Source organism: Salvelinus alpinus, chromosome 5, assembly GCF_045679555.1.
Source record: "Salvelinus alpinus chromosome 5, SLU_Salpinus.1, whole genome shotgun sequence".
In the NCBI taxonomy this organism is placed as follows: Eukaryota; Metazoa; Chordata; class Actinopteri; order Salmoniformes; family Salmonidae; genus Salvelinus; species Salvelinus alpinus.
This window is the reverse complement of record NC_092090.1, coordinates 30,351,647-30,487,201: the sequence shown is the minus strand read 5'-3', so window position 1 is coordinate 30,487,201 and position 135,555 is coordinate 30,351,647. Positions and strand designations below refer to the sequence as shown.

Sequence of the window (135,555 nt, the reverse complement as noted above, 5' to 3'; positions counted from 1 at the left end):
TTCTCTCTCTCTCTTTTTCTCTTTCTCTCTCTTTCTCTTTCTCTCTTTCTCTCTTTTTCTCTTTCTCTCTCTCTCTTTTTCTCTTTTTCTCTTTCTTTCTCTCTCTCTTTTTCTCTTTTTCCTTTTTCTCTTTTTCTCTTTCTTTCTCTCTCTCTTTTTCTCTTTTTCCTTTTTCTCTTTTTCTCTTTCTCTCTTTCTTTCTCTTTCTCTTTTTCTCTTTCTCTCTTTTTCCTTTTTCTCTTTCTCTTTCTTGCTCTCTCTCTCTTTTTCTCTTTTTCTCTTTTTCTCTCTTTTTCTCTTTTTCTCTTTTTCTCTTTTTCTCTCTCTTTTTCTCTCTCTCTCTTTTTCTCTTTCTTTTTCTCTTTTTCCTTTTTCTCTTTCTCTCTCTCTTTCTTGCTCTCTCTCTCTTTTTTCCTTTTTCTCTTTCTCGCTCTCTTTCTTGCTCTTTCTCTTTTTCTCTTTTTCCTTTTTCTCTTTCTCTCTCTCTCTTGCTCTCTCTTTCTTTCTCTTTCTCTCTTTTTCTCTCTCTCTCTTTTTCTCTTTTTCTTTCTCTCTTTCTCTTTCTCTCTTTCTCTTTCTCTTTTTCTCTTTTTCCTTTTTCTCTTTCTCTCTCTCTTTCTTGCTCTCTCTCTCTTTTTTCCTTTTTCTCTTTCTCGCTCTCTTTCTTGCTCTTTCTCTTTTTCACTTTTTCCTTTTTCTCTTTCTCTCTCTCTTTCTTGCTCTCTCTTTCTTTCTCTTTCTCTCTTTTTCTCTTTCTCTCTTTTTCTCTCTCTCTTTCTTGCTCTTTCTCTTTTTCTCTCTCTTTCTCTCTCTTTCTCACTTTTTCTCTCTTTTCTCTCTTTCTTGCTCTTTCTCTCTTTTTCTCTTTTTTCTCTTTCTCTCTCTCGCTCTTTCTCTCTTTTTCTCTTTTTCTTTCTCTTTCTCTCTCTTTCTCTCTCTTTTTCTCTCTTTTTCTCTTTCTCTCTTTCTCTCTCTTTTTCTCTTTCTTGCTCTTTCTCTTTCTCTCTCTCTCTCTCTCTTTTTCTCTTTTTCTTTCTCGCTCTCTTTCTCTCTTTCTCTTTCTCTCTTTCTCTTTCTCTCTTTCTCACTTTTTCTCTCTTTCTCTTTCTCTCTTTCTTTTTCTCTCTTTCTTGCTCTTTCTCTTTTTCTTTTTCTCTTTTTCTCTCTCTCCTTTCTCTCTCTCTTTCTCTTTTTCTCTTTTTCTCTTTCTCTTTTTCTCTTTTTCTCTTTTTCTCTTTCTCTCTCTTTCTCTTTTTCTCTTTTTCTCTTTTTCTCTTTTTCTCTTTCTCTCTTTCTCTTTCTCTCTCTTTTTCTCTCTCTTTTTCTCTTTTTCTCTTTCTCTCTCTTTCTCTTTTTCTCTTTTTCTCTTTCTCTCTCTTTCTCTTTTTCTCTTTTTCTCTTTCTCTCTCTTTTTCTCTCTCTTTTTCTCTCTCTCTCTCTCTCTCTTTTTCTCTTTCTCTCTCTCTCTTTTTCTCTTTCTCTCTCTCTTTTTCTCTTTCTCTCTCTCTCTTTTTCTCTCTCTCTCTCTCTTTTTCTCTTTCTCTCTCTCTTTCTTTCTCTCTCTTTTTCTCTTTCTTTCTCTCTCTCTCTCTTTCTCTCTTTCTCGCTCTCTCTTTTTCTCTTTCTCTTTCTCTCTCTTTCTCTCTCTCTCTCTTTTTCTCTTTTTCTCTTTCTCTCTCTTTCTCTTTTTCTCTTTTTCTCTTTCTCTCTCTTTCTCGCTCTCTTTCTCGCTCTCTTTCTCGCTCTCTTTCTCTTTCTCCCTTTTTCTCTCGCTCTCTTTTTCTCTTTTTCTCTCTCTCTTTTTCTCTCTTTCTCTCTCTCTTTCTCTCTCTCTTTCTCTCTCTCTTTCTCTCTCTTTCTCTCTTTTTCTCTTTTTTTCTCTTTCTCTCGCTCTCTTTTTCTCTTTCTCTTTCTCTCTTTCTTTCTCTCTTTCTCTTTCTCTCTCTTTCTTTCTCTTTCTCTTTCTCTCTCTTTCTCTCTCTCTCTTTCTCTCTGTGTGTGCCTGTGTTCATTCTTGGCCCATGGCGTGGTCTGCCAGCCCTGTGGCGCAGTGCTCTGGTCTGTCACTTTTGTTTGAATAGGTAATGTGGAGCTGTTCAGGCTGAAGAGACATGAGCTGGAATCACTTGTTAGGACACATGATCAAACGCTGCTCTCTGCACTCTGCCAATCAAACCTCTTGTCACCCTGTGAAGCAGACGTTAAATAGATTTTTCGGCTGTACGCCGCGGGCAGCCTGCCAGCCTGACATGTGAACTTTTACCAAAAGATACCAGCTCTGCTACTCCTCCCCTTCCTCTATCACCCCCAAAACTCCTCCCGCATCTCTCCCTCCCCTCTCTCTCTCTCTCTCCTGCCACAGCACTGCCCCTCTGCTGCCAGGCTAGTGAACAGAGCCCAGAGCTAAATGACATGGCTAAGTGTGGGGCACAGGGAGCACGCTCCACTCTCACTCTCCAGCCTGCCTTCTCTGAACGATGGATTTAGTATGCAGTCCAAACAGAACCCATACACACCACATCACGACTGCCTCCTAGGAGTTAGGAGAGACAGGGGAGTCCTGACAGAACAAGAACAGCATAGGGGGTTGTAGCTAAATCCGTCTAAAGTGGAGCTCTCCCTCTTTGAGATGACAAAACAAGCAGCTGCTTCTTCAGTGTGCCATTCTTCGCTGCATTGGGATCACCTTCCCTCTTCTCATATTCCCATTAGTCAACAGTAGCAACTGCTGTGAAGCATTCCGGGAGCCATCTTCCCAGGATTCAGCTGTTGACTCTGTCCCCCTGCGCCTGAGGAGCACAACGCTCCCATTGTGTTGCTGGCCCAGTGGCTGCACAGGAACCCCCTGATAGGAGGAAATGGGTGTCTTAGGGAGACAAATCACAGCCAGGGCCTTACAGAGGCCTGTTTGTGTTCAGACACACTCCCCATAGGTGCATCCCATCAGCTGGATCTCAGCTCTGGATCTCAGCTCTGGCCCAGACCTATAGTACAGCCAACCACAATGGATTGGGACTCAATTATACAAAAAAATATTGATTCATTTTAAAAATGATTGAGAAGCTATGGAAGATTTATGCATTTTGTTCTATGAATTTCCATGTTACATTAAACAGACTAAAAGACAAAACAGAGTAGAATAACAGCTTGTATAGAATAGGAGTGTACTGGAGACTACACTTTCAGCAGCTTTAATAGCCTGGCTGTTTTAAGTGACCCCTCAGTATTTGGAATGCTACAGTGAGGGCAGAATGCTGACACACAAGAAGGCAGAGCCCATTAATGCTCCTAAATCTGTCATTGTGCTGGAGCTGTGGATCTGGAAATAGCAGACTCCTTTATGCAGAACAGGGACCGACATGGACAGGCTTTACGTAATCAGCCTGGAGGGTGGGGGAGATATGGCACAATAGAGCTTCTGCCAGGACAGGGGGAAACTTGGGGATGAGGGCTAGTTGGATGGACAGTAGGACACTAGAACAGGGTTGTGTGTGTGTGTGAGGGGTTATACTGGGAAAGTTTCTGCCCAGTATCACTGTCCAAGCCTTGGCGTTCGGTTCCCAGGCATTCTCCACACATAACTGGACAAAAGAGCTGGTGTCATCTGACCGGGGATGAAAATAGTGTCAATGTAACCCACACCATGGGCACAGACGGACCCTGTGGCCTGCTAATGATTTCAGGGCACATCGCATGCTTGTTTTATAAGACTATGGTACGTCAGCCATCCAGCTAGCAAATCTGCCTCGGTACAGGCAGACATGACAGATTACACAGATACGCCTATTACCATATTTGCATTGTTTTCCACCTAACAGTGAGCATGAATATTTTACACTCCACTTTGATGTCTGCCTCTTGAACAGAGAGACTGTTTAATCACTTGTGATAAAACAAATGTCTGCCCTCACTCTTTCTCTCCCGCCCTGTTCACATTTCACATGTGATAAAACAAATGTCTGCCCTCACTCTTTCTCTCCCGCCCTGTTCAATAACATTTCACATGTGCCAAGAGATGAGATTAGGATGACAGAAGAAACGGATAGAAACATGTTTTATTGCGCTGGAAAGCTTGAGTGCTGATGATTATAATTATTCGGCGAAAACCATCTCTCGTTGGGAGTGCCCCCGATATAATTTTAAGCCTGCGGAGGTCGAGTGGTTAATATGTTTTAAGACCCTGACATCCATTACATGTCATGAAGTTCCAATGATAGGTTAAAATTATGACTTTGGATTATAATTAATGATCGCTGGGCTGGAATGACATTTTCCAGTAACTCAGTACCACTTATCATAATGCTGCAATTAGTGATTTGTGTGGTGAGGCACCCCACTTTCTCCATCCCTCTTCTTCTCCCCTCTTCTCCTCCCCTCTTCTCTCTCACTCTATCTCTCACTCTTTCTGTCTGTTTGTAGTTCTCTCCTGGGTGCCAGTTGGCTTCATGGCGGCTACCGTAAGACTTCTGTTGTTAACTTTTTGTTAAAGTCATGGCTGGGCAATGAGCTCAGCCTCACATGAGATCTGAATTCTTCCATCCTTGCACAGCTTGTCTCAGTCCGTGTGGCTCTGGATCCCAGAGAAAGGGGATGGTTTGTTTCAAAGGAAAATACGGCTCCCATTGTTGCAGAACCATTTTGGAACAATAGTGCATTGAGACGTTTAGCTGTGGGCCAGCGAAGGGGACTTCCTAGAAATTGGAATTCTTAACCTTTGAAGTACTATGGTTACTTCATCATCCTTATTCTCCCTGGTCTGGCTGGCCTAGCATCATAAATGTCTATTGTGTTCAGTCTCAGAGATAGAGATATTCAATACAAAAACTGGTTGAGACCTTGCATATGAGAACATTTGTACATGCAGTGCTGCTTAGACTTTACCAATTTAATATTTTGGCACTGTACCAGTTGTTCAGATCATGGCTCAATTACTTTGTAAACTAAAACATATCAGACGGTTTGAGGCAGTGTGTGTGTGTGTGTGTGTGTGTGTGTGTGTGTGTGTGTGTGTGTGTGGCGGGGTATGGGTTAGAGAATGGAGGTCGTCATCTAAAAATAGTGACCTTTGGACTCGCCGTCCACAGAGCAATGTGTGCACATCCTGAACTCTGACATCCCAGTAAACAGAGCTGGTTCATAAACATCTTTAATTGCTGCTTGGTAGAAACTGAGAATGTCACAGACTGCAATAGCAAATAGTCACCCCTTAATTAGACAAAATAAAGTTTTATTTGAACATTTACAGTGCCTTCGGAAAGTATTCAGACCCCTTGACTTTTTCCACATTTGTTACATTACAGCCTTATTCTAAAATGGATTAAATAAATAAAAATCCTCAGCAGTCTACACACAATACCCCATAATGACGAAGTTAAACAGTTTTTTAGAAATGTTTGCTAATTTATAAAACTTTAAAAAGATACCTTATAAGGCCCCACAGATGACAGTGCATGTCAGAGCAAAAACCAAGCCATGAGGTCGACGGAACTGTCCGTAGAGCTCCGAGACAGGATTGTGTCGAGGCACAGAAGGAGGGGTACCAAAAAATGTCTGCAGCATTGAAGGTCTGGAACATAGTGGCCTCCAACATTCTTAAATGGAAGACGTTTGGAACCACCAAGACTCTTCCTAGAGCTGGCCGCCCGGCCAAACTGAGCAATCGGGGGAGAAGTGCCTTGGTCAGGGAGGTGACCAGGAACCTGATGGTCACTCTGCCAGAGCTCTTTAGTTCCTCTTTGGAGATGGGAGAACCTTCCAGAAGGACAACCATCTCTGCAGCACTCCACCAAGCAGGCCGTTATGGTAGAGTGGCCAGACGGAAGCCACTCCTCAGTGAAAGGCACATGACAGCACACTTTGAGTTTGCCAAAAGGCACCTAAGGAGTCTCAGACCATGAGAAACAAGATTCTCTGGTCTGATGAAACCAAGATTCAACACTTTAGCCTGAATGCCAAGCATCACGTCTGGAGGAAACCTGGCACCATCCCTACGGTGAAGCATGGTGGTGACAGCATCATGCTGTGGGGGTGCTTTTCAGCAGCAGGGACTGGGAGAATAGTCAGGATCGAGGCAAAAATTAACAGAGCAAAGTACAGAGAGATCCTTGATGAAAAACGTCTCCAGAGGGCTCAAGACCTCAGACTGGGGTGAAGGTTTACCTTCCAACAGGACAATGACCCTAAGCAAACAGCCAAGACAACGCAGGGGTGGCTTTGGGACAAGTTTCTGAATGTCCTTGAGAGGACCAGCCAGAGCCCGGACTTGAACCCGATCAAACATCTCTGGAGAGACCTAAAAATAGCTGTGCAGCGACGTTCCCCATCCAACCTGACAGAGCTTGAGAGGATCTGCAGAGAAAAATGGGAGAATCTCCCCAAATACAGGTGTGCCAAGCTTGTAGCGTCATACCCAAGAAGACTTGAGGCTGTAATTGCTGCCAAAGGTGCTTCATTTTTTGTAAATTAGCAAAAATGTGTTTTTGCTTTGTCATTATGGGGTATTGTGTGTAGATTAATGAGGAAAAAAATACAATTAAATACATTTTTTAATAAGGCTGTAATCTAACAAAATGTGGAAAAAGTCAAGGGGTCTGAATACATTCAAAAAGGCACTGTAAATCATTATAGGTAAAGTCATCTTGTTGAAATGATATGTACGGTAGTACAAGTACTGTATAGTATATGCCTTTGCCATGTTCTCAACATATCTGCACACACACACGCACACACACACACGCACACATACGCACGTACACTCATACCAACACACACTACAAATCAAGTAAAGTAATATAAAGCCTAAAAACATAGTATGCACCTGTAATTATCATGGATGAAATATCCTGGATGAACCTGGAGAGCACATTATAACATTATATCAGTATTACCATGCTTGTAAAGTCTTTCTTTTTTCACTTTAGTATCACTTCTTTTTTTAAATTAAGGCAGCATTTACATTCTGTGTATAATGCAGAGGAATCTGTGAAGCACATCGGCGTTGCCTCTAAACGTTTAAGATAAAATAAAGTTTGGGGGGCTATGCCAGACACTTGGCTTCACTGCACATTTAATCATTCATGTGGATCCGATTAGTATTTTTTTGTCCTTGTACAGTCTCAGGCACACATTAATTGAGTAAATCCCATTGAGCAGCCATGATCACAGTAAGCAGCGTTATCCACACACTTCTATTCATTTAACACAGATGAATAAATGGGAATGTTTTGGAGCATTGATTAGCAGCAGAGTTTATATCTGACAGTTAGATTGCAGGGTACCCAACAAAAATCGTCTCCACTGCAAGGTACCCAGTAATTTAATTATTGTGTGAAATTATTATAATTTATTACAGTGTGTGGACCCTAATGATTACCGACATCAAATGGAAATTATAAATTCTAATTAAGTCTACATCTCCTCGCAATGCTCATCTTCACAGTGTTGAGACCCTCATCAGCGCTGGCTGAAGTTTGAAGCAGACGTCCTCCTCCTCTCTTCCTTCGTATCATTTTACTTTTAATTTATTTACCTCCTAAGACAGACTTGCTTATTTTTATGTTTATCATAATGTGTGATTTAAGCTGTCTCTACTTCATTTCAGCAAGGTGTTCATTACATGTTCTTATTTTTTGGTTTCCTATCTGAATAAGCCTTCATTATCAGTTGATAAACTTTCCGGTGTAGGTATAGGCTGTGTAACCTTAGAAGGTATTCAACGTGCTCTTTTATGGTTCAAGGCAGTCTGTTTGAAGGAGGTAAACATTTTATTATTTCTTTGCTTTTCAGTTATTTCTTTGCTTTACAGTTTTTTCTATAAATGTAGAAATACCAGAAAAATTATGTCTTAAACTTTCCAATTACTGTACCTCGAACATCCTGGAACAAGCTCTGAACCCTACTGATGTCTTTATGTTACACATTAATACACATTTTAATTAAGTTATTAGTATTAGAAATGTAGTATAGCAACAGCCTCAGCTGCCTTAATAGGGCGGAGAGAGGAGTGGAGGGGGCGAGAAAAAGTACATTTTGCTATCCAAGCATTTAATTGTGGTAGTTGTTAAAAGTGTCCTTGTGGGGTAGAGAGAGAGAGAGAGAGGAGCTGGAGTCTGGAGCACAGTGGAGCAGCACGGCACGGCAGAGCACAGCGGCTGGCTCCTTCCAGCTGCACACATGGCATCCATCGGGGGCACAATCACGCTCAGTCCCAACACCTCAGGCTCGGACATATGTTGAGTTTTATTTCATTCTTCTGACATTAATCCTATTCACCAGCTGTTCTGCCAGCTGCCACTCTCCGGCTTAAGAGGAGATTGCAGTTTTGGGGGCTCTGAGTCCTGGTTTATCTTGGCTCCTCATCTCCCCTCACTAAGTTTTGATTGGATTTTTCCCCCTCTTCCTTCTCCAGGTTCCTTGAGCTACATACTTCCTAGCTTCTTGCTATCTTTCTTTTTTCTTATTTCAACTTCGTATTTTCTCTCTCTCCTTCATGTAGATAAGAGAGCTTTAGGGTTGTGTTTTAAGCTGCATCCAAGCCCTTCTCTGGCCAGGGGCCCTTTCAGATTGCTGGCTGGCAGTACTGCGGTGTTCACTGCCTGCCTCTCCTCTCTTCTCTTGTGGACCGGCTCACATTTATAATTCACACACAGTTCTTTCATATGGTCACCACTATCTCATAACAGGCTGCACAGAGACCCACTCCTATGGGGCAAGGTAGTTGGCACTCCTCTCCATGTACGCAGGCTGGCCAGATGCTGCTCCCCAGCCAGTCCCTCTGGTCTAGACAGGATGGAGAGAGTGCAGAAATCTCACGCTTTTACACACTTAATGAAGGAGGGAATCTAACTGGGCTTTAGCATGTTCATCCACGTCCTCTAGTAGCATTTCCTTTGGATTAGCTTCGCCTCAGGCTTAACAGTTATCATTATTGACATATCAGGCCTGACATATTTCACATTTATGTGCATTGTCTGTAAGCATTTCCCAGTGTTCTCTGTGTAGCTTCATGAACGACGGGCCGGGGATGCATGAATTGATCATTGTTCACTGCTCACTTTAATAATTCAAGGCTGATTGCCACAAAGTCCCGCAGTAAAATGGATTGGGAGAGGTCACGTGTTGCCCTGCTCAAGAGGTGAAGCCTCTTGGGAACGGTTAATTCATATACAGTTTGCTTGATAGACACGTGTCCTATTTAGAGGTCAGCTGTGGAGCCTTGGGCGGGTAGCGGATACCAGAGCCTGGAATGACTGGGTCACTGCTGTAGGCTTAGCACCTCAGCTCCTATGGATAAAGAGAAAGCAGGGCGAGTGGTTACCTCAGCACTAACAGCCCCTGGCCAACCAGGACATTTCTCCTACTAACCTACAACAGATTGTTACAAATACACCTTTCGTTAAAGCTGCCTGGAGATTTAGGTTTAGGTCTATGTTTAGGTCTATGTTACACACACACATACCACTGTACATGAGGATTGCAGCTTTTGCCCTCTGACTTAGTTGAATGTCTTCTGGTTTAGTACATCCAGGTGGACCTTTAGGCTCTCAAGGTCCCTTTAAGTGTGTGTGTGCACAGGTCAGTGATTGTTTAACGTTATCCTCATGTCGTTAGCAAAATCTTCCAATGACACCTGACCTCTAACAGAGATCCCAGGCCCCACCCCTCAGGCTTACGGACGTGAGTGTGTAAGGACATAAGGGTGTGTGAGGGGTTCCTCCTTGAGCCTTAGTTGCAGAATATCCCAGGCTGGTTGTGTTCTATTTATAGTGGCTGTTGGCAAGCTAGGATGGTGTCTATAGGGGAGTCTACAGGTGACTAACAGGGATGCTCACCAAGTGGAATAATGAATAGTATTAGGTGTCAATTAAATCAAGCCTTTCCCGAGGTGCAGGTGCTCCACAATGTACTGGCACATCTCAAGGAGCCAGGCCTCTTCACCCATGCATGCCAACGGCTTCATTTGCATATTTAAGAGCTGAAATTATTTAACTGAAGCAAAAAGTCTTGTGGAAATGATAGAGGTTATTAAAACTGTTGACAAGGAGGCAAGGTAATTGCCTGAAAATGAGCAACGATGCCACTGTTGTACACAGAATAGTGTTGTTTTTTCTCTCTCTCCTCTCTTTAGCGTTTGCATTGTGCACTGCCGCCCGGGAGTGTGTAACCTATTACGTTTAGATTGCTCCCTTGCAATTAGTGCCCTTTTTGTCCTCCCTTCAATAAGGCCATGATTATGGAGACTTCAGGAGGATCTGCATTCCTCATCCAACAGCTGTTGTCTCTGGAACTACCGGTGGAATGACAAAACATGTTTTCTCACTGCGTTTCACTTTTCTGCCGGCTTCTTGTAATTATTGTGTTTTATTTGCTGCGATGATGGGGTCTTGTTTTTACTGCCTCTGTGATTAAGATATTCACAAGATTCCCTCAGAGTTGGAGAGAATATTTTTGTAAATCTTGACTTTGAGTGAGGTAGATTGGGGAGAGTAGAGACTGGGGAACGGGTCCATACAGAATGAGGTAGTTTGGGGAGAGTAGAGACTGGGGAACGGGTCCATACAGAGTGAGGTAGATTGGGAGAGTAGAGACTGGGGAACAGGTCCATACAGAGTGAGGTAGATTGGGGAGAGGAGAGACTGGGGAACGGGTCCATACAGAGTGAGGTAGATTGGGGAGAGTAGAGACTGGGGAACGGGTCCATACAGAGTGAGGTAGATTGGGGAGAGGAGAGACTGGGGAACAGGTCCATACAGAGTGAGGTAGATTAGGGAGTGGAGAGACTGGGGAACAGGTCCATACAGAGTGAGGTAGATTGGGGAGAGTAGAGACTGGGGAACGGGTCCATACAGAGTGAGGTAGATTGGGGAGAGGAGAGACTGGGGAACGGGTCCATACAGAGTGAGGTAGATTGGGGAGTGGAGAGACTGGGGAGAGGAGAGACTGGGCAACGGGTCCATACAGAGTGAGGTAGATTGGGGAGAGTAGAGACTGGGGAACGGGTCCATACAGAGTGAGGTAGATTGGGGAGTGGAGAGACTGGGGAACAGGTCCATACAGAGTGAGGTAGATTGGGGAGAGTAGAGACTGGGCAACGGGTCCATACAGAGTGAGGTAGATTGGGGAGAGTAGAGACTGGGGAACGGGTCCATACAGAGTGAGGTAGATTGGGGAGAGGAGAGACTGGGGAACGGGTCCATACAGAGTGAGGTAGATTGGGGAGAGTAGAGACTGGGGAACGGGTCCATACAGAATGAGGTAGTTTGGGGAGAGTAGAGACTGGGGAACGGGTCCATACAGAGTGAGGTAGATTGGGGAGAGGAGAGACTGGGGAACGGGTCCATACAGAGTGAGGTAGATTGGGGAGAGTAGAGACTGGGCAACGGGTCCATACAGAGTGAGGTAGATTGGGGAGAGTAGAGACTGGGGAACGGGTCCATACAGAGTGAGGTAGATTGGGGAGAGGAGAGACTGGGGAACGGGTCCATACAGAATGAGGTAGTTTGGGGAGAGTAGAGACTGGGGAACGGGTCCATACAGAGTGAGGTAGATTGGGAGAGTAGAGACTGGGGAACGGGTCCATACAGAGTGAGGTAGATTGGGGAGAGTAGAGACTGGGCAACAGGTCCATACAGAGTGAGGTAGATTGGGGAGAGTAGAGACTGGGGAACGGGTCCATACAGAGTGAGGTAGATTGGGGAGAGGAGAGACTGGGGAACGGGTCCATACAGAGTGAGGTAGATTGGGGAGAGTAGAGACTGGGGAACGGGTCCATACAGAATGAGGTAGTTTGGGGAGAGTAGAGACTGGGGAACGGGTCCATACAGAGTGAGGTAGATTGGGGAGAGGAGAGACTGGGGAACGGGTCCATACAGAGTGAGGTAGATTGGGGAGAGTAGAGACTGGGCAACGGGTCCATACAGAGTGAGGTAGATTGGGGAGAGTAGAGACTGGGGAACGGGTCCATACAGAGTGAGGTAGATTGGGGAGAGGAGAGACTGGGGAACGGGTCCATACAGAGTGAGGTAGATTGGGGAGAGTAGAGACTGGGGAACGGGTCCATACAGAATGAGGTAGTTTGGGGAGAGTAGAGACTGGGGAACGGGTCCATACAGAGTGAGGTAGATTGGGAGAGTAGAGACTGGGGAACGGGTCCATACAGAGTGAGGTAGATTGGGGAGAGTAGAGACTGGGCAACAGGTCCATACAGAGTGAGGTAGATTGGGGAGAGTAGAGACTGGGGAACAGGTCCATACAGAGTGAGGTAGATTGGGGAGAGGAGAGACTGGGGAACGGGTCCATACAGAGTGAGGTAGATTGGGGAGAGTAGAGACTGGGGAACGGGTCCATACAGAGTGAGGTAGATTGGGGAGAGGAGAGACTGGGGAACGGGTCCATACAGAGTGAGGTAGATTGGGGAGAGTAGAGACTGGGGAACGGGTCCATACAGAGTGAGGTAGATTGGGAGAGTAGAGACTGGGGAACGGGTCCATACAGAGTGAGGTAGATTGAGGAGAGTAGAGACTGGGGAACGGGTCCATACAGAGTGAGGTAGATTGGGGAGAGTAGAGACTGGGGAACGGGTCCATACAGAGTGAGGTAGATTGGGAGAGTAGAGACTGGGGAACGGGTCCATACAGAGTGAGGTAGATTGGGGAGAGTAGAGACTGGGGAACGGGTCCATACAGAGTGAGGTAGATTGGGGAGAGGAGAGACTGGGGAACAGGTCCATACAGAGGGAGGTAGATTAGGGAGAGAAGAGACTGGGGAACGGGTCCATACAGAGTGAGGTAGATTGGGGAGAGGAGAGACTGGGGAACAGGTCCATACAGAGGGAGGTAGATTAGGGAGAGAAGAGACTGGGGAACGGGATTCGTATTGTCTGACTAGGACCGGATCTGACTGAGCGATTCTCAGGGTTACAAATTCAGCCCTGAGTTAAATAGATAATAGAATGAGGTATTTTCATTTAGAGTGGAGAAGAATCGTTTCAAATTGACTTGTTGCCCTCACCAAATTGAACACAACTTGCTTTATTCTCCTAACCTTGACATATTTGTACACCTATAGCTTCAGCCTAACGCTTTCATTCTAGGAGTCTTTCTTTTTGCCAATATTATTAAAAGCACTCTAAAAGTTCTCTGAAGATAATTATGAACCTAACTACCACTATTTGTACAAGTGTGTCCTCCAACTCAGCGAGTCCTCTAGCTAGCTCACTGAGAGCACTCCTACTCTAAAACGCTGCCTCTCGCTGGGCCCTTAATAAAAGCTATCCTCCATCCAGCCCACAGCCTCTGTTTATAAGGCTCCGCCATACTGAGGAGGAAATTATTTATTTGGCCAATGTCAGTTGATCATTGATTTAGTAATGACATGTTTCCCCCAGAGGCTCTAACCACTAATACTGTATACAGGGCTGATGCTCAGCCTGCTGTGACTCTCACAGATAGCTCTCTCTCCGTCCTCCACCACAATGAGCCGTCACTTAGAGCAAAACAAACACTCCACTAGCAGCCACTAGTCAAATACATTATCTGTATAGAGAATATCACAGACTGAGAAATAATGCCTACTCTCAGTGGCTGTTACAGTATGTATGTTGAAGCAGCAGCAGTGATAGAGTGACCTGGTGGACAGACAGAGAGTGGGATGCTGGCTGGATTCCTGGCCGGGTCAGGGTTGTGTTGTCATCCTTCAGGATCTCTCTCTCTGTCCTGTGTGGGTCTCAGTGTTGAGGAGGATTGATGAGGGGAATCGCTTCTTCCTGTTGAGGGATTACAATAGGCGTGTGAGTGAGTGAGTGGGCCGCAGGCTGCAGGCAGGCAGGGTGGTGAGGGCACGGAGCGGAGGGAGGGAGGGAGGGACAGATGTGTTGGCATAGGGCCACCGGGCATGGCCCACTGAGAGACAGAGAGACAGACAGGAGGACACCCAGAGACTACTGCCCCCGCAGGGAGGAAAACACAGTCTCATGATGCCTGGGAAAAGACCTATGGGTACAACTCACTCTGTCTATCCTTCCGACTGTATGATAAAACACACCGAAGATATGAGACACGAGGTTGCCTATTTAATGTGCCTCACGTGGCTTTATTTAATGTGTTCTTGGTTGATACCCCAATGCCAATCGTTAAAGTCATTTCCCAAGTAGATAACAACATGAATCATGAATCATTAAGATATTATTTTTACGGACCATTTCAAATCCAAATTGACAAGGTTTGATTTGCTAGTTAGTGTATTTATTTGTGGCGTCTGTGTTTTCCTCTTGGTGATTTGAACTTAACCGTGCGGTGCATCCGATGACACTCTGATTGAACCACTCTGTTTAGGGCCGCAATAAAACAATACATTAGTTAACAACTCTCCCTCAGCTTGGCACATGCAGAAGTCTTTATGACCAGCTTGCACTCACTTTATTAACAGTAACTTATTACAACATGCTCAATAAAACACTAATTCAGCTTTATAAACGGTTGCTTTAAAATGTTTGAGAGAGACAGAGAGATGAGCTTTTATTTATTTGATCTTCTAAAGAGGCTGGAGGTAAGATTGTCAGCAGTGCTTACCTGCCTCTTAGGGTTACACTGTTGTGGTTTCTGTTCAACATGGGATTCTGGCAGTGCTCAGTGCCAGGTGCTGAAAGCCCTGTTTATACCAAACACTAGCCCAGAAATATCCCTTTGTTCAGATTTATGAGCACCATTAGTTCCTGTTTGAATGTAGTGAAAGACTAAGTCTAATGTAGTCAGCTCATCTTTGCTCTAGGTGTCTCAATCCCTCTGCCTTTTCACCCACATCAGACAGATTACAGGATAGCTGCATGAACAAGCTGTGTACCAGATCACAATGGAGATAGTAGATAGAAACATATTGTAGTTGGCAGTATCAGGTCATTGGCAAGCTTTACATTGCAACATGGGTGCCGCTAGGAAATGAGCAAGAAACTTGGAAGAAGTGGAGACGGGGCGGGGCCTGTATCCAGCTCCGTAAAGCCCTAGAGAACACACAATGAGGAAGAACAGACAGTCTTAGGGGGCTGGGCCCGCTCCCCACTTCCTCCTCCAGGGGAACACATTCCGGAAACATTCTGGTCTCGTATGTTGCTATCTGTGCTAGTGGCAGAGCAGTGGGGGTTGCTGCCAGGCGAGGGTCCCCAGGGGCCTGTGGTATCGGCGGGGCCGGAGGACTGAGGAAGTTGGTACGGGTCCAGTGGGGCCGGCCGGGCTCAGTGACAAGCTGAGCTGTCTGCCGTGGGGACGCTGGGAAAATGTAAATAAGATTCTGATAAGAGCTATTGTTTTCATTCCATTCTCATCCTGTCTCAATGGGCTCCAGAGCTGCACAGCATTTTATCTCAGAGGAGAGAGGGAGAAAGAGAGGGAGGAAAAGAGGGAGAAAGAGAGAGGGAGATATTTTAAGAGTACCCCTTAGGAAAATAGAAAATAAGCTCAATGGGACTCTTCATTTATCTTCATTTAAGCGTTTTTCAATGACAAGCCAACTACATAATTCCACTTTCTGAGGACTTTGGTATCTCTATCCCCACAAAGATAGACAAAAACCCACTGATATTGTCAGCCACAATGCAACATACAATATATGCATTGTGTTGGTTTTAAGATCTTCAATATAAATCACCTGGATTTGAATATACAGTAATCCCTCGTTTATCGCGGGGGTTACGTTCCGAAAATGACCCGCGATAAGTGAAATCCGCGAAATAGAAAACTTTTTTTTTTTTTACAATTAGCAACTATTACATGTATACAAATACAGTGACTCACGTGTAGGCCGTTTCGTCGACATTATGGGTTTAGGAGATGTTCGAAATTACAAGATAATTTGGCCAACTTAATGTAAATTTGCCAAGCTGTTTTATGTACGTACACATAACTGCACGAGACGACAAAATGATAGCACAATTCGTAGCATGTTTTGATACAAGAAGCGGGAGTGAGTTTTTAGCGAATCAGAATGCAGAGCACAATGCACCAAAAAAAAATAAAAAATGCATTATGAAAATCCGCGAAATAGCGAATCCGCGATAAGTGAACCGCGAAGTGGCGAGGGATCACTGTACTACCTTTTCCTATGAAACATATCTGGTTTTGATTACAAGACCAATGAGGTGTGATAGTTGTATGATTTGTTACAAGCTCTGTCTAAAAATGAACACTGTGCACCTACTGCTCACATCTTAATATGACACTAACTATTATTCTGATAAAGCAGTGTTTCCATTGGCATGTTTAATCTCCCAAAAGAAGACGGACAGGAATTTGAGAAATTAAAACAGCACACACACACACACACACACACACACACACACACACACACACACACACACACACACACACACACACACACACACACACACACACACACTACTATTAATCTAAATTCCTCTAAAAATGGTTTAGCCTTTCTAAGACTGCTGTGAAATAAGCCAGACGGCTGAGCCATTTTGTGTGTGTTTTCCTAAAGTATGCCTGCATGAAAATTATAGCAGCAATATTTTCATTTGGGTATGCCTATTTGGTTCTAAGCTGTTGGAGCATTGAAAGGTGTTTCTAAGTTATTTTATACACTAATCCAGGCCATTATTCACTCTCCCAGGTGGAAAAGAGAAAGCGCAGGCAAGCAGGCAGGCAGGCAGGCAGGCTCTCTCTCTTGCACATTCCAGCTGTAGGCTGTCTTGTGTGAGGGCTTGGCAGGCTGTGTCTGGCCCAGGGTTGGGGATGGAGGTGCAGTATGGAGGAGTCAGGGAGCGGCCACTTTCAGGGGAGGAGGAGGAGAAGGAGGAGGAGGGAAAGTGGGAGGGGTGGAGTAGAATGGGAGCTGGCACCATATTATCTACAACAGTTGGTGCATTCCTTAATGATCAAGTGCGGGAGCAGCATCTGTGGTGATGTGTGTGTATGTACATACATCTGTGGTGATGTGTGTGTATGTACATACATCTGTGGTGATGTGTGTGTATGTACATACATCTGTGTGTGGGTTTGTGTGAAAGCAAGTGTGTATATATTAACATGAGTTTGTGAATTTGTGATTGTGTGTTTGTGAATTTACAACCCTTTCACAGTGCTGTAAAATAAAACATTTCTGCCTGAGTCGGTAGAGGAGTGTGTTGATGTTGTTGTGTATCTGTACTGAAGGAGGGCTGTTATCTGGGGGAGTGTATTGCTGTTGTTGTGTATCTGTACTGAGGGAGGGCTGTTATCTGGGGGAGTGTGTTGATGGGGATAAGTCCGGGAGGGAGAGGAAGCTTGCTCACCCAGGGGTGAGGCCCATGGAAGAGGAGCGGGGCTCAGTCACTCCCCCTGCCCTCAACCCCTGTGTGTCTGTGATTCCACTGCCAGGCGGGGAAGCAGGGAGTCAACACACACACACACACACACACACACACACACACACACACACACACACACACACACACACACACACACACACACACACACACACACACACACACACACACACACACACACACACACACACACACACACACACTGCTCCTCTCTCATCCCGGGTCAAGGGGACAAACTGTGAGTTGGGGATTGGAAAGTCAATAAAGCAGAAGTAATGTTATAATGACCTGAGCCTGTGATGTCCTGTTGGCCTCTCTGCCACGGAGGAAGTGGACAATCAAACAAAATGGCCACTCCGCTTGATCTTTTTGAAAGCCAACGTTAAACAGAGGCAGGCTAACCATTGAGCCCCTATTACTCCCAGCCTCCCAGTCCCTCTGAACTCGATATGTTTTCATAGTGAGGTATCATGTTTGGATTGTGGAAGTGAAGGGTGAGGACATTACACCCGGATAAAAGGAATCATCAGCTGTGTACTTTCTAAACTGTTTACTTTCTAAATCCTTTCTCTTCCTCAGTAAGAGGAAGAGAGAGGATAATAATGGGAGAATGATCCAAACCATTTAGGATCTCTCTCTCTCATCTCTCGCTCTCTCTCGCATGTCTCCTATTTTGTATAGTATAATGTAAGTTAATATATCTGAAACATGAACAATCAAATTAAATATCAAATGTATTGTATAATGCTACATCTTTACACAACAGATCTTGATCTAGATGATAATTGTAGTCTGTACGTTCCACTGCCTCCAGAGCACATGATGACTACAATAAACTGAAAACACAAATCACTAAGACAATCCCTGAAGGCATCCAGAAGTATGTTCTTATGAATTGTACCCTTTAGTTGGCAGAAGGAGACCACAAATGAGCCATTGTCAGGAGAGTGGTTAAGCCATTCCTGATGGAGCCCCAGGGCTTTCTGTGAACTGCAACAATGTCTGCTTTTGCTGTTTGCCCTTTACTCCCTTTCAGAGTGAACAAACCCTGTCTTACACTCCATGATGTCATCTTCAGGCAACATGACACTTGAAGACAATCTGTTTAGGGCTCCTGTTTTCAGGAACAGTCATGTCAGTTAACACGGAGCCCGACTTAGAAACAGCAGCAGCATGGTTCTATATTTACTAGAGAGTAGACATCATTCCGGAACAGCTGACATGCACTCTTAACTATCCATCAAGCCTTAACCAGCAGTATGAAGGTATGAGAGGAGATCTAGGACTGCTCTCATGGGTAAGTCCACGGTGGCAGCACCACTTTGTGAGTAGGAGACAGACAGACAGACAGACAGACAGACAGACAGACAGACAGACAGACAGCAGGGCCCTGCTCAGTGCACATCCTGGATCTTGGTATAGTGGCCTGGCTGTCTTAGTGCAGTTCAGACGGCGGGCAGCGTGCCTGGGAGCCTGCAGTTTGACTTGGGGAGGGTGGAGGGGATAGGAGGAGAGAGGGGGGTGGGTGGTGTTTGATGGGAACAGGCTGACCTCTGCGCAGTGCGGGGATCAGCGAGGCCCGGGTCGGCTGGGCCAGCAGTGTGTTCTTTATCAGCTACCACAGCGACAGCATGGCAGATTCCAGCCATTCCTCCACTGATTCATTGTCAGCCGGACAAATGTTAATTGTTTTCATCACTGGCGGCTGTGAGAACGCTCGGACACACCCTGTCTCACCCCTTACCTCCTTCTTAATGTCTCTGCACTGTCTCTGCCCTTACCATGGCTATACTGTCTGTCTCCCCCCTCTCTCACCCCATCTATCTGTCTCACCTTTTACCGTCTTCAATGGGTGCTCAAGAGTGAATGTGTTTTAATCTACCATCAGTAATTAGAGCTATACAGTTGGGAAAGAAGTGAATGGTTTTTAGTTGTAATTAATAATATTCCGTCTGAATGACAAGTGACATTGTCTTGTTTTAACCAAGAAGCTGTCAATATTTTATTTTGACCGTTGGGGACAAGACACCTTTAGTGTGTATGTGTGTGTTAACATACACAGCTAGATTTGACAAGGAGTGTTGATGGGTGTGTTAGTTGTGTTAGTATTACTGGAGTGCTGAGGCATGCGTGAGAAACGGACACTTTTGGCATGTGAATGACAACAGAGAAAGCACCTCTCTTCAGAAAGATATTTCCTCCACCTCCATGTTGTTATGAGAAGAAAAAGTTCAGGCTCTTTTTCATTGTTATACAAATACCAGTAATTCAATTCAAACTGAAATTATATGAATGAAATTGGAACCTTCAAAATATTATCGTAAAAATCAAAATACATAAAAATCTAATTTGGATTTGACGTACCCTTTCCTGAAAGAAATCCGTTGGAGAAGTGAATTTTAAAATGAAAGCATTTTAAAAGGTCTCTTTTCTTTCCCATGTCTTTCAGAATCCAGTTGCATGGAAACACTTCTGTCAAAAGACTGGAAAGAGAAGATGGACAGGCTCGACACTAGTGATCTTCTGGGAGAAGTCAAAGGTAAGCTTGATGATGAGGTCACTCACAACCGCAGCGCTCTCTTGTAAAGATTGTCTTAAAGTGAGATTAATAAATCCTCCTATTCCTATCAGACATACATAATCTATACATAATCTAAGAAACAGGCTTGCACTCTGAAATTAGACAAAAGCTCTTGGCTGCCTTCCCTAGTTATTTTCTGCACTTTCCTTATCTGTTATGTCAAAATGCCTCTGTCCAGAGCCCTCTCTTTAAATTCCAACCCCATTTCCCAGTCTGTCATTTTGTTTGTGTCTGTGGTTTACTGTTAGAGACGAGGCTGTTGTCCGTATGTCTGCTATATAAAACTATAAGACTAGAGACACTGCTTCCTACTCATGCAGTGTGTTCATGTCGAGAGAGAAGAGAGGGGAAAGAAGAGAGAGAAAGGAAAGTGCAGAGACGAGGAGAGCCATCTCTCTTCTAGGTCTCTCACATCTAAAAGGAATTCTGCCTTGATTCTGGTAGTGAACGCCCTGCACAGCCCTGCACAGCCCAGCTCTCCCTCCAAATCTGTATTTATGCGCGGGGAAGGTGGGCCTGGGCAGGCAGCTGGGTTTTTTGCAGGTCCAGTTCTTAGCACTGACTGTTACTAAAAAGGTGTTTATGTAGCTAGCGGAGAGGAAGGCACAATACCAGCTGTCTGATAACACCAGGCTCCAGCTCTCTCTCTCTCTCTCTCTCTCTCTCTCTCTCTCTCTCTCTCTCTCTCTCTCTCTCTCTCTCTCTCTCTCTCTCTCTCTCTCTCTCTCTCTCTCTACCTTTCCTTCTTTTCTCTATCACTCGCTTCCCTGCCAACGCCCATACTCTCAAGTCTGTACCTCACAACACAAAATGGTGTATATTAATGATTGTATTATTAATATTTACATGAATATACTCATATCTATATATCCATGTCATTTTAGCTAAACAGAGACGATGCTGCTCTGCTCATCATGCACCATTGTAATCATCAGAACTATTCAAAGACATGTGAAAGTAGCATTCTGCTAGCGCGTGCACTGGACATGTTTAGCAGTTCTTTATGATGTACTCCTACTTTAATAGCTCTTTTTATCATATGGTTGGCAATCATAAATAATATTTGTCCTTGGTTTTAATTATGGGATGACATTTTCTCTGTGTGCCGGGGAAGACAATAACTATTGCATGTTGTAATAAGTATATTCATGGTCAATAACCTTAATGAGCTGAAATATAAATCATATCTTGGTAAACCAGATTCATTGTAGCTGACCCTGTAGATCAAAGTGCAGTGGAACAAATGTTTAAAATGATTTAGCCTTTTGAAAGCAGATCTATTTAAATTACAGGGCATTTTTCTGTTTGATAAATGGTAAGGGTGAGGTTATTCCACAGCGGTGTAAACAGGTAGTGCGGGAGCCTGATAATGCCCACTGTGGCCTTTGTTGACTCACATGCAGGGAGACACAGTGAACACTAGACTTAGAAATATAACTACTTTTCATATCACACCGGTAGGCTGTCTAAGGTTTTTAATTAGCCTGCCATTTCATATGACTGTAGACATTTCAAAGGACTGCTTTGTGCTCCCCCTTACAAATGTCTCTTTCTGCGTTTGAAGTCTGCCTGATGTAAATACTGGCAATTAAAAAGAAGCCCAGGGTTGGAGACACACAAGGTCCTCCTAATTAAAACACAAACAAAGGCACCAAGCAGAAAACACCTTCTGATTACGATCTAAAGTGTTATGATGAATCAGAGGCTGTATTAATTGTTAGGTTAAAATCAATACAAAGGGTAAGCATGCCTGTAGGTTTAAGTTAACGGAGGACAGTGCTGGATAAAGGCTAACATCCGTAAAAGCTACCTACTGCCACAGTGGCCTTGATACTCCTTCTCTACTCAGCGGACATTGAATCAGCGGACATTGAATCCGGAACCAATGGCATTGTACAAAGGATGTAGTACATACCTAGACTACATCCTTTGTGGCATTGTTCCGTTGTTACAAAAGATTGCTTTTGATGTTCAAAGATAAATAAATGAAATATAAAATTCTGTCCCTTTTGAACCGAAAGACTGGTAATTTGTATGTTTTTTTCCTCACAAGGCTGCCTGAATTAGCGGTAGAGAATCTAAAAGTCTCTTTAGTTATTGCTCAACTGCTTTCCATATTTTCCACCTTATGAACCTGTCATGGATGGCACCTTGTCGTATTGTTGTAGTCGCAAGAGGAATCTGCTGGGTTAAGACTCGCAGTAGAATTATCACACAGGAGAAGACAATAGGTGGAACAGAATTTGACCAAAGGCTTCACTTCACCAATGAATAGAACTGCATTCTTTTACACTATGCAGTTGTGTTCAAACATGCCCAGACTACATTATGCTCTTGGGGTAAAACACAAAGTACAGTAAACAAAACAATGGTATCAAAACATCTGAGGTTGGCTTTCCTTTATCTTACACCCAGTTCAACGCAACCAAGCATTTAGTGCCTCACGTACATAGTTCTAGTGTATTGTCATGTGGTTTCCTGCGCTAGAATGGGTCTGTGGTTAAACTGATACTGGTACTTCCAGTAAAATGGAGACAGTTTGAGCTGTTTCCATCAATACAGGATAGGAAGTATGCTTAACAGAGACATAGAGAATAGAATGATTTGGGTGTAATGATGTCAGATGTTTATCAGCCTTGTCCTTTAAGCTGTGAGAGATTAACAGCTGCAGGAAGAGAGAGGGAGGGAACGGTTTGTGAAGGAGTATTAGTGGTGGATTGCTTTTCACAAGCCGATTTGTTTTCATACCTGAGCTTAGCTGTCAATCATGAGGAACGGTGAGAAGGGAGATGAGATCTCCTGAACAAAACCACAGAGCAAGAGAGGGAGGTGTGGGGGGGTGGGGGGAAAGAGTGAGAGGGAGGGAGGGAGGGAGGGAGGGAGGGAGGGAGGGAGGGAGGGAGGGAGGGAGGGAGGGAGGGAGGGAGGGAGGGAGATAGAGCAGAGAGGGAGAGGAGAGAGAGAGCACAGAGAAAGATAGAGAGAGAGACCTGGGACATGGCTGCTCAGACATGAGGCTGTTTTAATTATGGTCCTTCAAAGAGAATCTCTTTCTGTAGAAGCTGTGCCACAACGGCAGAGAGATCTCCTACACTATAGTATGTTCCAGTACTCCTGTCCTTTATTCTGGCTGTACTGTTTATGTTTGTAAATTGTTTTTTAAATGGTCAATGATGGGAGGTGCCTATTGTGGTTGTTTGATTTAATTGAATCATTACAAGCCCTACCCTCCTTTATACAATAAAACATTTACTCTTTTTGTGTTTTAGGCTGATATTTTGGACGGAAACCAGAGTGATTTTAGCTAGCCTCACTCCGTGCCTAACATATGTCAGTTGAAGAATTCAGGTGATGTGCATGTATTTAATGTAAATTCCATTGGAATGTGAATGCAGGTTTATGGGGGAAAGGCTTGGTCAAATAAGCTCTCCCTGTACAGTGTGGCTTTCATTTATACTCAATCAGGGCCTTTGAGACCAACACACTGCAGGACTGTTTAACTTTCCCTGTAGCCATCCAGTGTCCGACAGCTCCCCGAAAAAACTGCAAAGCATTTATTCAACTGAAGAAAAAAATGTGGTAGTTCAATTGGAACACAAACTGCATTCATTTTCTCGGAAGGTTTGATAAAAAATGAAGCTAAGCATTGTACATTTGCGTTAAAATGGCAGCTTGAATTCTATATAAACGAAAATCAAGCCTCTTGCACTTTCATAATCAATTTGTGAATGCTGTCTACATGACAGTGGCGGGGTGCACATTGACAGTCCTGTGGCAGACAGATAAGTAGAAGCTCTTTAAGGGGAGAGCGAGGAGCGGGGCCGGGTAGTGCCGCAGCCGAGACTGATTTGATGCTGCTCCTACCTGCCCTTGCTTCTCCCATCCCGAGAGAGGACTACTGTGTGGACACAGAGCTGGGGTTGTTCAGCCAGCTGGGTTTACTTCAAAACATGATTATTATATTTAACATTCAGCTTCATTCTTAATGGCTCTAATAAAGTCTAGAGCGAATGCCAATGGAGATTCCACACTATATCTGTAAATACACGCGGAACCACAAGTGGGAGCAGATTTTTATCGGCACAGGAAAACATTGTCATTTCATGTTTCTTTCACCTACTTTCTTTGTGAAACCCTGTCAATATAAATCCTTTACCTCTAGTTTCCAGCTCTAAAATACCACCCTGTTTCAAAATACTCACACATGGCCATGTGCAGTAAAAACTAAAAATGTCACTAATAAACAGCGCATAAACATTCAAAAATCTCTCTCAAAATATTATAAATTGCTTCTTAGTGGAATTGAATGTAAGGTGGTAAACGTGATTATCACGAAGACTAAATGACCTAGTGAATCTGTGTTATACAGCTATGTGTATTTTGAGGAGAGAGCTGTGTATGTTTGATAATGTAACCTCTATTTAGAGCAGAGGGAGGGACCACCTCAACCCATCACACACTGAAATATCCTTCCAATTCCTCCAATTCAAAAGTGCCACAGTTTGCATTTTTCTCCCAACACTTCAATAGTCTTCTGTTGGCCCTGTGTACCCAGGTGAAATATGAGACACCGTAAATCATTATTCTTCAGACTGCATTTGCGAAATGAATGTATGGGCCTAATGCCCTCTGTTTTTCTCCCTTAATGAATTGAGGAATTTAGCTTGTGGTGTCGGCTGCAGAAAGGAACACGTGTGTGTGTCTGTCTGTCTGTCTGTCTGTCTGTCTGTCTGTCTGTCTGTCTGTCTGTCTGTCTGTCTGTCTGTCTGTCTGTGTCCACTCTCTCTTTTTCCCTCCTGGCTCTGTGTTTTGAGAGGAGACAGGCAGACAGGAGTGGGTTTGGTGGTGTCTGGGTCAGCCTCTGCTGGTGTCGGTGTGGGCAGAAGCCCTGTGCCATGGAACCAGGCATGGGGATGGTTCCCTGACCAGACAGGGCCTCTGGATGACTGGCTGCACATTTCATACTTTAATACATTTGACACTTAAAATCATGTTTAAATTTTACTTCCTAATTTCAGTGTGTTTACATTTAATTTACCAAATTATATTTACTATTACTACAAATAATTAGCTTCTTTCTTGGTTGACAGACACACAGGTATCCCGTTTATTTAGAATGCAATAATCAATTTATATCTTAAGTTACTACCAGGAATCACCAGCAATCCTTATTTTAACGTTTGACAAATATACACCTCTCTCACTTATAGAAGTGTAGTAAATGGAATATTTATCAGTCTCCCGGCCGCAAAGTAAATGACATCCTCACTGCCATGTAATGCTGCTTAAGCACTGGCTGCTATGGCTGGGCCGGGTTAGTACATGTCACGCTGGATTTCCCCCTACAGCTGCTCTAGTGCTGCGGCTCCGGAGCCACTCTGCTGATCTACCACCAGCCACGGAGACACAACACACACATACACACACACACACGCGCACATACGCACGCACGCACATACACACACACGTGCACATACACACTAGAGTTCGGCCGATTATGATTTTCCAACGCCGATACCGATACCGATTATTGGAGGACCAAAAAAAGCCGATACCGATTAATCTGTCGATTTTTATATATATATTTGTAATAAATTACAATTACAACAATACTGAATGAAAAATTAACACTTTTATTTTAACTTAATATAATACATAAATAAAATCAATTTAGCCTCAAATAAATAATGAAACATGTTCAATTTGGTTTAAATAATGCAAAAACAAAGTGTTGGAGAAGAAAGTAAAAGTGCAATATGTGCCATGTAAAAAAGCTAACGTTTAAGTTCCTTGCTCAGAACATGAGAACATATGAAAGCTGGTGGTTCCTTTTAACATGAGTCTTCAATATTCCCAGTTAAGAAGTTTTAGGTTGTAGTTATTATAGGAATTATAGGACTATTTCTCTCTATACCATTTGTATTTCATATACCTTTGACTATTGGATGTTCTAATAGGTACTTTAGTATTGCCAGCCTAATCTCGGGAGTTGATAGGCTTGAAGTCATAAACAGCGCTGTGCATCCCAGCATTGCTAAGAGCTGCTGGCAAATGCAGTAAAATGCTGTTTGCATGAATGCTTATGAGCCTGCTGCTGCCTACCACCACTCAGACTGTCTATCAAATACCAAATCATATACTTAATTATAATATAATAAACACACAGAAATATGAGCCTTTGGTCATTAATATGGTCAAATCCGGAAACTAACATTTATTCTTTCAGTGAAATACGGAACCGTTCCGTATTTTATCAAACGGGTGGCAACCCGTCTACATATTGCTGTTACATTGCACAACCTTCAATGTTATGTCATATTTATGTAAGTTAATATTGCCTGCTGGTTAATATTGCCTGCTAACATTAATTTATTTTAACTTTTAACTAAATGCAGGTTTAAAAAAAATACTTGTGTATTGATTTTAAGAAAGGCATTGATGTTTATGGTTAGGTACATTTGTGCAACGATTGTGCTTTTTTGCGAATGCGCTTTTGTTAAATCATCACCCGTTTGGCGAAGTTGAAGTAGGCTGTGATTCGATGATAAATTAACAGGCACTGCATTGATTATAAGCAACGTGTAGTTAACTAGTGATTATGTGAAGATTGATTGTATTTTATAAGAAAAGTTTAATGCTAGCTAGCAACTTACCTTGGGTCCTTGCAGCCTCAAGGTCCTTTTGATGTGGCACTCGCGTAACAGGTGGTCAGCCTGCCACCCAGACTCCTCGTGGATTGCAATGTGATCGGCCATAATCGGCATCCAAAAAAGGCTGGTTACCGATTGTAATGAAAGCCATGCCGATTAATCGGTTGACCTCTAATACACACACACACGCGCACACACACGTACATACACACACACACACACACACACACACACACACACACACACACACACACACACACACACACACACACACACACACACACACACACACACACACACACACACACACACACACACACACACACACACACACACACACACACAGTCAACATCTTTAGAAATCAAGGACAACATTTGTGAAAGAAAAGAACATGAGATGCAATCCCTCATATTATGGTTCTAAATAAACCAGTGTAGATGCATGAAGTTATAGCCAAGACCAGTGAATTGGTTCAATGCAAGAAACCACACATTCCCTTCCGTTCCAAGGTTTTCCTGACCATTGTTCAGACAGAGAGCTCCTTTTGTTGTTCTCTAGACAACTCTGATGTGAGGGAGGGAGGCCCTGAAAGTTGATCAGTGTTTGTATCATTTTATAATAAACCTGGACTAGAAGTGCTTCTCCTTACATGAAAGCAGGAGAGGTCATTACCATACATGTCATGAGGGATGACTGGATGATGGAGAAAATCTAGTGTACCTCGTTGTGTGCTTCAAGCTTTGTCACATGACTTCCCAGTGTGGTCAGCGCTCTACAGATCAGTTTTATTACAGTTCATCCTCTGCTTTGATAATGGTTCCTATTGAAAACACAGACTGAACTGTCTCGTCTCTGGGTGGGATAATAGTTCCCTCTGGGAAGATAGCAGTCTGTTATCAGTGTTCAGTCTTATCTGTTCAGGTCTGTAAGGCTGCTATCGTCGAGCTCTGATGAAGTACCTCGTCCGATGCCATTGATACACAGTGGAGTGCTGAGGCTTTCACATTAGCATAATTACACTGAAGAGGCATGCCTCTTCCGTCGTTATATTATTAGCCCGCGTTAATGTTCAGTGTGAACGTCAGGCCGATGAAGTACGCTTTTATTATTAACCACTTGGCGTGTCAATCAAAACATTTTTTGAGAAATATTTAGAAAATATATGTTAAACACTTGGGGAGACGTTGCTATAGATGCAGAAATGATGTCTATATAGGGATATAGAATTAACACACACACAGCAACCAAATGAGTTTAGTACAGTATACTAACATCAGCATAATAAACACTTCCCAGTGTTTTTAGAGGGTGTCTGTTTCTAGCAGTTCCCTGCTGATGGATAACTCTCCATGGGAAATTCATGGCTATGTAGTCCAGTATCTAAGGCTGTGAGGATTGATAGTCCAGGCTGCCATAGCCTGACATGTTGGTGAGTCCTTACTCATGCTTGTTAATGATGGTTTATTGGCAGGATGAACAGTTTTATATCATCACAGAGGCAGCAGGCCAGGTAAAACAGCTGCTACTCATATTGTCTCTGTTCGTTCTGACTAGGGCCCCCAGATACTTTGATACCGTTTTTACTTGAAACACATATGGCCTTAGAGCGTTTCTGAACAAGCGTATATACAAGCCTAAAACATAGTTCAGCTTAAGTCAAATCTCTGTAGCTCGTCAAATACCCTTTTGTTGTCTCTGGTTGTGCTTGCTTAGCAGGCTCATAGCCAGCTGTTTTATGCTATGGATTATTTAGGCTACACAAGACAAAGATTTTGTTTATCAGTCACAATGTATAATATTAATGTAGATTTACTGACAACATTAATATATGAATGGTATTTGAAAGGCATAGTCATCCGCACCATGATTTTTACTGGTAAACATTCTGTTGTTGTGTGTATTTGTTTGTGTTTGTATGTGCAAACGTGTGTTTGTGTTGATTCAAAATGAGGATTTAATTGCTTTTGGAGCAAGGTCTTTGCCCCGAAAAATTCTTTCATTGCAAGGCTACAGGAAGCAGTACTAGATTCCATTAGCAGTAATTCAATTGTATCTTTGTATTTTCTTCTTCTTTAGAAGACATGAACATGGGGTCAGAGGACTACTGAGTTCATACTAGTGTTACAAATTGTATTGCACTGAACACACCAGCGCTACCGAATCATCACCCTGTGTGTACTGTATGTGTGTGTGTGTGTGTGTGTGTGTGTGTGTGTGTGTGTGTGTGTGTGTGTGTGTGTGTGTGTGTGTGTGTGTGTGTGTGTGTGTGTGTGTGTGTGTGTGTGTGTGTGTGTGTGTGTGTGTGTGTGTGTGTGTGTGTACTGTGTGTGTGTGTACTGTATGTGTGTGTGTGTGTGTGTGTGTGTGTGTGTGTGTGTGTGTGTGTGTGTGTGTGTGTGTGTGTGTGTGTGTGTGTGTGTGTGTGTACTGTATGTGTGTGTGTGTGTGTGTGTGTGTGTGTGTGTGTGTGTGTGTGTGTGTGTGTGTGTGTGTGTGTGTGTGTGTGTGTGTGTGTGTGTGTGTGTGTGTGTGTGCAGTGCATTCAGCCAGCGGTGTTACCTTTTCTCATGTGGATGAGCAGCACAGAACAGCTCCTGCCTTCAGCACGCCAGGCATGCTAGCTATGTGCAGTGTGTGTCCGGACACAGCCCGGAACAATTGCAGCATTTAGACAAGTCTTCATTTACTTAGGATGGACTGGCAGCATATGGGAGGATCCACAATAGCTGACTGATGGAGGGACAAAGAAATTGCAGTGTTCTGGTGTAAAAAAAGGCATTCAGATTGGGTCATAATGGCTCAGCTGTCCTAACCAAAGGAAGGGACAGAATAGGGTGCCTTGTGATTTCTTTCTCTTTTTCACCCCCGTTCCTTTTCTCCTTTTTTGTGCCTGAATCTTTTATCTGCGTTACTCACCAGGGACTCTTCAAAGTAACAAGCCTCCTTCTTTTCCCTGGTGCTGGACTTGGAACCCAAATTAGAGACTGCTTGATTAGAAGAAAGCGAAGGGGGCCAAGAGAGGGAGATGTGGGTATTGGACAGAACAAATCGCACCCCTACAAAGTTCCTTTTATCCACAGACTCCAAGGCCCGACTCCCCTCCCAGCAACCATGGCTCGCTTGTTTTTCTCTTATCATTTATTTAGTCGCTCGTTTGGTTGATGTTTTCTGCCCTACTTTGTGACGTTTAAAAGAGGCGGGCATCCGAAAAGGTGAATGCTGAATGAGGTGGTGAACAACAAGACTTTGCTGTCTGTCTCCTCCAGAGTGTCAGTCTGGCATGTTCTCCATGAGAATGAGGGGAGAGGGGAGAGCACGGGATCACCTGCCCACCCTCCAACCTGCCCGCTCAAGGGACATCCTGGGCCAGACTGGCTCCTGTTGCAGGCTGCTATTGTCCTTCTGACCCATTCCCAGCCAGGGGAAGCAGCCTGATCCAGCCCCAGCAGCCTGAGGCAGGGTGGGAGAATGAGGAAGCGCTCCCAGATTGTCACAACACATTAGAAGTGGGGAACCAGGCTGCTTCATGTACTGAGGAGGCATCCCTCGGCTGTCCATCTCCCGCTGCAAACGGGATGTGAGGAGACATGTTAACGGGCTGGCTTGGCCCCACCGCTGTTAAGAGCCATGCAATATGCAGGAAACGGCCTCTTTGTCAGCAGGCCGGTCAGACAAACACCGCCGCTGTCCTATACTGCACCGCCCAATAAAAGTTGTATCTGCATTTTAAAGCTGATCCATAATTTAGAACAGGAGGGAAAGGATTTTTACACGAAACCAGGCCAACAAAAGACATATGTAGTCCGATGTGGGTATGCTGATGTACAGGGAAGACATTGCTCAGGTCAAGTCACACTTAGATCATCTGATGTCAAATCAATTTTAGGCATTCAATGTTATGTTTTACCAACAGTCTTCTAAAAATATATTTTGGCTGATTGTAATTGTTTAAACAAGATTCACTGTCCAAATCAACTTACTGAAAATATTTTTATGTAAGAAACATTCAGTTTAAGTATTTAGATTAGAACCTGTTCCAGAGAGACAAGACAATACAGTAGAGACAATACAATACAGTAGAGACAATACAATACAGTAGAGACAAGACAATACAGTAGAGACAATACAATACAGTAGAGACAAGACAATACAGTAGAGACAATACAATACAATAGAGACAATACAATACAGTAGAGACAAGACACTACAGTAGAGACAAGACACTACAGTAGAGACAATACCATGAGGTAGAGACAAGACAATACAGTAGAGACAAGACAATGCAGTAGAGACAAGACAATGCAGTAGAGACAAGACAATGCGGTAGAGACAAGACAATACAGTAGAGACAAGACAATACCGGACCAACTTGTCTTGGTACAGAGAACAGCCTGTTGTCTTGATACAGAGGGCAGTCTGTTGTCTTGATACAGAGGGCAGCCTGTTGTCTTGGTACAGAGGGCAGCCTGTTGTCTTGGTACAGAGGGCAGTCTGTTGTCTTGATACAGAGGGCAGCCTGTTGTCTTGGTACAGAGGGCAGCCTGTTGTCTTGGTACAGAGGGCAGCCTGTTGTCTTGGTACAGAGGGCAGCCTGTTGTCTTGGTACAGAGGGCAGCCTGTTGTCTTGGTACAGAGAGCAGTATGTTGTCTTGGTACAGAGGGCAGTATGTTGTCTTGGTACAGAAGGCAGCCTGTTGTCTTGGTATAGAGGGCAGCCTGTTGTCTTGGTACAGAGGGCAGTCTGTTGTCTTGGTACAGAGGGTAGTCTGTTGTCTTGGTACAGAGGGCAGCCTGTTGTCTTGGTACAGAGAGCAGTATGTTGTCTTGGTACAGAGGGCAGCCTGTTGTCTTGGTACAGAGAGCAGTCTGTTGTCTTGGTACAGAGAGCAGTATGTTGTCTTGAGACAGCCTGTTGTCTTGATACAGAGGGCAGCCTGTTGTCTTGGTACAGAGGGCAGTATGTTGTCTTGGTACAGAGGGCAGCCTGTTGTCTTGGTACAGAGGGCAGCCTGTTGTCTTGGTACAGAGGGCAGCCTGTTGTCTTGGTACAGAGGGCAGCCTGTTGTCTTGGTACAGGGGGCAGCCTGAGGTCCCCACAATGCTGCCCAATTTCAAAACAATGAGCCCTCTGTTAGTATTCTGTTAGTGTTTGTGCAGACCTGCACTCCCCACACATGGCCCCCAGGCTAGAGCCCACGATCCCTCTGTGGCCCCCGTGCACTGGCCTGCTCCTGGAAGTGAGGATACACGCACACACGCACACTCACACACTCACACACTCACACACATTTAACAAGCAATCCTACCATTGGTTTCTGACTGAACATCAGAGAAGAGCCTGGATCCTGACAGGACAGTATTGAGTCCAGATGTTTGATTTGCTGTTAGAGTACCTCTCTCTCTGCCACTCCCGCCCCCGTCCCCCCGTCCCTGGACTCGCTGTCTTCTGCCGTGTAGATACTGGTGACCTATGAAGGCTGCGCCTTTATGGACACAGCCAAAGGTGAACAAAATCGCTGTTGAGTGTACAATTTTTACAGATAAGTCATTCACAACAAGTGGTCGGGTGAATAAGAAGTCAATTCAGGCCTGGGAAACCGCACACAGGCTCAGTGAATAGCTGCTTTTAGGTGCTTTTTTCTGAAGAGGATAAATGGAGAATTGCAGCTCTCTTCCATTGCGGCAAGCAGTGCTAGGCAAGGCTGCCAGTAAATTGCCCTGAATGGGTTCTGGAGGTTGACAGGCCCTATTAAGACAAATGGCCTTCCTCATCGGAGAGATAAAATAAATCAGGTGTTTAGTCAAATTAAAATAGTTGGAGTGGAGAGGGCCCCGGGGAGCCCTGGGAGAAACTCAAGACAGATGTGTCCAAAGGATAGAGGAAGACACCCAGGAAAGAAAGAATTCAGCTCCCTCTGAATCCCTCTTTACTGTACTGGTATCTGTCCTTTATCCTTCTCTCTTTCAGTCTCTCTCTCTGTTGTTCCGCTGTAGTCTCTCTTTTTCCTCTCCCACCCCTCCTCCTTCTCTCTCTGTCTGTCTGTCTGTCTGTCTGTCTGTCTGTCTGTCTGTCTCTCTCTCTCTCTCTCTCTCTCTCTCTCTCTCTCTCTCTCTCTCTCTCTCTCTCTCTCTCTCTCTCTCTCTCACTCTCTCTCTGTCTCTCTCTGTCTCTCTCTGTCTCTCTATTTCTCTCTCTCTCTCTGTCTCTCTCTCTCTCTCTCTCTCTGTCTCTCTCTCTTTCCCTCTCTCTCTCTCTCATGCGCGCTCTCCCTCTCTCATTGTGCACTAGCTCCAACCTCTGCTTGTCACACAGGAGTGCAGCGAGAGGAGAGTGAGTTACTGTCCAGCCTCTCACTGGCAATTATGTTGGCTGTGTAAGTCAATGGGAGGATCACTTAGCATTGATTAGGCGAAGATACAGAGCAGAGCAGTGAGGTGGAGATGCTCTCCATCACGGACGCTGAACTAGGACATGTGACTGGAGGAAGAGGAGACACACATCCTCACTGGGGCTGCATCCATCATTGTGTCCTTGCCCAGCGCTCTCAACCATTCGCTCTTATTAATCAGAGGGTTGCAACTGCTTACAGTAATTAGCAGCTTTGGACAGCCGTGGTACGTAGTGTTGTGGGCGTGTCTAGGAGGCGTGGCATCTGTTAGTGATCTAGTAATTATCCATCACCCAGGAGAAACATGACTCCTCTCTCTCCTCTTGTTTATGGAAATGTCTCACTTTGTTTCCAGTAGCTGTGTGTATTTCAGGGCAGCAGTCTAGTTGGTGTTGCTATGTGTTGTCACTTGTCAGAGGATGCAGCAGAGTAGCTATAGATGTCTACATGCAGTGACCCTCTTAGAGAGAGCTGTCTGTGTCTGCTCCTCCCCTAATTAGAGAGAAAAGGAGGAGGAGGGGAGAGGAGGAAGAGAGGAGGTGAGTCATTAGAGACCGTGGCAACATCTCGCTACATGAGTTGGTGGTGTGACAGAGGAAGAAGAGTGAGACGAGGAGGATGTGACGGGCTGCTGTCTGCTGCTATGTTGTGACTTTGGCACTCATCTGCCACCACACCCCATCAGCCCCCCCACAGCCTCCATCAGCCCCCATCAGCCCCCCCTAATAGCTCTCCTTATTCCCCAGGAACAATCCCTCCCTGCCCCTTTTCTCTTCTCACCCTCTGTGAAGCTGTGAGCAGCTAAAATTGACAACTCAGGGCTGTGACCACAGCACTGTTAAGGAAGTCATTCCACAGTCAGTGGCAGATCAAGGCTGGCGTGAGACACTAAAGTCTTCTTTGACATGGCCAAGTATTTCAGATGTTGATATGAAAAGATTCATAGAATATCACAATAAAACATGTTCTGCATTTATTTTCATCAATTTTCATCTCCAACCTGACACCCCTAACCATGATCACCCTGCTGACCTCTAACCTTTCACCTGACCCCTGTTCCCCCCCCAGGTACTCCAGAGAGCCTGGTAGAGAAGGAGCACCAGCTGAGCACCATGATCACTCAGCTGATCAGCCTGAGAGAGCAGCTCCTGGCCGCTCACGATGAGCAGAAGAAGCTGGCCGCCTCACAGATGGAGAAACAGAGGCAGCAAATGGAGCTGGCCCGCCAGCAGCAGGAACAGGTAAGAACACACTGGTTGTGTATGTGTGTTCTCTCTCTCTCTCAATCAATCAATCAATCAATCAATCTCTCTGTCTCTGTCTCTGTCTCTGTCTCTGTCTCTGTCTCTGTCTCTGTCTCTGTCTCTGTCTCTGTCTCTGTCTCTCTCTCTCTCTCTCTCTCTCTCTCTCTCTCTCTCTCTCTCTCTCTCTCTCTCTCTCTCTCTCTCTCTCTGTCTCTCTCTCTGTCTCTCTCTCAATTCAATTCAATTTAAGGGCTTTATCTCTCTTTCTCTCTGTCTGTCTCTGTCTCTCAATTTCAGTTAAATTTAAGGGCTTTATTGGCATGGGTTACCTATGTTAACATTGCCAAAACAAAAGTGAAATAAACAATACAAATTAACAGTTAACATTACACTCACAAAAGTTGCAAAAGAATAAAGACATTTCAAATGTCATATTATGTGCTCCCTCTCTCTCTCTCTCTCTCTCTCTCTCTCTCTCTCTCTCTCTCTCTCTCTCTCTCTCTCTCTCTCTCTCTCTCTCTGTCTCTGTCTCTGTCTCTGTCTCTGTCTCTGTCTCTGTCTCTGTCTCTGTCTCTGTCTGTCTCTGTCTCTGTCTCTCCCTCTGTCTCTCTCCCTCCCTCTGTCTCTCTCTCTCCCTCTGTCTCTCTCTCTCCCTCTGTCTCTCTCTCGCCACTTTCCTGTCATTGTACATCTTACACATATTCCTCCCTTTACTAAATGCTTAAAAAATCCCTTAACCCTCTATTGATTCATCAGGGAACTTTATTGCTGAAAGATGCCAATAAAGTGTTATTATTTAGTAGGAATTTGAAATAATATTACATTTAAAATATGTTTTATTTTACAGTATAATAGCTTGAGTATTTCATGTAAGTGTCGTCATGCTCTCTCGCCCACGTTTATGCTGTGTGTTGAGAAAAATGTCATTATGACTTGTATTAACACATTTTAGTGGCTATGTGAATTAAACATGATATTAAACACTGGAGGTCGTCTATATCTTGTAAATAGAGCCCTACTAGAACAATCTCTCCCTGCGTTAGAAGGGTGGCACAAATCAGCCAAATGAGGCATATTGTACAAATCAGCAAATTAGCACAGCCCATGAACTGTGTTAATGTCTGGTTGGAAATAAGGACGGGATCTGTCCACACTGGCGACGGGTTTATTATCACCAAGCCTCCTAATGGCCAGGAGTAAATTACCAGCCTGGACTACAGCCTACAATTACAGTTAGCCTTCTCCCTACAGCTTTCAGTCCTGCATGTGCTAATAACTGTGAAGGTCAATTACCTGGGATGTTATGTACAGTACTGTATACCTTTCAATCATGCTATTGTTCAATCATCTTTTACTATAAACTAAATTTGTTTTTTTTGTTTTCTTCCATATGTGAAATCACAGTATTATGAAGAAGGGTGTTCCATGGTATGCTATGTTGATATTAATAAACTATATAGTGATTTAGGATATTTGCATGTTTTGCAATCATGTATGAGAGAGAGCAGATCTGTCTATCCCTCAATGAAGAAGAAAAGGGTAGGATAGAGTGGGGGGAGAAGAGGAGAACCTGCCCAGAGTTGGAATGTCATTTAGCCATCCAGACACGACATAGTAATTAACTGTTGACACTCGTGAAGAAGCACAAATTAATCCTGACACATTTGCAGACGACTGATATCTTACAGTGAACACTTTGTAATTATATTTGAAAATGAAAATTAAATGACACTTAAAACTAGGTTGTCATGCTCAATGAAGCGAGCGTGTAGTTAGACAGAGAGGCTGCTGGGATAGATGGGGGCTGCTCGCGGGCAGATGCCGTGCCACTCAGAGGAGAGGGATAGGAGTCTGACAGAACACTCCTACCCAGCCCGGCCCGGTCCAGCTCAGCCTACACCAGTTACCACCATTGTAAACACATCAATCTCCGTCTCTGCTTCCCCATCTCAGACTGTCCATCACAGCCCTCCTATGCAAGCACATAGCCAGAAAACAAGCTAGGCCAGCAAGGCCACATCATCTACAGCTCTGCTATACTATGACTAATGCTGAAGGCCACTGTTGACTTGTCATGTCTTTAGGCAGGTGGTGATATGTTGTAATGGGGCTCAGATCACCATGACTTCTTGTTTGCAAATACTGTCCTGCAGTTACAGTGTCATGTTTTCCTTAGTGTCAGTTGATAGTCGGTCCCCGGCCTGGCTGAGTGGTATAAGCATGTACTGTACTCTGAGATGAGAGGACCATGTTTCTGACTGTAGTGACTCTTCTTCTCTGGTGTTTATCTACAGATTGCCAGACAACAGCAGCAGCTTCTGCAGCAGCAGCACAAAATCAATATCCTCCAGCAGCAGATTCAGGTCAGTGGCTCGTTCATGTGTTCCCCTCACCCTTCCACTCTCTCACTGGCCTTTCCTTCCCCAGCCACACCCCAACACAGGCCACATGTCTAATCTCATGGGATTCTATGGGTTTCTGTCTGACAGACATTACACTGGTACAGCTTAGCACTTGTACTTTACTGTCTTCCTTTATCTTTCTCTCTGTCTCCTTCCTTCTTTCTCTCTCGCTTCATTCTTCTGTCACTTCTGTCTTACAGTCGTCATTCACATTACATGATAATTGGCCATCGGTAATTGGAAGGGGTGAAGATGGAGGGGAATAATTATCACATCCTAATTAACAAAGATGGAGAGAAGAGAAAGTAACGACACCTAATGAAGCATGCTGCTGCTGGTAGAGAGAGAAGTGCCTGGAGGGTGGAGGTGGGGACATGAAAGAGGCTGGTAAATGCTGCCTTTGAAATGATACCATCCCAGTTGAGCGACGTGGCAGGCCTTTAGACAGCACCGGGGCTACTGTTCACAGCATATTGTTAGTGAGGGGAAAACGTTGTTCACGCCAATGTGATGGCTAAGGGAGATACTGTTTTTGGTGGAAGAAGAAGTTTGTTTTATACAATATTCAGTTAAAGTCCTTTAAATGTTTGTTAATTTTCTTGAACAAGAGTAAAATATTTATAAAGGTGCACTTAGAATAGCTCGTTTTATGCTCAGCTCAGATTGAAGGTTTTATTGAAGTAATGTCAGTGTGTATGGTGGTGGTCATTGCCATGCGTTTTCTCTCCAAAGTGGATTGTGTTCTTTTCTCCCCTAAGTAATTATGGAAAATGGAGAAAAACATGTAAATGGGGGAGGAGGGGCGAGAGTATTCACACGAGACACAGACCAAGAAAAATGGAACGAGGGCACCATAAATAAACATGGCATATTTGCTGAAAGAAAGAAAGAAAACAGCATGAGAGGTAGCAGGAGGAGAGGAGAGGAGAGGAGGGAGAGGAGAGGAGGGGAGAGGAGAGGAGAGGAGAGGAGAGGAGAGGAGAGGAGAGGAGAGGAGAGGAGAGGAGGGGAGGGGAGGGGAGAGGAGAGGAGAGGAGAGGAGAGGAGAGGAGAGGAGAGGAGAGGAGAGGAGAGGAGAGGAGAGGAGAGGAGGGGAGAGGAGAGGAGGGGAGAGGAGAGGAGAGGAGAGGAGAGGAGAGGAGAGGAGAGGAGAGGAGAGGAGAGGAGGGGAGGGGAGAGGAGAGGAGAGGAGAGGAGAGGAGAGGAGAGGAGAGGAGAGTGTGTGTTGGGAGTGTTGGGCGTGTGTGTTGGTGAGGTAGTACAGTACAGTGTGGTCAGGTTAGGGACCACCCATGCTGAGTGTTGGATACAGACAGGCTGGCTACTCTGGGTAGGGGTGGTCGGTCAGTGGCTGGCCCAGCTGCCCCAGCCCAGCCGTCTGAGGAAATCCAAGGCTTTACTGTAGGGTGGGTCTGGTGCCAGGAGCAGTCTTCTCTTATGACCCACCTATTACTTATCCTGCTACTACTACACACTCACTACCAACACACACTCACTACCAACACACACTCACTACCAACACACACTCACTACCAACACACACTCACTACCAACACACACCCACTACCAACACACACTCACTACCAACACACACTCACTACCAACACACACCCACTACCAACACACACTCACTACCAACACACACTCACTACCGACACACACTCACTACCAACACACACCCACTACCAACACACACTCACTACCAACACACACTCACTACCGACACACACTCACTACCAACACACCCTCACTACCGACACACACTCACTACCAACACACACTCACTACCAACACACACTCACTACGAACACACACCCACTACCAACACACAGTCACTACCAACACACACCCAACACACACCCACTACCAACACACACTCACTACCAACACACACTCACTACGAACACACACTCATTACCAACACACAGTCACTACCAACACACACCCAACACACACCCACTACCAACACACACCCACTACCAACACACACCCACTACCAACACACACTCACTACCAACACACACTCACTACCAACACACACCCACTACCAACACACACTCACTACCAACACACACTCACTACCAATACACACTCACTACCAACACACACTCACTACCAACACACACCCACTACCAACACACACTCACTACCAACACACACTCACTACCAACACACACTCACTACCAATACACACTCACTACCAACACACACTCACTACCAACACACACCCACTACCAACACACACTCACTACCAACACACACCCACTACCAATACACACTCACTACCAACACACACTCACTACCAACACACACTCACTACCAACACACACTCACTACCAACACACACTCACTACGAACACACATTCACTACCAACACACAGTCACTACCAACACACACCCAACACACACCCACTACCAACACACACTCACTACCAACACACACTCACTACGAACACACACTCATTACCAACACACAGTCACTACCAACACACACCCAACACACACCCACTACCAACACACACCCACTACCAACACACACCCACTACCAACACACACTCACTACCAACACACACTCACTACCAACACACACCCACTACCAACACACACTCACTAGCAACACACACTCACTACCAATACACACTCACTACCAATACACACTCACTACCAACACACACCCACTACCAACACACACTCACTACCAACACACACTCACTACCAACACACACTCACTACCAACACACACTCACTACCAACACACACTCACTACCAACACACACCCACTACCAACACACACTCACTACCAACACACACTCACTACCAACACACACTCACTACGAACACACACTCACTACCAACACACAGTCACTACCAACACACACCCAACACACACCCACTACCAACACACACTCACTACCAACACACACTCACTACGAACACACACTCATTACCAACACACAGTCACTACCAACACACACCCAACACACACCCACTACCAACACACACCCACTACCAAAACACACCCACTACCAACACACACTCACTACCAACACACACTCACTACCAACACACACCCACTACCAACACACACTCACTAGCAACACACACTCACTACCAATACACACTCACTACCAATACACACTCACTACCAACACACACCCACTACCAACACACACTCACTACCAACACACACTCACTACCAACACACACTCACTACCAACACACACTCACTACCAACACACACTCACTACCAACACACACCCACTACCAACACACACCCACCACCAACACACACTCACTACCAACACACACCCACTACCAACACACACTCACTACCAACACACACTCACTACCAACACACACTCACTACCAACACACACTCACTACCAACACACACTCACTACCAACACACACCCACTACCAACACACACCCACCACCAACACACACTCACTACCAACACACACCCACTACCAACACACACCCACCACCAACACACACTCACTACCAACACACACCCACTACCAACACGCACCCACTACCAACACACACTCACTACCAACACACACTCACTACCAACACACACTCACTACCAACACACACCCACTACCAACACACACCCACCACCAACACACACTCACTACCAACACACACCCACTACCAACACACACCCACCACCAACACACACTCACTACCAACACACACTCACTACCAACACACACCCACTACCAACACACACCCACTACCAACACACACCCACTACCAACACACACCCACTACCAACACACACCCACTACCAACACACACTCACTACCAACACACACTCACTACCAACACACACTCACTACCAACACACACTCACTACCAACACACACCCACTACCAACACACACCCACCACCAACACACACTCACCACCAACACACACCCACTACCAACACACACCCACCACCAACACACACTCACTACCAACACACACTCACTAGCAACACACACTCACTAGCAACACACACTCACTACCAACACACACTCACTACCAACACACACTCACTACCAACACACACTCACTACCAACACACACCCACTACCAACACACACTCACTACCAACACACACTCACTACCAACACACACCCACTACCAACACACACCCACCACCAACACACACTCACTACCAACACACACCCACTACCAACACGCACCCACTACCAACACACACTCACTACCAACACACACTCACTCACTACCAACACACACTCACTACCAACACACACTCACTACCAACACACACCCACTACCAACACACACCCACCACCAACACACACTCACTACCAACACGCACCCACTACCAACACGCACCCACTACCAACACACACTCACTACCAACACACACCCACTACCAACACGCACCCACTACCAAGTCTCTCACTCTCTCTCTCTCAGTATCTCAGTATCTCAGTATCTCTCTCTCTCTGTCTCTGTCTCTGTCTCTGTCTCTGTCTCTGTCACTGTCTCTGTTTCTGTCTCTGTCTCTGTCTCTGTTCTCTGTTCTGAGGAGGATCATTAAAACATAATTCTCCTCAATTTACCATCACAAATGGCTTCATTATCAGTTCCATACTTTGAAGTAAACATGTTTTCCCTTGCTGAGAATCTGTCCCTCCTGTAGTAGGCGTACTTTGCAAGGGTCCCAGTTGAATGGTGGAGGGGGCTATAGATCCCCTCTTCACCCCCTTCCCTCTCCACTCCTCCAGGGCTCTCCCCAGTCCCCAGTCCCTGTGATGTGTGGAGGCATAGCAGCAAAGCAAACCCCTTGGATTTACACGGCATTAAGCACAAAAGCAGGATTTAGTACTGGGCCATAAACATCCCTCTTTCAAGTGCACTTCCCAAGAGAAAGGCCCCACTGTCAATGTCTGCTTCTGCTGGAGAAGCCAGAGAGTTGGCCTCTCTGGTGCTGCTGTCACTGTCCAGTGTGTTTGTGAGAAATGACTCCCCATCACTCCACCAAAGAGGATCTCACTCTGCTCTCTAGCACAGTACCTTCACTAGTATACACTCTAGAATAGAGCACCCTATGCCCTGGGACCAAGTCCCCTTAATAAGGACTCTTTACTCCTGGGCTCACTCACACATCACCACAACACATCATACTTTGACAGGTCCACACTCCACTCTTTCATGCTGTGGTTAAAGACTAATGTGCTACCTGGAAATTCCCCTTGATGAGCAGTTCAGGGATGAGGGTGTTATATCTCTTCCACCACACTTGGGGAGGTACTGAAAGTGTATGGATCTATTTCAAACAGATAGAGAGGCCCCTAGATGTAAAGATCTGTGTCTCCAGCCAAGGCAGCCTTCCCCAGACTCTGTCCCTGTGATCTGTCCTGATGAAACACCACTATATCTACAATTAAACAAAAGAGACACATATTTACACCATCTGCTGCACTCCCCTCAGTCTGTCTGCTTGTTTACAACCCTCACCAGGCCCTTATCAAGCACAGATTACTCTCACAACAACTTCAAATCAGTTTGATCATGTTAGACATTTTGTTTATCCTACCGCAAGTCCTTTAATGCTTACTTCATTACATTTTCTCCCCTCGTGACCCAGTTTTACTCTGTCCTCTGTGGGGCTGGTCTGGCTGCTCGTAAAGATGGCCAACCAAAGGGATGAGGGGAGGGATGAGGCAGGCCGGGGCGAGGTAGCGAGGCACCTCGTCGGCACTCTGTTTTCTGCTCTTAAAAATGCCCCCGTCCTCTTAATATACAACAGCTTTGAGTGAATTAGTACTCTAAACAATCTTCCAGCCTGCGTGTTGCAGACTTTTAGCAGTAGTAAAACAGCACTGGGGGATTGGGTTACCCTGCTGTTAGTATGGAGAACAGTGGGCTTTACTAGAGATCCTCCTCTTCACCATCAAAGTGCTTGTAGTTTGGCTCCAGGGGGAAAACGCTTCAGATTCTGGTGCTGTATTGATGATGTAACTGATCACATCAGTGGGGACTGTAAACCGGACCGGAGGAGTCCAAATAAAACCACCAGGACCGTAAACTGGACACCCTCCCTGGCATGCCATGCACTTTCAGGGGTTTTCTTTGAGGGGTAGGGAGGGGAGGGAGAGAGGGAGGGAGGGAGGAAAGGATGGAGTGAGGGAGTTAGGGAGGGGTGTGCAGAAACAGGCAGAGCGGTCTGGAACGAGGCACGCTCCAATTTAATCGAGTCTCCTTTTGAATGGCCTTCTCTCTCTTTTCATCTAGTTCTACTTAGAGGAGGGAGAGAGATTGATTCTTTGTCCTTCGGGATTACAATGTCACTTGTTTTAAGATAGCAGATGTTTTGATTACGGTGTTAGGGGCTTATCAGAAGTTTAAAGCTCAAGGCTCTGTGTTTATTTTCCAAACTCTCGTTTTTTCCCCTCTAGTCGTCCCTTGTTGTTGTTAAACTAATTCCGCTCAGGGAGAGGATTACTGTTATGTGAATCAAGTATTAAACTTGATAAACACAATTAGGGAATCAACTAGAGGCTTGTGACAATTAAAGCAAAATGTTGAAGTAAATCTGATCCGTAACAGAGCATGTGTTTCTTACATAACAGAGTCATCAAAGCTGTGTGAATGCGGCCATGGAAAGCCAGTGAATTAAGGAGACAGAAAGGCAGAAACTGACGCTAAGCAGAGCTCTGTTCTGCCTGTTCTGTTCTGCCTGCATCTGCATCAATCAGCCACATCGACCGGCACTCGATTGGACTGTTGGGGGCTGTCTCCTTGACAATCACACCCACTTTTTATTCCTCCCCAATAGCAACAAATACGGTTTTATTTTAACATCAGAGCCCAGGCTGAGTCTTACATATGGCTTTCTGTAATTATATAGGAGTGAATGGCAGCACAGCCATATGTTAGCAGCATGGGTAGCAGTCTATGAAATGACTTAATAAAATGGTGGTGACTGCTGTTGTTGGCCGAACACATGTTTCTCTGAAGAGGATATATTTATATAGAGATAATCGCCATGGATTGGAGGAATTTTTATTAGTTTCTCTAATGGCTGTATTTCATCCAACCCAGTGACAACTCCAGACTCTAGGTCAGTATATTGGGGGTAGTGATTGGAGGTCTGCTCCCTGCCCACAGGGGCCAACTGACTGGGAGATTGTGATGACAGGTGGGGGTCAGAGAGGTTTGGGGGGGGGGGGGGGGGGCTGCCTTGCCATGCTGTGATGGAGTGCAGCTCTCTGGCTACAGTAACAGTTAGCTGTCATTGCCCATGCCCCAGCCCTCCAGCCCCCAGGCCCCATCCCCAACAGCCCCGCGATCCTCCAGCCCTTCTGCCCTCAGAGCTCTCACACAGATCCAGGCCAGGTGGAAATTCCTGCTCTCTCACGAGGCTTCTGAGCTGCCGTGTATCTCCTGCGCATTGGGATGGCAACAGTCCATGCATTCCTGAAAAATGGGGCTGGTACGATGTGAGACGAAGTGACACACACATACGCAAGATAATAAATATTCCCTGAAAGGCTGAAATTTATCTTCACACGATGCAGGTTGAAGAATGGAGCTCCCCAGATGAAATGGGGGGATGCTTTTAATCAGAAAAACCCTGTTAGGTCAATTACAATGTGTCTGTCTGTCCTCACATTCACAATAACACAATAACAATCCATACTTTATTACCTATGTTTATAATTATAACTCTGAGCTGGCATTGTTGTACCGTATGTTTAGCAGTGATATAAAGATCCCACTCATATGGGGTTCTGTGGAGACCATTGTTGGTTCACTCTTTTAATCCAGCAGCCTTAAACACTCTCGTCATTGGCCAGGTCTGGTTCTACTTATCTAGCGCAGAGCTGCTTTTCCTCCTCCTGCTCCTGTGAAGGACCTCCACGTGACTTCCGCTGTCAACCCCTACTCCTCCACCTCCCACCCCCTCTCCCCCAATCTCCCAACCCCCTCTCAACCAATCTCCCAACCCCCTTTCCCCCAATCTCCCAACCCCCTCTCCCCCAATCCCCCAACCCCCTCTCCACCAATCTCCCAATCCCCTCTCCCCCAATCTCCCACCCCCCTCTACACCAAGCCCTCCATCCTGTACAGGGTGGCTACATCCACACCCCTCCCAGGACTTATACCGTCCACTGATCCACTCATTTTGAGTCACTCTACACTTTATTAATCTCTATTTATCCCTCTGGCTGGGAATGATGCCTATTGTAGATTCACTTTATATAGAGAATTATTGTTCTTAGATCTGTGTTCTATTTGGAGCTATTTTGGACTTAAGGCTATTTAAATATTACATTTATTTATGTTACTACAAAAATACACAAGTTACAAAAAAATCTCTAATGTAATACAGACATAATTATTTCCTCCCCATAATATTTTGCCCCCCATAGCATCTACCAAGAGCACAGAGTGTGCTGGTACTTGTTGTTTGGCTTTAAAGAAGTTCCATTGCCTTAGTTAAAAGAGAAAAGACCAGTGCCTTGTTGTCAGCCCTTACTTCAAAGTGGAAAAGGTTTCCTCACATGTGGTTTTAAATGGTGTGGAGGAACAGCAGGGGACTTCTAAGGGTTAAATGATAATAGCTGCAGACAGTTCCCAGATTAAAGATACTATTTAATTACACAAGGGCTAGCTAACCACCTCCACATCCTAGCCTGCCAGGCAGACACACTCCTATAAAGCACAGCAACACCACAACACAACAACTCACACATACTGTAGAACTTGTGTACATGTGTGTGGGTGTCTTTATATGTTTATATGTCCGTGCTTGTATTTGTGTGTGTATGTGTGTGTGTATCCTATGGGTTTGTGTGTTTATCAGTGTGTTATAGGTAAGTGTTAACATAGAGAAGGTGTAGAGAGAGCCTGAAGAGAAGCTCTACTCTCAGGGGCCTGGCTGGCTGACTGACTGACAGACAGACAGACAGACAGACAGACAGACAGACAGACAGACAGACAGACAGACAGACAGACAGACAGACAGAGACAGACAGACAGACAGACAGACAGACAGACAGACAGACAGACAGACAGACAGACAGACAGACAGACAGACACAGACAGACAGACAGACAGACAGACAGACAGACAGACAGACAGACAGACAGACAGACAGACAGACAGACAGACAGACAGACAGACACAGACAGACAGACAGACAGACAGACATATGACCCTGCTCAAGAGCTAGTGAGGGCCTGATTCCTCTCATATGTGCAGCACAGGATCCCCAGGGCCGTAGAGCCGGCCTCCCTCCCTCCCTCTGCTGTGGTCATTTAACAGCAGTAGAGCTTGAAGAAGCATGACAGGCCCAGGGGTCCGGGGTCCAGGGCCCAGGGGCTAGACAGGCCAGGGCCCCAATAGAGGGTTTATCAGTAGCAGCTTCCTTTCTCACTTGATATATATTTTGAAGGTATGACTAGGGAACTTTCAATAAATTCCCTGGTTGACACAAAAGCTTCCTTTACACAATCAAACCTTTTTTTGACAGTGTATGCTTTTAAAGGCTCAAATTGGCATACAGTTGAAGTTACACACGTGTGTCTGTCTCAAGGTAGAATTCATTCCATTACATGCAAATACTCATTGAGCTGTAATTTAATCATCTTTTTTCTTCCTCACCATTATCATTGATGAACAGACTACGCCACCAATTCCTGAATACATCATTTGCTTTTATTAACCTACCAGTCTTACGCTGTCTCTCTGAGTCTGTTTTTGAAATCCCACATGAACACATTAGAAAGAATAGCAGCCTGTTTAGAGATTTTCAGGATGTAGCTCCATGTCCCAGTGTTGCAAAGCGCTGATAGAATTCACAGGGGAAGCTCTATAAAAGCGGGTCCTGTCTGCCCAGGCAATAGGGACCTCCTAATTAAACACAGAGCCCTTTGTGTCACACACATTGGTTTTTGAATGAAGGCAACAATCCCTCTCCCCTCTATATGGGCACAGAGAGATGCCTCTGTCTGTCGGTCTGTCGGTCTGTCGGTCGGTCGGTCTGTAAGGTGCTACTGCTGCTATGCTAGTCAGTGTGCAGGTGAGCCGCTCCAGTCCTACTGCAGCACTGTGCGGCTCTCCTATTTGTGTGTCTCTGAGTCACACACACATTCCTTGAACATGAGTCGGTTTTGACTTCTAACCTATAGTGGAACATACAGGAGATTATCAGGGCAAATGCAAGTGGGAGTCATTGACTACAGTTTGTAGATATCCACCCCCAGCCCAAGTGGTACATTTCTGCCCAGTGTCTTTAAAGGTCACTCTGGCTCCTGCTCGGTTTTCATTATTTACAGTCATTGTAATAAGGTTCCTTGCCTGTCACACCCTATCTAAAGATCATGTGACAAGCCAATACAGTAATTCCCACAATTTACTGGCTCACTGTATTTTTATTGATGTTTTATTTAACCTTTAACTAGGCAAGTCAGTTAAGAACAATTCTTATTTACCATGACGACCTAGCCCCGGCCATACCCTCCCCCAACCCGGACGACGCTGGGCCAATTGTGCACCGCCATATGGAACTCCCGATCATGGCCAATTGTGATACAGTCTGGGATTGAACCAGGGTCTGTAATGATACCTCTTGCACTGAGAGGCAGTGCCTTAGACTGCTGCGCCACTCGGGAGCCTGTACTGTACTGTAGTCTACACACAATATGCTTTGCCCTTGTAATCCAATGAACGGTAATTGCACCCAACATTTTATTTGGTTAACATTTTAGCGAGAACAAAGCACACTGCTACCATATAATGAGGAATCATTTCAAATGAACTTTAGATAAACACAAGGGTGGCTGCTAATTGAACAAAGATAATGGCTCCTAATTTATGCCTCTCAGATGTTTCTGTTGTTTTCCAGGGCGCAAATTATCTTCTAAGAGTCTCTTATTAATGCATTGGCAAAACGCACCAAAATAGACATTGTTAAAGGGAATGTGTAAGTTCCCCAATTAGCCCAGCCAGATCAACTACTAGCATTATAGCAAGAGAATAATAGAGCAGGGAGTGATAGCGTGTTTCCAGACGGTGTTAGCTAGGCTGGCAGTAGTGGGATTATTCGGGGGCCCTAACGGTCTCATCATATCAGCTTGGCTTGAGCCCAGGGAGGGAGATAGCTCTATAGATCCAGCCCTACATAACATGCTCGCCCACCAGTTAAAGGAGACTGTTAGCTGATGAAGATGTGCACATGCAAGACTAGAGATAAAAGAAAGCGTTGACCCAACTCATTAGCCCCTGTGATTTAATATATTGACACTTGGATGCAAATAATTCCATTTAGTGGCCTGTGTTGGGCGGGGGGAGGGATCAATTTAATTAGTTATGAAATGTGACTTCTTGTCAGGAAGCAGAAGAAATGCTGACGTTAAATAAAGTCGTGTGCAATTTGAACAATAAAGCTATCGCGCCCCTGTTAAAACTTAATGATGCACAAAAAGGGCTTAATAGATACAACCTCAGCAATGGCTGTGATGGTTTGGAAATTAAGCTAAGTGGACGAACAGCAAGACTAGTAATGTCGCTGGCCTGTTAAAACAAATTCACACATTATGAATATAAACAGTGCAGGCTATCTGGGACGATTCGGTCTGTAGGTTTTGTCGACGTACATCTGCCTTGCCGCTGAAAGACTCTTCCGGCTTCCTTTTCTTCGTTAGGTCAGGGTTAAGGTACACACAGAGAGTGGGGATATTGAATGGACTTATTATTGCATTAGGCTCCATTTCCTCTGACACTGGGCCCTAGCTTGTGAATGGCAAACTGTAGAGAGTGTAAACGTTGAAAGATACACATCCCCAGTACTTACACGATGTGATGGGTTCATAGAGGCTGCCTGCCTGGCACACAAAGGCACATTTGTGTGGTGAACATATGCTAGGAACACACATGTCTTTGTTGGTGATGTAAGCATGTACATAAACACGCCTCCATTATCAATGTTAATGACACAACATCTCCTAGCGGTCTTGTAATTATCAGCAGGGCAGCGCAGCGTCTTTGTGTTCCCACACCTCGCCCGTTTAGGCTGCGTTAATGAACTGCCTGAATCTTGACAAGGGCTGTCACATGAACAGTTGTAATGTGTAAAGTCACACCTGAGTGTCTGCCTTAAATTAGTCACCTGAGGGGATTCCAAACAAGCACTGGGATTTAGTAATTTATGCCAGGACCCTGCAGCCTCTCATAGTAGCTCAATGCTAGTGATAACAGTAATCAACACAAGACAGCAGATCACTGGAGCTGTAGTGCATCTCATCAGGCATTAGGGAACCTAGTGAGCTCTGTGATAAGACAGTACTGTTAAATACACTTCATAATCCTAACAGGAGCACTTTACAGCTCATTATTGATAGTGAAACGAGGCCAACTGTAGCTATGATACATAAAGCCGTACTCTATGACCTCTGAATATCATTATAAAGCACCTGTTTACAACTCTATTGCTCCCCATAATCCTTTCCTGGATGAAGGTGGCCAGTCGCCTTATACTTGGCACTCATTGGACCCCGTGCTCCGAAGAAAAATATCAGTTGACGGAGAACACATCCTCCAGTGTGAAGTTGACTTAGTTTCCTCTCCCTCTCCGCTCGGCCAGTGTTTTCCCTGCTAATGTTGAGCAAACTGTTTTGTCTTTGCGTTGGCTCTGCGCAGCCCTCGGCCTCCACAGTGGGCACACTCACAGGGAGAGGGCTGCATTAATAGGATCTAGTGTGTGCGGCCAGCCGGCAGGGAGAAAGGGGGCCCGTGTTTTCTTAGGGCCGGGGTGGCAAAGCAAAGCATTCAGCCCATGGCAGCAAAAAAATACCCTTTTTGTTTTTGGGCGGAGGAGAGTCCAAGCATTCCCTATGGAACACAATGAATGGCCCATTCTGTCCTGCACCGTTATTCAGACACAGAATTGTTTTGTTTTTTTTGGTATTTTTTTCTCCAGAATTATTCTTGCCCGTCACTCGGTGTGCACATGACATTTGAGCGCGTTTTAAAGTCTCAGCACACTCATATGCCTGTAATAAAGTGGTCCCTCGCAACAATCGTGCTTTCTGCCGGACAACAGAGCCCACTGTTGTTTTCCCAAGCCCCAGCAGCTGGGAGGCAATTGTGAAGACAGAGGCTCAGTCTATGTGCAGAGCGGAGGGAGCAGAGGAGAGGACAGGAAGAAGGGGAAGTCCTCCCCTGCTCCTCCAGCCCCCTCTTGACCAGCCTCCAGCCCAGAGGCCAGCCAGCCGCCGTGTGGACAATGCCATTATTAGATAGGGGTGGTCCAACGCCAGCCAGCCAGCCAGCTCTCTGTCCCACCACCAGACACACTGCAGTCTCTTATTAACTCACTCCAGTCTCCCACCCAGTCTCCACAATGGTGAGGTTGTTAGAATTGTTTTGTGTTCTTTTATATTCACAGAAACAGTAGATGTTTAAAATTAAAATATAAATCATATGTTGGTTTTAAATAAACCCGAATTACATGAGAAAATGTCAGAAAAATGACTGTACATCAGAAGTATATTTTTACAAGGGATGATTTACACATGAAAAGTATCAGAAGAGAAATAATTAAATATAAAATGCTATGTGGAGATCATGTGTTTCTGCCCCTCAGAGATTGGCCTTTCCTAACAGTATGTTGAGGGATTGGAGGATTTCACAGGCATATGCCAATAGTTTTTCACATTTTCTCCTACGCTTCACATGTTCATACCCTTCTATTCCTCACATCCCCCCAGCCTGTTCACCGTGGTTATGGTGGGCTCTCTGACTAGGCCGTGTCCGACCTCTTTTACAACTCCACCCGCCCCCCTGCAGTGAGGGTCAGAGGCATTCTGCTTATTCCCAATCCCATAGAGGTGGGATGTATACGCAGGATAATGATGCCAGGCACAGACTCACTTGTGGGTTTGTTTATGTCTGTTTGCATCTTTCCTGTCATTACCCATGCAGTTTGAGGGAGTCCCCATGGATTTGACCAGTTTACTGCAAACCTTTTGAATTTCATGACCAGACCATGCCAGAATATGATTTTTTCCCTTCTATTTCATTGTGTGCCTAACAAAAAACATCCACACAGATCTCATGTTTTCTGGAAATGTAACATTGTAGAGGTGGTAGTAATGTAAGAATGTGGTTCTGGAATAGTAGGACATTTATTTGGGAGAGGGGATAGTGTGGGTTTGTACGTGTGTGTGTGCACCTGTGTGTGCGAGAGAGAGAGTATCATGAAAGCAGCTTTTGTACATAACATTTCAACCCCAAGGCCTATCTTTCATATTTTATATTCAATACAAATCAAATTACTTTAAATATTTACAAACTTAAATTACATTGAAGGTATTTGAGACTCAAGAATTTGCATTAAAGTACAGAATTTCTGTTGAATCTACATTGATCACGTCTATTCTCAGGGGAGTAGCTTCATTCTTCTGCTTTGTACTCTTAACATGTTAATGCTTCAACCAATTTACTGAACATCAGTAACATTCACCAACATACTGGTATGCTGCATCATATTCTATTCTGAACATCAGTAACATTCACCAACATACTGGTATGCTGCATCATATTCTATTCTGAACATCAGTAATATTCACCAACATACTGGTATGCTGCATCATATTCTATTCTGAACATCAGTAACATTCACCAACATACTGGTATGCTGCATCATATTCTATTCTGAACATCAGTAACATTCACCAACATACTGGTATGCTGCATCATATTCTATTCTGAACATCAGTAACATTCACCAACATACTGGTATGCTGCATCATATTCTATTCTGAACATCAGTAACATTCACCAACATACTGGTATGCTGCATCATATTCTATTCTGAACATCAGTAATATTCACCAACATACTGGTATGCTGCATCATATTCTATTCTGAACATCAGTAACATTCACCAACATACTGGTATACTGCATCATATTCTATTCTGAACATCAGTAACATTCACCAACATACTGGTATGCTGCATCATATTCTATTCTGAACATCAGTAACATTCACCAACATACTGGTATGCTGCATCATATTCTATTCTGAACATCAGTAATATTCACCAACATACTGGTATGCTGCATCATATTCTATTCTGAACATCAGTAACATTCACCAACATACTGGTATGCTGCATCATATTCTATTCTGAACATCAGTAACATTCACCAACATACTGGTATACTGCATCATATTCTATTCTGAACATCAGTAACATTCACCAACATACTGGTATGCTGCATCATATTCTATTCTGAACATCAGTAACATTCACCAACATACTGGTATGCTGCATCATATTCTATTCTGAACATCAGTAACATTCACCAACATACTGGTATGCTGCATCATATTCTATTCTGAACATCAGTAACATTCACCAACATACTGGTATGCTGCATCATATTCTATTCTTATCTTCAGCATTATGGTTGGACAGTCTCATATTACTATTTATATCATAACCTAAACATCACACTTCTAAATGTCCTGTAATTGTTTAGGTATAACCTTTAGTGTACTGACATACTGTATGAATGCTTTCCAGTGTGGCAGTGTGGCATATAGTACAGTAGAGTACAGCAGCCTCCAGTCAGTGCAGAGTTCTTGAGCCAGCCTGGAACCAGAGGAAGTCAGGGGGAGGGAGGGGGCTGGGCTGGAGGGTGCTGTCTGCCCTGCTTTTTAACAGCAGCAGACTTAATATAGACATATTGGAATGGCTCCCTTCCAAGAGAGCTTGTTTTACTGTGTAAGGAATTAGTGGAACAAGAAGTCATCTATTGGTTATTCCCCAGACGGCCCGACCTCACCCCAGTGTCGGATTCCTCTGCACCTTACCCTGCTCTCTGCTGCAGATAGACTGGAGGGAGAGTGGACACTACCCTCCTCCCCTACCCTCCAGACAGTCCCTGTTGTCAAAGAGCAGCGGCGTAGCGTACACGTATTATTAGTCAGGCTCTTGCTCAGACGCCTCTCCAGCAGAATAGAGAATGACTTGTGTCCTTTGGCAGACGATGTTAATCTTTTTCCTGCTGGCTAAATGTGAGGTCTAAGGGTCCGAGGGAAGGGGGAGACGGGTCACAGTCATGTCCAGGACAACAACCTTTTGTTGCTGACCTGTACCTCTGTAGTAGATTGGGATCACATTTCAGAGGGAACAATGTTCTCTAGTCTGGGAGGCAGGTGGAGAGGAGGGAGGTTTTGGGGAGGGAGGTGGAGACCTGGCCTTAATACCAGCTAGCCACAAGGCTGAGGGATCAAAGTCTGGCTCAGCGCTATCGATCCACTGGCCTGATTACCATCACACACCAAACAGAGCACAATGTCTGGGACTCTGATAACACAACTACACTGGACTATGTGTGTGGGTGGGTGGGTGTGTGCGTGTGTGCGCACCCTTTTGTGCTGTCACATTGTGTCTTTGTGAGTGTGCATGTGCCTGTGTGTGTGTACATATGTGGGTGCCCGTGCCTCTGTGTGTGTCAGAGCCTGTGTTGGATTAGTGCGTAAAGCTGTAGTGCGGTCACACTGGAGGAGTGCGGTTAACTGATAAATGACCTGTGATGTGGGAGTAATGTGTGCTTGGGGATCTCTGGGATTGTTTTATAAATTGACCTCTCTAGAACAAAGTAATGCACAGACTCTAGAGCACATGAGTGGTTCCATTCAGTGATTTTCCTCCTGGTTGGGCTCCAGAAAGCACTCGCCCAGCCCTCTCTCTCTCTCTCTCCGCAGCAGCAGCAGCAGCACAGTAGCACAGAAGCAGGCCGGGTGTTGAGTTCACATGGCCGTCTGGTGTCAGTTACAGTGCTTTCTGTGGGGATGAAGCCAGGGCTGCCAGCTTCCTGTAGATCACTTTACCTTCAAATGGAGCTCCTAAGGTGCTTTCCACTCGCAGGCGTTTGGTGTGTGACTCAGTAGAAAGTAGGGGGGAACGCCGTGTCAACTATCAGCACTTACAGTAACAGCTGGAGCCATTCCTCTCTGGGTCAAATTATATCAACCCAATGTATTTTCTAACTCCTCAGGTAAGATGTGAAAAGTGGGGTTGCTGGAATTGTGGCAGAACGGCTGGCAGAAATAGTGTAGGTTTAATAAGCACATCTAGACTCCCTGTTTGTGATTTCTAGCAAATGTTTTGCCTAATTGTCTATTTAGCTTTATAATGTAACACTGCACAAGTCAGTGCAAATGAATCAAATGAATAAAGATGAAACCTCACATACAGGTTTGATATTCCTCCAAACACATCTGGGTAGCACGTCGGAGGGTGTCAGTCAGCTACCGCTTAGACATTTCACCTGAGACTCCCACTGTGCTTCTCAGCAGCTCCAAACTTTTAAAACACAGTGAGACAAAATCACACTTTTTTTTCTTTCCTTTTCTGTCTTCTGTCTCATCTTGTCAACATTGAGGGAATTTGGACATGTTAAAACAACTCCCCTCCTCCTTTAAAAAGGGGAAGAGGACAGCATCCCAGTGACGCTTGGTGAGGATCAGACTGTGTTAGTGTTTGGGGGTGCGGGTGGCCTGCTGGGCTGGGTCGGTAGTGCTGCAGGGTGTCTCCTGGGCCCTGTTTAAAGACCGCTACAGACAGTGAGGAGCATAGGTGCTGACAAGGGCCCTATTGAGCACAGTAATGGCTTGTACATCGCCATCTCCATCTGCACCTGTACGTGTGTGTGTGTGTGTGTGTGTGTGTGTGTGTGTGTGTGTGTGTGTGTGTGTGTGTGTGTGTGTGTGTGTGTGTGTGTGTGTGTGTGTGTGTGTGTGTGTGTGTGTGTGTGTGTGTGTGTGTGTGTGTGTGTGTGTGTGATAGGAGAGAAGAGCAGTGCTCTCTCTCATGTCTGCCCTGTCTCTTACTCTGAGTGTGTCTAATGGTAATCTGACCATGGTCAATCCCAGGCCTTTGGCTGGCTCTGCTCTCTGCACTGGCTGACCCCGGGATTAGCTGCTGCTGTACACCATTACAACACTGTAGTGCTGATGTCAATGCTTCCACTAATGACATTGATTCAGTTAGAATGAATCTCACTGTATATTCAAGCTGGTTTTACACACTTTATTTTCAGTCATCTTTTATTATATTCACAGATATTTTTGAGTTATTTTTTAAATGATATTTATTTATCTTGTTCACAGTGTTAAATCTAATTAAAACTGAGAGTTAGTGCCATTTCTCATTATGCCAGCACATCGTTGAGAGTGAAACAGATTGCACTCTGTACTGGTACAGACTTCATCAGGTCATCTGAATTGATGATACATGTTGCAAGGCGGTTGAGAGGCCTCTCTCACCCCTGGAAACCTCTGTTGGTGCGTGTGCTGGCAGAGGGAGCAGCCCCAGCCAACTATCTGTCTGACTGATCACTACAGATTCTCTTCCTCAAGTATTCCGAGTCCGATCCTCAGTGCAGAGTCTTCTGGGACTAACAATAGCACCTGTTCCTCATAAGATAGCCCATTCATGTATCTTTAATGAAGCTTTGGGGCAGATGGCGTGAAATGGTATTATCCAGTGCTTAGCAGTGCTAAGACAAAGAGGGAGCAGTGCCAGCGTAACAATGAGTGGGGAGGACGCGGCCCAAGTCCTCTGCTCACATCTGCTCCACTTCATTCTATCAGACTCCTCAAGATCATCCTGGCAATAGAAATATTTTGGGCGCCCAGCTGATAGGTTAATGAACTTGAGGGTAACTCTTTCAGGGTCTGGGTGTTGCCACAAAGTGTGGAGAAACTGACACACACACACACACACACACACACACACACACACACACACACACACACACACACACACACACACACACACACACACACACACACACACACACACACACACACACACACACACACACACACACACACACACACACACACACACACACACACACTGAAATGGAAGTCTTTTGTCTGGGAGCTGATCTGTAATTTATCAACAATGTATTCTCATAACTGGCATTCTTCTGATGCGTTTTTGACGGTTGTTTCCAGTCAATGGAAAACCAGAGTGATAATGTGTAAATTGATAAATGCATTGTCTGCTGAACTACCGTGCCATGTGTTAATTGACAGGCTGAAGGCTAGACTTCCACTATTAGCTGGCACTTTGAAGCTTCTCCAGATTTGATTTCCCTTTCTCTGACATTAGCAGAGTAAATGAAAGTTTAATGTACAGTGCTCATTACTGTAAATCACAACCATTCAAACCCAATGCACTTATTTTCCCCGATACACATTTACATTTCCTCTTGCCTGGGTAAATCTCTTTATTGTGATATCTATTCATTAAAAACACAGTGCTGTCACTGGAGAGATTTCCCTTTTCATTTACAGCTTTGTTTGTAGGCAACATTCAGGATATTTGATGAGTTTAGCTATTGTCTGATTGACACTGTATTTTCTTGATATAGATTTTCACTCCGATTCCAATTATATGGCATCAGATATCTGAACAGAATCTCCTTCTGCTCCTAGAGTGATCTCTACAGTAATTAATGTCGACATGCCTAAACACATTTATTTCAGTCTTTTGTATGAACAAATGTCTGATTTCATTAAACAACTAAACTGATGATATTACTGTTAGAAACAATGATGACAGGGAATAGTTAAGATAAATATTTATCAGTGATATAAGCCGCTCATAGCTATGGAGTAATAGAATTATGATTAAATGTGTTGAATCTGTGAAGCTCAGTGTATTCAGCTTATTACAATAATAGTTCCACTTACGTTGCACATTTGGAGCAGCTGTTTCAGTGTAACACCCTGGCTTTAGCCTGATTCGTTTTGTTAGTTTAATGCGAGTAAGGTTAATTGCAATTATGTATGTGACTGACCTTAATAGCCTTCCTGAGGGTAGACTGACATACCGGGAGGGAGAGAGTCTTTCTCTGCACTGTGAGTGCAGTACATACTTCATCTGGTTTTATAGAACGAACACTCCAACACAGGGCAGGCCCTGTTCCCCAGTGTACCCCTTCACCTGTCGCTGGCTCTAACTCATGTTGGGACATTAATTATTGCATTTTTCCATATGTTCTATACATGTGGGGCCAAGGGCCATCTTTCATCCCCTCTGCCTAGAAACCTGGAACACCAATCCCACAAATGTTTTATTTATTATTTAAGGTCATTTCCACCAGTCTCCCAGGTCATTGACTTTTCTCCAGCCGCAGCACATTTTACGGAAATACTTTTCAGATTATAGGAAAGAAAAATGGAAATGACATGCTTCTCCATTCCTTTTCTAATGTACTTTCTGTACTTGCACTTTGTTGAAAAGCTCCGTAGACAGAAAGTGTTATTTATTTAGTTTTCAGTGTACCTCTGCACCTCTGGCCAGATCGATAGAGTGGTCCTGAGGATATAAAGCGGTGGGGAACGGGCCCTGCTGCACCAGATCAGGGCACACAGGGGGAGCAGACAGAGATCATAAGCAGACCTCAGCTAGAACGTGGGGGAAAAGTCGTTGCTCAAAGCAGGTTGATTTCATGCCCCAATGCTGCGGGAGTAATTGCACCCAGACCCGTTTTATTGCAAGTTGATTTTAAAGAGGGATGAATGGAGAAACATTCTGTAAAGTGTTTATTTTGGGGGCTGACCTTTATTAACCCGTTTTCCAGGCGGGTTCCCCTGAGGTGGGCTGGCCCGGTGCTAGATTAACCCTCGCAGGCCCAACAGCCTAGCTGCTCCCTATCACCGGCAGGCAGGAAGCAGAGGATCACAGTCAGATTGGGCTCTGCTTCAGCTCTCAGCATGTGTCTCATTCTGAAGCCCCCCTACACACTACACTGCCTCTAAGAGACATTAACAACACACACACACACACACACACACACACACACACACACACACACACACACACACACACACACACACACACACACACACACACACACACACACACACACACACACACACACACACACACACACACACACACACACACACACACACACACACACACACACACACAAAAACACTTACACAAACAAACAGACTTACACACACACACACACACAGCGAGAGTCAGCTTCAGCGTGGACAGTGAAGGTTAATAATGTCAGACTGAAATAGTTTAGACACTTTGAGAGTCAGTGTAGGATATGTGGGGGGCAGGGCATGGCTCTGGACGTTAAGATGAAATATCACAAACAGACAGCGGCTGAAAGCCGTTGCTGTAAATTACCGGATCGCCTGGGCTTTTATCGTCTGTAGAAATGATCCTCCAAAAGTATGAGATAGAGGCTGTATATCTGAGCTCATCTTCCCTGTCAGTCAGGGCGGCAGGTTGTTTGTGTGAGGGTGTCCCTGTCTGTTTGTACATGTCCCTATGAAGCGTTATGGTTCAACCTCCCATCTCACCACACCACCGACACTACAGCGAACAGACTGGGGACATTTTGTTGATCCATTCCCATACCAGTCTGTATCTGTCACCATCAGTCATCCCACTCACCGTACACATGCCGTACACACACCATACACACCACACAGCCCTCTACAGGTGCTCAAATACATCATGTAACCTCAATTCCCGTCCTTTGCCTCCCACGTGTCATACCCTCTAGGCGGGGGGGGGGGGGACAATGCGCGTGCAGCAGGGTCCTTTGATGTTCCTATGTGAAATAGTGTTGGAGGGATTAGGAACAGACGCGGCCGGGCCAGGTATTGTGTGAGCACACGAGGGCCGTCAGAGCCGCAGAGCCCCCTGTCAGGACGTGTTAGGCCAGGCTGTGATCTGCTCTGTGCTCCCCTCTCCTCTCCTCTCCCCCTGCCTGCCTGCCTGCCTCAGTGTGCTGCTCTGTGTCTGCAGCTCAGCTAGGCCTCTGTCTGATCTCAGCTTCTCTCTCTGTTCAGCAGGTCCAGGGTCACATGCCTCCGCTCATGATCCCTATTTTTCCACACGACCAACGAACCCTGGCAGCAGCCGCCGCAGCCCAGCAGGGCTTTCTCTTCCCACCGGGAATATCTTACAAGCCAGGTATGCTCCTCTCTTTCTCTCTCTGTTGTTTCTTCCTGTGTCTCTGTCTGTCCTGTTCTCTGTCTACTTCTCAATGTTATGTACATGCAGTTCTCCTCCTCACAGACACAGGTTCATTTTAACAGTATGGGTCATCTTATTGATGAAGGACCTTTCCCAATATATTCTATCCCACATTTATTATGGTTATATATTGCATACATTTACTTGCAATGTATTTTATGTCAGTAATGCTCATTTTCACTGCCCCAGTTATCATAGGATCCTTACAATACACATATTCCAGTCTCCATACGGCATCAAATAAAAGTGTAGTCAGTAAGGCCAAGGCAGATGACGTACAGTACTCTATGTCACCTTGTAAATGGAGCCAAGCCTTGGGGAGTGTTCTGTGTTCAACTCCAAGGCAGCATGCCTGTTCAACAATAGATATGAGTAAAGGAGCACTGGAATGTAAACAGCTTTTCAACATGAAAGTGTCTTGACTTCTCTGGCTGTAATCACTATGGAAGAATCTGCTGAGGGAACTGCCTGCTGCAGTAACACAGTACTCTACCTAGGCACTCACTGACCCCCTCACTCTCTCACTGTACTCATCAATCACTCAAAGGATTATGTACAGCTTAGATGTCAGTTTAAACATACTGCATATTGTGGAATGTGATAGCACCAGAAACAGTACAGTATTAATGTTCAGACATACTATCCTGAGATAGTGTCTTGTCCTTCTGTATCTCTTTATGGAGATGAGCTGACACATGGCACTCATCCAGAGACAGACAGACAGACAGACAGACAGACAGACAGACAGACAGACAGACAGACAGACAGACAGACAGACAGACAGACAGACAGACAGACAGACAGTAGGAGAAAGAAGAGATGAGAAGAGTCAGGGTTAAGGTGTAAAATTGAGAGGAGGAAGAGGAGGGCAAGCGTCTCCCAGGTATACAGTAATTTGTCCTGTGGGGATGAAGGGTGAAGGCCCCCTCCCGGAGGTGCCTCTACTCCCCTTGCCTGTAGCAGCTTGCCTCCCTCTCCCTTTGTGTGATGAACGGAGAAAGAGAATGGCTCCACACGCAACACATTCCAAATCCCAAATTGCTACGACTTGTTGTTTGACTCCCTGCTCATTGTTGCTGAGAATTAAAGATGTGCCACTCTGGGCTTCTATAATTAAATATTCAGGCAGATCCCTGACCTGGAGTGGACCCAGGCACACAGCCTTTCTCCCCTTAGCTCTATGGCTGGGTATTCCTTTTAATTCTTGCTGAACATTGAATATCAGCTGGAAGTAAAGTAAAATTGCACATGCAAGGGTTTTCTCATCTCCCTGACCGACCTGGGGGGAGGGAAAGTCCAGGCCTCTTTTTGTCTGTCCTGAATGCTCTCACAAATACATTTGTTGTTAGCGTCGTATCACAACATTGAGGTAACTTCAGGACATGGTGGAAGGCAGAGGGGGTGGAGTAAGATTGGCTAGTCTAGTCAGCAGGTAAATAGCAGAACATTAAAAGGTGTGGTAGTGCAGCTAATACATTTACTATAAAGCCACAGGATGAAAAAAATAGTCAGCTATTTTGGAACTACAGAGGCATGTCAGCTGGAACACAGCGCCTGAGGGGATTCTTTTGCCTGTCGATTTCTTTAATACATTTGACATGGAAAATGTTTTAGTACAAATACCAGAAGGTATTATGGACTCAAGGCATGCATGGGTCGCCATGTGTAAACACAAACCCTGAATAATTCATGAGTTATTCATAAAGAAAAGGAAAAAGGGTCTGAAAATGACTACCAATGACTACCATCATCAACTGAAGTAGCTTAACGTCTCTATTATCCTCAACCCCCAACGCAAGATCCTACCTTATGACCAGTCTGCTAGATCAGAGGATGCTGCTGTGTCCACCCTCCATGAAGACTAGGGAAGTGGCCAAGCGTTCACTTCCACACTAGGGCACACTAATCTGATGTCATCTTTATAAGACAGACCCTCCCAGGGGCCACTGCTTATGACCCTGACCCCGCGGTGTTGCCACGACGACAGAGCTATTGCCAGCGTCGTAGCATCGTGCCATCTCTCCCTCTGCACACTGTGCTCAATGGCCCTGACGTTGCATGGCAGAGCAGAGACGCATCCTTTAAACAAATAGACGCCAGCTCGCTCTGTTTACATGGACACAGAGACATTCACTCTGATAGTAGTCTAATGGTCCTGCAGAATGACTCCATGGTCATTGGGTCCCTATGCTATGAGGAGGACACACATAGACATCCAGCTGGAATGACTGCTGCCGCATTTATGTTTCCGCCGGCGCACAATAACCGATGGACTTGTCCCTCTTGTGACTGAATACAGTAGCTGCATTAGAGCTCCATGGAATCTGTGTCAGCCATTCATGCTCACAAGTGTTAGGCCTTCTATTGTTGTTCAGCACCAACTTTCTCACCACCTTGTTTAGCTGGATAGAGACATTGTAAGCACTTCAAACAGAGAAAGTGAAATAGGGCACAGAGTTAGTAATTGAACATTCATTCCAGAGCCACTTGTTTTCAAAGAACTCTAGTATTCTGACAGAATATTTTAGATTGCCCTTGGCATCACGTGCCCAGTTGTGAAGAGCTCTGTTAGAGAGAGGCTTTTCCCTTCTCCTGCATCAGGCCCTGCTCTATGGTCCTACCCACTCCTTTTCATTAGTGTTGAGCCCAGGCTCTCAGGCTGTGGTGTCCTCAAGCCCAGGCTCCAGGCAGCTGGAGGGCCCTGCACTAGATATGAGGGTGCTCAACGATAAAGAGGGTCAGGGCCCGATGCCGCTCAGTCCCACACAACTCCACTTAATTGGGCCCGTTTTTCAGCATGACACCTGGCTGAGAAAGGAATGCAGGATGAGATGAGCCTCTCTCTCCAACATTACCATCACAGACAGAGACCTTTAAACATTATTCAGCAGCTCCTGTCTGTCTCTGCTTTCACTTTCTCTATAGCATTATGATGTTGAACAGGTAGCGGCTCGTTGGCCCCATCTGTCTTGTTGGACAGGGAATGTCTTTGATACTGGTCTTGTTGGTAGTACCGACCATCTCAGAGGTAAATTACTGGTTGATTCCTATGGAGGACCGTCTGTATGTAAGCTCTGACAGGACATAAATCACCCTTGAGCTTGGTTCACTGTGGATGAGAGATCCTGTTTGGATCACAGTGGTCACTGTGCTGCATCAGGGCTCCGGCAGCCGACTTGTCATGATGAAGGGAATCCATCCATCTCATCCCTCAGCAGTTCCAGGAGTGACAACAAACACCCGATCCATAGCGTGCCAGAGTTATGTACCCAGCTCTGACACAGCCATGGCATCATCTGCCCCCACCCCTATTTAACCCTCCTAGAGATCCATCACCCAGGCCTGACCATGGGATCAGCCGTCCTCAGGACAGCAGCACACTTTGAAACCCTGGTTCTCTTTCATTACTGACACCAGGCTGGCAGCACGCCCAGTCTACTGGAGTCTGCATACAACCCTGGACCCTCTAGACCCCCCTGAGACCTCCCTCCAGACCCCCCAGTACAGTGCCGGGGGTGTCCTCTCTTGGCAGCTGACCCCTCCCTGGTTTCACATGACTTCCTCCCTGGTTTCACATGACTTGTCATTGAGCCCCCCCTGAAGTCAGGCAGAACTCCCCCACTCCTTCTCTGTACAGAGAGAGGGATGACATACTTATGCATTGAGAGAAAAGGCCATGCGGGTAGTAACGACCCACACCCCACCCCTCCTACGAGACAATTTGAAATCACTTCACTGGCCTGATTTTATTTGCCCCTGCCTTAAATGGGGATTGAATTTCCTGGCTTTATCACAATGTGCTGTGCTGTACAAGATTGCAAAGTGAGGGTGAAGGAAGAAAAGGGGAAAGGGAAAGGGGGATACCTAGTCAGTACAACTGAATGCATTCAACTGAAATGTGTCTTCCACAAAAGACAATGTATAGACATGTACCCTCATGCCTGTGGCTTAATGGCTCTATATGAAGTGACAGGCGGAAGTGGGGTCTGAACTAGGGCCAATTCCCCCTCAGTACGCATGCTTCAATCAACCCCCACTCCCCTCTCCGCTCCCCTCTCCCCTCCCTTCTCCGCTCTCCTCTCCACTCCCCTCACGCCAGTAGGCTACACTACTGGCCTGGCCCGTCTCACTGGGGTTGTTCTGTCTGTCTGTCTGTCTGTCTGTCTGTCTGTCTGTCTGTCTGAACACACTGGGCTGAGTGTAAAGGCTTCTGGTACTGAGTGACACACTCAACGCTCCCACAACATCAATCATATAGACTCCACCTACTACATACCTGTCCTTCAAACTCACTGACAGCTTGCCAAGGCACTGTAAAGCAATAAAATAAAAAATTATATAAAAATAGTAGTTCATACTGGTTAGATTGATGTGATACCAAGATAAAAATTGTATTTGTTAACCGTGTTATTGTAACAACACACTTGTTCTAACTCGTTTCTTAAAGCACTGTTCCCTCTTGTCTGCCAAAACTCTCACTGCCAAACAAACAATGTTGTGTCAAACAATAGCAAATGCCTGAGAGAACATGCTACTTCCTCTGTGTAATCACTTATAATCACACAGATATTTAACACACACACACGCACACCTTTCATAGTGCCTGTTGTTTTCCAGCGTGGAGATGGAGAGCAGGGAGTGGGAGTTTGAGGAGGGGTGTAGTGTGGTGGAGGGATACGTTTCTGAGTAATGCTGCTCCAGTCGGCCCAGCTGAGCCTTTTGTTGGTGCAGATGTTTGGGCCAGAAGCCGAGGGCCCAGAGGAGGAGAGGAGAGGGAGAGGAGGGCCCAGGGACTGTGTTGGCACATGCCTGGCTGCTGTGGGCCCGGTTCCCTTAGCTCATTGTCTCAACCTGTGCACATTGTTCTCTCCCCCCGACAGGTGATAACTACCCGGTGCAGTTCATTCCATCCACAATGGCAGCTGCGACAGCGTCAGGACTCAGCCCCCTCCAGCTTCAGGTATGTGCTACGACAAAGAATGCTGCTCAGGACGCCTGCCAAGCCCAGGGCAGAGTAACGGCTAAGCAGCTGTATGTTAAGTAATGAGCTGCACACTAAATAATCCTGGAGGCCCTAGCTCCCACAAGCTTATCACCTTACACATGCAGTTTACCCTGTTTTATAGAGGATTTAACCCCATAGCTCCACCAGAGATGGGAGTTAGGATGATAATAGTTATTAGAGGGAATGAAAATCACTCCAGTTACCTTAATCACCTCCTGTAGAATCTATCAGACAGAGACTATTTACTGTATTAGGAAAGTTAAATACAGACCTCTGATGTTCCTGCATTACACTGTATGACCTAAAGCTGTATGTGTTGTGTGCAGACAGAGGGGTGTGCAGTCTAAATGTAATCGGGAGAGCGGGAGACCGGGAGAGAGCGAGAGAGCAGGAGAGCGAGAGAGAGCGTGAGAGAAAGCGTGAGAGAGAGAGAGAGAGAGAGAGAGAGAGAGAGAGAGGGAGAGAGAGAGAGCGAGCGAGAGAGAGAGAGAGAGAGAAAGAGAGAGAGAGCTTGATTCCTGAACAGAAGGAGAGAATGCTGGGATAGGCTCCAAAGCCCTGCAGGAGCGTTCACATGAAGCTGTTAGAGCTGAACTGGGGTCAGGGGCTAACCCCAGGCTATACTGTTTAATAAAGATAATTATCTGGGTTCCATCTTCATAGTCATTACCGTTATAATTATTATCACTATTACTATCCGGCTCCTCTCCAGGCCCGAGCATGTTCTTTCTATCCAAATTGACAATATGTATTCCCCAGGTTACTTTCTCTGAGTTCTATTTACATAACCACTACACAGAATGGCTATGGGAAGCAGCGAAACCCTCTGTACAATTACACTAATGCTATTACTCCTGCCTGCTTGCTTAAGAAATTATCAAAGCGCCCTTTGCAGTTCTGTGAAGTATGAAGATTGAGGATATCTTTTGAAACTGTGTAATCATAAATATTTAAGGCTATCTGAAACTACTTGAATAAGGATCGTCAGTAGACTTTAATGTTCTGCCTTTGAAACAAAGGAGAAAGGAGAGCGAAAGAATTAAAAACAGCTCTCCAAGCGCCTGCTTTTTGTGGCCGTTGTTTTGTCAACACCAGTGATAAGCTGTTGATAGCAATTAGACATTAAGAAAAACAAAACCAGAGGGAGACAGGACTAGGAGGAGGGGAAGGCTGAGAGGAAAGTGTCTTGTAACTTTTTCTTCTTGCTGATACATGAGCACAATTTGTCCTTCAGAGCTTATCGCTCTCAGCATTAATGAGCCTTGGCAAGTTCTAACAATGCTTGCAGTTGGAGCTGGAGAGCCCTGCTTTATCACGCAGCGAGCCATGCAGCCATGGGAAGAACAATCAGGAACGTGGAAGGTGTGGGATGAGTCTGCTCATGTTCTTCTTGCGTGTGTGTCTGTGAGTATGGGTGTGTGTGTGTGTGTGTGTGTTACTCTCTGTTTGCGTATCATAGAGAAAGCTTGAGGTTAGCACAGTCTAGGCCTACTGAGTGTCTATTTATAGTTGTGTTCTAGGTCAGATGGGCTAGCCATATATCTGAAGGTTAGGCTGGGGTGAGGAGGGGGCTTCAGCCATTAATTCTGATAACGTATTTAACCCTGGGAATGGGCGAAAACAGAGCCTCCAAGACCATGACTTGGCTGACCTTTAGAGAACACAGTAAACAAAAAGAGGTGCATTCCTATTAATTGAAGCCTGTCCGCCTGTGGTATATTCCGGCTGCCGGCTGCTATTTACCCTGCATAGAGTCTCCCTTAAAACAGCAAGGCAAGTCAAACATGCCCTTTTCTCTAGTGCTGGGATCAACAAGCTAACCATGTGACTCCTATCACTTCTTCTACAAAGCGCTGGGGGACAGGATGATTAAAACAGAATATGAAGGCAGAGATGGAAGTGATTAAGTTAAGTTCACTCTCTCCTCGCATAGTGATAATAGTGTTAGCTTCCGCCGCCCATCTCCCACAAGTCTACCAGTGAAACAGAGGGAGATGCCAAGAGAGAACACAACAGGAGCTCTGTGTGTGTCACACAAGTCACATCAGGACAAAAGAAGCAGACAATATGTTATTTTAGTCAACCAGAACAACAGAGATACAAAGAGTAGATGTGTCATTTGTGGTGAGAGGATATGAGGAGACACTTTGTCCGGCAGTTGTCTGGCTTACACTGTGGCTCCTTGTCAGTGAGAGGACAACTAATTTGAGCTGTGCATCTAAGAACAGGAAGCATCACATTATGATGTTAGTTTCTACTGGGAAATGACGTTTAATCAATGTGGAAAAGTGATTGGATTTGAAAAAAGTAATCAACGTAAGGTCATTTGGTATTTTTTTCACCCAACTTTTAACCTAACATTTGGTGACATTTTTTGTTGATTTCACACTGAATTCACATTAGTTGACAACTCAACCAAATGTAAATCAAAACTAGACGTTCAACTGATGTCTGTGTCCAGTGGGTTATCATGTTTTTTCCTCCAGTGTATTTCTGATGTCTCTCCTAGTCTGTGTAGGCTCTTATTCTACATGCTAATCTTTTAACAAAGCATCTGTGCTGCTAATTGCTGAGGAGATTGTGTGGAGGATCAGCCAGACAGAAGTGTGTGTGTTCTGGGTGTGATCATCAGTAATGACCATATCACTAAGTTTGGTTTTCACACATCACCAGACAGGAAGCACTGAGACTCAGCAACCCCCCCCCCCCCCCCCCTCACCTGCAACCCCTTCAACTTCCTGGGCTGAGGACCCTCCCCCTGCATGGCATTGGCTCAGCATGCCTCTCTAATTAAAATATCACTCCCTGTCAGCAGCCTGGCAAGGTATAATTTTCACCAATTTACTCAGTTTAGATTGTGAAATATATGAACCTTAAAAAAGTATCTTATTGGAGGAATTAATTCCCACAATGCAGCAGCAGTAATGTGCTCAGCCATCCAGTCAGGAATGCTAGCCGCTCTGTCAGTCTTAATGTTGGCCACGCACCCGCTCACAATTTCCACTGTCATAACAGTCTGGGCCCTGCGCGGAGGATCCTCTCACTCCCCCTCCTCTCTGCCCTTTCTCTCCAGGCATAAAAAACCAAGGTAACAAAGGTTTATAGGGCTGATGGATGTAAATGAATCTTGGTCGGTGCGTTTGAGTGTTGGAGAGTGTAATTTGCTTGTCAATACAGGGTGGGATGGCGTGGCCATGGTGGCTGGCAGGGAGAGACTGTCGCCAGGCATTTTCAGTACACAGGGCAATTTCACTCAATGCTTCCCTGACAGATTGGCCCTCGTCTACGAGTCACAGGAGAGAAGGTGTGTAAACTATCCCTCCGACTGAGTGCCCCTCTTCATTAGGGTCCACTCAGGCCTGGGATGAGCTCAGGACAAGCAGGAAACAATAGCTCCATCCTGGACTGTCCTGGCCTGATTACAACTGACACATCTCACCTAATAGGGGAAATTGTGCTCAGATTGTACCCCCGATGTGTCCCGCCACCCACTATATTCAATTGAGCGGACACAACAAGAAAATAATTTCCTTAAATTTCACAAATTAATTTTCTATTTGGAGTTGTACTTAATTTGTTGTTTATACACTATCCCCTCTCCCATAAATTGCCCTGTGAAAAACAATTTCCTTAAAGCTGATGTAGGCCTGATACATTGTTGGGCCCTTTTACCAGGGTGATAAACAGGAGAGGGAACTTTAGACAGGACTCTTTTTTATCATTGGAGCCAGACTTGGGGTTTAAGCAGTTTTAGAGAAAGCATCATTGGATAAAGCGGAACATCTGTGTCCTCTCTATAGAGGATTAGAGAGAGCAGCAAATAGGAGCCTCTGCTTTCACTCTGTCAAATCTCAAATTTTACTCCCTATCTCTCTCTGCCCCTCAGTCTCACTCTATCCCTTTCTCTCATCTATATCTCCCTGCTTTCTCCTCCATCTCCTACTTTGTATATTACCCTCTTTCTTTCTCTCATGTCTTTTCTTAAGCTCTTTCTGTGTGTCACTCCTGCTCCTTTTCTTCCCCAAATTACACAGGCCGCCACATCCTTAAGCTTTAAAATATTGGATGTTAAATTGCTTGAGTGGTGACTTTACACTGCAATTACCATCCATCACAGTGGAAATGGTATCACTCAGGTCCCATGCTAAACCTTCTCCAGCCTCGCTGTCATAAACACATGAAAGCAGCAGCCCACGTGCTACAATGACAACCGGACCAGATCTGAGCAGAGAGAGATGCATGTGGAGGGCACTCAGTGGCTGAGACGGCTGGAGTGACAGGGAGGACTCAGAGTCTCAAAGACTCCCAGACAGAGAGGGAGAGCAGGAAACCTGGTATTATCTTTTGTTTGGAGGCAAATGCATGTGTACTCCGGATGTGTGGAGAGACTGGGGCCTCTGCCATCACCAACAACAAGTGAAGCACTTTTCACTTTGAGTTTAAAGAGAGAGAAGAACTGAGACAGACAGACAGACAGACAGACAGACAGACAGACAGACAGACAGACAGACAGACAGACAGACAGACAGACAGACAGACAGACAGACAGACAGAGAAAGAGAGAGAAAGAGAGAGAGTGAGTGAGTGAGAGTGAGAGAGAGAGAGCAGCTGGTTCTCTGTTTGTGAGGAGAGGAGAAGAGAGCAGTGTGGTCTTTGAAGGTAACCCAGAGCAGTGCAGCAGTGCTAGCTGTGTGTGGAGAGGAGGAGAGCTAATGGGATGGCTAGGTGAGCAGCTGGATAGGCTCTTTAGTGAACAGAGGGACAGATGGACAGACAGTGTGGATAATGCAGTGAGAGGCGCTGAATGTGAGGGCTGGCTCAGGGGCCTGACTGATGACTAGGAGCTTTGGGCCTGGAGAACCCACACAGTGCTAGGCTAGGATAGTTAGATCCAAGATGAGAAGGATTGTGTTGTTGAGAGTGTGTGTGCATTTGTGTGTGTGTATTAGAGTGAGGCAGGCTGGAAAGAGAGAGAATGAGAGAAGGAGGAGGGGTAGAGCAGGGGAGCAGGTTGGGTGCCAGCAGATGAGACAGATGTTGGGCCATACTGGAAAGCATCGGCACAGTGCACCAGGACGCCTGCCTCCGCTCCTGACATCTGGGCCTGGCCTGGGTCAGCCTGCCTGGTCGCCCTGGGCAATGAGCCTGTACAAGCCTTGTGGCAAACGGGGCTGGCGCTGCGTTGCCTTTTAAACGGCGGGGTGCACTGGAGCATGATTAATGCCCTCATGTCCACCCTACTGCTCAGCAAAGGCAAGGCAGAGGTGACTGAGAGAGAGAGTGACAGAGAGAGAGAGAGAGAGAGAGAGAACACCCACTGCCTCAAACAGCGGACAGACATCACACTCACAATGCCGTGATGTATAGAATAGCCATGTTTTCTTTCAGTCATTTATATTCTGCAGAGATGTTTTTCAGTGTGTCTTTTGCGTCAAACTGAGTTGAATCTGAGGCCTCAGTTGTTGTAAGTGTGTAATGCACCATAATGGCTGGGAGCAGGAAGGCTGTCCAAATCTGCCACTGTATTTTACAGCATCTGTCACTGCGCTTTGGCCCTGCCCTTCTCTTTAAGACCAAACAAGATTCTACAGCTTGTTTTTCTGAGAAATGTTTTTTTCCCTCCCTGTTTTTCCCCCAAAGCCCACTCCACATCCCCCTCGCTCTCCCTCCTCTGCCCCAAGTTCACAAATTGCAGAGGTGACGTACAGAACTTACTCTGCCTGTTATCAATGCTCCTCTCTAGTTGTTACTTTTCCTTTTCGTTTAACACCAAATTAAAAGTGTGGAAACTTAACGAATACCAGGCTGAAACAACACAAATCTAATTCATTGTGATTGATTTTGTCCCGACTGGACTGATTTATCCAAGAGGCAAAATAATGAGTTTTCCTTATTCATAAAAAAGGGTAATTGATCTATTGGCTTTTATATATATGCCCTATACTATATCTAAATAGCCTCAGTTGAGTCTAATATGCTGGGAGCATGGTCTGGACATGTGCTGAGATGTCCATCATCAGTGGAGTGTGTAATCTCAGTATAATGTTGTCGCAGGCAGAAAAGTGAACCTCCTCGTTTAACCTCTGCCGCCTCCAGAGGGCTTGTTTTTAATTACTAGAGGCTAACAAGCTGACCTTGGGCCTGGCGCGCTCATTTGGAATCCATGCTCGCTGAGATGTGCTCTGCTCTTCTGGGAGAGATGGGGGGAGGGAGGAAGGGAAGGAGGTAGAGAAGGAGGGAGAGAAGGAGGGAGGGACGGGGTCGCAGGAAGGGTGTGTGTGTGTGTTTGTAAGTGTGTGTGTTTTAACTGTTTTCTGTGAGGAAGGGGATACTGTAGGAGTCAACACAGAGGCTTTGTTCAGTTTTCGTTCATGTTTCTGTGTTCTGGCAGAAATAGCATCATCCCCAGGAGAACCCAGGCAGCAGGACCTCTGTGCCTGCCTGCCCAGCAGAGCCATGGGGGAGGGGTGAGGGCTGAGGGAGTATAATGTCAAACATCCAGAAAAACAGGAAACTTTACCAGCCCCAACGATTTATAGTATAGCACTGAAACCAAAACATGACATTTATCATAGACATAACTTGTTGTGTTAAAAGTAGTCATTATTCACCCCCATTTGCTCTCTCTCTCTCTCTCTCTCTCTCTCTCTCTCTCTCTCTCTCTCTCTCTCTCTCTCTCTCTCTCTCTCTCTCTCTCTCTCTCTCTCTCTCTCTCTCTCTCTCTCTCTCTCTCTCTCTCTCTCTCTCTCTCTCTCTCTCTCTCTCTCTCTCTCTCGCTCTCTCACATACACTCACTCAACACAAACACTCTGGCATATTCCTACCCTCAATAGCCGTTTCCCTTTTAATTGGTAAGGACAGTGAAGTCAAGCGTTTTAGTGCTTGAGAGTAGTTTGTTTTTGTGGCAATAGGATAGTGCAGGGTGAAACCACTACTGCTGATGATGAGTTGCAGAGAGCAGAGACCACTCAGGACTCCACTTGCTGCATGCTGGCCATAGTGGACCTGGGGCACCAAGCCAGCTCTTCCCAGTCCCCAGCCCCTGATCCCTGTCTTACCATTGACTTTCAGTGTGACCCTCATTACCAACAGGCACCTTCTGCCGTGGCAGCACAGCAAGATGGCGTGGGGCGTGGGGAAGGGAGTATGTGTGTGGGCCTACTGGGAGAGACCTCTGTGAGCCAGGCAGGAAGGCAGATGTCTTTCAGTTAGGGGACTGGAACATGTGTCTGGCCAGAGACAGTGTTAGTCAGTCAGTCAGGTCAGCCAGAGGCTGTCTCCTGTCTCCCCCTCTCCCTCTCTCTCCCTCAAACTCACACCCCTCTGTTTCACCTAGTACACGGCTAGTTAACACGTACATTTTTACACAACTAGGCTGAAATGCATTGGAGACGTGGCAGCCCTCCGCTGCCCTACCTCCTCCCTGTCCTTGAGCGGTGCATGGTTTAGTTAGTGGTGGACTGTGTGTCGTGTCACACCTCCCTCCTGCATGTCTTCCTGCTCTCCTGATTGTGTTTATTGTTTCTTACCTCCTGGAGTCTGCCTGTGCTGGGTAGAGCTGCAGCTCCTCACCCCATGGCTACGTCCTGCTAATCAGGCCTCACAAAAGCCAGGCTGACTGCCTCTAATTTGAAGCAAAACCCAATTATGCTCTTTTTCCGGAACAATAAAGTTCTTCCCACTCGAGGTCAGGGGCTTGCCCATCTACAGCTCTGTTAACAAACATCTGTCCAACAGACTTGGCTTCCGCTCCGCTCCTACACAGACTGGAGCCTCACGTGTAGCCTAGAGACATAGTCAGGCAGCTCAACTCCTCCGCAAACAACTATGTCACCCTAACCCAAAATGCTCAAACTAACTCAACTATGTCACCCTAACCCAAAATGCTCAAACTAACTCAACTATGTCACCCTAACCCAAAATGCTCAAACTAACTCAACTATGTCACCCTAACCCAAAATGCTCAAACTAACTCAACTATGTCACCCTAACCCAAAATGCTCAAACTAACTCAACTATGTCACCCTAACCCAAAATGCTCAAACTAACTCAACTATGTCACCCTAACCCAAAATGCTCAAACTAACTCAACTATGTCACCTTAACCCAAAATGCTCAAACTAACTCAACTATGTCACCCTAACCCAAAATGCTCAAACTAACTCAACTATGTCACCCTAACCCAAAATGCTCAAACTAACTCAACTATGTCACCCTAACCCAAAATGCTCAAACTAACTCAACTATGTCACCTTAACCCAAAATGCTCAAACTAACTCAGCTATGTCACCCTAACCCAAAATGCTCAAACTAACTCAACTATGTCACCCTAACCCAAAATGCTCAAACTAACTCAACTATGTCACCCTAACCCAAAATGCTCAAACTAACTCAACTATGTCACCCTAACCCAAAATGCTCAAACTAACTCAGCTATGTCACCCTAACCCAAAATGCTCAAACTAACTCAACTATGTCACCCTAACCCAAAATGCTCAAACTAACTCAACTATGTCACCCTAACCCAAAATGCTCAAACTAACTCAACTATGTCACCCTAACCCAAAATGCTCAAACTAACTCAACGTTGTGTTAGTGAGATGGATTTGGGGTGGGGGGTAGAGTTGTGTCCATTTCTGTGGCCCCTTGAAGACAAAAGGCTGTTTGTGTGTGAGGCGGGTGCAGCGCTATCATTGTGGGAACATAATCAGTCGGTCATTTCCGCTGCCCATGTGCTGTTGTTTGCCTCGGGTCCCCCAGAAGAATGAACCTTTTGTGTGCCGTGTATGTGGCGGCGATAAAGTTTGGTCCAGGAGAGTATACATGTTTATATCTGGAGATATGTGAGCAGGACACAAAGTGCTTTGTTTGGCTTTAGTCAAAGGGTGGGGCACACAGGCCACCAGGGTTGTGGCACATTTTCCATCCACACAAATGGAGTATGTATGGGGCCCCGGCAAACCAGGAAATGAGACGGGGCATGCTGATTGGTCATACCGAACAGAAAGTAAATTCTCCTTGACAACGCCATCCGTTTGAATAACATAGAAACAGAGCGGCTTACCTACTCTGAGCCAGAAAGGCTTGTCAGAGAGTGATGAGGTGGTGTCTGTCTGGTCTGGAGCTGTGAGAGATTGTACATATTGTACACTACCTAGCCCTCACTCTGAGACAGGAGTCCTAGTTGACAGACCCCTGCCACTTACAGCAAGGGACAAAAGCCAATTTAACCACTTACCTGGTGGCCAATCAATAATAGCCTGAAGCAAACAGTAGCGCTGTCAACATGGCAGGCTGACCACCTGTTACGCAAGTGCAGCAAGGAGCCAAGGTAAGTTGCTAGCTAGCATTAAACTTATCTTATAAAAAACAATCAATCTTCGCATAATCACTAGTTAACTACACGTGGTTGATGATATTACTAGGTTAACTAGCTTGTCCTGCGTTGCATATAATCCATGCGGTGCCTGTTAATTTATCATCGAATCACAGCCTCCTTCAACTTAGCCAAACAGGTGATGATTTTAGAAAAGCGCATTCGCAAAAAAGCACAATCGTTGCACAAATGTACCTAACCATAAACATCAATGCCTTTCTTAAAATCAATACACAGAAGTATATATTTTTAAACCTGCATATTTAGTTAAAAGAAATTCATGTTAGTAGGCAATATTAACTAGGGAAATTGTGTCACTTCTCTTGCGTTCAGTGCAAGCAGAGTCAGGGTATATGCAACAGTTTGGGCTGCCTGGCTCGTTGCGAACTAATTTGCCAGAATTTTACATAATTATGACATAACATTGAAGGTTGTGCAATGTAACAGCAATATTTAGACTTAGAGTTGCCACCCGTTCGATAAAATATGGAACTGTTCCGTATTTCACTAAGAATAAAAATGTTTTGTTTTCAAAAATGATAGTTTCCAGATTTGACCATATTAATGGCCAAAGGCTCGTATTTCTGTGTGTTTATTATATTATAATTAAGTATATGATTTGATATTTGATAGAGCAGTCTGACTGAGTGGTGGTAGGCAGCTGCAGGCTCATAAGCATTCATTCAAACTTTACTGCGTTTGCCAGCAGCTCTTAGCAATGCTTGAAGCACAGTGCTGTTTATGACTTCAAGCCTATCAACTCCCGAGATTAGGCTGGCAATACTAAAGTCCTATTAGAACATCCAATAGTCAAAGGTATATGAAATACAAATGGTATAGAGAGAAATAGTCGACGCATCATAAATCCTATAATAACTACAACCTAAAACTTCTTAACTGGGAATATTGAAGAACTGGGAATATTGAATCACCAGCATTCATATGTTCTGAGCAAGGACCTTAAACGTCAGCTTTTTTACATGGCACATATTGCACTTTTACTTTCTTCTTCAACACTGTGTTTTTGCATTATTTAAACCAAATTGAGCAAGTTTTATTATTTATTTGAGACTAAATAGATTTTATTTATGTATTATATTAAGTTAAAATAAAAGTGTTCATTGTTTATTCAGTATTGTTGTAATTGTCATTATTTCAAATATATATAATAAATCGTCTGATTAACCGGTATCGGCTTTTTTTGGTCCTCCAATAATCGGTATCGGTATCGGCGTTGAAAAATCATAATCGGTCGACCTCTAGTTCATAGTGCCTAGAAGTTTTAACAGGCATCACTAAAGCCTCCAGCTTTCATCAATGATAGACAATCTGCCCTCCTTATATCTAAAGTTTATTTAAATGATGACGTTTATTGAATTGTGGGATTTTTTGACCCAAAACCCTTTTCTGTGATGTGTGTCTGACAACTGTTATTTTAAATATGTTTTCAAAAGCCTTATCAGTATCCATAATAACCCGTTCACTAAGCACCTGCCAGATAATCAGGACAGCAGTAGACATATATAATATTATACAGAGTTCAACCCCTTTTCTGTTTGGAAACGTGATTGTCATTAAACACCTAGCCAGTCATCAAAACCACACGTCTGAGTGGTAAGTCACCACTGGTTACTGATTTATCGCCAAGGAAAATAAGCATGATGACATCAATGGTCTTTGTGCAGCCTTAATAATATATGCGTTTAATGTGTTCTGTGATGGGAGTCCAACTGGGTTTGGTTTTCTAACAGTGTGGGATGGCAGGCGTATAGAGGGCCAGCTCAGGTGGCTGTCTAGTAGTGTCCTATTACAGGCCAGAAAGCCCAACAGAAACCTCTCTACTGTGGAGGGAAATCAGAACAGTCTCTCTCCTGTTGAGTCTGAAAACTTCTCTCTGTGATGAGTGGAAAAAGAGCGCTCCAAGTGTGCTGAATGAGAGCCATGGCTGTGTGGTTTTTAAGGCTGCTGTCTCTCCCTGGATTCAAGCTTTGATATACAGTAAAGACCTTTGATGGAGGTTCTCTGCCAGGCATGGAAAGAGAGGAAGACGTGAAGGAGAGAGACAGAAAAAGAGACAGAGAGACAGAGAGCGAGAGAGAGACAGAGAGAGAAAGAGAGGAAAAGAGAGAAAGAGAAAAAGCTTTGAATGGTGTCTGGCTTTGGATGTTAATGCCTTGTGGGTTTCCTCCCTCTCCTCTCTACAGCAACTGTATGCCGCCCAGCTTGCCAGCATGCAGGTCTCTCCTGGAGCCAAGATGCCGCCACTCCCCCAGCCTCCCAACAACAGCGGGCCCATCTCCCCCTCCGGCCTGAAGAACGACAAGAGATCCTCCAGCCCTATCACTCAAGTCAAGGTAGGCCCCGCCTCTCACCCCTTACTTCACCCACCTACAGCCCACCGCCTAAGTACTGGAGTGGTTCTTGACCCAGCCTGCTGATAACTCAGTAAATGAGTGGTAGTAATGGTAGTGGTGCTGCTGTTCTGTGTTCTGTGCTAATACTGGGCCAACCTTGTCCATGTCCACATCAATCTGTGGGCCTTTAACAAGGCCCGCTCTCTCTCAACCAGAACTCTGTGGACATGGTTGCTATGGCTGTGGACGCTCTAAGTGAGAGAATTTGTTGAACACATGGTTTCAGATCACAAGGAACAGCAGAACCTTTTTTATTATGACGGAATAAAACCATTAGAACAGAGAGAGAATCACTCATATGTAAATGCAGTTTAAAAAGTGAAGGGATCAGAAGGATTGATGACTCTTATTGTCTTGTAAATAAACCCGAGAGCAGGGTCTGCTACTGCATGGCCTGGATCCACCAGACCTCCGTATGGAGCATAGAGTAGATACATCATCCTCTCACCATGCGAGGCCATAATCAGAAACATGCCTCCATTTGGAAAAATCATGTCATTGAATGGTACAGTAGGGCAGCTCTCTCTCTCTCTCTCTCTGGTATTCTCTTCGGCATGCAAGCTTTGGAGCTAAACACGGCCTCCCCCACAACCCCACCACATCTCCCCCATGACCCCAGGCACACAGCCTCCTGGGAGCTCATCCATGGGCCTGTATCAAGATGTCTCCTAAACCCTGTCACTTTATAGGATCTATGTCATCAAGGCTGTTTGTTAGATAAGAGGCACTACACAGATCCTACAGGTCTTTTCACTCAGATATTGTGTCATTGAGTTGCTGTTCTGAATGGACTCTATGGGTATTTATCATACTTCTAAACACTAAGCTTGTGAGCTTGAACTATCAATAATTAAACACTAATGTAAAGTACATATGTCCCCAAAGCCCCATCTGTATTCATCCTTAGTTAGAATTAGATTGCTGTTAGTTTTGTTTGTCAGCTTTTGGCTTCATTGGATGACAAACTGTTATTGGCACAGCAATAACAAGGCCTTGAGGCAGTCTGTGTCTGAGCCAGCCATATGTTTGGACAAGGAGACACTTGGGCTTTAAAAAAGACTGTTAACAACAGCATACAGACTAATCTCAGCGAAGAGGCTTCACTAGAGAGATACATAAGGAGGCAGTAGAGCTATACTTGACCCACCCAGGTACTTTCCTCCATTGGTACGTGTGTAATACCTACAGTACCATCCAGTCAGGTAGCAGGTATCCTCTCCAAGAGCTCCTAGACACTGGCCTGGAGAACACCACAGATCACCATCAGCCTCAATCACACCTTACTGCTGCTCTGTGCTGTACTGCAACCAGCCCAGCAGACATGTCCTCCTGTGACCTGACATCTCACATTAACTCACCCAACTTTACAAAGAATGCATTCTAAACCAGTTATACATTTTATTACACACTGTCGGATGCAGTATTACATGAAACAAATGACTAACACCAGTATCCGCAAATGAGAAAGGAAATTGGAAAACAACTTAATGAATTAGATAACGCAACTGACGTTTGATGACTGTTACTTACAACCATCTTTAATCATCACCATGTATCTCTGTAATGTGGTTATTATTCATTCTTAGACCAGAGAAGAGGGAGAACAGATGAAGATGTACAGAGAGGCAAAATCGGATTTAATTAGTGTGAACAAAGGTGCTGAGCAACTGTGAGGACGGCCATGATGGCACGGTGCCAGCAGATGAATGAGGAGAGGAGGGGAGAGAAGGGGAGAGGAGCGGAAAAGCGGGGGAGAGGAGAGAAGGGGAAGGGAGAGGGGGAAGTAGTGGACGGTCAGATAGGAGCGCTAGTAATTAGCCAGAAGCAGACTGTTGTCTGGGAGCCCACACATCCTCCAATAGGAGGAGCCCTTATTCACATCTGTCTCCTCTCTCTCCCGCTGTTTCTCCCTATCTATCTCTCTCCTATCTCTCTCTCTCTTCCACTCTCTCTCCTCTCTCTCTCTTCCACTCCTCTCCCTTACCCCATCTCCACAAGGAGGAGGGAACGCAGCCTCTCAACCTGTCCGCCCGGCCCAAGACGGCAGAACTGGTCAAGTCCCCCACGTCCCCCACACACAGCCTGTTCACAGGCAGCAAGACCAGCCCCAACAGCCTGTCCAAGAGCGGCATCCCCAGTCCCCTCGGAGGCATGGGCCGTGGGTCTTCTCTGGGTAAGAACTGGCCACACTCTGCATCTCACCTCCGGCTCCATCTCCAATAGTCAATACATACTGATTGAATCTGTTTTGAAGTTGGCACTCCCTCGATCACATAGAAAGATCATTATATTTCCATAACAGTGATGTAGGATCGAAGCTAGATATTTTGTTGGTTTTATTTTCTGTGTTTAGATAATGGGAGTTGAACATATAGTATTTCACACTGTCAAGTTGTAAAAATGGCTTTGAATGTTGCCCTTTTTTTATCTGGATGAACCAAAAGTTAATGACGTTTATCTCTATGTAGACAAAACTGTTGACACAATTGCAACTCTTAATCTCGGTGGAACCTTGGTATTAAAAACCATGCAATCTAGAGCTGCGGATGTTGTAACACATTATTTGTTTTTAAGAGGTCTCACGTTTCACCATCCCTCTCATGTTAAGCCTTTCTACTCAGCGTTTGCTAACTGTTATTAAATGCAGTCTTTCATTAAAGCGCCTGCATTTCCGCTGTTCCGTTCAGACTGGGGGTTTGAACCCCATGTTTGTTTTATTCTATTTCTGTGTCTTTAACTGCCATCCCTCCTCACCTAACTTTGAGATGTTAATTACACAAAGAAGGTCGACAGACTCGGTCTACTGCCTCTCGCTGTCTTTAAAACAGACCCACCCGTACACAGATGCAGGCAGCACACACATGCACGCACGCATGCACACACACGCACACACATACACCCTGACGGGGAAAAGGGAAGAGGACCTCCTACAAGGCTTGATTCTCCACATAGGATGATGAACACCTGTCAGTGGGCTCATTCACTGTGAATCAAAATGAATAGTGTGTAAGTGTATCTACTGTGTGTGTGGTTTAACTGGGCGTGACGCTCCCTCCCCAGACATCCTGTCCAGCCTGAACTCCACAGCGCTGTTCGGGGACCAGGATGCGGTGATGAAGGCCATCCAGGAGGCCAGGAAGATGAGAGAACAGATCCAGAGAGAGCAGCTGCAGCACCACCAGCAGGGCATGGAGGCCAAGCTCTCTGCCCTCACAGGCATGGGCCTCAACAACTGCAGCAGGGCTGACAAGGTCAGAATCCCTGCCCCCTCCGTCCGTCTGTCTGTCCATCCAGCTCTCTGTCTCATTCTCTCTCATTCCTTTTCTCCTCTCTTCCATTTATCTTCCTATATGTTGCTTTCTGTTTATTCACTCTTCTCTCTCTGTCTCTCTTTTCTCCTTCCCTCCCTCTTTTTTCCACACCAACAGAGCTGGTTCACTGAGTACATTGTGAGTAGCCCAAAACCATAACTAGTAAAGTGATTACCGCTATTTTCTTTTTTAGATATAATTCTTCAGACCAATGTTTGTCTTTAATGCTGGTCCAGAGTAGTGGTTTTGATTGACATTGGCATGGCTGTGTGTGTGTGTGTGTGTGTGTGTGTGTGTGTGTGTGTGTGTGTGTGTGTGTGTGTGTGTGTGTGTGTGTGTGTGTGTGTGTGTGTGTGTGTGTGTGTGTGTGTGTGTGTGTGTGTGTGTGTGTGTGTGTGTGTGTGTGTGTGCGTGCATTATGGTGTTTGCATGCGTGTGTGTTGATGTTGGTGATAGAGGAACGGACCATGGTGCTGCCCGGTGCGGGTTAACACTCTGATGTCTCTGCCCAATTAAAGCAGACATACGGCCCTCTCCGTCCCTCGACATGGGACAGGGGCGCTTTGTACCAGGAGCACACACACTCCCCTCCCCGGGATTCCCTTTTAAAATATCTTCAAGCGATGAGTCAATCAAGGAGAGAAAACAACATCCACCTCCCTCTGATTGGTGCCATATTGCCAGTTGGCTGTGAGGAGCAGGCAGGAACTGGGAGCGGAGCTTCATTAATATTTCAACACCTGACACTTTTAACCAACACATTCAACTAGGTCAATGTATATGTAAAAACATCTACGCATATCTATTTTGATTTCTTCTTTAATTTAGTTTTAGGGGTAAATCTGTCTCTACACAGGTGGGAATGCAGTGAGCTCAGACTGAAGTGTGTCAAGTCAGGGGACATGACCAATAGTTTAACAACTCAGTGGGATCAACTTGTCTTGCCATGTCACCAGACAATAAAACCATTTGTATTGTTTTTGTATTTAAAGTTCAGTCCCATCTCACAGGGTTGTGTCGTTATAAAAGGAAATTCAAACTACAATTTTTTATGGTTGTACACCTTAACACCCCGCCATCATAACTGTTCCTGTTAGCTAGTTACGCTTCCTCAGTGTCTCTGTCTTTGTTGGTTCTCCACTAAGTGGGTGAGTCTGAGGCCCGTAGAGTAACGTTAACACTCCCATCTCCCGTTTCCACTCAGTCACTGTCTGTGTCTGTCTGTGTGTCTGTCTGTGTGTCTGTCGGTGTGTCTGTGGGACAGCCCTGTAGCGTTCTCTACCTCCCTGACTCTAAGGTGAGCCAAGCTCCAGAATCTGCTGCTACATGATATGAATGCAGCGTGTGAACAATGCCCTGAAAGGAACCGTTTTCAACAGGCAGCAAACACCTACCCCTCCATTGTTCTTAGCAGGTAGAGCTTACCGCTTTTCTCTGCCCCTCTTTTGTTTGCTTTCGTTTTTGTCTCGACTGCATTATGAGCCTGTCTGCTCAGCCTGTGTTTAAACAATCCTCTCAGGTGAGCTGTGTGTATTTATAACAGGGAGGGGCGTTTGTGGCTGACGCTGTCAATCACTCCTCACCTCTGCTCCACCCCTTTCAGTCTGTGTACTCAGTCTGAGGAGAGAGAGACAGAGAGAGAGACAGAGAGAGAGACAGAGAGAGAGACTGACAGAGAGACTGACAGAGAGACTGACAGAGAGAGACAGAGAGATGGACAGAGAGTGTAGACTAACAGTGAAATGCTTATTTACGGGTCCTTTTCCAACAATGCAGAGTTAAAGATAAAGAATAAAAATTGCAGTGTTAGTATGTGTGGGTAGAGTCCATTGTGTGTGCATAGAGTCAGTGCAATGTAAGAGTCAATGTAACAGTGAGGTAAGACTGCGGAGGCTTGTGGTTCAAGATCACAGCATTGACAGTACACAGCCAAGAACAATAAATTATAAATAGGTGGGCTATCAGTTTGAAAATATGACTGGTATTTTGGGGTTATCGGGTTGCCCTAGGTAACCGTACACACCACAAAGACTCCTTCTTTTGGGATGTCAGTCAGCCTTCGTGTGCCTGGCCTCTCTCTCCATCCTCCCACCTGGGTCTGTCAGAGGACAGCTTACCAGAGGCACAGCTATGTTTAGGAGAAGTAGCTGCATCTCTAATGAGTTAGCATGAAACCCTTGGCACTATCTCGCCTGCACTCTTAGAAAAAAAGGTGCTATCTTGAATTTTTCCACAGAGGGTTCTACATGGAACCCAAAAGGGTTCTACCTGGAACCAGAAAAGTTTATCCTATGGGGACAGCCGAGAACCCTTTTGTAACTATTTTTTGTGCTTAGAGAGGGACTGAGGAGCAGCTCTTCATGCTGTCTCAGTCATACCAAAGAGACACTCCAATGTGAAACTCTCAGGTCAATGTGATAGTGAATATGATCAGTCTTCTGTAGCCATGCTTGGCTCCATCCCTAGACCAAAGGCAGATAAAGACAGTTCCAGTGACACTGTCCCTATCAGGATGGTGTGTGTGCTTAGTGCTGGGACACACTCTAACAAGTGAACCAGTAGAGTGATCATCACAGTGTGGCACAGTAAAAACAGAGGTAGGGAGGGAGGGTTAGGAAGGAGGTAGGGAGGGGGGGGGGGGGGCAGGCCTGGCGCGGCACAGCACGGAGTGGCCTTCCCTTCCCCTGTTACAAGCCGACAGTCTGCACAGGCCCGGACGGCCCAGATAAAAGCTTTCACTTTGGTCAGTTTCAGAATATTAATATTTCAGCCAAGCGCCTCACCTGACATAAATACTGTGTGCTCTTTAATAGCTGTGCTCCCGGTCGGCTGTTTGGAAGTTTATCACAGTGAAAGCTTACATGAAGATTCCGGAAAAGTAACATAAATGGGATTAAGCAGAGGTTAAAATCATCTAGTGTGGCTGTTGGAGGGGGATATTAAATATTGATTTATCCCAGTGTAACGACCCAGCCGGAGAGTGGGGCTAAGTGCTGCTTACAGATGGATCAATTCATCTTTTAATACAAAGTGTGTCCATGGAGCACAATGCATCCCTTCCTCCTCTCTCACCCCTATTACTGGGATCCCTCCATATGGCCCTTCTTACTCTCTCTTTCCATCTCTTCTCTCTCTCTTATCTTTCTTTTTCTCTCTCGTCTCTTTCTTCATCCTCTCATCTCTCTCTCTCGTTCCTCCTCATCTCTCTCTCCTTACTACTGCCCTTTGAGGTGGAAGACGTCCTTTAATTCTACAGTTCACTAGTCATCTACCTTCTTGTTGAGGTAATGTAAAATATTCATGCTTTACTGTTTTCTATTTGTCCTTTTTTACTATATCCCATCAGTACAATAAAAGCTTTTCCAAGGCTCAAAATGTTCCTTTTTGAAATATTTATCTAAAGGTATTATTGTCTGTAGAGGGCAATTACTTTGTTCCATTATTTATTTGCTCAGTGGATGCTTTTATCTAAAACAACTGAGAATGTGTACAGTCAAATACAACAGGATCCATTTGCAACTCCTGGAATTGTCTCCTGCTATTAGCATAGCTAGCTAGAACTGGTAAAACTGTTAGGATTGGGTGTATTCATCTGCAGGTTGAAGATTTCATAGTTTGTCCTATACTGTATGAACTGAGATACAGGAGAAAACAGGCTACAGAGTCACTGATTCAGGTGTCACAGATTGGTGATATTCCTATAACTCTTGTCTTGCTTGAGATTCTTATAGCTCTAGTCTTGGTTAATATTCCCATAGCTCTTGTCTTGGTTGATATTCCCATAGCTCTTGTCTTGGTTGATATTCCCATAGCTCTTGTCTTGGTTGATATTCCCATAGCTCTTGTCTTGGTTGATATTCCCATAGCTCTTGTCTTGGTTGATATTCCCATAGCTCTTGTCTTGGTTGATATTCCCATAGCTCTTGTCTTGGTTGATATTCCCATAGCTCTTGTCTTGGTTGATATTCCCATAGCTCTTGTCTTGGTCTTGGTGGTACCCGCTGTTCACTGGAGGCTGTGTGTAGAGATACAATATATTCCTCTGCTGACATCTCCCAAACTGGAATCAAAGGGTGAAAGGCCAGTGTATTAACCTATTGAACTGCCCCTGTCCCCCTGACACCCCCTCCTCCCTACATTATTGATGAGTACAATATTCTCTTTCCCCTGTCGTACACCTCAGAGCCGAACATATTCAAATGGAGCTTTGCTGGTGTTCCACAAAGTCCTGACTCCTAACCTTTTGCAAGTAGTAGAAATGCTCTTCTCGCTCTAATCTGTGTGTGTGTGTGTGTGTGTGTGTGTGTGTGTGTGTGTGTGTGTGTGTGTGTGTGTGTGTGTGTGTGTGTGTGTGTGTGTGTGTGTGTGTGTGTGTGTGCCGAGGTCCTATTCAGGCAAAGCCCTCACAAAGACTTTGAATATAATCTTGTCTGGTCTGCAGCCCTGGAAGCAATTTTCTGCTGCTTTTCGACTGCTGTCTTGGAAATTGCCAACCAAGGCTTTTTGGCTGCAATGTAAATCCCTGGCATACATGGGTTTGGCCGTCCAAATTAGATTATGTTCTGCTCCCAGTCACTGGCCATAGCCAGCAAGTGCCATTGTTGAGTATTGCTTACATTAATGCTTTGTCCAAATGTTCACATATGTCAAAGGAATAAAAATAGTCTATGACTCTGAATGAGGTTGTGGATGTGTGTGGGCGTCTGTCCCAGGCCAGGACTGAAACAATGCCACCCGCTCTTTCTCTTTTTCTGTCTTTCTGTCTCTCTGTCTGCCTCGCCTCTCTCCAGAAAGACATCAAGGCCGCATCCTGGTTGGGCTGTTGGCTGAGGTAGTTCCCTTATTTTCCGTAGTTGCGGTGTAAAATGGGGAATTGCCAATGCACTGCAGCCGCTCAAAAATGTTACTGGCCCCAGAGCTCTAGACCTGCAGAGAGAGCCACGCTCACTGCCGGCCGGGCCGGGCCTCTGTACAACGAAGACTGGGGAGAGAGAGAACACGCCATAATGGGCCTGTTATGCTCTGCTGCAGCATTGTTACAGTGGGCACATAATGGCTCCTGTGTCTGCCAGGTCACTCAGTTCACTCTCCATATTGTTGTGGTTATGGTAGTGTTGTGTTATTGTAAGCAGAGGGTTTGATAAGGCAGAGATGTGAGCCCAACTTAACGGTCCCTGGAGGAGCCCGTGAACAGTTCAGGGTCATTGAGAGCTGGAAACCCGTAAAAATACACCAGCAAATGATCTCAACCCAGTGTGGAATAAAAAACCACAGGAGAGCCCTGTCAGAAAGGCCTTTACAGCACAGAGCAGAGATGGCAATGCATAAAATACACCATTTGCAAATTAAGTTGAAAGGTCAGGTTTTGTGTGGCTGACTTGGTTCTCCTTCCAGAGAAAAAGAGAAGAACATCTCAGCCTGGTGTATGATAGCATATTCTGTCATTAAAAACAAACCAAAAACTCTATCTGGCGTCCAGCCCGGATTAGGGGTAGCAGTTAGCAGTTCAGCTCCATAATTGAACTAAGATGCTACTCTGTGCTGCTCTCTTAATGAGGTGGTAGCCTGGTGCTGTCAGTAGAGGCTGGAGGACTCAGAGGACTGGATGTCTAGGGCAGTGGTCCATCTATGGCCTGAGTGATCCTGTGCCTGCCTTGGGGGATGAGGCCTGTGGAGCTCCTGTAGTGCAGGGCTGAGGCCCAGGGAGCAGGGGAAAGAGAGCAAGAGGCTGCATGAAAGAAACCCTCGGCTTACCACACCACTGGATGTTCTTAAGACGTAAATGGTTCAAAACTACCAACTACTGGAGAGCTGAAACATTATAAATAACATTGCAATTGGTTACAACTGAAATACAAAACAGATTGCGATGAGAAAACGGGATGTAACACCACTTCATGTTTAAAGGGCACTTTGTCTCCATTTTAGACAGGGCAGGGCGCAGAATGCAGTGGTTTAGGCCCTCAAGGTCTCCACTCTGGGTCATATGTGACCTTTGTGATGAGTGACAGCTGATACACAAAGCCTGCTATTGTGCTCAGATCAGACAGCTGTGTGCTTCACCTCCCCATAGACCAGGTGTTTGAGCTGCAGCACATGCTGTGAGGCCCGCTTTCACAGACATCACAATAACAGTTATTCAACAGAATATTATGGCCTTTGTCAGTTGTCTTTTTTTATCAAGGTATTAGCCCTATGCACCTGGGAAACCGAAAAAAGGAAATTACCAAACTCCAAGGTTTACGCACCTGTCCTGCTTGATTATCGTCAAGTGAAGCTTTTCATTATCTTACAGAAGCAGTCCCTTTAACAGAAGAATAGTGGAGGACTTCTCTACTTTTTTTTCACTTAAATCCAGACAATGTTTTCAGCTGTCCTTAATACCGGACCTTAAACGGCTCTAACAATCCTTATTATCTTACAGTTGTATGGAGCAGCCCTGACAAGCCAAGGCCATATGGTGGTGGCCAGGCTATTTATAAAGGAGAGGGGCAGGAGTGGAGCGGCAGTGTGATGCGTAAATACAGGGTAGACACAGGCACAATGCACAGGGCCTCCTGCCTCTCTCTGCCTCTTCTTCTGCTTTCTTTTACCACTGCCTCTAGCTGCCTCTGTCAGGGCTGCCCAGGCCCAGGATACGCCCTGTGGTTGTGGGCAGAAAAGCGGGCCTCCTGCACATGTTCTGTGGCCAGGCAGATTAAAGCCCTCTTCACAATGCTGACATGGGCCTTCTCGGGTTCCACACTTCTCCAATGCTAAGCTAAGAAGTTCCACTGACTCTGCCATCCCTCGCCCTGCTCTGTTCTCTATGGCTATGGCATGACTTCACCGGGCAGCCATTTGCTATCGAACAAAATGTGTTTGTAACCAAATTTGAGACAAAAAGAGCACGGGGCAGGGCAGAGGAGAATATTGTGGGTGGCTTTTTTCCACTTGAGCTTGGAGCGCGTCGCTATAATTTGAGATGTGGGATGAAGGCTGCATGCTGAACTCATTTGAGGGAAGGACCGCTCGCTCGCCAGAGGCCGTGTTCAGAATGGGAGGGGAACAACTTGTACCATTATATATTTTGTATTCTCTCTCTCTCTCTGCCCCTCTTTCATGTTCTCTCATCTTCATTCCCTGCCTCTCCTTCACGTGTGCATTTATTCTATCAAGTCTTTTATCTTTCTCCCTTTCACTCCCTGCATCTCTCTCTCTCTCTCCCTCTTTCTTTTTCTCTCTCTTTCTCTCTCCCTCTCTCTTTTTCTCTCTCTCTCTCTCCTATCCCAGTTGTCCTATTTTTTTCTCCATTTGCTGAAGGGAAGTGCTCTTGCCATCCTCACTACTGTACATTATAAATGTCCTTTATAGTGGACATGCAGCAGGCAGGCGGTGGTGAGCATACTATACCGTCTATCTCTCTGGACGGACGGAGGGCCATCGTCCCTGGATACCACCACATGTCCTTCTGTGCCAGAGTGATCAGTAAAAATGTCATGACATCATAAAATAATAAAAATGCCATTAATTTATCACAGCACTTGATGCAGGGGTAGTAAAGTAGCATCAGTTCACTGAATATTTTCAAGCCTTGAAACAAAAAGCCTGATTTTGTGCATATAATTTATCCCCATAATTTTAACTGTAATTCTAATGCATGGATATAAATGATAAAGGTTATAAGCAATAAGTATATAAAACATACTATATAAAATGTAATGGAAATTCATTGTAGCATATTGCACAGATTTAATCTAATGTTCATTAGCATTGCCAACACAGGGAAAGAGAAAGTCATATTTGTACAATGTTTAATAACCTTGTAGTTGACATACAGTACTGTCCAGCTACAGTAGAGTACAGTAGAGTACAGCAGAGTACATAAGAATACAGTAACTCACATTAGACAACACAGACAACACATCCTAAATCAAACATTATAGGCCAATGTAACAATGATTGCTGATGTATCATCAGACTGTACAGAGTTTAATTATATTTAATGATGTGGAGGTAATAAGGGCTTAATTCAATAAGCCGACTTGTTCAACACTGGTCCCAGCTGACTGGTGCGGTAGCTGATGTTCCCTCTGTGTGATCACTGGGACTTTGTGGTGGAGAAAGGAGAAGTTTAGCGCTGAGCTAGTTGTTAATGAAAGTCTTTGATGGATGGCTCCTGTTACTCATCCCCTCAGCCCAACATGATGCTTAATGATCATGAGTTTATAAAAGGCCTTGATTGATCAGGAGGGGCCAGTGGAGTGCAGGGGGGGGGGGGGGGGGGGGGGATAGTAGACGGCTAATTTATTACACAGTTCCCCCAGAATGCTGAGTCCTCCCAGGCCCTCCCAGCAGAGAGGAGAGGACTGTCCATGTAGCATCCCATCCCAGGCCGCCATTGCCCGTCTGACTAATCGCACATCCGTCAATTTGTCATCGGGCCGCTAGCCTCTTTCATTAAGTGCAATAATGTGGCTGGGTGATGAATACAGCAGTGTGTGTCGCTTCACACGGAGCGTGGCGCTGGGAAGGCATGGCGCTCTATCTTATCTTTACAAAGCGCCTTCTGCCCAGCGGGGACCAGCGCATATGTCATAATTAGAAAACACTTAAGTTAGCAAAGCCAAGGCAGATAGGCAGCCTCTAATCACAGGCCATAAGCAGGTGGTGGTTAATTGTAGATCAGAATCACTCAGATGTTGATACATAATGATGGCTCCTTGAAGCATGATGGTAAATTGCAGCACTCTCACTGTCTTTCACACACAGAGACACGCACACAGAGACACACACAGAGACACACACACACAGGGACACACACACACAGGGACACACACAGAGAGAGACATACTCTCTCTTTTTGAGGAATAGTTCTTGAATAAATAAAATGCCTCAGGATGATGGAGAAGACTTGAAGTGGAATTCAAATGTCTCAATTTGTCTTCTTGTCATCCTTTTCAGGTCTTATTGGCCAATCAAAGGGAAACTGAAAGAGGAAAAACATTTCAGTAAATTGACAATGGATCTTTTTTTGACAAATAATTATTTTGGGACAATGGATTTTTTTTCTCTGAGAAATGAATGAACAACTGTCTGTTTTTTTTTCTGGAAGTAATGCTTTTGATCAGGATGTTCTATGAAACTAAATCAAACAGCATTGTATTGCAAGTGATGTTCTGTATTAACCTCCAGTGACTGAAGTATAATGGTACATTATATTTTCTCTGATAGGAGAGAGGTATACAAGCTCCCATGTGGGTGGAAAAACAAGAACACAAACAAAAGAGTGAAAGCCCAGAGAACAGTGAAAGATGAATGTGTGTGTTGGTGTCGGTGTCGGTGTCTGTGTGTGTGGCAGGGGAGCTGTTAGCATTATAGGGAGCAGTATAGGGAGCCCACCTGAGTGTCTGTTCAAACTGCGTGTGATAGGCAACCTCAGAAAAGACACAGGAAGAGGAGGGGTACACATAGTGCACCTTTGGCAGAGATAGAATGCTCACCCTGGGAGTAAAACAAACGCTCTCGGCTGAACCCTGGCAACATGCCTGCTTTTAGTGTCTTCCAGGCCAATCCGAGGGGGAGAGATTATTTGTGTCATGCCGAGTCAAAGTGTCCATCTCCTACTTGAGTCTTTAGAGAGGAAGACAGCCCTGTGCTAATGCCCTGCGCATTCACTGCCGAACTAGGTCATTTAACAATGGAGTGAGCAGCAGTCGGCACTCTCCCCCTGCATAATACATTAAGTGTAATGTGCAGCAACTATACAGAGGGCCCCGAAAGCTGTTATTTTATTCTGTAAATGCACACGGACATGACGTTTAACATTGTCACAGGCGAGCTGAATGAACGGGTTTCATTGTGCGTCAAGTACAACATGATGCCAAGTTTAATCTGAGCATAAAGCGACATGACAAAAGGGAGAACACGGTGTGTTCTATAAAGCATGAGCCCTGAATACGTGATGGCTGCTGAGCTCGGGCGCTAGCACCAGACAGACAGGGGGATGTACAGCAAAGATTACAGAGGGAAAACCTGAGCGCTGCAAAGAGAGGGCCCCAGTCCCTATTGTGTGCTCGGGATCACAAACTATTCCTCTGTAACTCTATTTACAGCACCCCTGGCTCCTACTGTCTCTACCTCCCTCCCTCCTGTCATACATTATATCATCTGCTGAATGCAGGGATGTTAAAGGCAAGCTCAATACACGTCCATCTTGTCAAAGAGCGGCTCTACAATAGAGCTAGCAGTTATTTCAAAGAGATAATGTGTTTCAGAAATGACTCATTCAGTTATTCTACTGATCAGCTATTCTCTTGATATGGAAAGAGATGTACTGTATATGCAGCAGTTTGTTCAGGTTCTTCATTGTCTCTCTCTCTCTTTCCTCTCTGTTTCTGTGTACTGTAGGAGCGGGCACACTTTGAGAGCCTTGGTCACCATCTTAGCAAACTGGGCGAGGATGGCAAAATTGGCCACAGAGTCATCGACCTCACCAGGCCAGAGGATCTGGATGGTAAGTACAGACTTCTCTCCTATAGTTTTCCCATGCTGAAAACCATCCAGTCAGTTCTATGTGACAGTGAATTCTTCTTCAGACTGCTGCCTGCATCCCCCCAGTGCACAGTGTGTTCCTATAGTGGACCGGAGAGAGGTGAGGGCTGCCAGAGCAGTAGACCAGGGGGAGCTGGGTTGGGGGGATAGTGGTGTTTGAAGGCCTGGGTTGGGGGGATAGTGGTGTTTGAAGGCCTGGGTTGGGGGGATAGTGGTGTTTGAAGGCCTGGGTTGGGGGGATAGTGGTGTTTGAAGGCCTGGGTTGGGGGGATAGTGGTGTTTGAAGGCCTGGGTTGGGGGGATAGTGGTGTTTGAAGGCCTGGGTTGGGGGGATAGTGGTGTTTGAAGGCCTGGGTTGGGGGGATAGTGGTGTTTGAAGGCCTGGGTTGGGGGGATAGTGGTGTTTGAAGGCCTGGGTTGGGGGGATAGTGGTGTTTGAAGGCCTGGGTTGGGGGGATAGTGGTGTTTGAAGGCCTGGGTTGGGGGGATAGTGGTGTTTGAAGGCCTGGGTTGGGGGGATAGTGGTGTTTGAAGGCCTGGGTTGGGGGGATAGTGGTGTTTGAAGGCCTGGGTTGGGGGGATAGTGGTGTTTGAAGGCCTGGGTTGGGGGGATAGTGGTGTTTGAAGGCCTGGGTTGGGGGGATAGTGGTGTTTGAAGGCCTGGGTTGGGGGGATAGTGGTGTTTGAAGGCCTGGGTTGGGGGGATAGTGGTGTTTGAAGGCGCCCACCGCTCCCTGGTTTTCACAGGTAAGTGAGGGGAGGACAGGGTGCCTGAGGACAAAGCTGGCCCTTCTCCAGGCCTGGCCCCGGCTGCCGCTGCACTTGTTTGAGGTCCTGGGCACAGAGGTGTAAATTCGTGTAGCACCCATGTGACAAAGCGTCATCTCCCTTTGTGGGCCTGGAGCGTAAACAGTGGCGAGGAATGCCTCGATGCGCCAATGTTTGTCTGACGTAAATATTTGTGTCAGTTTCCATGGCACTTCAGAGCCCCGAGCAGAGGGAAAATGAATCAGGCTCACCTTTAATAGCTGCAACATTCTCAAGATGGAGGGAGAGATATTTCTCAGGACAATACAAGAGCACTCGCCTCTTTAAGATCCCTTCTAAACGCACTTTTAAAACATTTCCCACCAATTTCCCCATTTCCCAACATTCCCAACAAAATAATTACAACACACAACGTTTCACAAATTGTATGGTCTACCTCACATAAACCTGCTTGTTGACAAAGTCAAAGAACTGAAACATAAATGAGTTGTCTTGTCTGCTTTCACATCACACCCATAAATTCAGGATTAGAGGTGCAGTTAGTGGCCATAGCGGGATAGTTCCCACGTCGTCAACCGCAGCAGACTCTGTCCCACCCCTCTGGCCCTCAGGGCAGATGTTCTCTAGGTCCTCAGCCTCTCCCAGTTACCCCAGTGGGAACCTTTCTTCTGTGGCTACTGTGGAGTCAGGACAGGAGCAAGGCGCGCACCAGCCCCTGTCGTCAGGGATCAGTTGTGCCCTTTTATGTCCTATGCAGGGCAGAGGGAAAGGCCAGCGCCAGACGCCTCTGGGAAGTGAGTTCCCAGCAGGCTGTGGATTAGGAGGAGGCAGGGAGGAGAGGAGAGGCAGGGCCCACGGAGGTCCTCTTCCCAGGGGGAGAGAGAGAGTGGTGGCTAGAAGCCAGAGACATGCACATAGCTCACCAACACAGTCACCATTTCATCTATCTCCACAAATATATCTGTCTGTTTCAACAGCACCGCCAGATGAATGATGTGAACAGGGTTTTAACATGATGCCCACCACATTAAAGCCTGTTTTTACAACCGCAATCTGTTTACTTTGGAGAACAAGATCCGTGTTTACTTTTGAGGTTCTTGTTTGGAGGCATTATGTTGAGCAAATCTAAGAAAAGAGATGTTTACTATGACAATGGATAGGATATAACAATTATAATAAGATTACTATTATCATTTCCAAATAATTCATAGCTGTCAACAGCATTTTCAACCGCTTACCCGGTTGAGTGATTCCTTGAGGGAGAGCCAGGTACCACATGGAAATATGGTTCATTATTTTAAAGCAGGGACTTGTTAGTGTACTGCAGACACCTTTCTGCACCCCAACACGAGGAAAACTACTGGTAGTATCTGAATATACCTGAACAGGCTGTAGCTGCTACCTAGTGACTGTAGGTCTGTCAGGGCAGGGGTCAATCTCCCTGCAGACAGTGTTATTCAGAAGACCACTGTACAGAAGGCCTCGCTGCAGTTCACAGAAAGCTTTAGGTTGCTTAAACTAATATTTGCAAAGCATGCAGCAACCAAATTAACAGCTGCCAAAGTTCTAACGAGGGCCATTGGAAAATAGTGGCGTGGTATGAGAATAGATAGAATTTCCTTCATTTTGGAAAGCCACGAGCCACATGCATCAGCTCACCGCAAAGTCATTAGGTCTTTTTAAGCTCAGATGAAAAACATGAACAAATACCACAAAAGGCCTCAACCCAGCCTCTTTGTTCATTCACATATGGCTTGGTAGAAGTAGAATGACACGCGGGTTGTGTGTTTATCTAAAGCGCCTCCGCCAGAGAGGGTCCTGGGAGAACAAAGGGGGCGTTGAGAGATGCAGGGAGGCAGGAAACAGAGTTCATCGGAACGCACAGCACAATATCAGCCAAGGAGAAATAAGCAAGGCAGCTTGGCTAAGTGGAAATATGCTAATAGACTCCTTATGGGATAGGAGAAACAGTAGTGTTGTACTTTTGTTGTACAGTAACAGACAGTGATGTTGTGTTTATTTGTCTTGGTAGCTCAGAGCTGTTGTTCAGTTTATTATCAGATGATTGTTTTGAGAGGTTTATGTTGTTGTTTTCCTTCCTAACCAGAGGTTCATGTTGTTGTTTTCCTTCCTAACCAGAGGTTCATTTGTTGTTTTCCTTCCTAACCAGAGGTTCATGTTGTTGTTTTCCTTCCTAACCAGAGGTTCATGTTGTTGTTTTCCTTCCTAACCAGAGGTTCATGTTGTTGTTTTCCTTCCTAACCAGAGGTTCATGTTGTTGTTTTCCTTCCTAACCAGAGGTTCATGTTGTTGTTTTCCTTCCTAACCAAAGGTTCATGTTGTTGTTTTCCTTCCTAACCAGAGGTTCATGTTGTTGTTTTCCTTCCTAACCAGAGGTTCATGTTGTTGTTTTCCTTCCTAACCAGAGGTTCATGTTGTTGTTTTCCTTCCTAACCAGAGGTTTATGTTGTTGTTTTCCTTCCTAACCAGAGGTTCATGTTGTTGTTTTCCTTCCTAACCAGAGGTTCATGTTGTTGTTTTCCTTCCTAACCAGAGGTTCATGTTGTTGTTTTCCTTCCTAACCAGAGGTTCATGTTGTTGTTTTCCTTCCTAACCAGAGGTTCATTTGTTGTTTTCCTTCCTAACCAGAGGTTCATGTTGTTGTTTTCCTTCCTAACCAGAGGTTCATGTTGTTGTTTTCCTTCCTAACCAGAGGTTCATGTTGTTGTTTTCCTTCCTAACCAGAGGTGCATGCTGTTGTTTTCCTTCCTAACCAGAGGTTCATGTTGTTGTTTTCCTTCCTAACCAGAGGTTCATGTTGTTGTTTTCCTTCCTAACCAGAGGTGCATGCTGTTGTTTTCCTTCCTAACCAGAGGTTCATGTTGTTGTTTTCCTTCCTAACCAGAGGTTAATTTGTTGTTTTCCTTCCTAACCAGAGGTTCATGTGAATTATAGGCTGACTTTTATTGCCTTGAATGTTCCCATTGGAGGCTATTTGTTTGAGCTCAAACTAGGTGGTTTAGACATGAGACCATATCAGTTACAAGTGTAATGTATTAGATCAATTAGGGTGTCCCTTTTTGAAGTTGGTTGATTCCAAAAACAATGAATTCAAATGGTTTTTGATGAAGGGATAAAACATTCCATTTGCAAACATTTACTTGATTCAGACAATTCAGACAATTCCCTTTATACAGTTCACGTTTGATTTCCAATAGTTCTGTTTGAATCATATAGGACTATCCTTGGAGATTAGTTTGCGTGTGCCCGTGTGCTTGTGTGTGTCATTCCCATAGTCTGTTAGGATGAGTTGGTTTTGCATGTCAGCCCAGGTTGCCCAGGTTTTATTGATTCATTCTGGAATAGTGAGATGTGAACAGGAATGCCCCTTGCCCCACTTTAAGGCTGATGGCATGCGAGAGGAGATGGAGGAGACAAAAGTAAGAGCTATTCTGTAGCATGCAAGTGCTAACATGTCAGCTGTTAGTTCCCTTACACACACACAGAAATAGAAGAATTCAAAGCATCCAACTGGCATGTTATTGTTTAATTAGCGGACTATGAACCACGGCTTGAATAGAGGCACTGAGCACTGCAAGTGTCATATCTGTCCATACACTGCATGTGTCATATCTGTCCATACACTGCATGTGTCATATCTGTCCATACACTGCATGTGTCATATCTGTCCATACACTGCATGTGTCATATCTGTCCATACACTGCATGTGTCATATCTGTCCATACACTGCATGTCTCATATCTGTCCATACACTGCATGTGTCATATCTGTCCATACACTGCATGTGTCATATCTGTCCATACACTGCATGTGTCATATCTGTCCATACACTGCATGTGTCATATCTGTCCATACACTGCATGTGTCATATCTGTCCATACACTGCATGTGTCATATCTGTCCATACACTGCATGTGTCATATCTGTCCATACACTGCATGTGTCATATCTGTCCATACACTGCATGTGTCATATCTGTCCATACACTGCATGTGTCATATCTGTCCATACACTGCATGTGTCATATCTGTCCATACACTGCATGTGTCATATCTGTCCATACACTGCATGTGTCATATCTGTCCATACACTGCATGTGTCATATCTGTCCATACACTGCATGTCTCATATCTGTCCATACACTGCATGTCTCATATCTGTCCATACACTGCATGTGTCATATCTGTCCATACACTGCATGTGTCATATCTGTCCATACACTGCATGTGTCATATCTGTCCATACACTGCATGTGTCATATCTGTCCATACACTGCATGTGTCATATCTGTCCATACACTGCATGTGTCATATCTGTCCATACACTGCATGTCTCATATCTGTCCATACACTGCATGTCTCATATCTGTCCATACACTGCATGTGTCATATCTGTCCATACACTGCATGTGTCATATCTGTCCATACACTGCATGTGTCATATCTGTCCATACACTGCATGTGTCATATCTGTCCATACACTGCATGTGTCATATCTGTCCATACACTGCATGTGTCATATCTGTCCATACACTGCATGTGTCATATCTGTCCATACACTGCATGTGGGCTGATCCCCTCCCTTGGAGGGAGAGGCCCTATTGTCAGCAGTAAATACCTTTAGTGAGAGGTGTTTGATTTGATCCCACTGGGCGGGGAGCAGGGAGGGCTTGGCAGGTTGGAGTGATTGTTGCCTGCTCACTGAGGCAGATCTTCCCGAGCAGATTCTGGGGTGACAGTCGGTGTTGCCCTCAGAACAAAGCCGAGGGGGAAGGGGAGAGAGGGGCAGCACAGCCCTCTGGCTCTGCTTGGCACAGGGTCCAGTCTGAACCTGCAGCACACAGGGGTTATAGGCTGCTGGGCTTCACTACACTCTCTCCATTTTTTCACCTTTCTTTCCCTCTCTCTTCTTTCTATTTTGCCTCTTTCTCTCTTCCCCTCTCTCCTTCTCCCCTGCTCTCTCTCTCTCTCTGTCTCTATCCCCCTCTCCTTCTCTTTCTCCCTCTCCCTCTCTGTCCCTCTCTCTCTCCATACCGCCCTTCTCTCTCTCTCTCTCTCTATCTAGCCCCCTCTCCTTCTCTCTCTCTCCCTCTCCCTCTCTGTCCCTCTCTCTCTCCCTACCGCCCTTCTCTCTCTCTCTCTCTCTCTCTATCTAGCCCCCTCTCCTTCTCTCTCTCTCCCTCTCCCTCTCTGTCCCTCTCTCTCTCCTTACCGCCCTTCTCTCTCTCTCTATCTAGCCCCCTCTCCTTATCTCTCTCTCCCTCTGTCTCTCTCTCTCTGTCTCTATCCCCCTCTCCTTCTCTCTTTCTCCCTCTCCCTCTCTGTCCCTCTCTCTCTCCCTACCGCCCTTCTCTCTCTTTCTCTCTATCTAGCCCCCTCTCCTTCTCTCCCTCTCTGTCCCTCTCTCTCTCCCTACCGCCCTTCTCTCTCTCTCTATCTAGCCCCCTCTCCTTCTCTCTCTCTCCCACTGTCTCTCTCTCTCTGCCTCTATCCCCTCCCTCTCTCCTTCTCTCTCTCCCACTGTCTCTCTCTCTCTGCCTCTATCCCCTCCCTCTCTCCTTCTCTCTCTCCCTCCCTGTCTCTCTCTCTATCCCTCTCCCCCCTCTCTCTCCCTCTCCTTCTCTGTCTCTCTCTCTCTGCCCCCCCCTCTCTCTCTCCCTTTCCCCTTATCCTTCTCTCGCTCCCTCTCCCTCACTGTCTCTCTCTCCCTCACTGTCTCTCTCTCCCTCACTGTCTCTCTCTCTCTCTCCCTCACTGTCTCTCGCTCTCTCTCCCTCACTGTCTCTCGCTCTCTCTCCCTCACTGTCTCTCTCTCTATCCCTCTCCCCCCTCGCTCTCCCTCTCCCTCTCCCTCTCTATCCCCCCTCATTCTCTCTCTCCCTCTCCTTCTCTGTCTCTCTCTCTCTGCCCCCCCCCTCTCTCTCTCCCTTTCCCCTTATCCTTCTCTCGCTCCCTCTCCCTCACTGTCTCTCTCTCTCTCTCCCTCACTGTCTCTCTCTCTCTCTCCCTCACTGTCTCTCTCTCTCTCTCCCTCACTGTCTCTCTCTCTCTCTCCCTCACTGTCTCTCGCTCTCTCTCCCTCACTGTCTCTCGCTCTCTCTCCCTCACTGTCTCTCTCTCTATCCCTCTCCCCCCTCGCGCTCCCTCTCCCTCTCCCTCTCCCTCTCTATCCCCCCTCATTCTCTCTCTCCCTCTCCTTCTCTGTCTCTCTCTCTCTGCCCCCCCTCTCTCTCTCCCTTTCCCCTTATCCTTCTCTCGCTCCCTCACTGTCTCTCTCTCTCGCTCCCTCACTGTCTCTCTCTCTCGCTCCCTCACTGTCTCTCTCTCTCGCTCCCTCACTGTCTCGCTCCCTCGCTGTCTCTCTCTCTCACTCCCTCGCTGTCTCTCTCTCTCGCTCCCTCGCTGTCTCTCTCTCTCGCTCCCTCGCTGTCTCTCTCTCTCGCTCCCTCGCTGTCTCTCTCTCTCGCTCCCTCACTGTCTCTCTCTCTCGCTCGCTCCCTCACTGTCTCTCTCTCTCGCTCCCTCACTGTCTCTCTCTCTCTCGCTCCCTCAATCCCTCTCCCCCCTCGCTCTCCCTCTCCCTCTCCCTCTCCCTCTCTATCCCCCCTCATTCTCTCTCTCCCTCTCCTTCTCTGTCTCTCTCTCTCTGCCCCCCCCCTCTCTCTCTCCCTTTCCCCTTATCCTTCTCTCGCTCCCTCACTGTCTCTCTCTCTCGCTCCCTCACTGTCTCTCTCTCTCGCTCCCTCACTGTCTCTCTCTCTCGCTCCCTCACTGTCTCGCTCCCTCGCTGTCTCTCTCTCTCGCTCCCTCGCTGTCTCTCTCTCTCGCTCCCTCGCTGTCTCTCTCTCTCGCTCCCTCGCTCCCTCTCTCTCTCGCTCCCTCGCTGTCTCTCGCTCCCTCGCTGTCTCTCTCTCTCGCTCGCTCCCTCACTGTCTCTCTCTCTCGCTCCCTCACTGTCTCTCTCTCTCGCTCCCTCACTGTCTCTCTCTCTCTCGCTCCCTCACTGTCTCTCAATTCAATTCAATTCAATTGACTTTATTGACATGGCAAGTTATTATTACTTACATTGTCAAAGTATACATATCAAAAAATTTAAATAAAATATATATGTATATATATACACAAAATATATATATATTTATATATAAATAAATGGTGGTACTAACAGCAATAATAATAGTAGTAGTGGACATGGGATTACCATTAATAACAGCTACAACAACAATATTAATCAGAACAACAATACATTAAAGCAACAGTAGTAGACCAGTGTCAACATGACTGAGAAGACACATGACCTGGTACGAAAGACAAAACAAAACTAAGCTAAATGGGAAATATTATCAACATTACTTTGCATTTTTCACTGGCTGTCCCTCAGGCTGTGGCAGGAGGACACATATTTGGCTGCCAAAACTGCACATTTTGGCTTTTCACCCAACAAATATTTGAATTTTTCTTCATCTTTTATAGTTTCAAATTCTTTGTATTGAATTATAATTTTGGGAAAGAAATATGCTCTTAGGTCTGAGTATTTGTCACAGATATCTCTCTCTCTCTCTCGCTCCCTCACTGTCTGTCTGTCTGTCTGTCTGTCTGTCTGTCTGTCTGTCTGTCTGTCTGTCTGTCTGTCTGTCTGTCTGTCTGTCTGTCTGTCTGTCTGTCTGTCTGTCTCTCTCTCTCTCTCTCTCTCTCTCTCTCTCTCTCTCTCTCTCTCTCGCTCCCTCACTGTCTCTCTCTCTCTCTCGCTCCCTCACTGTCTCTCTCTCTCTCGCTCCCTCACTGTCTGTCTGTCTGTCTGTCTGTCTGTCTGTCTGTCTGTCTGTCTGTCTGTCTGTCTGTCTGTCTGTCTGTCTGTCTGTCTGTCTGTCTGTCTGTCTGTCTGTCTCTCTCTCTCTCTCTCTCTCTCTCTCTCTCTCTCTCTCTCTCTCTCTCTCTCTCTCGCTCCCTCACTCTCTCTCTCTCTCTCGCTCCCTCACTGTCTCTCTCTCTCTCGCTCCCTCACTGTCTGTCTGTCTGTCTGTCTGTCTGTCTGTCTGTCTGTCTGTCTGTCTGTCTGTCTGTCTGTCTGTCTGTCTGTCTCTCTCTCTCTCTCTGTCTCTCTCTCTCTCTCTCTCTCTCTCTCTCTCTCTCTCTCTCTCTCTCTCTCTCTCTCTCTCTCTCTCTCTCTCTGTAATTCATGCTGCTCATCTTCAGTGTCTGTGGGAGAGACAAATTAAAAGCAGATTCTCATATCACTCCGTCACATTGAGCTGCAGGCCTCATGAATCACAATCAATTCGATTAAGCAGCCTTCCCGTTCCCCCCCTCGCCCCCCTTCCCAGCCCCAACCCTGGGGGCTGCCCTGTCACTGCTAAACATCTGTATTTATTTACACAATCACACACCTAACTAACTGCTTCCCCAACATGCCGCTCCCCGCAAAAAATCAATTAATGCTTGTTTGTAAATGTCAGAACAGTGTTGGGTGTTTTATTGAAGAGAGAAAACAGCATTGTTGTAAATTGCATGTTACCGTTGTGGGGTGATGCTTGGTGAGCTGCTGCTGCCAGCTCCCTCAGTGGCTGCTGCTGCCTCTGATTAGGACACATCATGATTACCCTGCAGGGCCAATGAGAGGGCGACAGGGACCTCCCATGTGACCATACACAAGCACGGTGGCAGGGACGGACGCGGTCCTCTGTCCCCATGGAGTGGTGGCATCATGCGGCTCTTAGCAACCGCCTTCTAGCCCAGGGTCAGGCTCATTTCTGCTCCCAGCTCCAAGTCCCAACACTGACAGACAGAGCCCCCAGCCCTGAGTCTGGTTCTGAATCTGGGTCTGCTTAGCTCATCAACACTCCATTCCATACTCACACAAAGCCACCAGGATGTTATAATGCTGTTTAGAGGAGCCATAGATTTCCCTTTCATGGCCTGCTGGTGCAGATACGAACTGGAGAAGAAGTGCTCCTCCTCGTCTTCCGCCTGGCGAACCAGAACCCAGAGCTTCACGGGCCTCATCTCTAATGAACTGATTGAAGTGGTTTGTTTCCTGGCGCTGGTGTCAGGGTGGCGGGCCGTGTTGTGTCCCCCTCCTCGTAAGAGGCTCACCTCTGCCCGTATGCATGCATGCCAGTATATAAATTGCTGAATCAGTGTCAGTGGCAGAGTAATGGCACGGGGGGCATCGTAAATTAGAGCGAGCGATCCCAGGGCGCAGACACTGGCTGTCGTGTCTGAGTGAGCACTACGCTCCTGCCCTAATGAATACCTTCATCTGGCCCGGCAGTCAGCAGATTGGCCTACGTTGATGGATACTGTCAGCCCCATGCCATACCACATTTCATTGCACAATAAACATGGCTGTCAAAACCAAACAAAGTGAAATCAATTCATCCTGTACAGTGAGTGCGTGCTAAATGAAATGAATGTACTGTGGGGACGGTGGCAGCAGAGGTAGTGTATTATTCCTGAATCCTGACGGCGTAAAACAGGGAGGTAAAGACATATATACTTTTCTCAACCAGGCACGTGTACAGGTATGTGTGTGTGTTAAAGGGGATACTTCGAGATTTTTTTACAATGAGGCCTTTTATCTTCTTCCCCAGAGTCAGATGGACCACTGGATACCATTTGTATGTCTCTGTGTCCAGTATGAAGGAAGTTAAAGGTAGTTTCACGAGCCAATGCTAACTAGCATTAGCTAGCAGATACCCATGGACATCCAGTCATTACGTTAGCAATAGTGCTAGCGCTAGTTAGCAACTTCCTTCAAACTGCACCCAGAGACATAAAAATGGTATCCACAAGTTCATCTGACTCTGGGGAAGTAGATAAGGGGCATTGCCAAAATCCTGAAGTATTCCTTTGAGGAGAGATAGAAGGTGTGAGAGGGTTTTTTGTCTTGTGTGTATGTCTGTTGAGAAACAGGCTTTTTACCTCAAGTTGGAGAAGAAAGGCTGGGCTCTAGAAGAGCTTGTTGACCGGGGTCTCTCCCCAGAGCTCTGAAGGAGGATGATCATATGAACAGTATGGTGCAGGCCAGTCTGAGCCAGAGAGGTAGCTATATCCATCCATGCACAGTGCAGAGCAGGCAGATGAGAGCGGGTCTGACCGTCAGATGCCTGATATGACTGTGGCTCTGAGACTGTTGCCTGGCGGAGGCTAAATGACAAGAGCTGAGTCCCCAGGGCTCTGGCTGATGTACCGTGACAGTGTGAAGAGGCAAATTGCACTGGCCTCCGAGATAAAGGGAAGCCTTTCCGGATCATAAATGTGTCGGTATGACTGTTAAACATGAGCTGGTGTAAATGGATTTGGAGGCCCTATATGGAGGCACAGCCCAGCGGGGGCCTGGGAGAATAGGGCCTCCTGCTGGACGGTCGGACCCCAGCCGGAGTCCCCCCTGAGTCCCAGCCAAGCCTCAGCCAAGTCCCAGGCCTCGCTCCTAGAGATCAGGCCTACCACCACAGGACCTCCATCCCCTTATCAGTCTGGACATGGCTGTCCACCCCCAGCCCAGCAGGGCGTGTGTGTGTGTGTGTGTGTGTGTGTGTGTGTGTGTGTGTGTGTGTGTGTGTGTGTGTGTGTGTGTGTGTGTGTGTGTGTGTGTGTGTGTGTGTGTGTGTGTGTGTGTGTGTGTGTGTGTGTGTGTGTGTGTGTGTGTGTGTGTGTGTGTGTTGTCTCTCACCTGCTGTTTCCTTAAACAGTCTCCTATAGATAGTTAAAGCTCTATCTAAAGTTGAGCCAGTCCTCTTCTCGCCATGTCTTACTTCAGGGCTTATCTCTGTACTGTGCTGAGTAGAGCCAGTGAATGAGTCTGTGGATAGTGAATTAATCACAGAGTAGCGCTACACTCCATTACTCATTAACAGTTGGATTTTGTTTATCAACTGAAATAATACTAGAAATCAAAGTGCAGGTAACGTGTGCCAAGATGGAGGGCTAGTAGAAGATCCTAATGAGAACACTTCACATGTGGATGATGAAATATGCATGAGTCATCCTAAGCTTTCCTTTCCAGATTTTGGATCATTAAAGATGGATGGTAGCATATGGAAAGCTTTTTTTGTCTTATTTTTCAAGTCTTGTTTATCAACATGTTTTTGTTTGTTTAAATATTCATACGGCTTTTATTTAATTCTTTCACATCTTACATATAAAAGGAAGCAAATGGGGGGGGGGGGGGGGCTTAAGAAGAAGAATGTTATATTAAGCACTTGGCAGAGTCTCTTCCCTCCTTGATTGTATTTTTCTTAGAAGGACTGCCTCACGCACCATATTTGTTATTTAAGTTGGTATTCGTGCTTGTTTTAAAGAAACTTCTGGAACTTCAGTTTGAAACGTATGGGGCTGAATTTAGAAGTGTGAATGCTTGTTGAGCCCCAGACAAAATATTTAACAGGTATTTAAGTCATGGTTCTCTTCTTCTCTTCTTTTGGGTTTGGATATATGTGTTGATCCGTAGGGTCGCTCCCCTGCTCTCACAATGTCCCCTTGTTCTACATTCAAAACATGCTCGTCAAATCCAGTCGTCAGAGCCAGTCTGGTCCAGTGGAAAGGAACCTTGAGAACTCAATTTCCTTCACCTTGTAGTGTAGCACCAACCCTACCTCTGGTCTGGTCTCAGTCCAGCACAAACCCTACCTCTGGTCTGGTCTCAGTCCAGCACCAACCCTACCTCTGGTCTGGTCTCAGTCCAGCACCAACCCTACCTCTGGTCTGGTCTCAGTCCAGCACCAACCCTACCTCTGCTCTGGTCTCAGTCCAGCACAAACCCTACCTCTGGTCTGGTCTCAGTCCAGCACCAACCCTACCTCTGGTCTGGTCTCAGTCCAGCACCAACCCTACCTCTGGTCTGGTCTCAGTCCAGCACCAACCCTACCTCTGGTCTGGTCTCAGTCCAGCACCAACCCTACCTCTGGTCTGGTCTCAGTCCAGCACCAACCCTACCTCTGGTCTGGTCTCAGTCTAGCACCAACCCTACCTCTGGTCTGGTCTCAGTCCAGCACCAACCCTACCTCTGGTCTGGTCTCAGTCCAGCACCAACCCTACCTCTGGTCTGGTCTCAGTCCAGCACAAACCCTACCTCTGGTCTGGTCTCAGTCCAGCACAAACCCTACCTCTGGTCTGGTCTCAGTCTAGCACCAACCCTACCTCTGGTCTGGTTTCAGTCCAGCACCAACCCTACCTCTGGTCTGGTCTCAGTCCAGCACCAACTCTAACCTACCTCTGGTCTGGTCTCAGTCCATCCCCAGCACCAACCCTACACAATCCCCAGCAACAACCCTACCCAACCCCTGGTCTGGTCTCAGTCCAGCTCCAGCACCAACCCTACCCTAACCCTGGTCTAGTTTGATCCCAGTCCAGCCCCAGTCTCAGCCCCAGTCTCAGTCTCAGTAGTAGTGATGACAGCCCATTGGGTATGGGGGTTGAACGTGGCTCGTGGCAGTTGATTAATTGCTCGCCTCGCTCTCTCTTCTCCTTCTTGTTCCTACTCTGGTGTTTCCAGGGTGGAAAGCTCTGAATGGCTCTGGTACCGGAGCAGATAAACCACAACAGTATTATTGTTGGCCTACAGGAGGCGCCAGCACAGCCGAGGCACGGGTCTACAGGGAAGCCCGGGGGAGGAACAGCAACGAGCCCCACATCAAGAGACCCATGAACGCCTTCATGGTGTGGGCCAAAGATGAGCGCCGCAAGATCCTCCAAGCCTTCCCAGACATGCACAACTCCAACATCAGCAAGATCCTGGGTAAGCCTTTCTTCTTTCTCTCTCTCTCTTCCAGCCATACCTCTCTCCTTCATCCAGCCATTACAGAGTCTGTTACAGTCTGTTAGCCTTCCTGTGTTAGATTATGTTTTTTTTTTTTTATCTGACCAATTTGGAAGGAACAGGATTGGATTTGGTCAGAAAGTCAGGAAACTGGCATGAAAAAAATATATATATATTTTTATAGGTTTGTTGAGACTAGCGTTCTTAGGGTTGTCAATGAGAATTTTGTCGCTGAAAAAACAGTCCTTATAGACTTGATGCAATCAGTTTATTATTAAATTATGTTGTAGGCTTTCGTTAAAATTAAATGTTCCCTATTAAGCACAATGAATTAATAGGAAAGCCCAAAAGCGTCTTCCCTTTTGAAAAGTCTGGTGTAGTGTAATCCTCCTCAACAGCCCCCCCCCTCCTCTCTCTCTCTCTCTCTCCCACAAATCTCCCCTCAGCTGGGTATAAACACTAGGCTGTTTGGCTGTTGGCAATAGTGATAAACGTGTAGTGTTTAAACCACTATGTTAACAACAAGAAGAAACAGAACGCCATTCATGAAACAGTGGAACACTGTGGAGGCAAATTGCCTGTCGGACAGAATCTAACACGTTACTGTTCGTGACGGGAGACCCAACGGTCTGGCGGTTCAGAGCTGAAATCTACAGTCGTTCATTGATATGTCGAAAATATTTGTTCACCGTATAAAAAAGTCAGGTTTTTCCAACTGCACATTTTATTCAGACAGGGTATAACTTAAAACCTTTGTAACAGTTTATATCTTAATGACTTTTATGCTCATTTAGGTGTGTTTAATTAATCTAGTGTGCTCTGTGCCAGCTGAAGCCCACTGTGGTTAATACCTGTCTATGTGGACATAAACATTTGTAGCCTGGTACCAGTGGGAGTGGGGGGTGAGGCGAAGGGAGGCGGGGGGTGGCATGTTGTCTGATTCGCCACAGTGGCTCAATCAGCCCTGGCTTACAGATGGATTTACCGCCATGTCACTGCCGTCAGTGTTTGTCATGAAAAATGACAGTGGTTAAATGGGTCTCGTCCCCACTGCACTGAGTCAATAGATCACAGCTTTTAAAAGTGGCATCACCCAGGCTGGAGCAGGAGCAGGACACACTAGAGATCAGCTAGAGACTATTTACAGGCCTGGTGTAGTTTCTGTTAACTCACCCACAGCCCAGCCACTGGCTTTATGGGTTTACATGGTTACTACAGAGACCACATAATAATATACTGTATCCACAATGGAAACTCCTATTTGCATTGATGTATCTATTGATTCTTATTAACTAATTATTCCTAAGTACTTTTTACACCTCTGTAGTGAAAATGTACGTTCAAAGTGTATGTTTTACTGATATCTGTGTGTCTGTGTTGTGTTACAGGCTCTCGTTGGAAGTCTATGACCAACCAGGAGAAACAGCCGTTCTATGAAGAGCAGGCCCGTCTCAGTAAGATCCACCTGGAGAAGTACCCCAACTACAAGTACAAGCCCCGGCCCAAGAGGACCTGCATCATCGACGGGAAGAAGCTCCGCATCGGCGAGTACAAGCAGATGATGCGCTCGCGACGGCAAGAGATGAGGCAGTTCTTCACTGTGGGGTAGGTGCACAGTGAAGAACGCCAGGCTTAGAGCACAGGCGCGACACACACACACGTAGACACACAGCTAAATGACTATTCTGAAATCAGTTGGCTTTTTGACTGAGAACAGACTCTCTCTTCACTGTGCTTACACTAAAGATTGTTGTAGTGTGTCTGTAACTTGTCACACTAAGGCCCTGACCTTCGAATCAACCCAATGCATCAACCCGTTAAATCATGTATGTTATACAGCCCTCAGAATAGATGAATAACGTTTTAACTAGTTTCCCTTTTCCGTAAAAGAAAAGTGTTCTTTTTTTCTCCACGTGTAGTGATGACGGTGGTGATAGTTCGTCGTACGCAATTTCCAACCGATTTGCGGAGCATTAATGAAACCCCAAGTCAAACACATTTCCTCATACACTTTACTGTCAAGTGTTTTTTAGTAGTAGTGATTTATCAATTTGAGACAATAGCCGACTGCAATAGCAGAGAAAGAGATGCCGACATTATTACAGGATATAAAGCATAAGTATAGATTTACAGAGGCCTGGAGGGCAGCTGTCTGGAGCTTAACTTCCTCATTTACTGCGTGTGGTCAGTAAGGAGAAGGCTTCTCCAGGTGTTCCCTCATCACCCGTAAGCTATACGATCACTGGAGTATCAATCACTGCTAAAACACCAGATGAGAGAGAGAGAGCGCACTAACCACCAATCGGCTTTATGTTACCAATAAACTGGGTGCCGTTTCAGAACGACTCAGAACGGTGCTGTCTGGACAACTGTTCTCCCAAATCATTTTCACAGAACCATTGGCTGAGAACACACCTCTGTGGAGAACAGTTAATCCAGCTAGCTCTCTCAGTTTAAGTGCTGAAGTGGAGGTGTCTTTAGGGTTGACTTGAGCAGCACACACACTGTCAGCATTCTTTCCATTTGCTCATCCCATGTGATTCTAATTGTTTTCCTTTATACATATTTGAAGTAAAGCCTTTTTCCATCTAAAAAATAACACAGAACTGATATTGTTATGAGAAGTAAGTCTGGATTATAATGATGAAACAGGAACAAACTTGTCTAATAGTCTCTCTCTCTGTCCTTCGTTTTCTCCCTACAGGCAACAACCGCAAATCCCCATCAGCACCAGCGCCGGCGTGGTCTACCCTGGGGCCATAACCATGGCAACGACCACACCCTCCCCTCACATGACGTCTGAGTGCTCCAGCGCCTCAGCAAGCCCGGAGCCGGCCATTCCCGTCATCCAGAGCACCTACAACATGAAGATAGAGCCCAGTGCCATGTTAACCAACGACCCCATCATCAACGGAGAGGTAGATGAGATGGACATGTACGAGGACTTTGACGAGGAGCCCAAATCGGACTACAGCAGTGAGACTGAGACACTGGAGCCCATCGTCAGCGCCAACTGAGGCCTCTCAACACCCGAGCCGAGACATACACACATTCATACTGGAGAACCATCCCCAGGGCGGAAGACTGACTGAAGGAGGAGAAACAGAAGAACAAAAAAATACAGAACAAAAAGAAATGGTTCTGTTGATGCATCATTTAGGAGCCTGCATGCATATGTGGCTCCGTCAGAATCAACAGCTAAAGGTCTTAAATATTTCTTACATTGTGTGAAGCCGTTTGGTTTTGTTCGTTTTGTTTTTTATTATCTCATCGTTTATTTTTTGTGTTTTGTTCATGGACATTTACACAATTAGGTTATTGCCCATACAACTTTGGATGACAGGACTTGAAATGTAACGTTTGATATGAACCCATAATTCTTACAGTCTTACTTTTTTTCTTATGATATACATATTATTTTTTTCTCTTCAGTTAAATGCTTTTAATAGATTTCATTACTGTTTTTGATGGGAGTTATATATTCTCACTCAGGTATGCTGTGCCAGCCAACAGCTTGTGAATGTTTTAAATACGAATTTATTTGAAACTATTTAGAAAACAAAATATTTGGAAAATCATATTAACTAAAAACAAACAAACAGAACAATTCCACAATTCTGGGACATAATCAGACTCCCTTATTATTAATTGTTTTAGTATTATTATTATAATAATAATTATTGGTATTATTAACATACTGTACAATTTTGTGCAGATGTGCCAAACGTTTCAAGGTTTTTTTCTCTTAAATAATTTGTTTGAGTCTCGAGGGAGAGACTCGAGTCTAAGACAATCTCTTAATATCTTAGTGCGGCTTCAAAATCCAGTTTCTTTATATACCTTCTATATTGAAACACTCAGGAATCTGGAGACAGTGTGCTGTGTCTAGGGCAGGAACAGGAAGTGATGCAATAGCTTCAGGTGTGGTTGTTCATAATGGCAGCTGTTCTCCATGGAGACCAATGCGGTGACCAACAGGCCCTTCTCTCCCTGTCCCTCTCCAGCTCATGTCACCAGCCCGTCTAACACAGAGCACTATAACACTCCCCTCACACTCTCTGCTCATTCTTCAACTCAGTCTTACCAAGTTCTTAATCAGAGTGATTGTAATCAGGCCAGAATTCCAAGGGGCCAAAGGCATCCAATCTGTGGGATTGAAAAGGCAGCGAAAGGCAGCTTTGGGGGCATTATAATCACAAATTGCTGTTTTACAATGTGTAGCTACAGTACATTCGGTTAAATACTTTAGCCCCTACTGGGGCGGCAAGTTTTAAAGTCTTTGGTCTTAACAATTTTTTTTTTTTTTTTAATCTTAAGTATTTTTTCGACATTGTAAATCTTAAATTGACACGGGAAGATCTTAAAGCAGAGTTAACTACTGCAGCAGTCTTAAGAGAAGAGGCAGTGTGTGAGGGAATAACATTGTGTTTTTATTAAAGGAGGGTTACAGACAAAGTATTACATTCTAACGAGTCATATGAAACACAACAGTATTCCATAAACCACACCAGATCTGAGATGGTGATTCTCTACATTCATGCACTTAGATATTAACACTTACTACTTCATTTTTCAACTAAGTTAATATTTTATATTGAACAAAATGTTTGTTGTTTTATAATGGCCAGTTGCCTATTTTACATAAAGTTAAACATAAGTATTTTAGAGCAATTGAAATTGCACTTCTGTATTTTATTTACATACAGACAATGAGTATGAAATATAACACAATCAATCAGCTCTTAATCTTGTGACAATCAGTCACAAACTGAAAGTCCTTTACCTCTTGAATGGTTATTTTACCAGTTGAACAGATCCCAGGTTGTTACCTATGGAGAAACAGCTAGAGATGGCCAGCAGTCAAGGCCTTACTGTCCATAATACAGCCCTCCTACAGGCCAGAAGGACTAAGTGCCTCCCTCTCTGCCCTGCCCCTGCCCTGTCCCGACCCCTTCCCATGGCAACCCCCACACCCAGGGGGTGCCATCTGGCTCAGAGTGGCAGGCAGCGCTAGGCTGGGGAGAGGAGAGAGGGGGAACAATAAGGACGGGGCACGTAGCACTTATTGTGCTCTCCATCAAAGTGCAGGCAGTGAGGCCTCCACTCTGGCTCCCGCCCTGGCCCAGCCACTATGCGCTGGCGAGCAGATGGAACAAGTACATCAAGCTGTGGGGGATTATTAAAATGACTGACGAGTGGGTATCATCTCAAATGCAGCATTATTAATGCATGAGCCCGGCTATTCTCCTCCCGTGCCCTTGAACCTGTCCATTTCAGACCAAGCCCAGAGGTTTAAAATGATCTAAATGGCTGGTCACCAGCGCTGGCTGTCTGCATGGCCAGGACTCCCTCCTACTGCTGGTCACTGCATTACTCTCCCAGGTCTAATTGATACAGATGGCTCTTTAGTACTTTAAATCTTTCTCGACCCATTCAGAGCTGGCTTTTATTGTGTTGTGTCCACGTTTGAAGCATTTATCTTAAGTCTTAGAAGTTTTTAAGCACCTCATTATTAATTTCCATTTCAGTTTCTTTTTTTGGTTGGTTGGTTTCTTTGTTGCTATTGTTGTTTTAAGGTACAATGCTTTTTTCTAGGATTTCCTCCCATACACAAACCTAAACAGATTTCCCTCCAGGTCAACATGTCTAGGTTTTTAAGCTGTTACTTCTGTTTGCTGGTTGATTGGTTGATTTGTACGTGATTTGTACATATTTCTATGTCCATGCCAAACCAATTCAGTGGGCTGGTAGTTAAAAAAGGACTGTTGATAGGACTGAAACTTGACTGCGCTTGTATAACAACAAAAAAATACAAAAAAAATAAGAACTTATATCTCGCAAGGAGACAATGTTTCATAAGTGTTATAAGCACTGGATATAAATTGTATTTTTATCAATTCTGACTAATGTGAAGCTGTTGTACCAGAAAAAAACCTGAATGAACAAAAGTCACGACGACTTGGACTCGTGGGCTCGTTCTCACAGTTACCAGATTTGAATAATTTTTCAGTCTACTTGTTTTGTTTATTTATGCAAAGACATGTGTAGTGAATGAACACTTTGTCTAAGCTCCAGGGCCACCAAGGGGAGAGAGACAGCGCGCGAGAGAGACAGCGCGCGAGAGAGACTGAGCAGTAAACTCAACAGAAGGCTTGCATAGTAACTGGTTAGCTGAGAAACACCGCATTTCAGACACACATTTTATTGGTCACATATGTTTTGTTTTGTATATTGTATTTGAAGCTATATAGTGAGTATAGACATTTTATTGTATTTATTAGCCACTGTTGGCTCTAAAATTGTCAGTAGAACATAATGAAAGGACAATCAGAGAGAAAAAAATATGTTTAATGAATTGGAGCTTCATTTTTCAATAAATTCACCATTTCATTATAGATTTTATTGTAAATACAACATAGGAAATAGAATTATATTTTTGTTCATAAGTACTGAGTGAAGTATAAGTTATGTATTTGACTGTTCTTTTTTTCTTCGTTTTTTACATCAGTGTATGTTGATCCATGTTCTTAAAACTGACAGGTCACTGTACGTCATGTAGATTCTGATTATTTCTCCCAGTTGAAGAGAGCAGTATTGGACGGTTGAAGAGAGCAGTATTGGACAGTTGAAGAGAGCAGTATTGGACGGTTGAGAGAGCAGTATTGGACGGTTGAGAGAGCAGTATTGGACGGTTGAGGAGAGCAGTATTGGACAGAGCTGTAGCTGAGATAGACAGACAGGCCCCTTCTTGCTAGCGTTTCAATGACCTCCCTCAGACAATTCAAGGAGCCAATCAAAACCCAAGCTGTACTCCTTAGCCTTAGACATTAAGGACAAACATTATTTTTTATAAATAACTTCATTTGTATCTAATTACATGCACAGTCGGTACAAATAAAGTACTCTGTATCTTTCATAGGGACAGTGCTAAAATTCATCTGAACAACAAGCAGTTAAGATGTATATGTTTTTATTATACAACTTGCGTTTGCAATCATGACTCAATCCTAGCGACATACCTTATCACTTGTGTTTTGTGTTTTTCACAGCCCTCAGTGGTTATACTGTTATGTGTCAAATTTGAACGGAGGGGTTGACAGTAGCATAAATGAATAGATACATTTTAATTGCACATCTGCATGCATTTGTTACATTTAAAATTAGAATGACCCAAGAGGATTTTATTCATTGGCAATTTTACAGAAGTTCTTGGGGAGATAAAATTGAAGGGAGTGTGCAAATATTTATTAGTTTTAACGTGGCACAATGCAGAGCCACTCGTGTGTATTCTAGGCCTATACTCTTTTTGTCCTTTTCTATGTGTTGCTGACCTTTTTAAAGGCAGCCCATCCAGCCATCAGCAAAGTGTAGTTATGACCTTTTCTATTAATCCATCTGTCTCTCAGCTATGTAAATGCGAACAAAATTCAACAACTGAAGACTAAGCTTGTATGCTGTTTCAATAACTTAACTTAAATGTAATGATTTTTTCTGTCATTGAACTTTGTGATGTATATGGTGGGAATGTTCTCTGTGTTCATGTAATTAGCACAATTCACTGACATGCTGGACTGACATGCTAGCTGCTGTTCAGGAGTGTAACATTTGCTGTTGGGGACAACTTATACAGTTGTCAATGGTACTTTGCTTTCTAGATTCATTTTTTGTCTCTCAAGCAACACTGTGTGTGGCTCTTCTGTCGCTGGGGCTGTTGCTGTTTTGAAACCGCTGGCAGACTGATACAGTTTTCTGCGTAGAAATCTATTTCTTGGCAGGTACCTAGGGCAGGGCAGGTATTGTTTGGGCGTAACTAGAGAAAATGAAATAGTGTCTGTTGCTGCTTTGAAAAAAGTTTTAATTCTGAAAATGTAAATAGTTTATCATAATATCTTGTGTAAAGTGTAAAGTTTTTAATTGAACTTAAAAAAGGTTGCCATCACATTTGTGTTCACTTTCTTCTTCATACAGTACAAAAGGACAGCTACTTGCTGAGGATATTATTGTTAAATTAAAAAAGGAAAAGGTACTAAAATATTTTATTTAGCTTGGCTTCAAAATGTAAACCAGCAAGTCTTTGGTTTCCATGTGCAGTATTGACGTGAGGTAAACTTAAGGTGAAATAATTCTACAGTGGTATGTATTGGAGACCAGTCTCCTCTGTGTTGGTAGTATTAATACACTATATCAAATAAAATACACCAGATGACTGACACATTTGGGTGTATCTAGGCACCTTAGTAATGTGTGCAAATATCTAGGTTGTGTTCCCCACAGGATGCATTCAGGCATATTGTAATGTAACATCATCTTTCTATATGTACTCAATTCATTGATGTAACAAGGCAGGAGTGGGTTGTAGAACTGCCTGTTTAAGCTCATTTACCTCAAGAGTTTCCTCCTTTTGCGTAAAAGAGTAAGAAATTGTGTGACAAAGTCTCACCATCACTCCCATCTTTTGTACTGCTGTTGACACTTACAAATTAAAGAGACATTTTGTTTTAAGATCCGAGTCTCTATTTTGTTGTTGTTGTTGTGCATTGATTGTCCATTGATTTCTCATGCAAAAACTACATTGATTTCTCATGATACATTTCAACATTTTATTTTCTACTGCAGTGTGGGATTGCATTTTTTAAGGACAATTATTTATCTAAGGTGGCCCATAAGTCATAGTTTATCATTAGAATGAGTGCCACTAACTGATTTTCACATTAACTAATGGTAGAGATTACATTACAGTATGGTGTCCATTTTCGGACATCCTCAGCCTCGTGCCTAAAATATCATATGTTACTCAAACAAAGCAATACATTTATTTTTATAACCTTTCGTCTCAAGACAATGATGTTGTTTTCTGAAACACTGCAGTATCCCAGCCCTCCCGCCCAATGAGAAGAGACCATTAGGGAGACAGAGAAAGCATGCAGTAAAGGTGTGTAGAGGACCTGTGACCTATCGCGCAGGTAGACGTTCAGAGGGCAAGGCCCAGTGTGTGTGCTCCTGCAGCCAGACACAGCCAGGTTTATGTGCCAAGCAGGGCCAGAGGAAAGGTCAGGCAGAGAGCGATCAACTCAGACGACGTGTGGTCATTCATCTCCTTGGATCCCTGCCATCCATGGCTCATCATCATCTTGCTAGGCCTAGGGTCGACGGTAACAAGATGGAGTCATTTGTAGGCAAGGTTTCAGGAAACAACAACCTTTCAGAGGTGTTTGATTCCAAGACAATTAACAACACTGTGGTCTTATATTTCTTTTGAGATTAGGTTTTTGATATACACTACAGTTGTCATAGTTTCATGTTGATATACACATGCAGTCATTTCTCTGCTGCCATAAACAGTCCCTCTTTCCATTCACAAAAAAACTATTTGCATTTATGGTGAGTGATATATCAGGGCTGTAAATAAAACGCATATCCATGGTGTATACGGTTCAGCAGGGAGGAAAGCTGCTTTTCCTTTCTTCAAACTTCTGTTTGCTGGAGTAAAAAAATATCTAAAAGTAAAGGTTCTGGAACAGGAGCCATTTCCAAACATTTTGGAAAACCATTTAAGTGTCTTTTGTTCTCTTCATCAATCTTTTTTTTGTCTTTTACCAGTGTGCTGCCTGTGAGCTGTCTTCCTGAGAGCGTAAAAGCCCCAGTTTAACTGCGGCATGTATAATAGACGCCTCTGTCAGCTCTCTCCAGCAAAAGTGCCCAGCGGTAGATGGAAAATTAGACATATACCGCTGCACAATAAATCTTATAGTAATTCTCCAAGCTTGCATTACGAATAATGGCCAGGAGAAAGGCCTGTGCTTTGTGTATTTCTCTTTAAGTTACTGTGCATGGGTGTGTGGGCGTACAACATTAAAATGATACTGGGCCTGTGACATTTTCACCTTGAGTGAAAGACAATAATTCTCATTTCCTTTGGCCCATGTTCTTTTTATCTTCGATGTGCCATACTTTTTTTCTACGCTTGCCAGATGGGAGAAGGGGGGGGGGGGGGGGGGGGGGGGGGTCAGGGGGGGTGTATGGAGACTAATGCCACTGCCTGTAAGTGGCCTGTTTAGATGAACTGTCACTGTGTTACTACAAATGTAGGTGTTTGGGCTGCAGATAATTAATACAGTGTTGCTTCTGCTGCACACTGGCAGGACTGCAATTTCACCACTCCGATGACTAAACATTGTAGAGGGGAGGCGTCTGGAACAATATTTTACTGTTCTGGAGCCCCTGTCTGCCCTTGCGCTCCACGGCATGGCCACTGAGCCCAGTGAATCAGTCAGAGAGCGCCGGCTCCCCAAGCACAGCTGCTATTTATCTGATTTTCTCATTAGACTTGACTCATGACTTTATTGTAGGCCGACTGCCTTTGGCAGAGCTACTGCAATGCTGAAGTATTACTCTCTCTCTCTCTGAGCAGTTTGAGTGCTGCTCTCCCTGGCGATCTGCAGGTACTTCAATCTATGTATGATTTTACTCTGTCAATCTGACTATTAAAGGAGAATATTTCATGGATTTCATTATAAAATTCATTTCAATACTTTTGGGAAAGAGACACACTGATGAACCAGATACCCAATAGATATACACTGAGTGTTCAAAACATTAAGAACACCTGCTCTTTCTGTGACATAGACTGACCAGGTGAATCCAGGTGAAAGCTACGATCCTTTATTGATGTAACTTGTTAAATCCACTTCAATCAGTGTAGATAAAGGGAGACAGGTTAAATAATATTTTTTAAGCTTTGAGCCAATTGAGACATGGATTGTGTATGTGTGCCATTCAGAAGACAAAAGATTTAAGTGTTTTTGAACAGGGTATGGTAGTAGGTGCCAGGCGCACCGGTTTGTGTCAACAACTGCAACACTGCTGGGTTTTTCACTCTCAACGGTTTCCTGTGTGTATCAAGAATGGTCCACCACCCAAAGGACATCCAGCCAACTTGACACAACTGTGGGAAGCATTGGAGTCAACATGGGCCAGCATCCCTGTGGAATGCTATCGACACCGTGAAGAGTCCATGCCCCAATCAATTGAGGCTGTTCTGAGGGCAAAAAGGGGGGTGCAACTCAATATTAGGAAGGAGTTCCTAATGTTTGGTATAGTCAGTGTACATTTTACGAAGAAGGAGCTGCCAGGTATTGCCAATATTAACAATGTTGAGAAAACCCAAGAAGATGACCCCGCTCATTATTATTACTATTGAGATATGATATGTCTTTGTAAATTGGTGGTGTCAGTTCATATTTCTTTGTACATATTAATACATTCTGCAGATAAGAAGAATTCCCTCAGAACTTTGACTTGGCTTCCCTCTCTGAGTTATCGGACATGCATACATATGTAAGGACGGCCCAGGCCCTCAGCCATTTTTTAATCCTTGGAGGTGAAGGACTTAAGAAATCTTGCTAATTTCACAGATGGTTTAAAATAGATTAGTGTGGAGTAGCAGCTCCCGGAGATGGGCCGACCCACCAGGCTCCCTGTTCAGCTGCCAAAACTCTGCACCGCCGACACTCGCAAGTGCCTTCCAAAAGTCCTGCAAGGTTAAACTCAAACTTTAGCATCCTAATGCACCACCTGACTAGTGATTTACTGTGTCACACCTCTATTGAGCTCTCTCACATTCTCTCTGTCTTGAAGACGTACGATGAACTTCCTATGTCTGACTGATACGTGCCTCTCTTATTTGAGAGCTTTATAATGCAGTAGACTTGCCAATTCCAGTTGCAATTCTTTTTTTCTAGCTTCCCATTGGCATGGGTTGCCAGCTGTTGTATATGGCAGAACATGGACAAATTCCTCTGAGTATCCCAGGCTGTGGTTCAGTTTCCCCTACACAGTAAGAAATCATTATCATCTTGTGTTCGTTCTTTGTTTCTTTTTACATTTTCTGGCCTCAGTTACTTTCAGAAGCCTTTTCCAGATTGTTTAGATTGTGTACAGATCCAGAGTTCTGAGTTCTTGTGCTTGGGAAATAGAACCCCTCCCTCATTTTCTATCAAAACAATGGCTGCAAGCACAAAGGTCCTCACATTGAAATGAATGAACTCACTTGGCTGAGAAAGGCTATCTTTAATTGTATAACTTGTGTCCTGCCCCATCAATCGTTTGACACAATGTGTCTGAGAGCCAAGTCTCTATAAGGGAGAATGGAGAGTCTGCATGGTGTGCTGTGCTGGGTAGGCCAAGCCCGCTGATAGAGCCGGGCCATGTCCGAGAAGGCAAGACACAACTCTGGCCAGGCTCAAAGGGCCCAGCTTGGAGTTAATGTGGGAACACAATGGGTCTGGGTGAAAAACTCGACATGGTTTTGTTGGACTTGTCATTCCTCAGTGCATTGCTGTGAGGAAAGCCTAGGAACCATCTGAATGTTGTTTGTGCTTTTTTAATGAGCCATATTTGGGCCAGCTTTCACAAGGCCTTTGTGAGGAGGCTTTAACAATGGAAAGACGCTTTGAGAAGTGACACACACTATGGCTGCGGCCAGACCTTCTTGGACCTGCCTCATCGGGGGGTTGTCTCCAGAAGGCTGACATCATGACACAACGGGACACAAGCTGTTTCCAGCAGCTATCAAAGAGATAATGTATCAACAATTCACAACATTTTATATGAAAATTTCTTAAAACGCTGATGTAAAACATGGTACTAGCATGACACTGATCTGAGGGAGTGTTGGGAACAACTTCCAAATTCCTTGAGAGACAAAAACTCTGGACTTATTTAAAAGGAGTGCAAGATAGAAGTTGTAGGGGCATCCATTTTCAAAGAGTAAGAAAAAATAGTGGGTGTGCTTGTGTGGATTAGTCTGCCTTTATGTTTACTTAGTTGTGACTATATCATTTGACATTGCAAATATGTTTGTGTTTTTCTGTGTAAAATCTGACTTTCCGAGCACGGTTGTTGGGCACATTGGTTTGCTAAATGAACTTTTGAAAAATCCACATGGGACAATATTTCAGAAAATGTAATTTTACATACTGTTTCACATCATTGCATCTCCTCAGTGTATTTATCTCTCAAAGCATTTGACTGCATTTCTTTGGGGAAGAATGAATATGTAATGGATATTTAAAAGCATCTCCGGTCCCTCTGCATTTTGAAGAATTTAACAAAATAAAGGTTCCTATGTTGGCATGTGTTATTATCTCAAAGCCATCATTCAGCTCTCTCATGCATACGTCAATTACTCAACCACACCTTTATGAATATGTAAATGTAGGCAGAATGCTTCATTAATTAGTAATTCATGCATTTTTCACGAGCCCAATACATTGCCAATGTAGACTGATGAATTAACAGCGAGAACTCTGAAAAAAGAAGGTTTTCAGTGGTTCTGAGCAAAATCTGTTATTTGTGTTTGTCAATGTAGAGCAGGGAAAAACATCAGTATCATTCATGTAATACTGTGGAGCTTGTGTTTGGTTATCCATGGATCTCTGGTGCATGATATGCCTTGGGGGGTTTGGCAGTGTCTCTCTCAATGTAGAAATGTTGGTAAAAATGATGTCAATTTTGCCATTGCCTTCTGAACTGTATCTCATCCTGGGGGAAGCAGCACTGGTGCCATGGTTACTGCTCAGGACCAGGAGGGCTCAGTACATGTATCCCCAACCTGGACTCGGGCGTAGATGTAACATAGTAAATGCAAATCTGGGACACTCCGATTAGTATGATATGTTACGTTTCATATGTTATGTATTAATTTGTTGATGTCCATCATCCACTTCGTATGATATGTTTTACCAATTACAATTCGTACAATATGTTATGAATTTGCAAAACTTGTGAAATGTTACGAATTCCAATTTGTTGTGGCTAGCGTTAGCTAGGTGTCTAATGTTAGCTAGGGGTTAGGGTTAAGGTTAAGGTTAGGGTTAAGGTTAAAGTTAGGGATAGGAGTTAGGTTAAAGGGTTAAGGTTAGGGAAAGGGTTATCTAACATGCTAAGTAGTTGCAAAGTAGTTCAAAAGTAGTAAGTAGTTTCAAAAATGCTGAAGTTGTCCGTGATGAGATTCGAACACGCAACCTTTGGGTTGCTAGACATCCACCCTACTTTCATTTTTGTCTTAAGTGTTAAGTGACCTTCTGTCTTACCTAACCATACCAAACCTAACATATCTGACTAATTTGAGTGTCCCGGATTTACCTTTATTATGTTACATTTAGTCTATGAGACCAGGCTTAATTAATAAGCTTAGATGGACATGGGGGCCTGATCCTAGATCAGGACTCCCACTCTGAGTTGTTTTATGAATACTGGCCCAGGGTTGTCCTCATAGGGGGATGAACCACAGACGGAAGCCTGGGACAGCGAGGACTAGGGAAAACAGTATGACTTCTGAATACTGGCACAGTGATAGGGACCCTTGAGAACTCTTTGGCACCAAACTTGCAACCCTCAGCAGTGCACTGGCATATTGTCATTAACTGAAAACCTGCCCCTTTCCCACCTATGTTCTTTGAAGTCAAGCTTGAGATCTATGACTGAAATGTGTTGATCCAATATAGTAAAGAAAGAAAATGCGAATGTAGTCGCATGAAATTATTGCAAAATAATGTGTGATTGTGGATATCAAATCTGTCTTTTTGATTTATCTGTAAAGAAAAGTATTGTATTATGATTATGCCAGGGATCCAACCATCTTTAACATAACTTAGTCTACTGAAACTTAGACCCATAATGTAGTATGCTAACAAAATACAAAGGCAGATAATTGGGCGGCAGGTAGCCTAGTAGCTGAGGAACGCTCCACTTCTTTCTCTTATATCGAGGCGGAGCTGAGTTTTGATAACTGGACACAGGAATTGCTAGCAACAACATTGAGTCACCATGAGTCGATTCATGTAAAAATGTAATTCTGAAAATGCTTACCTGTACCTACCTATGTTTGTCCTGTACTGCTGCGATCCTTCCACAGGGTGCTGAAATAAAAACTTGAAGTGAATATAACCACCGATTTTTTCTTTATTTGTGTTGCTCAACTCAGTGTGAATGTGCATGTGCCAATTGAATCAGTGTTGTTGTTGCTAGCAAATCCAGAGTTGAGCGTTCCTCAGCTAGCTGAACGTTTGGCCAATAATCGAAAGGTCACTGGTTCAAATCCCCTAGCTGACAAGGTGAACAATCGGCCTATGTGCCTTTGAGCAAGGCACTTACCCCTAATTGCTGCAGGGTTGCTGATGAATGGCCGCCCCTGCCCCTGCCTCCCTGCCTGTATGTGAGTTTCCAATTCACATACAGTATTAATGTGTATTAATATGTGCACGTGTGAAATAGCACAAATATAAGCACCCACCAAATTATTATTATTACTGATAACACTAGAGAGAGATCTATTACTGTAAACAAGTGCATATTATAAACATGTTGGCATGCTCACTCAACCTGCACAGCTGAGGCAGTGAATATTACAGCACCTCAGAAGCATCTGGTCCACACATTAACATTCACTCCATCCACAGAGAAAGTGTGTGTGTGTGTGTGTGTGTGTGTGTGTGTGTGTGTGTGTGTGTGTGTGTGTGTGTGTGTGTGTGTGTGTGTGTGTGTGTGTGTGTGTGTGTATGAAAGACTGTGTGTGTTGTGTCTCTGTGTGATTGTGTGTGTGTGTGTGTGTGAATGCTTGTCTTTTAAGTCCTTGTAAGCTGTAATATATTCATTAGATAGACCCACTTGATCTTATTTGTCTTTGATAATCACTTGAATTAAACAGACTGTGATGGGTGTTTGCTTTGGGGACCCCTGTACTAGCAGCACTATGAATGGAGACATGGTCTTGTTGACCTGCGTTGACTCAAGGTCTGTTTGGCTGAGTGGATTTTAGATGAACCTCCCTATTAAATCATGAGGCTTTTCTGGAGTAGATGGAGGAGACAGTGGAGGATATACTATGGCAGCAGCGCATGTTGGCTAGCGTACATTCCAGGCACCATGAATTTAACATGAAAGCTACAGACAAGCACACTGGGATGTTGCCTTTCCTGTAGGGGATTCCAGTCTGCTACCTCTTGGATGCAGCCACTTTGTTCCTGCCTCCCCATTGGCCCAGGCATACAGTATATTTATGTAAATGGTAGAGGGGCTCCTTAGCTGTAAACATGAGTATACTCAGAGGAGAGGGTGTCAGGGGACCTCTGGAGCAGGAAATATGGGGTGGCGGGCGGGGGGTTAAAAGAAACAAACAAATGTGCTATCATGATAATGTATAACACTTTACAATTCAAAAGTGCATGCATTAAATCATTACGCTGGATTATTTTAATAAAACTGTATTCGTTTTGAATAATGGGGCGAGTGGGGTTTTGAGCTGTCAGATTTAAATGCAGTGCTTTCTCACAGGGCTTTCTCTGAGATATGGGCCTGTGAGTTGAACTTGGCATGGATGTGGGGAACACACATGAGCAAATGTGTTCCAAGCGATGGCTAGAAAAAAGGTCAGCAACAACCTACACTATGAAGTCCTTTGTTTGCATTGATCATCATGATTATTTCAGTTATATGTGTGTTGGAAGCTACACTGATGTGTGTTTGGGTGCATGTCATGTGTTGGTTGATGAGAGTCTCCTCTCTCAATAGCAGATTCAGGATGGGTATGAAAACATTTCCACCTGCGGTGGTTTCTTTTCTGCCCCCATTGGCGCTGAAATATAGCTGTATACTGATGGTGTAGAGCAGGGGTGTCAAAGTCAAATGGACGGAGGGCCAAATAAAAAATTTAGCTACAAGCCGAGGGCCGGACTGTTCGAATGTTCATTGAAAATTTTTTAAATGACGCATATAGTCTAGTGAACCTAATTGAACCTACTGAAAACCTAACAAATATATTCCAATATGATCAGATAAATAAAGCAATATTTTCTTATGGCTCTGTCAGTAATCTTTAATTTTCAACAGACACAAAAGACAAATTTCCTTTATATAAAAATCCCCATAACATGAACATTAAATGAAAGAAACCGGTATTCAAGGCACCATCAGTAGCCTATATTTTCTATTTTAGCAAAAGTGGGCTAAATTTACTTCAAAGAAAAAAACAATAATAGCAATTTTCTATCATCCACTCAACTGAAATATTTTTAAAATATAATTGGATTGAAATACAATAAAATAAAGTGCAAAAATCTATTAATCAAAAACAACACTTTGTTTAAGGAGAAGTAACATGCAGTGAAAACAAATATTAAACTTTAACTTTTAAACTTGAACTGAGTAAAAACTCTAAATATGTGATTGCACAGTAATGTTCACTTGTTTGAGGTTGAAGGTGATACTTGGTGGTGTCCCATCTTTTCCACAAGTTCATCAATGTTCGGGGTAAGGCTCTGAGCTGAGGAAATCCTCAGAATTGAGTGGAGGTGTTCAGCAGTAAGTCGACTTCTGTGTGATGTTTTGTTCAGGTTCATCAAAGAAAACAGTTGTTCACACAGGTATGTGCTGCCAAACATAGACAACGTTTGAGCAGCCTGGATGCGCAGCTGGGGCATTGTGTCGGGGAGGAAACGGGCGAACTCCGCAGCACCCACTGCCGCATATTTTGCCCTCAGTGCATCATTGCATTGGAGGTCAATCAACTCCATTTGGAGGTTTGGTGGTGAGCTTTCCACGTCAACAGCAAATGGGTTACCGAGCAGTTCCAACCTGCTTTTTTGTGCTTCAAAGTCAGCAAATCGGCGTCGAAAGTCAGCGGCAAGCATACCTATTTTATCAGCCAACTGTGCGCTCGGGAACGCACTGGTAGAGAGCTTCTCTTTCATGGTCTGGCAGCTGGGAAAGTGGCTCAAATTTTCTTTCCGCATCTGCGTCTCCCACAGAGTCAGTTTGGTTTTAAATGCCTTCACTGTACTGTACATATCAGAGATGACATGATCCCGACCCTGCAGCTGCAAGTTCATTGCATTCAGATGACTCGTAATGTCACACAGAAAAGCCATTTCACACAGAAACATTTCGTCTCGGAGTTGTGTTGTGTCTTTCCCTTTGCTGTCCAAGAACAGACAAATCTCCTCACGAAGCTCGAAACATCTTTGAAGCACCTTTCCCTGGCTTAGCCATCGCACCTCTGTGTGATAAGGCAAATCACCATGCTCCGTTTCTAACTCCGTCAGAAATGCCTTGAACTGGCGGTGATTCAAACCTTTGGCTCTGATAAAGTTAACTGTGCGCGTGATGATGCTCATTACATGCTCCATTTTCAAGGCTTTACCGCACAACGCTTCCTGGTGTATGATACAATGATAAGCTGTCAGCTCACCTGTCGCGTTTTCCTCTTGCATCTTTTCCCGTATCTTCGCCACCAGTCCGCTCCTGTGTCCACACATCGCAGGTGCTCCGTCGGTTGTCAAACCCACGAGTTTTTCCCAAGGCAGCTCCATCTCATTTACACATCTTGACACCTCTTCATACAAATCATGCCCCGTAGTTGTGCCATGCATAGGACGTAAAGCCAAAAACTCCTCTGTCACGCTTAGGCTGGAGTCCACTCCGCGGATGAAAATTGACAACTGGGCAATGTCAGAAATGTCGGTGCTCTCATCCACAGCCAAGGAATATGCAATGAAATCTTTTCCCTTTTTCACAAGCTGCTCTTTTAGATTGATGGACAACTGGTCTACTCTCTCGGCAATGGTGTTTCTGCTCAGACTCACATTTAAAAAGAGTTGCCTTTTTTCTGGGCAAACTTCGTCACAAACTTTAATCATGCAGTTTTTGATGAAATCCCCCTCCGTAAATGGCCGGGCTGATTTAGCGATCTCTTCTGCCAAAATAAAACTGGCCTTGACAGCAGCCTGGCCTTGTGATTTGGCTTTTTTGAACAGAGCCTGTCGAGATTTGAGGCCTCGTTTTAATTCCTCTGCCTTTTGTAGCCTTTGTTCCATGTCCATATTCTTGTTTTTGTCCGCGTGTTTCGTTTCATAATGTCGTCTCAGATTATACTCTTTCAGTACCGCCACACTTTCTCCACACAGAAGACACACAGGTTTTCCAGCTACCTCCGTGAACATATACTCCGACTCCCACCTTGTTTGAAACCCCCGGTTCTCAGTGTCCACCTTCCGTTTTGCCATTTTTGATGGGTATCTGAAAGTTAATTTTACTGTGATGCTGACGACTGCTGTGCCAATAAATATTGAAATGAAGCAGCCTACTGCTCGGTGCGTCACCGTTGCATTGTGGGAAATGTAGTATTGGTGCGTGTAAAAGATCTGCGGGCTGCCGGCTTGCTGCGGTCTGCGGGCCGGTTCTAATAATAAATCAAGATCATCCCAGGGGCCGTAAAAAACCTTCTCGCGGGCCGGATGTGGCCCGCGGGCCTTGACTCTGACATATGTGGTGTAGAGAGACAGAAAACATGCAGACTTATCCAAGTGCCATGTTATGGCTGAAGCTTTGACTGGTCTTGCTGCAAAGGTTTATGACATCTGATTCTGTAGCATCTCCTCCATGCTTTTGGGGACTTTCTCCTCTCTGAAGACATGGTGGAGCTGATGAGAAACTGATCTATGATTAAAAGACGGAGCCAGAGGAATTAACATTGTCTCCAATCTGCAAATTCAACACATTCTGTATTCCATAGAAAAATGATATTCCAGAAAGCTTGTCAAGCATTCTGATTATCACTATGCAATCACACAAATGCAAGTGATATTAAATATTCATCCATCTAGTTCCTTGAGGAATAATGGTGATGGAAAAGTCTTGGAAGTTGTTTTCAATTTTTTTATGATTATTTTAACAAAGCTAAAAAGCTGTGCTGGAAATGTGAAAATCTGCATGCAGAAAGAAAGAGCTATGTTTGGTGGATAAAGGATGATAACCGTAGAGGTGCGTCTTATACATTTAGTAAAACCATTTCTCTATTTCTCTCCCTCCGCTCTCATCTCAGACTCCATCTAAAGAGATTGACACACTAATAAACTGATGTTAATTAGACATACTTTGATATTCTCCATCCTGCTCCCCTCCATTTTACCATTCTGGATCTGGTGGCTTATTAAATCATTTGCTGCTCTTGGGTGATCTCCTTTTGAAACTCGGCCTGACCCTCCGGGCACAATTTATTTTTTATTTCAAAAATTATTTTTACCAGCAAATTTTGCATTAGTTCAAGAGAATTATAAATCATTATTACACAGGCAGACACTTCAAACATTTTGTTTAAAAGCTTTCTGCCCGATGAGGCATCAAAGGAGATGTTGGGACTGATGACTGTTACACTGGCATGCATCCATTAATTAACACACTGAAGTTGGCATGATAATATTGCGAACATGCCCCATTAACTACAAGACAGTGTGATTGTATTAAAAACCTTTGTTACAACCAGGAGGAGGTGCCCTATAAGGATTATATCAGGAAATGCCAAAGCCTCACACAGAGCAGCAGCAGCACAAGCGATCAACAGGGAATATGTGTGTAGCCTAGCCTGCTGTCTGATCTGTGAACTTCATGAAGGTATTTTAATAGGCCTAATTGGCTTCTAGCTACAAATCATTACTGAGATAATACCATGAAGGTAACACTTGATTACAGGCTATTACTTTTGATTGTCTGTTCACCCATATACAATTGGCATGCTCTTGATGCTGGCATATGTTTTATATCAGTAAAAGTGAAAATGTACTTTCAAGCAGAAAATAAATTATTTACAAGATGCACATCAGACTGAATTTACACAGGAACACTGGATTCACTCTGATTTTCTCAAGGGTAACACTTAACTTCTTCTGCTGGTCTTGACACTGTTGGTCTTGACACTGTGGGTTATTGAAGGATCCTGATTTGAAAGCAAGGGAAAGCTGAATGTCTCACTGAAAAGATATTCAGACTTCCCTTTGTCTTATTGAAATCTAAAACAACCTAATTGCATTATTTGTTGCGATTTTTATTCTAAATGCAGGTGCAAAAATCATGAGAAGCACACTGACTATAAACAGAGCTTAATTAAGAATTCCCATTCAGTAACTGATGTTAAAGCCTTGGCGTTGGTAGGATAGGTATGTTTTCATTCTCCTCCCTTAATTAGATATCACATATTCTACAAAAGATGTATACCTTGGAGGCAGAGCCCCAGCCTTGATCAGTGTAATTGTGTGACTCTGGAGTTGTGAATAAAGACTTTGTAAGCGCCCATGGCACAGCCAGTGGAACAAAAACACTGGTCCCAACATCAATTAGGATGGTACCATTAGCATGGCTTTGTTTCCCAGTCCCATTGAGCCGCAGATCAAAATACAGTCAGGCAGTTTAATTACCCTCCACCCAGGGGTGGCCAAGCCTTTTGATTCGCCCTGCTTCTTTAATTCTAATATGTCACATTGTAGTAAGCCGGCCTATCTTTATACATGAAGAGCTCAGAGAGAATGTCCAGAATATTCGCCGTAGTGGTAATGTCCCGAGTGCAATTACAATTCATTTAGATATGCAGGCTGTACTGAAAACACACAATTCATTCCAACATCCAATATGTGATAATTTCTATGATGGTAAAAAAAAAAGTCCATAATTTAAGATATTAGTCCAAGTAGCCCATCAATCCACATAGAGTACTAATAACCAGTTGGTAAAAGTAATTGTTTTTTAAATGTGAGGAGCCATTAGATAAAGTTATCCGTTAACAACCTATTGGCGAGAGTGTGTGAGCACAGACATAGCCCTGGACAGATGGACTCAATGAAGGGAAAACTAGTTAGGAGAAGTTCATCTTTAATCGGGCATTGCACTTAGTCTTAGGGGGTTCTGACCACTTACAGTATGTACCAGATCAAGAGTGTCATATATTACCATTGACAGTGTGGTGAAACTAACTATAAAATATTAACAATAATAATAACATCTGCCGTGTCAGCTAAAAAGGGGTCTGGAAAAATGTCCCACTGTATAATAAATGTTGAGAGTAGGGCTTCACATTTTACAGGGTTATGGGCATTCTTAAATTATGATGTCCGGCTGCAGCGTGTTTTGGATATGTAATTGAAGGTAGACAAGGACGTAAAAGAAGAATTTTAGATTATATTGAAAAATATTAATTTATCAGTTTATTGGTTTTGCTGTTAAGTGCATTTCATTTGAAGAGCTAGCAGCTACAGTATCTCCATTGTGGTTTTTTGCTGAATAGACATAAAAGCATCTGTAGATCTAAAAATGATTCTGACTCTTTATATAAAAATGACCCAGCTGTGGAAAAATTACTTGAATAAAATGTTGCAATCATTTTATGACTTTAATTCAGAGGATAAACGAAATAGGAGCTCTGAATATCTAAGGTGTCAGTACTTTTTAAAACTCATTCTCGCTTCTGGAATCCTTTCCGCTAAACCAAACACTGCAATCTGTTTGGTATTAAGACTCTGTTTTTCAAGTAGTCTACTAAATTGTAATGCCATTTTGCCAGAGCTTTTTCTTTTCAGTCCCACTGCAGAGAGAGGATGTAATGGTGTGTGGTTGAAATATTCCTCCATTGGAACTGTTGTTATCATCAGGGTTTATTCAGATCCACTCTCCCTGTCCCAGGCCAGGCACAGACATAGCAAAGCTATCATTACAGCTGAACCTTCACAAGGCATGACTTGGAGGTTTCACCAAGTCCACAATGACGTCATTCACTGGCCATACAGTATTATCTTTGGAGGACTATCACGTTTGACTTATTGCATTTGTAAAAAGGAATGTTAAACATTTTTTTTCATTTGATCAATAGTCAGCTCTTATTATTAGTACAAACAATAACACTTTATGTAGTGTCAGAAAAAAATATATACTTCATCACCTCAATCTTTTAACACATTGTCAACATTTCTGTGTACCTCTAGCTGTCCAATAATTCCCAGGAAAATACAAAATTTCCCTTTGACAAAACAGTAAAGCCGAATGGCTACAATCTCAGCTCATGAAAAGGCTGTACATTAGACTCCTTTCAAATGAAGCCAGCTTGCAACTGGTCTTATTTTGCTACTGAGTCGATTTTCCCCTTAAAATAACCCTCTTAAGGTTTTATGATGGCTCTTTATTGTTGCGGCTTTAAGCTGCCTGGTCAAATAAGGAAACAATTACAGGATGTTGGCCTGGAAATTGGTTCAATTTGCCAAATAGATTTATCTTCATTCTCATTGCAGATGAAAACATTCAGAGATTTTTGCCAGTTTATTAATCAGAAACATACCATACAATAATTTCAATATTATAAAGGGTATAATTATAATTTGGTTTAATTTTTCAAATGACTGTCAGCCAGGCCTGGAAACAATTAGGTCAATTATCTAGATATTTCTTTGTTACTCACTTAATTAAATCTCAAATGTCAAACTGAATAGCAGAGAAACAGAGAGCAGTAGCCTTTTTCTTTCATATTCTATAACCACGGATTTGATCAATAAAATATTTTCCATGTCTGGTATGGAGGATAAAATTATACGTTTTCTAATCTGTGGTGAGTCTAATAAAAGGCAGTCAATCAACCTAGAAGACATACATTGTCTATTCATAGAGAAAATATATTCCCTTTCTGTACGTTACATTTCTTTTTCACCCATACATTTGCATGAAGATGAGTAAAGTACAGTAGCTAAACTATTTGAAGTTTGTCGTCACTGGCATTGATCAGCGAAGCCTCACCTACAGTACATGACTTGTCAAAGGAGGTACGAACTATTAGAACTAAATGACTAGGATAAGTCTTTAAGCTTCAGGCAGGAGAGTCTTAAAAACAATCTCTGTGCCTGTGAACTCCTGAGCCAGGATCTGATTTAAAAAGAGATGAATGTACATGGCTTTGGCATGTTGCCATGCTGCCATTGCTTTCAGTGAGAGAGGGTGATGGAGGGATTTGTCTAATAACCGTTATTAAGAGTTTTAACTAATGCCTCTGCAGAAGTGATTTATTTTGGATAGAAAAGGAATGGTGAGGTAAAATATATGTCATTTACGGTTAAATACTAATGATGAAAAACAAGATGAGAGAGTTAGTATTTCAGTAGGATACGCTTGGTATTAGTTACAGATAGTCTGTGGACCAAAGACCAAAAATATATATTCAAGAGATGCACCAAAATGTGAAATGGTGACTTTTTACATTGGATAAAAGTAGAAAATGGTATATCATACACTACAGTTGAGGAACAACGGGACAGTAATTCTGCTTTGAAAGTTGATCAACTTGGAAAATCACTTTTGAGAAAATGGCCCTTGAATATTTTGGTACACATACTGGAGCGCTTTTCTTTGTCTACACCCATTCAGCATCATTCTACTGAAATGGTTACTTGCATAGTGGAGTCTTTTGTTTAGACATGTAGCTATCTAGCTAGCTATACAATTAACCATAATCCCAACTCATAACGTTACTGCCCTGCATGAATATGCAGATAGCTAACCAACCTAGATCAATGTTAGCTAGCTAAAATTAAGCTATAACTAGCTATGCAAATGGGCCTGAGATACACATAGTATTACTACACAGATCATACATGTAACGTTAGATAGCTAGCCAGCCAGCTAGCTTTAGCTAGCTAACAGTACACTTTAACTTGAAATGAAAATGACAACATTAGAAACGTGTAATATCTGAAAATGTAGCTAGCTAGACTTTCTTACCCGTATACATGGATGGACGCTTCTCCCTCTCTGTCACAGATGGCATGAATGGTTGCCATTAGTTTGAAGATGTAATCCGGAGACAGGTATTTTATACAACAGCCCTCTTTTTGACTCCGTCTGCATATTTGCAATCAAACGCCAGAATTTTCTCCATCTCTTCATAGCCATTAAACTCAGTAACTGTTTTAAAGTCACCATTGGCCTCATGGTGAAATCCCTGAGCAGTTTCCTTCCTCTCCAGCAACTGAGTTAGTCAGGGAGGATGCCTGTATCTTTGTAGTGACTGGGTGTATTGATACACCATCCAAAGTGTATTTAATAACTTCACCATACTCAAAGGGATATTCAATGGTGCCCTTCTTTGCGAGGCATTGGAAAACCTCTTTGGTCTTTGTGGTTGAATCTGTGTTTGAAATTCACTGCTCGACTAAGGGACCTTACAGATAATTGTATGTGTAGGGCAAAGAGATGAGGTAGTCCATGCAACTTATTATGTGACTTGTTAAGCAAATGTTTACTCCTGAACTTATTTAGGTTTGCCATCACAAAGTGGTTGAATACCTATTGACTTAAGACATTTCAGCTTTTCCTTTTTAATTAATTTGTAAAACTTTCGAAAAACATAAATCCACTTTGACATTATGGGGTATTGTATGTAGCCCAGTGACAATTGTTTTGTAATTGAATACATTTTCAATTCAGGCTGAAACACAACAAAATGTGTAAAAAGTCAAGGGATGTAAATACTTTCTGAAGGCCCTGTACTTCACAACTCTCATTTACTTCACAACTCTCATTTATATCACAACTCTCATTTACTTCACAACTCTCATTTACTTCACAACTCTCATTTACTTCACAACTCTCATTTATATCACAACTCTCATTTACTTCACAACTCTCATTTACTTCACAACTCTCATTTACTTCACAACTCTCATTTACTTCACAACTGTCATTTACTTCACAACTCTCATTTACTTCACAACGGTTATTTACTTCACAACGGTTATTTACTTCACCATTGTCATTTATTTTGACAAACAAATACAGAACAGTACACATGTGTAACACTTTACGTTTGGTTAACATTTTAAGTTTGCTTTTACATCGATATTGTGTTTATTGTGGCATAGGTAATATTGTTTGGTATACTGTAGGTCAATGTCACCCTAGATTTAGAAGTGTGTGGTATTTCTTTGGAACATTTAACAAAGAATGTATACTTTTGCAATGTTCTTCTCCAAAATGCACAATCTATCTTACAAGTGAACAAACAGAAACTCCTGCAAGGGAAGAGAAAGATAATATTATATTATTCCACACACTCCCTCTAGAGTGTATTGTCACTTACATTTGGCTTTCATTGTGTGTTTGCCCCAGGCGCCAGCCTGTACGGGAGCCAACAGTGATTTGGTTTATAGAGATCATATGGCAAGGAACCGAGCCTTGCAGAAGCAGATTTGATGTATTTCCTATGATTTGAGCCTGGGTTTATTCTTTCCCGGTGTGGAACAGACACCCCTACAGCACGTGCACTGGGCCGAGGATGAGCGATGGAGCGGGCCAATTAAACTACAATATACGCACTGTTTTCACACGTCTCGGGATGCATTTCCTATCAGGAGGAACGGGGCTCTGAAAAGGATCCAAATGTGGGCAGGAAACCACACAGAGTGAAGGTTGCCTTTGTTATTAACAATTAATGTAACCGGCCGCGACTGGGATCAGCTGCAGGGAAAGGGAGGGCTCTATCAGGATCCCTGACATGAAAAAGAGAAGACGACTGAGGGAGAAGTTTAGTCGACAGCAAGATCGCAGAAACAGTGTAACAGCAATATAGCCTAAAAGCTTTTCTATTTCAGAGGGTGGTTGGAGTGAATGAGAAGAGTTCCTTATTTTTTTTAAATAAAGTCTTTGTGGCTAAGTTTGATCAGATCACACAGGACTGTTTGCTGGTCATGCCCCCTCTCACCCCCCTTCTCCCATACGCAGTGCCACTCTTCATTAATGTGACCAAAATGTCATCAACTAGTTTAATACCCCTTAATATCACTGTATCATTTACATTCCCTAGCATACTGGAAATGAGTCCCAGCTGGGGAGTTTGGAAACCCAAAGAGAGAGAGAGAGAGAGAGAGAGAGAGAGAGAGAGAGAGAGAGAGAGAGAGAGAGAGAGAGAGAGAGAGAGAGAGACAGAGAGAGAGAGACAGAGACAGAGAGAGAGACAGAGAGAGACAGAGAGAGACAGAGAGAGACAGAGAGAGACAGAGAGAGAGACAGAGAGAGACAGAGAGAGACAGAGAGAGAGACAGAGACAGAGACAGAGACAGAGACAGAGACAGAGACAGAGACAGAGACAGAGACAGAGAGAGAGAGAGAGAGAGAGAGAGAGAGAGAGAGAGAGAGAGAGAGAGAGAGAGAGAGAGAGAGAGAGAGAAAAGGGGTGAAGGGGAGGGGAGGGGATTGACAGGCTATTTAGATGTGCTACTTCACTTTGCATTAGAGTGTACAATATCAGACATGGGGAGCCAAAGTGAGGCCAGATTTCAGGCGGTGCTGGTCAGGCCTGGAGCGACGGATCACTTACCTCAGGAAATCAAAGTCAATGGCAGAGGATTTGACCTGGAGTGGAGCCCAGCTCCCCGGCAGAAAAAAGTGTGAAACCTGGAGAAAAGAAAGAGAGACTCATTGAGAAAATCCATTACTGCTTGAGAAGCCAACAAGCATGAAAGGAGATGTCTTGTTAAATCGGTTGCTTGATAAAGCAGGTCTTTGGCTTGGTGAGATCGCTCAGAGTCAGAGCTTCCGACCGGGAACATCAGACAGAGAGAGGACCTTATTGATACAGGGAGATGTTTAGAGAGTCACCACTGGCTATACAGACCAGAACATCTTCTCTGTGTATCATGTAGAGAAAAAGTGACGGGTAGAAACCTGCTGCCAGTGTTTCAGTGTTTCTGACTCCCTGCAGGCTTCTAGACTTCAGCCTCCAACCAGAACACCATGCTGCCTACCCTATGATCCCACTTCAGTCAGACACTCAATCCTTGGCTGCTTTACCTCTGGGTTTTGCTCACTGTTTAAATCTTTGCCCTGGGTAGTGAAAAACAAGTTACATTTGACAGGAAATGTTGTTTCTTAAAGTGACTTTTCGCAGGTTATTTTCTTAACAATTTAAGTATTTCAGCACCTTTCACAAGCCAGTCAAGTACAAGTGTATCTACTGATAGCTAGGGTAACAGAATAACCTTAAACCTAAGTTGCTACATCAATTTTTTTTACTTATAAATTAATAATATATACCCCTTTATTCTTGAAGAATATAACTTAGAAATGCCTTATGAGCTTAGTTAACTGTCTTACTGTAACGATTCTCGTCTGGTGAAGGAGAAGAGGACCAAAATGCAGCGTGTTCGTCATAATTTAATTGAAACTGAACACTACACAAAAATAACAACGAGGAGAAAACGAAACAGTTCTGCAAGGTGAACAGACACTAAAACAGAAAATAAACACCCACAACCAAAATGGGGAAAACAGGCTACCTAAGTATGATTCTCAATCAGAGACAATGATCGACAGCTGCCTCTGATTGAGAACCATACCAGGCCAAACACAGAAATACAATAACATAGAAAAAATAACATAGACTACCCACCCCAACTCACGCCCTGACCAACCTAACACAAAGACATAAAAAAGGAACTAAGGTCAGAACATTCTATAGCCTCAAAACATGGTTTAAACTATACTTTTGATATAATGGGTCATCAGTTCTTTGGGCAGCTAATTGGGCAGATTTGATGCCACTCAAGACTGTTTTGCGTGGCTGATTGGGCTCCACGATGAATCGATAAGCCGGCGACCAGTGCACTGGTGTTGTATCGAGGTACCACTGAGGTATTTATTAGGTAGACCTATCTAGTACCAGAGTCTCTCTCCTGTCCGGAGCAGCCAGAGTCTCCCTCCTGTCGGCCCCCACCCCTTTTGCCTCCAGAACAAACTGAATTCTTCGGGGCATGGACACGTTGCTCAGTTGGTATCAAGGGACCTAACGTGTGCCAGGAAAGCATCCCCACACCATTACATCATACCCACCAGCCTGTACTGTTGACACCAGGCATGATGGGGCCATGGACTCATGCCGCTTACACCAAATCCTGACTCTGCTATCAGCATGCCACAACAGGAACCATGATTTGTCAGAGCAGGTGATGTTTTTCCACTCCTCAATTGTCCAGTGTTGGTGATTGCGCACCCACTGAAGCCGCTTTTTCTTGGTTTTAGCTGATAAGAGTGGAACCCGGGGTGATCGTCTATTGCAATGGTACATCCGTGACAAGGACTGACGAGTTGTGCGTTCCGAGATGCCGTTCTGCACACCACTGTTGTACTGCGACACTATTTGCCTGTTTGTGTCCTGCCTGTTAGCTTGCACGATTCTTGCCGTTCTCCTTAGACCTCTCATCAAGGAGTTGTTTTCGCGCACAGGACTACCGCTGACTGGATGTTTTTGTTTGTCACACGATTCTCGATTAACCCTAGACACAGTCGTGCGTGAAAAGCCCAGAAGGCCGGCCGTTTCTGAGATACTGGAACCAGCACACCTGGCACCGACGATCATATCAAACTCAAAGTTGCTTAGGTCACATGTTTTGCCCATTCTAACGTTCAATCGAACAGTACCTGGATGCCTTGATGCCTGTCTGCCTGCTTTATATAGCAAGCTAAGGCCACGTGACTCACTGTCTGTAGGAGTGAACCATTTTTTGTGTGTACCTAATAAACTGGCCACTGAGTGTATATGCTGAGTGTATGTGCTTCTTACTGGGCAGCTGTATCACAGTCGTGTCGCTGACGGTAGCTAACTTGGCAACCGCAACAACCAGTGGGCGAACTCTGCCGGGTTCACGCTGGGTTCATAGCCAAAAAAGTATCCCAGTGGCAGAAATCTGGATATAATGACGAGATGCACATTCATGTCTCCACCCTAACAATGGGAGTCATTGGGAAGGCAGAAGACAGGCTTAGGTCCAAATTAAGCCCATAGAAACATATTGGACAGATTTTGGAAACCTCTCGCTTTGCCTCTTCCTCTCTGAGTAGTCACCGCCTGCTTCGGCGAAATGGCTGCGAATTGTACACCGCTGAAGTTGGTCTCCACCACCTAGCTCACGCAGCAAAGCTGCTCAATTAACAAAGGAATGTTTGGTGGGAAAGAGGGGCCGAGCACTGAGAGTTATACAGTACTGATTATCGCCATCTAAATTGGAGGTGTGAATTGCAGGCTATTAGCCTACCAAGTGCCATGTGCTCAGGTGCTAAAAGCCACATTAGCCTAGACATAAAAAAACATGTTTCAAAGTTGATACATGTGCATCCAGCTGAGTCAACTTATTTATAAATAAACTATATTACATTAAATAAAACATTGAAAAATGTTGAGACTACAGGAAATAGGTTACCTGCTATGTTAAACAACTGCAGTAATGATTGCTTTGGTTGTCAACAGCCTTGTGGCTATTGTAGTCTTTTGACCTTAGAAAAACAGGGACCTCTAAAGTAGTCCCAGGTGAGGCAGGCAGCATGCGAGGGGGGGGCAACTCCGCAGGCGCCCTACCTAGTCAGTCTGGAACACGACTATTATTTCCTCGGTTGATCCTCAATCAAAACAATGGAGTGTTCTTCTGTCTGTCCAGCCACTGATGGCTCCACAGTGATGGCTTTAGTTCTAACCCCCTTCCTCCAATCTGATCTTCTGTTCCCACAAAACTCCATGCCACTCTCTCTTAGAGGATTTGAAAGACTTTTCAGTGCACAATATTCAATTGCTTAAAGGCTGCAATCTGTTTGAGGCAAGCAGTGCTCAGTTGAAAGATGCTCTGAGCATAAACCGATTTGAATCGTATGATGGGGAATTTTCTATGCATCACTGAATACATTGAGATCTGTTGACTGTACGGCTGTGTTTGTTTGTCATTATCTAAGTTTGCATTGACCTCGGTGGAGGCTGCTGAGGGGAGGATGGCTCATAATAATGGCTGGAACGGAGCACATGGAATGGTATCAAACACATGGAAACCATGTGTTTGATGTATTTGATACCATTCCACAAATTCTGCTCCAGCCATTACCACGAGCCCGTCCTCCCCAATTAAGGTTCCACCAACCTCCTGTGATTGACCTTCAGTATGTTGACCGTCTATGTGTTTGTGGTTTTGAGAGTCGTGTTTTGGCACTGTCTCCATTGGGCCAAGGTGAGAAGCATCAGGTACGTTCCACCTACGGTACGACCATTGACCCCTTAATCGTCTTGGCTATCCTAAGCTGCTGCATCCCCCATTAGATGTGGTTTTAATGCGCTGTGATTTTTCCTCCCTCCAAAGCTGCTCTTTTTATCTTCTTCCTGCTGTGTGGATGAAACCCCAGTGTAGCCAAGACAAGCCTCAAATCCCTCATATCCGGACAAGTAGGCAAATACAGCTCAATCAGCCACTGCAAAAAAACAGTTTACCTCTGCTGAATTTAGACTAAGGCAAAATGTTGTTTGTAGACAAACCATTAGAGGAATATTCTGCTTCTGATTACTTTTACTGCTATTTTTTTAGCTTTGAAATCAATTAGTTATTTTCTTATATGGTTATTTCTCCCTCAGAGGATCTGACTTCTTTCAGATGTTGTGTTGTGTTGTCGTTCTGCGATTTTCATGGTCCTTACACCTGATTTATATAAATGTAATCATATGCATCTTTGATTCTGTTTTTGGTCTGCTGATATGATCACTATTGATAATGAAATAATGGCTATAATGAGATAAACCACATCTGAATCAACAGCGTGACATTGACCTGAATGTAGAATGTGATCAGCTAAATTCACTTACCGCTGTCTCTTAAAGTCAACTTCCTTTCAAGTTACAAAATTATTTCCCCCCCCCAAAGTTATTGTCATTAATCTTACTGGAAAATGTGCAACAAATGAGAACCTGTTTCACCATATACACCAGGGGTCATCAACTAGATTCAGCCGCGGGACAATTTTGTTCTTGAGCGGATGGTCGGGGGCCGGAACATAATTATAAATAACTGGTGGGCCGCCTGTTGGAGAACCCTGATATACACCATTAAAGGCTATACAAAGACAACTGTCTGAAGGGAAGCTTTATGTGATTTATGTTGTACCAAATTATGTGATGGTATATAGTTTATACTATATGTAGTACCATAAAATATATAGTATATTCTAGGAATCTGAAAGGCTACAACATTAACAATTGTCCCTCTTACCCCCTCTCTCTCTCTCTCTCTCTCTCTCTCTCTCTCACTCCCCCTCCTCTTTTTCTCTCTCTCTCTCTCACTCATTCAATTTCCCTTTGTATCTCTCCCTCCCTCTCTCTCTCTCGCACACACTTATATTTCACCTCCCTCCCTCTCTTTCTCTCTCTTTCCTTCTCTCCCTCTTGCACCCCACTCTCTCACACACACTCGCATACACAGACTCAAATGTCACTGAAGTTTGATTTGAATCTGAAAGATATTAATTATCTTCTTATTACTTTTCAGCCCAGACATTTCTTGGTTTGGGAAGTATCTGGGTCATTTCAAAAGAAAACACTTTATCATCATTTACTCATAACCTAAAGGCACTGTCTACCTACCGGCAAAACCCCTCAACAATTTAGTCCTTTGTGCTGTTGGTTATTAAACCCTTCTGGAATAGAGCAATGTGACTCAAGCTTCCAAAGAATGAAGATTTGTCTTCAAACCAAATGAATACTTGGCAGGTTCCCAGAGTTGTTCTAACTTTGCTTCCAAATCACTGATAAGGAAGCCCACAGAAATGTACTGTGTAGTAGGAACTTCAATCAATACCACATACTATGTAATAACAAGGCATTATCTCATGTTGAAGTTATGTTTTGATTGTTACTGTATATATCATGTTCTTCTTACTGTCTGTATTTTTCTTCTAGAACGTTACAACGTCAAACATCTGGATTGATGTAGCCTATGCTGTGAATGTGATAATGTTTTTAATATAATATATAATTAAAAAGGGTTTATCAAGTACTGATATTGTATTTATATTTAACTAGGCAAGTCAGTTAAGAACAAATTCTTATTTACAATGACGGCCTA

The 135,555-nt window shown here is 44.6% G+C and overlaps 1 protein-coding gene across 13 annotated transcripts; it reads left to right on the top strand.

The window, feature by feature from the left end:
• The first annotated feature begins 19,765 nt into the window (after window positions 1–19,765).
• On the top strand, window positions 19,766–111,328 carry LOC139575894 (transcription factor SOX-6-like). 13 transcript variants are annotated; one of them, XM_071401311.1, is made up of 14 exons: window positions 19,766–19,850; window positions 34,001–34,173; window positions 35,581–35,604; window positions 36,471–36,539; window positions 58,458–58,578; window positions 63,522–63,601; window positions 75,227–75,376; window positions 77,435–77,609; window positions 78,497–78,687; window positions 78,865–78,885; window positions 89,137–89,242; window positions 102,563–102,805; window positions 104,215–104,431; window positions 105,531–111,328. In XM_071401311.1, the coding sequence occupies exons 1-14, from the start codon at window positions 19,772–19,774 to the stop codon at window positions 105,841–105,843; spliced, it is 1,962 nt and encodes a 653-aa protein (XP_071257412.1). In that variant the 5' UTR covers window positions 19,766–19,771; the 3' UTR covers window positions 105,844–111,328. The 13 variants fall into 13 exon arrangements, with proteins under 13 accessions (XP_071257412.1, XP_071257414.1, XP_071257413.1 ...); XM_071401313.1 differs by having other exon boundaries at window positions 58,455–58,578; window positions 77,450–77,609; XM_071401312.1 differs by having other exon boundaries at window positions 58,455–58,578; window positions 77,438–77,609.
• The last annotated feature ends 24,227 nt before the right edge of the window (window positions 111,329–135,555 follow it).

Bases quoted from the DNA above. Each gene is read 5' to 3' on its own strand.
- LOC139575894 (XM_071401310.1), top strand. From the start codon at position 19,772: ATGGAAACACTTCTGTCAAAAGACTGGAAAGAGAAGATGGACAGGCTC. The intron at 78,688-78,864 runs GTCAGAATCCCT...CCACACCAACAG, and splicing joins ACTGCAGCAGGGCTGACAAG to AGCTGGTTCACTGAGTACAT. The intron at 104,432-105,530 runs GTAGGTGCACAG...TTCTCCCTACAG, and splicing joins AGGCAGTTCTTCACTGTGGG to GCAACAACCGCAAATCCCCA.